The 128,828-nt window shown below is 38.4% G+C and overlaps 3 protein-coding genes across 12 annotated transcripts; 1 reads left to right on the forward strand and 2 right to left on the reverse strand.

Moving 5' to 3' along the window:
- Positions 1–2,093: 2,093 nt before the first annotated feature.
- On the reverse strand, positions 2,094–61,908 carry myh14 (myosin, heavy chain 14, non-muscle). Of its 8 annotated transcripts, none has more exons than XM_048152047.1 (45): positions 61,696–61,908; positions 53,351–53,519; positions 45,176–45,382; positions 42,704–42,860; positions 40,393–40,420; positions 39,917–40,034; positions 38,393–38,440; positions 38,111–38,122; positions 36,703–36,795; positions 36,540–36,603; positions 36,237–36,335; positions 35,988–36,131; positions 35,648–35,862; positions 33,029–33,181; positions 32,666–32,839; positions 32,383–32,556; positions 32,172–32,286; positions 31,234–31,305; positions 30,515–30,720; positions 28,060–28,181; positions 27,604–27,673; positions 27,239–27,399; positions 27,042–27,150; positions 24,959–25,090; positions 24,643–24,849; positions 24,423–24,560; positions 23,878–24,001; positions 23,193–23,364; positions 22,883–23,095; positions 20,104–20,248; positions 19,775–19,981; positions 17,018–17,122; positions 16,580–16,732; positions 16,239–16,487; positions 14,314–14,526; positions 13,965–14,177; positions 13,686–13,847; positions 13,337–13,465; positions 13,153–13,241; positions 12,781–12,904; positions 12,489–12,697; positions 9,656–9,764; positions 9,090–9,262; positions 6,988–6,999; positions 2,094–6,274 (listed from the first exon to the last, which is right to left on the reverse strand). In XM_048152047.1, the coding sequence occupies exons 2-45, from the start codon at positions 53,507–53,509 to the stop codon at positions 6,085–6,087; spliced, it is 6,168 nt and encodes a 2,055-aa protein (XP_048008004.1). In that variant the 5' UTR covers positions 53,510–53,519; positions 61,696–61,908; the 3' UTR covers positions 2,094–6,084. The 8 variants fall into 8 exon arrangements, with proteins under 8 accessions (XP_048008004.1, XP_048008003.1, XP_048008001.1 ...); XM_048152046.1 differs by having other exon boundaries at positions 6,988–7,002; XM_048152044.1 differs by lacking the exon at positions 6,988–6,999 and adding an exon at positions 7,285–7,311.
- Positions 61,909–67,512: 5,604 nt separating this feature from the next.
- Positions 67,513–102,222, reverse strand: kcnj14 (potassium inwardly rectifying channel subfamily J member 14). Of its 3 annotated transcripts, XM_048153820.1 has the most exons (6): positions 101,348–102,222; positions 82,871–82,945; positions 82,344–82,708; positions 79,903–82,227; positions 73,357–73,674; positions 67,513–72,149 (listed from the first exon to the last, which is right to left on the reverse strand). In XM_048153820.1, exons 4-6 carry the CDS (start codon positions 81,148–81,150, stop codon positions 71,877–71,879), a joined length of 1,839 nt encoding a protein of 612 aa, XP_048009777.1. In that variant the 5' UTR covers positions 81,151–82,227; positions 82,344–82,708; positions 82,871–82,945; positions 101,348–102,222; the 3' UTR covers positions 67,513–71,876. The 3 variants fall into 3 exon arrangements, with proteins under 3 accessions (XP_048009777.1, XP_048009778.1, XP_048009776.1); XM_048153821.1 differs by having other exon boundaries at positions 79,903–82,708; positions 82,871–82,942; XM_048153819.1 differs by having other exon boundaries at positions 79,903–82,708.
- A 19,712-nt stretch (positions 102,223–121,934) lies between these two features.
- On the forward strand, positions 121,935–125,955 carry uts2r3 (urotensin-2 receptor 3). Its single transcript, XM_048154173.1, has one exon. The coding sequence runs from the start codon at positions 122,395–122,397 to the stop codon at positions 123,544–123,546; it is 1,152 nt and encodes a 383-aa protein (XP_048010130.1). The 5' UTR covers positions 121,935–122,394; the 3' UTR covers positions 123,547–125,955.
- The last annotated feature ends 2,873 nt before the right edge of the window (positions 125,956–128,828 follow it).

Here is a 128,828-nt window from a genome sequence, read left to right on the forward strand (position 1 = left end):
AGATAACAGCTCTGATTCTTCTCCTATAATGCCTGATGAGTTTGGAGAACACCCGAGAAGAGATCAGAGACCATTCCTTCATACAGAATCTCTCCAGATCCTTCAGATTCCAGCTCCATGTTGGTTCTTCTTCTCTTCAGTTCACTCCACTCATTTTCTTTAGGGTTCAGGTTAGGGGACTGGGATGGCCATGGCAGAAGCTTCATTTTTTCCCTCAGTGACACATTTTTGTGTTGGTTTTGATGTTTTTATTTGGATCATTGTCCTGATGAAAGATACAACCACGGGCCATTACTGGATTTCTAGCAGAAGCAGTCAGGTTTTGATTTTTTTATCTGTTAGTATTTGATAGAATCCATGATACCATGTATCTGAACAAGATGTCCAGGACCTTCAGTGGAAAAATAGGCCCACAACATTAAAGATCCAGCAGTATATTTAACCGTGGACATGGGGTACTTTTTATCCATGTGTGCACCAAACCCATCTGGTGGGTTTGCTGCCAAGAAGCTCTTGTTTTAGTTTCAAATGACCATAGAAGTCAGTCCCATTTGAAGTTCCAGTCTTGACTGACAACTGAATATGCTGGAGATTGTTTCTAGATGAGAGCAGAGGATTTTTCTTGAAACCCTCCTGAACAACTTGTGGTGATGTAGGTGCTTTTGATATTTTTTTTTTTTTAGGATTTCTGAGATTCAAGACTCAACTAATCTCTGCAATTCTCCAGCTGTGATCCTTGCAGAGTCTTTGGCCACTCAAACTTTCCTCCTCACTGTGCATTAGGATGATTTAGACACATGTCCTCTTCCAGGCAGATTTGTAACATCTTTCGTTGATTGGAACTTCTCAATTATTGCCCTGATAGTGGAAATGGGGATTTTCAATGCTTTAGGTATTTTCTTACAACCACTTTATATGTGAAGCTCGACAATCATTTGCTGCACATCAGAACTATATTCTTTGGTTTTACTCATTGTGATGAATGATTAAGGGAATTTGGCCTTTGTGTTTCCTCGTGTTTATACTCCTGTGGAACAGGAAGTCATGGCTGGACAATTTCATGTTCGTGATCACCCCCGGTGAGCTAAAAAAATTAAATATGAATGGGAATATACTTCAGAGATATTTTACTCATAAAAAATTCCAGGGGTGCTAATAATTGTGGGCAACGTGTTTTGGAGAAAAACATTTATTTCTTAATGTTATTTCCCCCCCCACTTTCAATTCTTTTCCTTCAATGAAAGGTTAGATTTTTGCTAATTTTATGAATTAAAGATCAAAAGGATAAACAATGCAGATTTATTTTTAGAGTCATCTTTGATCATATTTATGAAGGGGGCTAATGACTACACCCACCCCACCCTTAGTGAATTATAGTGCATATACACTTTATGAGCACATGCGTTCCCTGGGATCAAACCCACGATCGCATGATCATGATTGCATATTGATATTGTAATGCTCTGCCAACTGAGCAACGCGAAACCCAAAATAAGACGCAGATAAAAGGGAACAATGCATTAAAATGAAAGTGTCCTGTTGTCGATAGAGGCACAACTTTAGTAAACGCTCCTATGGGTCGTATTTCAGGGAAATGACAAACGACCTATATGTTCGTATTGGTTGGAGGACATGTTGGTATATAGATACCTCATTAGCGCCTGTTTAAATGGGCCACTATACGTAAGCAGTCAAAGCCGGTCCGTGAACATTCGAGCAACTGTAGTTAGACGCATGTATGAATATCTATATCTGCAATAGACTTCAGAAAATGATTTTGCTAAACTAATACAATACAACAAGACAAAGCATCAGCTAAGTACATTTTTCAAATTCAGCTATGATTTATCCATTTATAGTATAGTTTTGGTTAATAAACTGGTAGTTAAGTGGCACTTAGTCCTCCACATTTACTATGCTGATGGTGAATCGTTGATAGTGTGTTAGTGTGAAATAAACCACACTGATTTCAAAACCAATGGTATATTAAAATTCACCCCAGTCTCATATTATCATTATAGCAAAATAAAGCAAAAGATCAAATAAACGACATGGTTAAAAATTCCACAGATGCAAAAAAGCACACAGTCCTGTTCAGAAACACCTCAGATACACACATGTATCTCCTGTGAAGTTTTAATTCCTTTTCATACATATTCTCTGCTATTGTCCACTTATCTCACACTGGCTCAAAGCTGCATTATAAAGCACAAGTTGAGTATAACAAGGCTCATTTATTCAACTACAATATAGGACTTTGAGAAATACGACTGGTTTTTGAATTCAAACGCTATCCCATAATTGAATTTTTGAGTTTGCAGCTCTGCAAAATATGATAAATGTACAAATCGATCAAAATGATTTTCTACATTTGTCAGTGACAAAACACATTTTAGCAGCAATGTTGAGTTGCTTGAAAGGCAAACAGTCAGAGAAATCATAGGCAGATATAATTTAGGAACGTGTTTTAACATGGACAAATAAGTAGAATAAAAACAATCAATACAAGGCTTGAGTATTTTGGCTTGTGTGTGCGATTCTATAGTTTTGTCTTTAACAGCATGGTTTCCTCCCTTTCATTAAACATTTTACAACTGCATACAATTCCAACTTGATTCTAGAGACCGGCAATTAAAAATACACTAAAATTGAAAATTTAAACATCATTGGGGCAAATAAAACAAATAAAGTATCAAAATGTTATCTACATAACCTATTACAGACATTTTACATACAGTGTAATCTGATACGAAAACCCTGCTTTCCGATTTATGGGACAGATACTGTATGAAATAGTAATAACTGTGGTAATAACAGTGTAATAAACACATCAGTGCATCAGGGAATCAAAGAACTTTGTAATTTCACAGGCTGAAAAGATCTTAAACATGTTCCAATACTTATTGGTGACAAACAATTATTATTCACAGTATAATACTGCTAAATTGAATCACTTGGAAAAACTAGCGAGTGTAAGCCAGTGCATCAATTTGCTCATCACCATACAATATCCAAGAATGAAAATATTAGAGACATTCGTACAGTTTAGGGAAACTTTCATTTGACATGCCGAAGGATTCGTCAATTCAATTAAAACATTTCAGAACCAATAAACAACTGTTTTCTAAAATGTATCACATCACCGCCTGTATGAAAAAAGCACCTTTGAGAAGGATGTCTGAGTCAGATTGTTGTTCAGGGAGACCTAATATTGCAATTTATTTATCAAATTCCAGACCCCGTTCTTAGTGATTTTCAATGGAATCCATTTTGTATATTCTGCAGATACTACAGGCACTGCTGACATGCATACAGCTATAATAATGTCCCTTTTGTCATCCATATGCCCCAGATTGTGTTCAACATAAACACTTTGATCCATAAATATTTACCGCATTCAAAAATGATCAAACAAACAATCAAACAAAAATAAAAAGAGAAAAAAAAGTTACATTGATATAACGAGATAATTAAGGAGCAACTAGCAGCCTTCAACCCCTGGGAAAAACAGGCAAGATATCAGAGGTTCATCTCTTCCAGGTTCATACCATAACTCTCAGAAATCCTGATCACAGGCTTCTCACTCTTGACCATTGTCAAAACAGTCTCAAACGCATGTGTTATTTGTTTCTGATGTGTTATATTCTTTGAGGCCCATTGCAGCTTATATGGTGAAAATGTATTTTTATTCTGTCCAGTGTTACTGACTGATACCCTGCAAAGTGTAAACCCATCCTTACCCTCAAAAAATCTTTCATTTTGCCTTGTTTCTACTTAAATTGCAAACTATACAACAACCATGTCATGTCTATGTGCAGAAAAAAATACAAAACAAAATAAATAGACCGCATACTGGAATTCTCTTAATTGATAAAAATTACAACGAGTCAGTAGTCTGAAACTGGAGCAGATGTGTTAAGACATAAATTAAGAAATCCTAACTACCTATCTATGTCACTACTGACAAAAGCATCCCTTTAGAGCGACCTAACTATCTACGCACAGTATCTAAGAGGGTACAATCTGTAGCACAGTTACCCTGAACTTAATAGGGAGTTGAACTGATTACTAAAGTTTGAATGAGATCAGAGCAGGTATATTTCAAATATCTAATAACTGTTACTGCTAAATATACATGGAGGTGAAATCTGTCAGCTTTGGCTGCTTTTTTGTTTGTTTTCTGCTAGAAGTCCAGTATTTTTTGACCTTTCATGTATTTATTTATTTATTTATTTTTTTTAAATGATTATTATTTTTTGAATCCCCGTTCTTTTCTTATGGTCAGGTTATGGCTAAGATGTAAAAGCTATCATGGACTGCTCACGTATGTAACAGCATTTTTATCTTTCTCACTTTTCTGTCTGTTTGATACAATCATAGCTTTGTGCGCATAAATTGTCATCTATGGAAGCCCCTTGTTACCTCAGAGTAAAAAATAAAAAACTAACTGTGAGATAAAGTTTAAAATAAGAAGTATTCACACTGTGAGATACAAAGTCGCAATTACGAGATACAAGACGGATTGCGCGATATAAAATCACATTGTGAGTTATAAAGTCACAATTAGTAGAAACAAACTCACAATTGCGAGATATAAAGTCACAATATTAAGAAAGAAAATTGCAAGATGTAAAGTCACACTGAGATATAAAGTCACAGTTACAAGATACAAAGTCACATTTTGACATGTAAGGTGTTAGTTGTAGTCACAATTGTGAGAAACAAACTTGCAACTGTGAGATGTAAAGTCACAATATTAGCTAGTTCTGACATGAAACTCTAGATGGCATAGGCTGAGAGGTCACATCATTATCTACTTAGCACAGCTGATGCGGTTCAACATTCAAACAAATACTGGTAGTGTTGCTGTTAGCAGTCTGCAGCGCACTTTCAGAAACCCTCCTCCTTCCCCAGCTCCACCTGTATAGGTCTGCTATGGGGTTAATTCATGTATGTTACATGTGCAGCAGCAGCAGCATGTCTTAGATCCTCACAGCAATGTCTGTGAATGTATTGGCAGTCTCTGTACTTGCTCTGCAGCAGCAGAAGCGAAGCAGATCTATTCCGCCAAGACAAAATACATTAATATTGCCATATCCATTGCCATGCTAATCTCTATTAACATACCAATCTCTCCAAGAGTTGTCATGACAGAATTGGGAAAGAAAGATGCAATTGTGAGATATAAAGTCACAATATTACGTCGCAATTACGATAAAGTCACATTTTGAGATAAAAGGTCACATTGTGATTTATAGTCGCAATTGCAAGAAACAAACTTACAACTGCGAAATGTAAAGTCACAGTATTGAGCAAAAAAGTCACAATTATGAGAATCAAAGTCACATATAAAGTAGCAATTGTCTTTTTTTTTTTCTTTTACTCTGGGGTGGAAATGGGCTTCCATATTATCATCATCTTTGCCAAATCATGTTTAACAAAAAGCAAAGTTGTCTATTTATCTGAAGTAGAGCTATCACTTCTAAAATTTTAAAACACAGATATTCTAAAATACCAAAGAGATATCCCTGTACCGGTTCAGTTCTCAATTTCTTAAAACATGACATAATTTCAGGGGTGAGCGAGAGAAAGTTTATCAGGGGTTTGAGGGTTTGATGGCTTGTGCAACTACAGATGATGCATTTTAGCCTGATCGGGGATCATCTGTGCAATACCCAATGGCCTTTGATTGCCATTAACATGCAAATTTCTCCTAAACACATGGCTTTTGATTGATTGAGAAAGAGCTTGAGGTGGCCATAATAATTTTGCCACAACAAGCCTGATATACTGCACCGATATACAGTACTTGTATCTCCCAAGAAATGTTGGGAAATGTAGTTTATTTTTCTCCTCAACTTTAAAACTGCAGTCCTTACTGCTTGGTTTAAATAGTACTATAAGAGTACTGCATCCGATTTTCTCCATCTTGCATGCTAATTCATCAGTTCATTTAAAATCAATAAATCACATTTACTAGTTTCAAGTTTATGTGTGACTGCATGGATGGTCTGTTATGTGTACGACTGCAAAAGCTATGCGAGTTAAACCAGTAAAACTGTTCATCTTTCACATTCCCCCTTCTTATTCAGCGTCTGTAAGGCTGTAGGGGGGAGGGGGGCCCAGGGCGTTGTCTGAGGGTGTGGGGGTACCCGGCGGGCCACTGGACGGGGTGGGTGAAGCACCTGGATCCTCAGAATCAGAGTTCTCCTGAGAAAGGTCATCCACCAGAGCCCTGCGGCCAGCACGCATGGAGATAGGGAGCGGAGCGCGCCTGAGACAGACACAGAAACAGAGAATATGATGACATGCAATTCATACAAAAATGTGAAATAAATATACAGTGTCCCCAAAACATATTTAGGCATATTTAGACACTTACTGTGTCACACGAACTACATTTTGCTTGCGCATGCTGTAGTCTTTGAAAAAAAATTTGATTTTCTCAGCTTTTTGTGTAAAAATTAGTTTTTTTAATGAAACTTCAAGTATTACCCAAATTCAAATGTTGATAAAAAAAAGAATGCATGACGCTAGAATAAAATTGTTTTTTTCGTTTAAAAGTAGAGGCTCTGTTCTTTCTTTTGATATAGAAAATATTCTGGCAGCGATGACATTTTTGTGAAAATTATCAAAAATGCTGGCAGTGGCTGGCAACTTGTGGCAAAAAAGCAAAAAAAAAAACCTAAACAAAACAAAACAAAACAAAAAAACACTGAAGGGGAAAGAGTTCATTTTTAAAAAAAAAATGTTATCGGAATTTTTTTTAAACAGTGTAATAACTTTTTTGTCAGATGTTCTGCTTTAATTGTTTTGTTCTATAAGCAAAGCAAAGCAAAACACAAAACAAAACAAAACAACAAAGCAAAGCAAAACACAAAACAAAACACAAAACACAAAATAAAGCAAAAAAACACAAAACAAAAAGCCTTGTTTTGATATTTTGTTGCCTAATACAAAGACGTGAATTGTGAAGTGTCCAAATACCTTTTGGGGTCACTGCTTATGAACCGGAAGAAAGAAAGAGGGGAAAAAAAGAGGAAACTGAAAGAATGTCCATGATTGGTGGAAGAGAGAATCTGTGATTCATCACCATCTATAAACAGGAAGTGACCCACAATCCAATGTAGACTACACCATCTTGATACGCTTCAGAATAAATCAGCTCCACAGGACTGTCTCTAATCTCAACAGGGCACACACCACCAGAATCAAGAGGAGACAGGAAATGCCCAGAGAGGAACACAGAACACACAGTCTGACGCTTTATACATGAAAACCTACTGTTCTGACTTCTGCCGTTCTGTGATGCTGAGTTGGTGTAGGAGACAAACGCACAAATACGGATGGATACAATAAGACACATTAGATGAGACAATGAGTAAATGAAACATGCATACACAGTACAACAAAAATGGATTGATGACATGCAAATATATTTATCAGGGTTTGTACAGATACTGTAAAATGAAATTCCAGGACTTTCAAGGACTTTTAAAGCACTACTTTTTTGGTTTTCAAAGACTACAATCAGAGATCTCACTTATCAAACAAGATCTTTATTATCTTTCAAATTCTAAAAAAGGTAAATAGATAAATAAAAATAAACTAATAAAAAATGGTACAAATAAAGTGCAGCACATGCAATGACTGTGGTAACTTTAACCATTGAAAGGATACTATGACAAAGATATGACTTTCCTAATTCACTTTCCCATGAATATATGATTGACCTGAAGAATGAAAGCTGTATCATATGGATCTTTATATGAGCAATATCATGCTCATAGCCATGCAAAATGGCTGTTTATGTATATCAGACAGGCTGCAGCATTAATTTGGAGTAAAAAGATTGTTTTATCAATAAAATTAAACACTATATAATTTAATGTATGTCGTCTTTCAATAATACAAGCACTTATCAAGTACCTTTTCATAAAGATAGCTGTTTTCATGGGTTTTCCATGACTTAAATTTCAAAAAGTTTGAACGAACCCTGATTTATGTATGAACAACTAAAAGACTTTCACTGTCCTAACCAGACACAATGTGACAAGTTTTCAGCAACAAGCAGTTTTTCTGTTCACACAGAACACTAAACTGTGTCATGTGACATATGAGAAGATATCTACACTGTAAAAAGTGGATGTATGTATGTTGTCATAGGTGTTAGTTCAACCAAAAATGAAAGTTTTGTCTTCATTTACTCACTCTTATGCATTTCAAACCAACAAGCAAGTTTACCGTTCACTGATGAATGTTTATATGTGAATAAAAGCTTAAATTAAATCTGTTCATCATATAAATTGGTGATGTCTCTTCTGAAGACTTGGATTAAACCGCTCAATTTATATGAATTAGTTTTACAATCTCTTTGTGAACATTTTGAAGCATTATAGATGTGAGTGAATAGGGACAGAAATCGCTCAGATTTCATTAAAAATATCTTAATTTGTGTTCTGAAAATGAAAGAAGTCTTATGGGTTTGGAACAATATAAGGGTGAGTAATTGATGACAGAATTTACATTTTTGGGTGAACTATCCCTTTATTTCTACCCAATCGGAGCCTTTTATTTTTTTTACCTTTTATTTTTTATAACCTAATACAGTCAAATTGATTCAGTCATATTAATACAGGAGTGCCCAATCCTTTTCCTGGAAATCTACCTTGCTGCAAAGTTCAGCTCCAACCCTGATCAAACACAACTGAAGCAGCTAATTAAGATCTTTAGGAGCACTTGATAATTAGACAGGTGTGTTTGATCAGGGTTGAATCTGAACTCTGCATCTAGATAGATCTCCAGGAACAGGACTGGGCTCCCCTGTATTAAAATAATATTTTTCACTTGAATAAGACCCATTAATTTTGATGTTACCGCATGCAGAATACCAAATAAATGTGGAGCAGAATGAACTAACACAAGTGACTGGTGACACAAGTGACATGTCTTGACGCTTGACATGGCCAGTGCTGGTTAGGACAAAAACTTGCTTGTTGCTTTTTTTTTTTTTCATTTTGTTCTCTTTGAATTTTACACACAAAATGTCAAACCTCACAACACACCATCAAAACCATCATAATCTTTACCTGAGTTGGGAGCGGAGAGTGTTGAGTTCGCGGTTCATGCTCTGCATGCCGTCACTCATTTCCTCCAGCTCTCGCTGTAGTTTCCTGCGCTGAGCGTTGGAGCGAGAGTTCTCTTCCTCCACCTCCTCTAACTGCCTCTTCAGCTGACGGAGACGCCCCATAGATTTATCCAACTACAAACAGAAAGAAAGAGAGATTTCATAATTGTAGAATTGCAGTTGTACTGAACTACCCACAACCCTGAAGAAAATCCTGCAAATCCTGTCATGAGTTTGTGTAGGTTAAGTTAGGGTACGTTTCAGTTGCCATTGACTTCAATTGTATAAAAAAAAAAAAAAAAAACGAAATTCAATGGGACCTGAAATTGTTTGGTTACCAACAGTCTTAAAAATATCTTATTTTGTGTTACACAGAAGAAAGTAAGTCATACAGGTTTGGAATGACATGAGGGTGAGTAAATAATGACAGAATTTTCATTTTTGGGTGAACTATCACTTTAAATCAGCCAATTAACTTGCAGACCAGATCACCAGTTCACCAGGCTGAGACGCACTGCCCTGAAGTACCTGCTCTCGATACTGATCTGCATGTCTCCTTTCATCCTCCACCTGCATCAAAACTTCCTTCAGTTTCTTCTCTGTTTTCCTCACCAGTTTATTGGCTATGGCTCGCTCTCTAGGAATGGAGAAAAGGGAGAGAGGACACATGAAACAGTCACATTGATGGTTTGCTCTTCACAGTGAATGTAGAACGTTAAAAGAATAATGTAAAAAATCTTTTATTTTCTTGCTTTTTCAAAAAAATGCAGTGAAATTTAAAGGGTTAGTTCACCCAAAAATGAAAATTATGTCATTAATGACTCACCCTCATGTCGTTCCAAACCCGTAAGACCTCCGTTCATCTTCAGAACACAGTTTAAGATATTTTAGATTTAGTCCGAGAGCTTTCTGTCCCTCCATTGAAAATGTATGTACGGTATACTGTCCATGTCCAGAAAGGTAATAAAAACATCATCAAAGTAGTCCATGTGACATCAGTGGGTTAGTTAGAAGTTTTTGAAGCATCGAAAATACATTTTGGTCCAAAAATAACAAAAACTACGACTTTATTCAGCATTGTCTTCTCTTCCAGTTCTGTTGTATATCCGCTTTCACTCCACAATGACGCCGCTGCTTCTTCTTCTTTCGTGTTTTACGGCAGTTGGCATCCAGCTTATTGGTGCATTACCGCCCCCTTCTGCTCCGGACAGTGACGCGATTAGGACATCCGCGACATGCACACCTACGCACCATTTAAAAAAATATAGCAATACCAAAATACAAACAATGTAGAATAGCTTGAATACAGCGTGCGTCTCCCTCAGACTGTAAACGAAGCTCAGGCGCACTAGATAACACGTCATCAGCGTCACTGTCCGGAGCAGAAGGGGGCGGTAATGCACCAATAAGCTGGATGCCAACTGCCGTAGAAGAAGAAGAAGCAGCGTTACTGTGGAATGAAAGCGGATATACAACAGACCCGGAAGAGAAGACAATGCTGAATAAAGTCGTAGTTTTTGTTATTTTTGGACCAAAATGTATTTTAGATGCTTCAAAAACTTCTAACTAACCCACTGATGTCACATGGACTACTTTGATGATGTTTTTATTACCTTTCTGGACATGGACAGTCTACCGTACATACATTTTCAATGGAGGGACAGAAAGCTCTCGGACTAAATCTAAAATATCTTAAACTGTGTTCTGAAGATGAACGGAGATCTTACGGGTTTGGAACGACATGAGGGTGAGTCATTAATAACATCATTTTCATTTTTGGGTGAACTAACCCTTTAATGGTAAATATGGCTGTCAAGCTTGATTTTCAGTGAATAATTTCAGTTTGTTTGTCACACAAATTTAACAAATGGCTTCCGAACACTGGAATATCACACACAAGTCGTACAGACTACATTTTATGATGCTTTTATGATACTTTTTGTCCTTTTTAGAGCTTGGTAGTCCCTGGTCCCCATAAACTTTAATTGTATGTAAAAGAGCATTTCTGACATTCTGCTAAACTTCTGTGTTTGTGTTTTTTCAAGGAATAAGGGGTTTAAAAGTCAGCTGGATAACGACACTAATTTTGCTAATTGACACTGTTATTGAACTAAATTGAACCAACACTGAACTGACTTGAGATGAATAATGACTCTATTGCCTTCTATAGAGCTTCTTATAGCTGAACTTGTTTCATTATTGATGAACTTTGCAACATTGACAGTTATTGAACTGAATTAAAACAACATAGAGCTGAATAATGACATTATTATTGTAACGATCACCGTCTGTTCCTGTCACTCCCCGGACTACACTTCCCACAATTCTCCCTGTCAGTCACATGTTCACTCCACACCAATCACCTATCGCCACATACAGCCATGCACACACTCCTCACTAATCACCACACCCAGCTGCAGCTTGTTACCTGGACTATAAAAGGACTCTCACTCACACCATCTAATCGCGAAGTCTTGTTTACCCTGTGTGACATTTCCGAGCGTTTCCCTGTGTTTATTGCCTGCCTGTTTATTGTTACCGATCCTGCCTGTTTCCTGTTTATTGACCCGTTGCTGCCTGTCCTGACCCTTGCTTTGTACACCGACCCATGAGTGATATCTACCTGCCTCGATCCACTGCCTGTACCTTGACCACGACTCTGCCTGTCCATTGCTGTTCCTGTTTGCTCCTGATTTACCCTGCCTGTGCGACCACGCTTACACTGTAAATAAACGCTGCACTTGGATCCCCTGCCTGAGTCTCCCATTCGTAACAATTATCTTCTGTAGCGCTGTTTTTTCAGCTGAAATTGAATTTGTTTCATAATTAATGAATTTTAATTAAAGGATTAGTCCACTTTTAAATAATTTTATGGTTAAAACTTATATAATTTTCAAATTTTTTCAGAAAATGAGTAATGGTTTCACTAGATAAAACCCTTATTTCTCATCTGGGATCAATTTGAACAATTTAAAGCTGCTAGAACAATTTGAAGCTGCAGTGAAACTAATTTTGACCTTCAGCTGTTTGGTGCCCATTGAAGTCTACCATATGGAAAAAAATCCTGGAATATTTTCATCAAAAACTTTAATTTCTTTTCGACTGAAGAAAGAAAGACATGGACATCTTGGATGACATGGGGTGAGTAAATTATCAGGAAAAGTTTATTTAAAAGTGGACTAATCCTTTAACACTTTTCCTGTTTATTAATGTGAAACTGCTTTGAAACAATCTGTATTGTAAGAAGTGCGATATAAATAAATGTGACTCAACTTGAATAAGAAAATCATTCAGGTTTGGAAAGACATCCGTTCATTTGACCTCCAACTTTTTTCTTTAGCACCCCCCATTGTTTTCTTACTGTCTCTCCTGCTCCAGTTGTTCCTCCATCGATTCTATCTTGGCCTCCAGGGCGGCGACGCTGAGGCGATGTTTCCCCTTCACGGCTCCCTCCATCTCGCTGAGACGAGTCTTCAGCTCTTTATTCTGCCTCTCGAGAGCCTCTCGTGCGCTCTCGCTCTTCTGTGCAAGTGTCCTCTCTCCAGATAACTGGACTGTAAGAGTCTCAACCTAAAAAATACAGAGAGAGATATAGAGTGCTCTGTCTCTATGTGTTTGTTGATAGTATAGTGTGTGTGTGCTTCTTTGTGCACCTGTAAGGTGTTCTTCCTCTGTCTCTCTGCTAGAAGTTCAGCATTACTTTGTTCCTCCTCTAACTCTTCCTCAAGCTGAGTGATTCTTGCCTCAAGACGCCGCTTCTCATCAAACAGTGCAGATCTGCAGGGTAAACAAAGTCAGGCTTATTTTTTTAATACACAGGCCTATTCGTCAGTGCACAAGTGAATTATATTAGCCAAGTTAATAGAGGAAATTTTCCTTTCTTGTTGACTTTAAATGTATTGTGAGTGCCGTTTTGTGTTGTTTCTAAAGCATACACATAAAGATGCATCTCATCATCCCTAAACATAAGGATATCTCTGGATCAATGGACCTCAACACAAAAACAAGCACAAACAGATACTGACTTTCCAGTTGCAGTGTTGACAATTTCATCCGCCATTTCGTCTCTCTCCTGTTGGGCCTGTCTCCGCTGCCTCTCAGAAACGGCCAGCTCCTGAGAGAGTATCAAAATAACAGCGAATGAGAGAGAAAAAAGAATGAAAGAGACATTTAAAATAGCTTCTGGGTTACATAGGCAGGGTAACACACCTCTGTCAGCTGTAATAGTTCTGCCTCCAAAGTCTGCAGCCGTTTCTCGCTGTCCTTTGACTGGGCGACAATCTCGTCTCGAGCCAACTTGGTCTCGTCAAGCTCACGAATGAGCTCCTTCATCTGAGTCTGAAAAACACACAAGAACACACTAAATATCCACATTTTATATGGCCCCTGTGGTTTATTTGAATTAAGTCTGGCCTTCGTAATGAAATAATTGAGCCCTGATCTACAATAAACATTCAAAACATCACTCCTGATAATCAACTAGTTTATATCACAACTCTCAGCAACACCTTTTTATAAATGTGTTGTGGATTATTCCAAAATGAATAGACCGACAAACCTGGAGACGTTTCATCTGTCTAAGTGCTTCCTCTCTGCCCCGATTGGCTGCTTCCACCTGAGCCTCCGCCTCCTGCAGCTCTGTCTCCAGTTGTTTCTTGACCGTCAAAGCCTGAGCTCTCTGAGTCTTCTCCTCTTCAAGCATTGTTTCAAGCTCACGCACCTGAACAAGAACAAAAGACGAAATGTAAGAAAATGAAATATAGGAGAAAAAAGGAGGTAAAGATCAATTCTTTTCAATCCTGAACATCTTCAGGTATTATCTCATTCCTTCACTTACCTGTTTGTTGAGTGCTCTTCTCTTTTCTTCTCCTTTCTCCTCCTTAGTGCTGATCTCTCTCTCAAACTGAGCTCTAAGGGCCTGAAGGGTGACCTCCAGTCGAAGGCGAGCGTTCTCCGCCTCTGTCAGCTCATCCTCCAGCTCTTGGGTCTGTTCTTTCAGAGATTGTGCCTCTGTTTCCAAAGCCCTCCGAGAACGCTCCAGCTCATGAACCTGAGGAGCAGAGACAACGAGAGGCAATAGTTCAAATTGCAATAAAGTCAAAGAACGGAATATGTTTTTGTTATTACTATGCTATTACATGTTAATAAACTCTGTATAAGCACATTTGGTAAAAAGCAAGCTGTACATTTTTGCCCACGTCATCTTGGGCGTTGACGAGCTGCTCCATCTCCACGCGGAGCTGCTTATTGGTTCTCTCCAGCTCATCTCTCTGCTCTGTTGCTTCCTGCAATGCTCTGGAGAGAGACAGGAAGCGTGTCTCTTTCTCTCGACTCTCTGCTTCTGCACGGTCCCGTTCCTCCAGCAGCCGAGCACTCACTGCCTTCTCCTCTGCCAAACACTGAAGGTTAAAGGTCAAAGGGTGATGAATATTTGGAGCTGCACTGCTCATTTTTAATCAAAAGCTTTTTACATTTTTTAAATGACCAAATATGAATTTATTCATCCATCTTTCCATCAATACATCTAGCTCTCTATCCTTACATCCATCCATCCACCCACCAGTCAAACTGTCCATCTATCCATCTTGCCATCATTCCACCTGTCAGTCCACCCATCCATCCCTCATCCATCCATTAAACCACTAGTCCATCCATCCATCCATCCATCCATCCATCCATCCATGTCAATTCAACCCTCCATTGATCCAGCACAGCAGTCCATCCATCCATCCATCCATCCATCCATCCATCCATCCATCCATCAATCCACCCACCAGCCAATTCATCCCTCCATTATTCCTCCATTGATCCACTAGTAAATCCATGCATCCATCCATCAGCCAGTCAATCCATCATCCCCCATCCACCAGTCCATCCATCAATCCATCCAATCCATCCATCCAATCCATCCATCCATCCATCCATCCATCCATCAATTCAACCCTCCATTGATCCAGCACAGCAGTCCATCCATCCATCCATCCATCCATCCATCCATCAATCCACCCACCAGCCAATTCATCCCTCCATTATTCCTCCATTGATCCACTAGTAAATCCATGCATCCATCCATCAGCCAGTCAATCCATCATCCCCCATCCACCAGTCCATCCATCAATCCATCCAATCCATCCATCCAATCCATCCATCCATCCATCCATCCATCAATTCAACCCTCCATTGATCCAGCACAGCAGTCAATCCATCCATCCATCCATCCATCCATCCATCCATCCATCCATCCATCCACCAGTCATTCTATCCATCCATTCCTCCATCCACCAGTAAATTGACTAGGTGATCAATGGAGAGAGGGATAGCTCTATCCATCTCTCCATTGATCACCCAGTCAATTCATCCATCCATCCATCAACCCACCCACCAGTCAATTCATCCCTCCATTATTCCTCCATTGATGCACTAGTAAATCCATGCATCCATCCATCAACCAGACAATCCATCATCCCCCATCCACCAGTCCATCCATCAATACAACCATCCATCCATCCATCCACCAGTCAATTCATCCCTCCATCCATCCACCAATCCATCCATCATCCATCAATCCATCAGTCAATTCATCCCTCCACTGATCCAGCAGCCATCCATCTATCAATTAATCCACCAGTAAATTCATCCCTCTATCCATCTCTCCATCAATCAACTAGTCTGTCCATCCATCCATCCATCCATCCATCCATCCATCCATCCATCCATCCATCCATCCATCCACCAGTCAAACAATCCCTCCTTCCATCAGTCCATCCATCAATCCATCCACCAGTCAATTCATCCCTCCAACCATCCATCCATCCATCCATCCACCAGTCAATTCATCCATCATCCATCCATCCATCCATCCATCCATCCATCCATCCATCCATCCATCCAGTCAAACAATCCCTCCTTCCATCAGTCCATCCATCAATCCATCCACCAGTCAATTCATCCCTCCAACCATCCATCCATCCATCCATCCACCAGTCAATTCATCCATCATCCATCCATCCATCCATCCATCCATCCATCCATCCATCCATCCATCCACCAGTCAATTCATCCTCCATCCCTCCATCCACCCCTCCATCCATCCATCCGTTTCCTACTTTACCTGATCAAATTTCTTCTGTCTCTTCTCCAGAGCAGTGCAGTTTTGTCTCTCTCTCTGCAGAGCGATGGTCATGTCCTCTATCTCTTCTCTCAGCCGTTCTTTCTGTCTTTCTATGCGTTCTTTCTCTTCTTCTTTGGCTCTCTCTCTCTGTGTAGCGTTCTCCAGCTCTCTCTGCATCTTCCTCCTGGCCTCCTCCCCGGCCTCCACTGCTGAATTCACTTCCTCTGTCTGCCTCTTCAGATCAGACAGCTGCATGGGCACAAAAAAATAAAATGATAAAATGGAGTAAAGATGGTTTGAACAACTAAAGCATTTTCCAGGATGTGCAAATGGGTGTAAACCTGTTGTGTATGGTTTTGAATCTGGCGTGTAAGTTCTCTGGTCTTTTCCTCCTCCTCCTCTAGTCTCTCCATCAATCCAGCTTTCTCTTCCTCTAGAGCACGTACACGTGAGCCCAGCGCCAACTTCTGCCTTGTCTCGTCCTGCAGTAGCTCCTAGAAAATAACACACACACAAACATTAAGCATGATTAAGAGGCAATCACATTCACAGTCTTAGAGAGACATCACAGTCTCTAAGATCTGCTTTGAAATAGAACAACAATTAGAGTGAGAGGAGAACCTCTGGAGGATTTCATTTCCTATTCATCCATCTAACCATGATACAATATGTCAAATGCGTTTCTTCAAAAGCAGTTTGGTTAAGTCCCATGAGCCTATTAATATGTAATGGAAGAGAGCAAATTAAAACACGCATATTTGCGCGCACACATAAGTTACCTGCACATCATGTAGTTGGCTCTCCAGACTGCTGACCTCCTTACTTAGACGGTGAGATTTGGAGTCAGATGAAGAGAGGGAGTTGGACAGAGACTCAAGCTCTGACTGAAAGGGAGAGATTTCAATGTTAGAATCTTTTCATAATTGGTTTGATACATAGGTTTGATTCAGAGTTTAATTTAAAAACTAAAAAAGTGCAACAAACATTTACTAGCTGAGTAAATTGATCACGGTACTGTTTGTAACAAGGTGGTTTGTAAACCAGCCACGTACCAGCTTGGACCATCTAACGTCCAGTTTGGACCAAATAGAAACCAGCTACCATGTACTAAAATAGCTACCAACTTAAGCTGGAATTTCAGAAGGGGAAGGATTGCTGTCAGCAAAGGTGCGGTCACAAATTTTGCAAGCGAAAAAGGTCCTTTGTCCATTTTCAATAGCAGAGCTCAAAAAAAGTTACTTTCAAACCAATTGCTTTCTGTTGATCAATGTGGCCAATTGACCAACACAATCTGCATGGGTAAACCTTTTGGCCTCATGCAAAATTCCCAATTGGCTGGATTCCAAATGACTGGATTCCGCCTGCAAAAATTTGCCTAACAACAGTAAATGTGGCAGCACTTTAAAGGATTAGTTCACTTTGAAATGAAAATTAGCCCAAGCTTTACTCACCCTCAAGCCATCCTAGATGTATATGACTTTCTTCTTTCTGATGAAAATAATCGCAGAAATATTAATAAATATCCTGACGCAGCCGAGATTTATTATGGCAGTGATAGGGTTCAATGAGTATGAGCTGAAGAAAGTGCTTCCATCCACATCCATCCATCATAAAGATGTGCTCCACACAGCTCTGGGGGGGTTAATAAAGGCCTTTTGAAGTGAAGCAATGCGTTTGTGTAAAAAAACATCCATATTTAACAAGTTATGAAGTAAAATATCTATCTTCCACACGAGCCGCCTTCCGTATTCAACGTACACAGAAAGTGTAAAACTCTTGCAGTTCACAAAGCTTACACTACGTCCTACACCTTCCCTATTCAACTTACGGAAAAGGTTTAACTGACGTGACGCCAGTTTACACTTTCTTCGTAAGGAAGGAAGGAGGTCTGGCGGAAGCTACATATTTTACTTCATAACTTGTTTAAATATTTTTTTCTTGTTTAAATATTTTTTTCTTGTTTAAATATGTTTTTCTTGTTTAAATTCTTTTTACAAAAATGCATCGATTTGCTTCAAAAGGCCTTTATTAAAGGTCCCGTTCTTCGTGATCCCATGTTTCAAACTTTAGTTAGTGTGTAATGTTGTTGTTAGAGTATAAATAAAATCTGTAAAATTTTAAAGCTCAAAGTTCAATGCCAAGCGAGATATTTTATTTAACAGAAGTCGCCTACATCGAACGGCCAGTTTGGACTACTTCCCTCTACTTCCTTCTTTAATGATGTCACTAAAACAGTTTTTTGACTAACCTCCGCCCACAGGAATACACAATAGTTGCGATTGTAGAGTGTGTTTGTCGCCATGTCGTCGAAACGCTGTTATTTTCATCCCGCAGTCCAATCACCGGGTCTGATTCCGGCTCAAATTGATAGGGTAAAATTAAAGACATGTTTACAATAACACTGAGCGCATGCATCTCCACGTTATGGTAAGAGGCGTGATTTTCCGGGCACGGTGCGCTCAGAGCTGTCAAATCACAACACAGGAACCGCTGGCACAATCAGAACTCGTTACGTATTTCTGAAGGAGGGACTTCATAGAACAAGGAAGTCATCAGCCCGTTTTTATGACAGTGGAAACAGCGGTATACAGATAAGTAAATTATGTGAAAAATACTGTGTTTTTTTACACGCGAAACATGAACACATGTTATATTGCACACTATAAACACAATCAAAGCTTCAAAAAACCACGAAAAAACAGGACCTTTAACCCCCCAGAGCCTTGTGGAGCACATATTTATGATGGATGGATGGATGTGGATGGAAGCACTTTCTTCAGCTCATACTCGTTTGGTAATGCTTACTGCCATTATAAAGCTCGAATGCATCAGGATATTTATTCATATTTCTGTGATTATGTTCATCAGAAAGAAGAAAGTCATATACACCTAGGATGGCTTGAGAATGAGTAAAGCTTGGGCTAATTTTCATTTCAAAGTGAACTAATCCTTTAACAGTGAACTGTACCAGAGTTTATATCAACCATTCCTAGGAAATCCTTATCAGGTATACTTGAGTTCCTTGGTGCACACCAAAGTTCAGAAAACCATTTTTGCGTAAACCAAACCAATTGAAATCTGGTGTCAAGCGGGGTCAGGTTCACACTGAGAAAGTAGTGTAGAAATGTATACTTCTGTGTTGAACCTATACCATAGCTACGTTGTAGGCTGCGTGTAGCATTCGTAGGCTATGGCGTAGTCTGCACCTCTCCAAAAATGTAACAACGCGTCAATTCTACGCAGACTGCAAGCACTGTGATTGGTCTGCTAGAATCCCTCCCTCTGGTCAAAAAAATTCCGCTTGCAACATAACTATACCACTATAAAATACACTTCGATATTTAACAAAAAGCTGCAACAAAAGTCGCTGTCTATTTGCCACCATCAAGTATAAATGAAAACCAAAATGAAGCCTACAGTGTAGAGGATACAGTGTGGGTCCAACGCAGAAGTACAAATCAGCCCTTAGTCAAAAATTAAAAATGTTTACTATTTACTATTGTTTACTATTTCCTCTCACTTTTTTCCCATTTTACCTGGAGTTTACTAAGTCGTTCCTCTCGCTCTTCTCTTTCTCTCTCAGCCTGTAAGAGACGTGCGTTGACTTCCTGTAACTGTCCCTCCGCTCTCTTTCTGCCCCTCTCGCTCTCCATCTTCCCTCCCTGTAATGTCTTCAGCTCAGCACTCAGGTTCATGCGCTCCTCCTCCAGAACAGCCTTCGCCTTCTCCAGAGACTGACGGGACTGTGGACACACACACGTATCAAAAGTTGGACACGTACCAATACAAACCTGGTTTCCCAGTGAAACAAACAAACAAACAAACTTAGAAACAAGCTATATTTGACTTAAATGCTAAGACTGACCCTTTTGGCATTGTCAAGCTGCTCCTGTAGGGAATCTATAGCAGCAGTGTGTTTGATGCGGAGCTCTGATAGCTGGGCTTCATGACGACGGGTCTCCTCCTCTAAGCATCTCTGAAGCTCTCCTAATTCAGCTTCACGACGAGACCTAGACAAACACACACACAAATGCCTGTGGTTAACTCTAGTCTACACTTCTGTAAAAAAAGTATGATTAATTGTTTTGAACGTGCACTTTTAGTGTACTTCAAATCTTAAAAGTATATATTTTTTTTTAATTTTACTTGCAGATAATATAGTATGAATAAATAAAAGGCCACTTAAGTGTTTTTTGTTTTGTTTTGTTTGTTTTAATAATAATTTGTAATGCTTTAAAGAAGTACACTTATTTTGATGTGTTGACTAACATACTAAAGCACATGCTGAGTATTTGATTATAATTTTAACTGTAGTGCTCTATTTAATATTACATTAAATGTATTTTAAATGTTCTAAATTGCAACTTCATTACAAATGCGTAATTACAAATATATTTTAAAAAAATACATGACATACAAGCTTCAATAGAAATTACATTAAAATGTATTGTAGTTTACCATAAATCCTTGTGAGTACGTTCAGCTTTAAAGACAATAAAAATAATTATAAAAATTACATATAAAGATGTATTTAAGCCATACTTAAGTGGGTCAAAAAAAGCACACTAAAAGTCAGCTAATTGTAATTAATATAAATAAATAAACAATAATACATCTTCTTTTAATTGTAATTAACATTCAGTTAAGTGCCCAAAAAACATTACATTCAGTTCACACTTAAGTACAGTGGGTACGGAAAGTATTCAGACCCCCTTAATTTTTTCACTCTTTGTTATATTGCAGCCATTTGCTAAAATCATTTAAGTTCATTTTTTTCCTCATTAATGTACACACAGCACCCCATATTGACAGAAAAACACAGAATTGTTGACATTTTTGCAGATTTATTAAAAAAGAAAAACTGAAATATCACATGGTCCTAAGTATTCAGACCCTTTGCTGTGACACTCATATATTTAACTCAGGTGCTGTCCATTTCTTCTGATCATCCTTGAGATGGTTCTACACCTTCATTTGAGTCCAGCTGTGTTTGATTATACTGTGGAAAGCCACACACCTGTCTATATAAGACCTTACAGCTCACAGTGCATGTCAGAGCAAATGAGAATCATGAGGTCAAAGGAACTGCCTGAAGAGCTCCGAGACAGAATTGTGGCAAGACACAGATCTGGCCAAGGTTACAAAAAAATTCTGCTGCACTTAAGGTTCCTAAGAGCACAGTGGCCTCCATAATCCTTAAATGGAAGACGTTCCTAGAGCTGATCGTCTGGCCAAACTGAGCTATCGGGGGAGAAGAGCCTTGGTGAGAGAGGTAAAGAAGAACCCAAAGGTCACTGTGGCTGAGCTCCAGAGATGCAGTCGGGAGATGGGAGAAAGTTGTAGAAAGTCAACCATCACTGCAGCCCTCCACCAGTCGGGGCTTTATGGCAGAGCAGCCCGAACGGAAGCCTCTCCTCAGTGCAAGACGCATGAAAGCCCGCATGGAGTTTGCTAAAAAAACACCTGAAGGACTCCAAGATGGTGAGAAATAAGATTCTCTGGTCTGATGAGACCAAGATAGAACTTTTTGGCCTTAATTCTAAGCGGTATGTGTGGAGAAAACCGGGCACTGCTCATCACCTGTCTAATACAGTCCCAACAGTAAAGCATGGTGGTGGCAGCATCATGCTGTGAGGGTGTTTTTCAGCTGCAGGGACAGGACGACTGGTTGCAATCGAGGGAAAGATGAATGCGGCCGAGTACAGGGATATCCTGGACGAAAACCTTCTCCAGAGTGCTCAGGACCTCAGACTTGGCCGAAGGTTTACCTTCCAACAAGACAATGACCCTAAGCACACAGCTAAAATAACGAAGGAGTGGCTTCACAACAACTCTGTGACTGTTCTTGAATGGCCCAACCAGAGCCCTGACTTAAACCCAATTGAGCATCTCTGGAAAGACCTAAAAATGGCTGTCCACCAACGTTTACCATCCAACCTGACAGAACTGGAGAGGATCTGCAAGGAGGAATGGCAGAGGATCCCCAAATCCAGGTGTGAAAAACTTGTTGCATCTTTCCCAAAAAGACTCATGGCTGTATTAGATCAAAAGGGTGCTTCTACTAAATACTGAGCAAAGGGTCTGAATACTTAGGACCATGTGATATTTCAGTTTTTCTTTTTTAATAAATCTGCAAAAAATGTCAACAATTCTGTGTTTTTCTGTCAATATGGGGTGCTGTGTGTACATTAATGAGGAAAAAAATGAACTTAAATGATTTAAGCAAATGGCTGCAATATAACAAGGAGTGAAAAATTTAAGGGGGTCTGAATACTTTCCGTACCCACTGTATATACTTTTAATGTATACAATATTATTTCCTTATATTATACTCTTTTTAAAAGTAACCTAAAGTATCCTAAAGTGTATTTAAGTGTTGGGTTTCCGTGTTTTATGGGGACTAGACATAATGATTTTTATAATTTACACTGTATATTCTATCCCCTATCTATAAACCTACCCATCAAAAAATAAATAAATAAATAAATAAAAAAAAACATGACTTATATTCTTGTTTCCTCATGGGGACAAAAAAAAAATCCCCACAAAGTCAAGGATTTTGCCATACTGCCATCTTTGTGGGGACATTTTGTCTCCATAATGTAGGGTATACCTGAACCACACACACACACACACACACACACCTGAGCTCTTGCTGAGCAGCTGTAGTGTCCAGTGTATCTTCTAGTTCAGTTCTCAAAGCCTCTAACTCCTCCCCTAGATCTCTCCTCTGTTTTTCGGCTCTCTCCCTCATCCCTCGTTCATTATCCACCTCCTCTTTGAGCTCTGAGACCTGAGACATAGCCTCTCTGAGGGCTCTCTGAGCTTCTGTACGACGTGCCCCCTCTTCTTCCAGCCTGAGAGAGAGAGAGAGTGCAGAAAATGTCATTACTGAAGAAGTATTAGTGGCTGCACCAGATTCACTATAAGTTAGATTTGTGTTTGTGCATGTACCGTGTCTGTAGTGTGGTGATCTCTTTCTCTCTTTGGCTCAGGCTGCCTCTCAACTCTGTGACGAGTAAGCTCATGTCAGACAGCTGCTCTTGAGCCTCCACTGCTTCTCCTTCCATCCGTCTCTTCCACTTCTCCTGTTCCAGACGACCCTGCTCTTCCCTCTTCAGGCGCTCTAAAGGAGAGAACGAGACAGTTTTCTGTTTTAATATACTTAAAATGTGATTTATTACAGTGAGGCAAAGCTGAATTTTTAGCATCATTACTCCAGTCTTCAGTGTCACATGATCCTTCAGAAATCATTCTAATATGCTGATTTGCTGCTCAAGAAATATTTCATATTATTATCAATGTTGAAAACTATTGTGCTGCTAAATATTTTTGTGGAAACCATGATTCTTTGATGAATACAAAAAAGTTTTATTTGCATTTATTTGAAATGTAATTTATTTGTAACAATGTAAAAGTCTTTACTGTCACTTTTGATCAATTTAATGCATCATTGCTAAATAAAAGTATTAATCGTACTGACCCAAAACGGTAATGTAAAAAAAGAATGTCACGATTGTGGTTCTGCAAAATTTAATGAATGTATTCTTGAAATCTGACAAAAAGCCCAAATTCAACAGATCCAATGAATCATCAACAATGATATTTTTCAATGTATAATTAATGCAAGGACTGTTACCTTCTAAATCAGCGATGACAGCTTCCTGTTTGTTTTTCAGCTTGTTAAGACTCTTCACCTTCTCCTCTTCCTCTGTTAGTTGATCCGCCACTTCATTCAGTCTCTCTTCCAGCTGTTTCTTCTCCTGAGAAAGAGAAAGACAGAAAGATTCATGAACAACTGTAATATTGTAGCTGCATTTATTCATATATTGTGAATCATATATTGTGATTATCTTAAGAATTTAAGAAATACCGCACTATTTATTATAAATGATTTATCCATGCACGTTTTTTTCTTTTCTTTTTAACTCATGTGCCTCGTAATTTTTATGTAGAATAACTCCCCCTCCTTCTTGCAGGAACAGCTCTTCTCTTTTCTGATGACGAGAGGGCGGGACAACCTGTCACTCACATGACATCACAGCAATAGCAAACCACAACCATCCAATCAATTCCCAATGGGCAAAATCAAGTCCCGCCCTACATTTTTTCTTGCTTGAGAAGCCGTTTCATTCGGATATACGTCACAATAGGGAAGTAAAGACTATTGTCGACTTCAATTACCTTGCTTAATCTGTCTCTTTGCTCTCCCACAGTCAAAGTCTCGGCCTCCAGACTCTTCACTTTGCTTTCCAGGGTGACTTTCTCCAGCTGGAGGCGCTGACGTGTCCCCTCTTCCTCCTCTAGCTGTTCTTCCAAATCCTTAGAGAAAGAAACAATGATGTTAACAGAAGATATTCAATAGTGGACATCAGACATTTACAAAAACATCAACCCTCCTCACCTGCACATGTTGCTGTATTCTCTTCTTCTCATTGGTCAGCTGAACGGTCCTCTCCTCTTCTTCCTCCAATCGGCTCTCGAGCTCTCCCAAAACATCTTCAAGCTCCTGTTTGCGACTGGCCAGCCGTGCTCTCATTTCCTCCGCCTCTGCGAATAACTCCGCCTCCGCCTGCAGCTGGTCCGTCAGCACTGACTTCTCCTCCATCAGCTGTCAAGAGAACATCCAGATGAATGTGGGAATCAAACAAATCTATTTTCTTCTTTTGGTTTACCAACATGCACAACAAAAAATGAGTGGAACAAAGAAATAAAGTCACCTGTTGGTTTTTTTTGTCCAGTTCAGAGAAGTCAAGCTCTAGTTTACTCAGCTTGTCTTTGGCTTTCTGAAGCTGTGCTTCCCGAGCTTGAATCTCTTCATCTTGACGGGTCACCTGCAGCAAGGGCTTCACCTGGAGGAGAGGTCAAAGGTCACAAAGCAAATTAACCCAAAAGACATGCAGCATCCCGACTTTCATGCTTCTATTGTACTGTAAAAAGTGGCAACCTGCAATTGTTACCTTAATGTGCTATTTTAAATATAAATTTTCTAATAATAATATAATTTACATAAAAATAATAGTAATATTTTAAAGTAATATTAAACATTAATATTTAAAAAAATATTTAACATTTGTGACTTAATACAAATTATCTTGATAAATTGTAACTTGATAATTATATGTTATTACATGAAGCATATTATTTAGGTTAATGCTAAAATATACTACGATTCAAAAGTCTGAGATCAGTACAATTTTTTAATGAATATTTTATTATTCAACAAGGACGCATTAAATCTATCAACCGTGGAAGTAATTTTTTTAATTAAATTGTTACAAAAAAAAAATTCAAATAAATCCTGAATAAAAAAAAAATGTAACTTGTTTTCCACAAAAATATTAAGCAACACAATTGTTTTCAACATAGATAATATCAGCATATAATGAAAGATTTCTGAAGGATCATGTGACACTGAAGACTGAGGTAATGATGTTAAAAATTTCATAATATTACTGCTTTGATCAAATAAATGCAGTCTTGGTGAGCATTAGAGACTTCTTTCTAAAACATTTTTAAAAATCGTATCCACTCCAAACTTTTGAACGTGTAATTCTGAGTATGTAGTAAGATTCTATACTCTTTGTGTTTGCATGTTAACTTTAGCTACATTTTAAATAAAATCATTACCTTAAAGGGGCTATATTTAAGAATTTTCATGTATTAATCGCTTTTTTATGGCAAATGTGTAAACAGCTTGTACAAAACTTGAAAAAGAGACCTTCCCCGACAGCCTAGGTTGTCAATGAAAGCCTGTAGACTGATTTTTATGTGAAGGAACTAAGGACGTTTTTGCCTGGAAAATCAAAAGGATTTTCCATGTGATGTTTGCACGCCCTCGAGAGCCTCTCTTCTGTTCAGTGACACATGAAATGAATGCTTATACAATGTTCAGGATAATACCAAAAGAGTTAGTCTGTACTGTAATGTCAATGTATTATTATGCAAAGAAAAAGGATATATTCAAGCTATAGTCTCACATAGTCACATCTACAGTATACTTCATAATCAAACTATCATAACAGTGTCATTTTAATTACCCCATCTGTCGTCAAGATGTCGGTGCAGAACTGTGTCAAACGTATCCACATCGCTATAATCAGATGCTTTCTTAACTGCTGTTTTCTCACCGCTGTCATTTTTGTTGTGTGTTTATTTTGTTATTGAAAGGAAAGTGGACAGCACATATTTACATATTCACCAAACATCGCTCTCAGCAGCGTGGACATGCCTGGATGTTCGTTAACAGTATATTGCTGCAAAGGTTTTTCCAACTTCTTTTTACTTTTTTTTACTTTAACTTTAAGCGAAGAACGTGAGTATCGGAGCACTGAATCACGTTCAGTCTCTTGTACGTTATGTGTGCAATAAGTTACTGGCTGCAGTTCACTTAACAGCCACTGGTGTCGCTAATAACAAGGGTTTCTGCATATATTCTACATATAAGCCCTTGAAAGTTGTTCAAAATCTGTAAAATTTTCTTTGTGCTGTTGAACACAAAGGAAGATATTTTGAAGAATGTGTTGAACTGAACAGTTTTGGGGCACCATTGACTTCCATAGTAGTTTTTTTCCTACTATGGAAGTCAATGGTGCCCCAAAGTGGCCTGGTTACAAACTTTCTCCAAAATATCTTCCTTTGTGTTCAACAGAACAAAGAAAATTGTACAGATTTTGAGCAACCCGAGGGTGAGTAAATGATGAAAGAATTTTCATTTTTGGGTGAACTATCCCTTTAAAATTCATTATTAGGGCTACTTCATTTTTTACTTTATATAACATGTTGTGTAACGTTTTCTGTTACCTTGGTGAAGAGTCTCCACCACTGCCAGTTTCTGAGCTTCAGGTATGCAGCACAGTTCCTCTGCATCACACGCAGGGCGCTGAGCTGCTGCTGCTTCTTATGGAATGCCCTGAAAGAACACGTCAGTTAAAACTTACATGCACCATATTCCACATCACCAACCGATGACTCACACATATACACACGCAGATATTTACCTCCTGGCGAGATATCCACGGGCTGCGCTTTGGAAGCGGATGATGGTGTCAGTGATCTTCAAGTCTCGTTCTTCCTCCAGATGACCCAGGACTCCAGCCCGGAAGAACACCTTACTCTGTCCTACCCGGAAAAGATTCTTGTCCAACTCCAAAGCACTGATCTATAGATCAAGTAATGATACACAATCAACAACCTGTAGAATACTAATCAGAGATCTGAATAAAACACTAAAACACTATTGACCTTCCCCACTTAGTTATTGATCCTAAAGCATCTGTGCTGTTCACATTTATTGATCCGAAACTCTAGTGTATAATATCCCCTATCAAATCAATATTATGAACTCTTGAGTGACATCACTTACCATGAGCTCACACGCCTGTTTGCCATCCATAAAGGTTCGAGGAATAGCATTTGGAGTCAAGATCTCATACCTGAACAGAAAGAGAGACAGACAGATAAATAAGACAAGACAAGAATTCTCATTTATTTATGGAACCTACACAGAAAGTGTAAAAGTATTACTGTAAGCAATTATTTTTTCCACAGACACACACACAAAACTCAATTTACTTCAATAAATGCAAACTTTCTATAGACTTCTATTGATTTTATATGTTATATGCAGCTAGTTATAAATAATAAACCTAGACTTAAACCTAACAAAAAAAATTACAATTTTTACAATTCAATGAATTTACAATTCATTAACTTTTGGGTTTTTTTTAGAAATGAGGATCAAAAGGAGGTTTTAACAGATTTAGCTCACAACAGGGTACAAATTTGTCCCCTAAAATGTGGTTAAGTAGGACACACACACCTCTGTCTGAACTCCTGGAATGGGACGCGGTTCGGGAAGCCCTGTCTGCAGATCCTGATCCCCTCCAGCACCCCATTGCACCTCAGCTGATCCAGAACCAAATGAGGACTCAACTTCCCTGCCTGTGATTATTTAAAGAACAAAAAGTTAGGGATGTCCCAATATTAAAAAAATAAATAAATACATGAATGATATTACAATAAAAAAAAAAAAACACAACCTACATTAAGAAAAGAAAGAAAGAAAAAAATAAATATATATATATACAAACCCGATTCCAAAAAAGTTGGGACACTGTACAAATTGTGAATAAAAACAGAATGCAATGATGTGGAAGTTTCAAATTTCAATATTTTATTCAGAATACAACATAGATGACATATCAAATGTTTAAACTGGGAAAATGTATAATTTTAAGGGAAAAATAAGTTGATTTTAAGTTTCATGGCATCAACACATCTAAAAAAAAGTTGGGACAAGGCCATGTTTACCACTGTGTGGCATCCCCTCTTCTTTTTATAACAGTCTGCAAACGTCTGGGGACTGAGGAGACAAGTTGCTCAAGTTTAGGAATAGGAATGTTGTCCCATTCTTGTCTAATACAGGCTTCTAGTGGCTCAACTGTCTTAGGTCTTCTTTGTCGCATCTTCCTCTTTATGATGCGGCAAACATTTTCTATGGGTGAAAGATCTGGACTGCAGGCTGGCCATTTCAGTACCTGGATCCTTCTTCTACGCAGCCATGACGTTGTAATTGTTGCAGTATGTGGTCTGGCATTGTCATGTTGGAAAATGCAAGGTCTTCCCTGAAAGAGATGACATCTGGATGGGAGCATATGTTATTCTAGAACTTGGATATACCTTTCAGCATTGATGGTGCCTTTCCAGATGTGTAAGCTGCCCATGCCAGACGCACTCATGCAACCCCATACCATCAGAGATGCAGGCTTCTGAACTGAGCTCTGATAAAAACTTGGGTTGTCCTTGTCCTCTTTAGTCCGGATGACATGGCGTCCCAGTTTTCCAAAAAGAACTTCAAATTTTGATTCGTCTGACCACAGAACAGATTTCCACTTTGCCACAGTCTATTTTAAATGAGCCTTGGCCCAGAGAAAACGCCTGCGCTTCTGGATCATGTTTAGATATGGCTTCTTTTTTGACCTATAGAGTTTTAGCCGGCAACGGCGAATGGCACGGTGGATTGTGTTCACCGACAATGTTTTCTGGAAGTATTCCTGAGCCCATGTTGTGATTTCCATTACAGTAGCATTCCTGTATGTGATGCAGTGCCGTCTAAGGGCCCGAAGATCACGGGCACCCAGTATGGTTTTCCAGCCTTGACCATTACGCACAGAGATTGTTCCAGATTAACTGAATCTTTGGATGATATTATGCACTGTAGATGATGATAACTTCAAACTCTTCGCAATTTTTCTCTGAGAAACTCCTTTCTGATATTGCTCCACAATTTTTCGCCGCAGCATAGGGGGAATTGGTGATCCTCTGCCCATCTTGACTTCTGAGAGACACTGTCACTCTGAGAGGCTCTTTTTATACCCAATCATGTTGCCAATTGACCTAATAAGTTGCAAATTTTTCCTCCAGCTGTTCCTTATACATACATTTAACTTTTCCGGCCTCTTATTGCTACCTGTCCCAACTTTTTTGGAATGTGTAGCTCTTATGAAATCCAAAATGAGCCAATATTTGGCATGACATTTCAAAATGTCTCACTTTTAACATTTGATATGCTATCTATATTCTATTGTGAATAAAATATAAGTTTATGAGATTTGTAAATTATTGCATTCTTTTTTATTCACAATTTGTACAGTGTCCCAACTTTTTTGGAATCGGGTTTGTACATCAATATGTGTGTGTGTATATTTTGAGATTTGCTAAAGATTACATTTAACACAAATCTTACTTCCTGCACAAATCTATGTAGGGTTGTATGGTTTGTGTTGTCGACATGTCAAAAACAAATCCACTTTGCATGCACTTCCAAAGGATGAGGCTTGAATTGATACAGTAAAACTGCTGCTATCTTTACTGTTCGTATTGCATATATAACCGTTGAGGAAGTCTCCAGAGCTGAAATTCAGATATGGTAGTGTTTTGTTTCCAACATGTACTGTAAGCAGTAGACCAATCACAACAGACTGGGCCATCTGGCCAATCAGAGCAGAGCAGGCTCACAGAAAGACCGAATACTTGATCTAATTGTTTCAGACACTGTGAGAAAAGAGCTGATGCTGCGATGTATATTATGAGAAAATTAAAGTGTTTTTTGAGCTTGGAAGCATGTAAACCTATTATAGAAGACCTCCGAAAGATAATTAGGAAACTTTAAAATAGCATAATAGGGGCACTTTGCAGATATACTAAGAAGAGAGAGAGATGCTAAGAAAAGAGAAGTACTATGGTAATTTTTCAGTTTCTCTTTCTATTCTTACCCTTTTCTCATGGTTGGGGATGATGCAGCGCAGGAAGTTGGGGTTGGTGTTGCGGAGGGTGGCCATCAGTTTAGTGAGGGACTCTTTGTAGAGCTGCCCCACTGTGCGAAACATGCCCTTCTTCGTCTTGAGCCCGGCGGCCCCAAAATTCACCGGTCCACTGTTCTCGCCGGACGACACCTGGTCCAGACCCACAATCCTCTCCACTGACAAGCACAAAACAGGGATGTTATTATCTAAAAAGAACATGTTTATGGCATGTTCAGAGAGCACTGTGGCTCTATATTAGTGCTATTGCTGTAAATCCATACAACCAAAAACATTTTTTTTTTTTCTTTTCGGGCAGAAGTCTTAATACAAATGTGTTCTTCTTCTGAGACATTTAAAACTTTCCAAACAGAAAGAAATTCTATGTTCATTTCTACATTACAAGCACTTTAAGAAAGATGCTTTATGAAGAAGTACTAAACTACAGGCAAGCAGATCACAACCATCTACTGTTAAACCAAACTAAACTAGAATGAGTTCTACAGCAACCCATGAAAAACAAACTACACATTCTACTAAACTACAGTAAAAAAAAAAAAAAAAAAAACAGCAACCCACAAATCACATCACAATCTGATGCAATGAAAGAGAGATGAGAGACAGAGTGAAGGGCAAATCATAGTTAGATGAATTGATGAAGAGGTTAAAAATGGAAGGGCAGAGAAACCTACTGCTGTCAGAGCCATTGGTTTGCAGCGTGGCATAAGAGTCAAAAAAGTACACACGAGGAAGAGTTTGAATATCTGAGAGAAGAGAAGAGAAGAGAAGAGAAGAGAAGAGAAGAGAAGAGAAGAGAAGAGAAGAGAAGAGAAGAGAAGAGAAGAGAAGAGAAGAGAAGAGAAGCGTTAGTCCATAGCAGATTACAGTGTTAAATATTAGTAAATCATATTAAAAAAAATTGCATTATTAAACATTTATTAGTAAATAACACAATTATATATCATCAGTTTGATTAAACTAGAAACACTGAGGTTGTAATTAAGCCGTTTGACCATTTTTATTGATTGTACCAGTTTCTAATTGTATCAAGCAATTGATAAATTTATTCTTGCTGTTGCTTTTAATACTATTTATTTGCTATTATATTTATTTCAACAAACAATTATTATTATTATTATTATTATTATTATTATTATTATTATTATCTTTTGTTTTCCTGCTTCTGAACCTGATCCTTTGGGAAATTATTATTATTATTTTGTTTATTTTCCTTTCTAAATATTACATCTTTAAACATTTATTAATAAGTAACAATTATATATCATCCCTTCAATTATACAATTATACAATTATACAATTATATATATATATATATATATATATTTTTTTTATCTGCATCTAAAAATAATGATAATTAATATGAATATTAATATCATTAATAATTATTTTTTATTAATTAATATTATTATATTTACTAATTTATTAATTAATTTCATTTTTTATTTTTTGTTTTACTGCTTCTGAACCTGAAATTTTGAGAAATTATTGTAATTACAGCATAGTGTCTATTAAGCACCTACCAGTGCAAAAAGCCTCCAGTGTAACAGTGATTTACCACACACACACACACACACACACACACACACACATAAAAACACGCTTCCCTCACCCTCCCTCCAGAGCTCAGAGATGAAGGGGTCAGATGACTGATGCAGGAGAGATGCCACATTATCGTTCAAAGGATCCATGTTCTTCACCAGCCACTCATCTGCCTTATAGTCCACCTGACAGAGTAAGAAAGTAAACAGGGTCCATTTTGGCTTCATCTTAACTTGAAAAAGGAGAAATGGAGAGCCTAAGGTGGTAAAAATAATTCTGACCTTGCCAGCATAGTGTATAATGGAGAAGTCGGCCTCTTCCTTAAGCTGCCGTGGCCGCATGAACTTTGAGTGTGTACCCTGCTCAGCTGACAGTTTGTCCACAAATGAGCGATCAGTTGCCCTCGGGAACCAACACTCCTCATCCAACAATGCCAGCACACCAGGAGGATGAGCCTATGGAGCAAACCAATCAAAAACATAGTGACACTGCATGTCAAGTCAGGTTGTATGACAGCAAACCGATTCCTGTTATGGGAATTAGGATCTACACACACATACTGACCGGTCTCTCAATGAGATCGATACAGGGCTGAAGATCCAGTCCGAAGTCAATGAAGTTCCACTCGATGCCCTCTCGCTGATACTCCTCTTGCTCCAGTACAAACATGGTGTGATTAAACAGCTGCTGCAGTTTCTCATTAGTGTAGTTGATACATAACTGCTCGAATGAGTTCAGCTGTTGAGAGAGAGACATAGAGATTAATATTCATCTGTGATGTTTGAGTTAGGGGAGGCTCAACGCACGAAAGGGCATAAAGAGTCTAAGGGTATCTGCAAGGTTGTTTGATTTTTGAAATTCTGCTAGGTGCCACTAGTGTTGCAGAAACTGCATACATCACCTGTAAAACCCTCGGATCTGGCTCACCTGGAAGATCTCAAATCCAGCAATGTCCAGGATCCCGATGAACGAGGCTCCCTGACGCTGTCTGCGGTCCAGGGCTCTGTTGATCCGGTGCACCAGCCAGCGGAACAGACGCTCATATGTGGCCTTCGCCAAAGCCTCTATCGCAAAATCAGCCTGAACACGTCCACCAAAGCGGAAAACAGAAAAATTCATGTTTCTGTCCAACAACATCAGTGAAGCAAAATTCAAGTCATTTTATTTGTCCTCACTTGATGAAATGTTGCATTAAGTGACAAAATGACAGCCAATCGGGACACAGTAACTGAGCATTAAATATTGTTTACAACCCATTCTCCTTGTGCAATGTGGCGTGTTTCAGAGTGGAAAAGGGTTTTTAAAGAGAAACAGTGTAGGGACTTTGTCCATCTGGAATTGAATGGATTGTGAAAAAGAAGTTTCACATGTGGAGCAGGTACTGTAATTACACTACCGTTCAAAAATTTGTGCTCAGTAAAAGGTTTTAATGTTTTTGAAAAAAGTCTCTCGAGGCTATTTGATTAAATATTAATTAAGAACAGTAATATTGTGAAAATATTACAATTTAAAAAAAAAACTGATATAACTTGCATATATATTAAAATAAAATATATTCCTGTAATGTCAAAGCTGAATTTTCAGCATCATTACTCCAGTCTTCAGTGTCACATGAACCTTCAGAAATCATTCTAATATGCTGATTTTCTGCTCAAAAAACATTTATTATTATTATTATCAATGTTGAAAACAGTTATGCTGCTTAATATTTTTTGTGGAAACCTTTTTTTCTGTATTCTTTGATGAATAGAAATAGAAATCTTTTGTAACATTATAAAGGTCTTTACTGTCATTTTTTAAATCTTTTTAATGCACCTTTACTGAAATAGCATTAATTTCTTTTTTAGACTTTTTTTTTTTTTTTTTTTAAGGGAAATCTTACTGATCCCAAAGTTTTGAATAGTAGTGTACATTGTGATGAGAATTGCGAAAACAATTTTATTTTTTGAATATCTGATAAATCATCATAGTAAATCTGTATGCATATTAATAAAGGTAAAGAGTACTTTTTATATCATGTTTATTTTAAAATACAATTATGTGGATTTTACTGTAGGGGGAGCTGTGACTATCAAAATGCAAGGCCACAGAAATGTCTTGACCAATTTTTTTTTTTATATAAAGCATAAAGAAATAGAGTACCTCAGAGATGACGTGTTTTTGTAAGCAAAACCCGGAAGCGAGTTAGCATTTTAGTACTTTCAGTTCCCTCGCCGTAAAGTCTATGGGTTTCTTGAATGGGTTTTTGTTAAATCGCCTGAAATAAGGTCTGTGGTTAACAAAGCCTCTAAATATTTTCATGTTTTGATCTATGACATAAAACACACCAGTTATAACGCTTGTGATTTTTTAAACTTTATTGTGTCTTAAAAATGGCGGTTGCTAACAAGTTGCTAAAAGGGACTACTTCCTTTGGCGGGGACTTTAGACATCATCATGACAAACAGGACATTTGGACAGCATTTCTCATGAAAAAGTGGATAAGTATTCATACACACGTACAGTTCATAATCAGCGAGCATGTTTTTAAATAAAGTTGTTTTCTAAATAAAGTTTGAGGAAGCTTGGTGGTGACGACGTTGATCCGCGACCATGGTGTGCTGTAGTTCGTTTATAGCCTACTGTTAGCTTTTTATATCTGACCACTTTATTTAGGCTTCAAAATGTATAAATGTTGTTTTAACTTGTAAAATGTAAGTGTCATAACCCTTTGTTAAACACAGAGCTTATTTTTTTGCGATTTTCCAAAAGTCTATGGGAAAAATGCATAGGCTTTTGATCGAGGGAACCCGTGCGCCGCTAACTTCCGGGTTGGCCTACAAAAACACGTCATCTCTGAGGTATTCTATAGAACAGTGAAGGAAATTCTTGGTCTAATTCTAGTTGAGAAATAATCGTTTTAAACTATTTGCAAATATTATTTGCATTAAAATATGCACACATGCACTTTTACATGTCGAAAACATGCCATATTGAATTAGAATATGCCATATTTAAGAGTAGTTTGCATCACAGGATGTTGTTTAACAGTTGGCATGTATGAAATGTTTTGCTATTTACATCTTATCATCTCTTTCAACGCTAAACTGACACTTCGCACTGGAATTCACGCTCTGCTTCTGTGAACAGTAAACCCCACCTACTTTGATTTGATTGGCCGTCTCAATCATTTTGACATTGATGAGCGCTGTTAGACTGCTGAGGCAGACCAGACTAAAAATGAAACTTTTAAACCTTTTGTTATCCTAACAACATACAGAGCTCTACATAATGAAATGCAGCAAAGTAGTACAAGAATTTCAAATATTCAAGGGGAAAATTTGGCCATTTCTAATTATTGGGGGCGGTTACGGCCCTGTCAAAATGTTTTGATATGCGACACTGTTCACGGATGGTTCAGACAAAAGCTGTGATTTATTGCTTGATGCTTTGACACCTAAGTTTAACCATGCATTAAAAACGCTGAAATATTTAACGTGTGAATATATAAATGAAGTCAATCTGCAATGTACATCTGTAGTATTTCAAAGCACTACATGAACACACCTGCTGCTTGGTCTGGGCCTTCTGGACATACTCGCGGCCCACTTTGATGCGGGGAGTGAGAATGGCTCGACTGAACTCCAGTACACTGATGCCCAGCAGGTGGCAGAGCTTCTGCGCTGCTGTGTCGTCCGGCATTGAGGCCTGATCTGTGTTCTTCTCTTTGTGAAACGTGATATTCCCAAACTGCAGCACTGCAGAGATCACCTTTAACATAGCTGAAAAGACAGAGAGTGAGAGATCAGAACGGAAAGTCTTCTTTTTTTCAGTGATCAAGTACATGTTTTATGAAATCTTGTGGAGGTTTCCTTCTAGATCTATTTGAGACCCTTTTCTCCCTTACATGTGGATTCTTCCGGGGTGAAGCCCATGATGGTCACTGAATCCATTGTCTGAGTGAAGTTTTCTGAATCACTCTGACCCGGAACAGGAAGTGACCCCCCGCAGAGGAAGCGGTATTGATCCGCGCTGCCCAGCAGAAGCTCCTCTACAGAAATAAACACAGTAATAGTTTTTCCATTAGAGAGAATGAAAAGAGTATATTGTGAAGCAGTGTGTTGTGTACATGTATGTGTTTGTGTGGTCTACTGACTTCTCATGGCCTCAGAAGCTCCAGAGAGGAGCTGGTAGAAGATATGGAAGGTTCGCTCGTCTTTAGCCTGCCTAATGGCTCGAGACTTCTCCAGCAGATCTGATACAATGCAGGTTAATGAAAAATACACCAATACACACTTTGTACGTTATATCATTTATTGAATGAGGTAGATAAAGTGGGCCAAATTTCTGAATGTCACTTTTCAGTATTATCTGCAAACAAAGATGCTAGAGCTTTACCATTACTTTAGCATTACTTAAAACCATTAAAGGTGATTTGTAGTGGATGTATGAAGGATACAGGTCTCAATATTAGCACCAACAATATATCCAGCAACATCAAAGTTGATCCTGATGAATTTGCCCTTAAAACAAATAAAAAATACACGTCAGACCAGATCAAAGCACGTGATCAGGATATAACTCTATGTGATGATGGTTAGATGTGCCGTTTCAGGGCTTACAAATCTGGAAGAGTTGTCGTTTTTGACCGTTTTGGCATTGCCGAAGGCCTCAAGGATGGGGTTCGCTTGCAGTAACTGTCTCTCCAGCTCACCCTAGACACAGGACAGAAAGAACAGCATGTTAGTGCAGGAATATTACCAACATTACAGCTAAAAGCCCAGCATCAGCCCAGCATCACCATATGATTGCAGCCAAACAATCATAACACTCTTTCGCAAAAGCATACGCATTCACTTCACTAAATTGAGACTTACCACAGACTTCTATTATTGTCAGATTGCTACAGACTAATCATAACCTAATCATTAACTCAGTGGTTAAAGCAAAAAGGAGCGCTGATGTATTGTAAGGGATCATGAGTGGCAAACTAGGTCTCACGTCAGTTTCTAAAATCACTGTTTATTACACACACACACACACACAAAAAGAAATGTGTGCATTTTTATTTTTTATTTTATTTTTAGATATTTTAAAAGCTATTTTCTGTCATTAAAAATTTTGTTTTAATTATATAAATAAATAAATAAAAATTTTTTATTATTTAGTAATAATATTATTAATACAATTATATTATATATATTTATAATATATATATATATATATTAATACACACATAATGTATATATTTAAGAAATATATATATATATATATATATATATAATTTATATTATATAAAAATATTAATATTATATATATAAATATATTTTTGTTAAATATATACATGCATGTGTGTGTATTTATATATGTACACATGTCAGCCTTACACATATGTACACACAAATAAATTATGTAAACACAGACTTTTATTTTGTATGCGATTAATCACAATTAACTGTTTGACAGCACTATTATTAAGTATAGAAAAATATTTTTCATAGCAGTTTTCAATTTAAAAAAAAAATGTAAATGTAACCTAAATATTTTATTTTTAAATTTAGAATCTGATAAATGAATAAATAAAAATTATGTAAATTTTTGTAAAAAAAAAAAAACAACTGAGAATTATTGTCCTAAGCAAACCCTAAAAGAAGCTGTATATTTTTTAATTAAAAATAAACCACATTAGAAAAGGTTATGTCTGGAAACAATTTCCATTACATTTTTCCTCAACTTTGAAATTTGTCCTCAAATTAAAGCAAGCTCAGAAACACACATACACACACACACACACACACACACACAGAGCTGAAATTGCAAACTCATAACTTTGCAGCTCAGCAAAAGCCTTAAGCCGGGGAAAAAAAAAAAAAAAATTCCATGTACAGGCTAAGCTCTGAGGTTTCGCTCTCCACCATATAGACTAGTATGGTCTATATAGGTCAAAAAAATACCATAGCAAAGCTTTAATATGTATACAGCGCCCCCTACAGGCCCAGAGTGGAAGCATTAGAACACAACCATACTCACATACTGCATAGTCTGTTAGAGTCCGCAAAAAAAGAGAGATATGGGGTGGTTGAACGAGTGCACAGGACATACAGGGGACAAAAAAAGAACATATTGATGAGCAAAAACATAAAAACATGGTAAAACAAACAAACAAACAAATAAATCCAAACACATTAATTATTAGACATATGATATCACACATTATGAGGTTAAAGTGGCAGGACGTGAATTAGAACTGCGGTTTGAACTCCTTCTTGTCAGCCGGATGTACCAGTCATGAAGAGAAAAGCCCCGACTCACCCTGTTCACAGCACTACTGCCACGACCCAGAGAGCGCGTACCATCCATCTTCAGCACAGAGCAGAGGACAAAGAGGAAAGAAAAGAAGAGCAGAAAGAAACAGCAGGACCCAGGAAAGAGAGGAGACAGGGAGAGGAGAGCAACCGAGAAGAGCGAAAATTGAAATATTAGAGAAAAGATGCAAATGAAAGGATTTTTTGGGGTTTGTATGTATATATCACACAGAGACACCAACATTTACAGCTTTAATTAATTGAATAATTCAAGAGTTAACAATAAGGATGGCCCATATATATATATTATATGTGTATATTATATCATATTATATATATATATATATATATATATATATATATATATATATATATATATATATATATATATATATATATATATATATATATATATATACACAGAACAGTCCAAAAGTTTGGAACCACTAAGATTTTTAATGTTTTTAAAAGAAGTTTGGTCTGCTCACCAAGGCTACATTTATTTAATTAAAAATACAGTAAAAAAACAGTAATATTGTGAAATATTATTACAATTTAAAATAACTGTTTTCTATTTGAATATATTTCACAAAGTAATTTATTCCTGTGATGGCAAAGCTGAATTTTCAGCATCATTACTCCAGTCTTCAGTGTCACATGATCCTTCAGAAATCAATATTTCACAATATTACTGTTTTTTACTGTATTTTTAATTAAATAAATGTAGCTTTGGTGAGCAGACGAAACTTCTTTTAAAAACATTAAAAATCTTAGTGGTTCCAAACTTTTGGACTGTACTGTAATGTACTGTAAAATTATATATATATATATATATATATATATATTTTTATATTATTTTTTATTATTTAGATTTTTAATATTTACCATTTACTGGTAGGTTATCGGCTACTGCATAACAAATTATCATCAGCTTATCATTATTGGACAGAATTTTAATCATATTTGTGTATCCCTAAAGCAAATAAAGCAATATAATTTTGGCAGTTTCTATCAAACAATAAATAAATACATCGCTAAAAAAAAATTTAAACATTTTTCGTTATGGTTCCCATGAAAATATTCAGCAAAATCAGGACAAAAGCATGCACATCGCTGGCAAAAATATGCTCAACAATGGGTGCTCTACCAAAAAAATATTAATAAAAAGCAGAAAAAAAGCATTTGTCTGACGAAGAGCCTGCATGCTCGAAACATAACCCGTGTGAGTCTTATATTCAATTTTCACTTATTTTTGGAGCTTTGATGTGCTGACTTTTTTGGCAAAATATTGGCAAGGCAAGTACAAACATGAAGTACTGCCCCAACCAGATACGCAGATTTTTTTTTATTATTATCATTATTGTAATTATTTCATTTTGTATTATTTATCCTTATTGTTGAGCCCCATAACAGAACTAGAGATAGCAGCAAAAATAAATGAATAAATAAATAAAATAGAAGGGTAAGCATGTGCTGACTTGTTTTAGAAAAACAGAATTTTTCAAGTCTTCCTACAGTCCCCCGTCCTCACCTGTAGGGCGCTGTCTTTGGGCCGTCCCAGAGTGCCAGACTTGTGTGAGGACGCCACATGTGCCAGATACTGAATCACTTTTTTTGTGTTCTCTGTCTTTCCTGCACCAGATTCCCCTCTGAACACACACACATACATAAACAGAACAAATAAACCACCTTCTGCTGTAAAATAGGTTCAGACTATTTTCAGAGTTATTCAAACAAATACTGGCAGCAGGTGACTTAAATGACATAGGTTGAAACAAATTTGGAACACAATTTGCCAGTAAAAGGCCTTAAGGACTAAAGAGGGTAGATCTTGTCTTTTTGTGGCCTGTAGGCCTCTGCTTTTTCTACTAAGAGAATCAAGTCAAATACCTGAGGCACAGTCTTACATCTCTCCACATTAAATGCTCAATTAAATGTTCGCAATGTAATTCAGCAAATATGTAGTCAAACTCAAGTGTACAGCAGCCACGGCCAGTGGAAACTCACGTGCACAGGATGGCCTGATCTTCTCTGTCTGTGGGCGGAAAACAAGACACATGAATAAGGTCATTAAAATGAACATTCACAGTAATTGCTCTTGATTTAAATATGAACTTGAATTATGTGAAATTTGTGAAAATTAAACATTTGTTATTTCAGAGAAAACTTATGTAATAAGCATGCTTAGAGAATAATAATTTAATTATTATGACTCAAAGTAGGGGGTGACACCTAAAGACACTGAATGTAACTCTAAATGACACAATTATAAAATTATCTCAATATTGAGAGCATCTAGATTGGTGATTCTGAACCGGTTTTGCTCCAAAACCCAGATTTTACACTGGACAGTGACAAACCAACACAGATTTTAGTGCTGTTATTGTCAACTAAAACTATTAAAAAATACTTTTGGTAAATAAAATAAAATAAAATAAAATAAAATAAAATAAAATAAAATAAAATAAAATAAAATAAAATAAAATAAAATAAAATAATACTTTATATTAAGTGGCCTTAACTATAACGTACTTACTTTTAAATTAATCATTTGATACAATGCACTTATTGTGTACATACATGTTTTTACATTGTACTTATATTTTAAAAACACCTGCATGCAATTACATCTGTAATTTATGTAATTATATTTATAATTACACTGTTGACCCATCCCTTACACCTTACCCCTACCCTTAAACCTACCCATACCACCAAAGCTTTCCTAACCTTACCCGTATCCCACCTCAATAGCAGCAAAAGTGTTTTGCAATTCAATATGAACCCAATAAGTACATTGTACTTATTTTTTGATGTAAGTACATAGCAGTTAAGGCCACTTAATATAAAGTGGGACAAATAAAATAAAATAAAATAAAATAAAATAAAATAAAATAAAATAAAATAAAATAAAATAAAATAAAATAAAATAAAATAAAATAAAATAGGTAACACTTTACAATAAGGTTCATTAGTTAACATTAGTTAACTATATTAGTTAACAAGAACTAATAATGAACTGCACTTATACAGCATTTATTCATATTTGTTAATGTTAATTTCAACATTTACTAATACATTATTAAAATCTTGTTAACAGTTAATGCACTGTGAACTAACATGAGCAAACAATGAACAACTGTAATACAGTATCAAATGTATTGCTCATGGTTAGTTCATGTTAGTTAATACATTAACTAATGTTTAACTAATGAACCTTATTGTAGTCAAGTGTTACCATAAAATAAAATAATAAAATAAAATAAAAAACTTAAATGCAATGTATTAAAAATGTTGCTTTGCAACTAATTGAAGTAAATATGTTTGTTGTACTAAAGTACTACAGTTACTAAAACTGAAACAAAAATATAAAGCTAAACAGTAATATTAAAGAAAAAACAAAAATAAAATTACAAAAGCACATAAAATATTAATAACTACTATAATAGTATATAAATAATACTAAAATAACACTGCACAGCATCAAAACTGTTCATCATAGAGCCCTCCCAAACTTTTTCTGCCTGACCCCGCTTTTGTAGAGAAAAATATTTATAAGTTTATATTTATAAATATTTATCATGGGTTCTATTTGCTTTTGCCGCGGCGCGGCGCTTACATCTGGTGTAGACACATTTTGGTAGTTTTGATGTTTGAAGTAGATTCATCGCCTGGTTTAAGTTTCCCTGGCACTGGTAGTCCTTTCACAAACTTGTCCATGCTTAGTGCAGAAGCATACATCATTGATTTATATTTCTACTTCTGCGAGGTTACTTTTGCATAACAATCTGCTGACTGTACAATATTGCCGCATCCCCCAGTTTGGGAGCCACTGCGTTAACCTATTAATTAAATACGTAATGTTTATAAATTGTCTTCCGGTTGTATTTACTGCCTAATTTGCTGCAAGTTTTCTGTCTCAATTAAAGTGTTTAATTCAGACTGAAAAGATCAGAACAGTAAATCTTTTGAAATAAACGAAATAAACGTTATGTCATTCATTAGGAATGAGTAAAGACCAGTGACATAATCGGCATGGCTTTTTTTCCCAGAAAACACACACACACACACACCGGTTGAGCCGGTTTATTAACCACAAACACACCCTGAAGAGCAGGATACAGGGTGAAAATGCCAAATCTCAGTGTCTCAGTCCTGCCTGGGGTTTCACACTGTTACTAAGTGTGTGAAAGATCTGAAACTTCCTGTAGCAACATGAAACTGGCTCCTTCTTTATAAATATTTTGACGCAGAGGTGTATGAATAAATTCACATAAACTGAAGCAGCCTACAGCAGGTTAGCTGGTTGCCATGGTACCTTGCAGCATGCTCCTGTAGGCCGCCTCCGATATGGCGTAGATATGTGGAGGCATCTCATGCCGTTTCTTCCCACGATACATCTCTATGATGGATTCTGTATAGATGGGCAGGTTCTTATAGGGGTTGATCACCACACAAAACAGGCCGGAGTATGTCTGTGGGACACAAGCACAATAATTCAGACAGTTAGTGATAATCATGTTTTGTATATGTAGAAACTGTTCTTGGCAGAGACAGAACGCCCTCAGACCGCCCACAGTCTCTTCACTGACTGCCTGATAGACCCTGCACACAAAATTAACAGCCAGCCACTTGCAAAAATCAGAAGCTTAAATCTGATTGGCTGCCTTTACCCAGCATCCTGAAGTCAGAGTGCTCAGGTTTTTATCAGTCCTAAGCACATTTTGAAACAAAGAACAATAAGCGATTTTAAAGGGAACCTATTATGCCACTTTTCACAAGATGTACTGTAATATAAGTCTCTGGTGTCCACAGAATGTGTCTGTGAAGTTTCAGCTCAAAATACCCCACGGATAATTTATTATAGCTTGTCAAATTTGCCCCTATTTGGGTGTGAGCAAAAACAGTTTTTGTGTGCCCCTTTAAATGCAAATGAGCTGCTGCTCCCGGCCCCCTTTTCAGAAGAGGGCGGAGCTTTAACAGCGAGTGCTTCAGATACTCAAAGACAACAAAACTGGAGAATCTCACGCAGACAAAATGTCAGAAACTGTCAGTAATGGTGTTCACTGTTCAGCTTACATGTTTGAACCGGACTCGGAGAACTTTTTGAATGCATCTGGACGTTTCTGAATGGTTAGTGGATAAATTGATGTAGTTGTTGTAGAGTTAGGTTTGATTCAACTCATCGACTAGCATTGCACTGTCATGTTAATCTTTTTTGCAAATCCAGCATTGAACTGACCCTCATTTGTGAAGCAGTTCAACCACGCCGTCCTCAGTGGCTCAGATGCAGGGAGTCTATGGAGACTCTTATGTTCATTAGCACATCCAAGAACAGAACTTATGTAATGTTTTTTTTGGGGGGCGCAGATATGGTATATCTCCGAGTAAACAGAAATGGCGGACTGCCACGGGCGATGTTTATGCTAATAGGGCAGATCATCTCCAGTCATAGGCAAGGCTTCCCTACTCTTACCTAAGAGTAGGGGAAATCACTTGTTTGGAGAGACTGTTTATGATTTATGGGGATTATAAAACAAGGAGTAGGTGGATTTTTAACATTATAGGCTGTTTTTTTTTTTTTTTACACACACTGTGGACACACATTTGTGTTCAAACACCTTATAAAAGTGAATTTTGCATAATAGGTCCCCTTTAAGGAAGAACTAATCACTGAATTTTCCAAAGTTTGCAAGATTAGTGCAACATTTTTTTAAAGAGCTTTAGGTTTGCTGTGCTTGTTTGTAGGACTGCACAATTTGAGCAAAAATTTTTAGAGACGTTTTATTATTATTATTATAAAAATATTAAACAAAATAACTATAAGACTATAACTATAAGGCTACTTCACTGTAAAAATAAATAACAAAACTAATGTGTGTCTTTTCCTCATTTTTTCCCCTCATTTTCAAATGTTAAACCACTGAGTGTTTAATTTGGTGGAAAACTGTATATTCCATTTTGTTTTCCGTGTTATGTTACTTTATATATAACATTAATAATAATATTTAAAAAAAAAAAAAAATGTACCATATTAATTTTAGTGAATTTTACCCTGCATCTAATTTTAGTTGATGTTAAAGTGAAAAAATTTAACTAAATATTCATATATATATAATTACATTTTACATATTAATTTAAACAAGTAACATTTAACAAAAAAACAACCAGTGGAAACTTACCTTGCTCATCTTAGCGCATTATTTTTAATGGAAATTTTCAGAATTTATGCACATATTGAGCATATTTTTTTAAGTTATATTTATGGGCCTTTTGTGCCTTTATTCATAGAGGACAGTAGAGAGTGCATAAAAACAAAGCAAACTGGTCAGTCACTTTACGTGTTGTCAGATGGTCTGTTTCTGTCTAAGCTGGTGGTTCTTTGGTCAGAATAAGCTGTGAAATGGATTAGAATTTAAATTTGATCACTGAACCAAGTCAGACGAAGTAAACATTGGTCTCAAGTAACTGTGTTGACAGATGCGTTATGAATAAGGGCCCTTGATCTTGTGTTTGTATAAGTGTGTCTGTTCATGTGTGTTTGTACTTTCTTGGCTGCGTTCTGCATGAAACCTGAGCAGAAATTCAAACCGTGAGCCTTTGATGAACAAACACACGCGTGTGTATCTGTGCATGTAACACTATCCTTCTCGCTTACTCAGAGAAAACCCATACACACATGCCCACACACACTCATGTGATGGCAGGGCACAGTCGTGGGCATGTGTCAGGACTTAATGATCACTAAAAACATGTGGGGAACAACTCAAGCTAAAAGGAAAACACTCACATATATGAGTCCTGAATAGTATCTCTCTCGTAGATTGTGTAAGACAGAGGCCTCATTGAGGCATGTGAGATCGGCCATGTCTTCAACTTTACTGAATCGGGGTGGGTTCATCCGCTGGAGCTCCTCCCTCGAAAGCGTCATTTTCTTCCCACTGTCAGTAAGCTCCACATCCACCTCGTCGCCCCGCTCCTCGCGCACACTTGCAGACTGACAAAAGGAAACACAGGCAGAAAAATAAAGGATGATGAGAGATTAAATGAATGTGCCCTTTATAAAATGTCTTTCATGGAACATGTGCTACCAACTCCACATTTGTAGCCGATGTGTCACAGTCCTTTATTAAAGTCATAATCACAGTAAAGTCAAATGTCCGATGTTGGCTCACAATTAAGCACATTTATGTGTCAGTACTGTGACGTAAAACAATAAATAAAAGCAAATTAGTGAAAAATTCAATACAGCATAAAATAGAGTACAAGAAATACTGTTGATGTATATTTACAATTATAATTTCAATGTAAATATAATACCTATATTTTACATACATTAGAGTAGGCTATTAAATACTGGATTTAAAATGTGCAATCAAAATTGTCAAAAATAAAAAGCTAAATGGATGCCAAAACATATACACTGCCCTCCAAAAGTTTGGAAACACCCCTGGCAAAGTGTGGTTTTGGACGATATCAGCATAAATCCTTATCATTTTTTGGTGCAAATACATTACAGTAACTTGACATTATCATTGAAGACCACCAATAATAATTTTCATTTTTATTACATGATAATGGCAATATATACATGTCAAAGTCAGATATGCCCCTTTGCCAGCTGTGATGCCTTGTTACTGGTTTAAACTTGGCCCAGGTTTGTAAAAGATTTTTGGGTCAGCACACCTTAATAGCTTCAACAATTGATTGCCAATTATGTTTAGAATACAATGAACCAATCAGAACCCAGTTTAGGTCAGATAGCTGCTAATGCTGGATATTTTGATGAATTGAAAATTTAAGTTTTTTCTATGTATAAACTGTTTATATAATTGTGTTGTCCCTTATTAGTGCAAAATTATCACAAATTAAAAAGGATTCATGCCAATATTGTCCAAAACCCCACTTTTCTAGAAAGTTTCCAAACTTTTGGAGGGCAGTGTATATATAAAAGAATTATATGTACAGTGGGTACGGAAAGTATTCAGACCCCCTTAAATTTTTCACTCTTTGTTATATTGCAGCCATTAGCATATTTTTTTTTATGTACACACAGCACCCCATATTGACAGAAAAAACACAGAATTGTTGACATTTTTGCAGATTTATTAAAAAAGAAAAACTGAAATATCACATGGTCCTAAGTATTCAGACCCTTTGCTGTGACACTCATATATTTAACTCAGGTGCTGTCCATTTCTTCTGATCATCCTTGAGATGGTTCTACACCTTCATTTGAGTCCAGCTGTGTTTGATTATACTGATCTGAACTTGATTAGGAAAGCCACACACCTGTCTATATAAGACCTTACAGCTCACAGTGCATGTCAGAGCAAATGAGAATCATGAGGTCAAAGGAACTGCCTGAAGAGCTCAGAGACAGAATTGTGGCAAGGCACAGATCTGGCCAAGGTTACAAAAAAATTAATGCAGCACTTAAGGTTCCTAAGAGCACAGTGGCCTCCATAATCCTTAAATGGAAGACGTTTGGGACGACCAGAACCCTTCCTAGAGCTGGCCGTCCGGACAAACTGAGCTATCGGGGGAGAAGAGCCTTGGTGAGAGAGGTAAAGAAGAACCCAAAGATCACTGTGGCTGAGCTCCAGAGATGCAGTCGGGAGATGGGAGAAAGTTGTAGAAAGTCAACCATCACTGCAGCCCTCCACCAGTCGGGGCAGAGTGGCCTGACGGAAGCCTCTCCTCAGTGCAAGACACATGAAAGCCCGCATAGAGTTTGCCAAGATGGTGAGAAATAAGATTCTCTGGTCTGATGAGACCAAGATAGAACTTTTTGGCCTTAGTTCTAAGCGGTATGTGTGGAGAAAACCAGGCACTGCTCATCACCTGTCTAATACAGTCCCAACAGTGAAGCATGGTGGTGGCAGCATCATGCTGTGGGGGTGTTTTTCAGCTGCAGGGACAGGACGACTGGTTGCAATTGAGAGAAAGATGAATGCGGCCAAGTACAGGGATATCCTGGATGAAAACCTTCTCCAGAGTGCTCAGGACCTCAGACTGGGCTGAAGGTTTACCTTCCAACAAGACAATGACCCTAAGCACACAGCTAAAATAATGAAGGAGTGGCTTCACAACAACTCTGTAACTGTTCTTGAATGGCCCAGCCAGAGCCCTGACTTAAACCCAATTGAGTATCTCTGGAGAGACCTAAAAATGGCTGTCCACCAACGTTTACCATCCAACCTGACAGAACTGGAGAGGATCTGCAAGGAGGAATGGCAGAGGATCCCCAAATCCAGGTGTGAAAAACTTGTTGCATCTTTCCCAAAAAGACTCATGGCTGTATTAGATCAAAAGGGTGCTTCTACTAAATACTGAGCAAAGGGTCTGAATACTTAGGACCATGTGATATTTCAGTTTTTCTTTTTTAATAAATCTGCAAAAATGTCAACGATTCTGTGTTTTTCTGTCAATGTGGGGTGCTGTGTGTACATTAATGAGGAAAAAAATGAACTTAAATGATTTTAGCAAATGGCTGCAATATAACAAAGAGTGAAAAATTTAAGGGGGTTTGAATACTTTCCGTACCCACTGTATATTTAGTTTTATACTTGTTTTATTTTATATGTTTTTATATATTTTTATATAAAATATGTTTATATATATATAATATATAAGGGGTGTGATGAGATATTACCATGATGGAGTGTGAGGATGAAATTAGGATAGAATATGCCACTGCTACGTTTACATTACGCCTCTACTGTCGTTTTGCTTTTTATAGAAATAGAAATCATTTAATTCAGTTGGACATCGGTCGCTTCAATTCCATCCAGCTCATCCAACATGAGCTGCAGAGTCATACATGGTGCAGCAGGAATCGGAGTTCACTGATCATGTGACGAGATGACTGACAAGACCATGGCGGAGGATTCATTGCACATCTTGTAGAATGTGCACTCAGCACCGCTGCTTCCTATTGACAGAGTTTGTGTGATCGCGAAATCGAAAGCGGAAGTAAAACGCGAGTGAGTGCACATTCAAACACGATTTCAATACCCCACATTTTGAGAGCGGCTCCCTGATGCATGCAAATATCTCCCAGTATAAAAGCTATCTTAGGCTGGGCTGTGTAGTTGCAACCATCTCTTTGTGGAAAGGAGTTCATTTAGGAGGTCAAAAGTTGCAGAAGCTCATATTTATGTACAGTTCTAAGGTCTGAAGAGACTCATACAGGAGAGAAACCAGTTGAGTTTGTGGCAAAACCTTTGGCAGTGCTTGAATATTGTTGTCTTTTACTGCATATGATAATTCATACTCAGAAAGTTGAACTGAAATTACATTCATTACAAGATGATTAGTTAAAACATTTCAAATGCATTTAAAAAAAAAATCATGAAATATGATTTCAGTAATTTGACATTTCTTGATGGTTTTCATGAAGGTTTATGGTTTCAATAGATGCACCCTGCCAGAAATGTTACCAAAGCACAGTGGGACTTTAGTGGGCTTATTCAAACAACATTGCAAGATAAACACACAGTTTCTGTGTTTCAGAGATTGATAATGATACTTAATATTCTTCTACAGACCACTGACTCCCTCGCACAAGCACAGTCACTTTGTAGGAAACAGAGAATACATTCATGTTTGATGGAGACAGACAGTCTGAGGGGGAGTGTGTCAGGGGTTCAGAAACAGAAATAGATATACTGAGACATAGAGAGGGAGAGTTTAGAGTGCCGCCTTCATGACCTCCAACAGGAAGTGCCGAAATCTCCCTCTCTGTTCTCTCTGGCAGTCAGTCACATTCTCAACATGGGACACTTCATGACGAGGCCTCATTTTGCACTGCGGTGACGTTTAACATTGAGCAACCACTGGCTCATCAAGTGTATTGAGCTATTCATAGAGTGTCATATCAAAGCACTAAAGCCCTGACTCAAACACGTGTTCGGTGGGTGGGCTGACAGGACTTTCTGAAGTAGCTTTAGATCTGAAACTTTAACTAGAAGGAGAACAACATAAACAAGGTCAAAAGTTAAGCAGCAGATTACAGCCTCCTGTCATGGCTTGTACTACAGCTCCTCAAGAACTTGTAACCAACTAAAAGCTCTGGTTCATTTAGTCACCTGTTATGTAATCCTAATTATTTACCTTAATTCTGTGGAACTGAAATTTAAACTATTAAAGGTCCCGTTTTTCGTGGTTTTTTGAAGCTTTGATTGTGTTTATAGTGTGCAATAAAACATGTGTTCATGTTTCGCGTGTAAAAAAACACAGTATTTTTCATATAATTTACTTATCTGTATACCACTGTTTCCACTGTCATAAAAACGGGCTGATGACTTCCTTGTTCTATGAAGTCCCTCCTTCAGAAATACGTAACGAGTTCTGATTGTGCCAGCGGTTCCTGTGTTGTGATTCGACAGCAGCTTAGCGAACCTTGCCCGGAAAGGTCACGCCTCTTACCATAACGTGGAGATGCACGCGCTCAGTGTTATTGTAAACATGTCTTTAATTTTACCCTATCAATTTGAGCCGGAATCAGACCCGGTGATTGGACTGCGGGATGAAAATAACAGCGTTTCGACGACATGGCGACAAACACACTCTACAAACGCAACTCTTGTGTATTCCTGTGGGCGGAGGTTAGTCAAAAAACTGTTTTAGTGACGTCATTAAAGAAGGAAGTAGAGGGATGTAGTCCAAACTGGCCGTTCGATGTAGGCGACTTCTGTTAAATAAAATATCTCGCTTGGCATTGAACTTTGAGCTTTAAAATTTTACAGATTTTATTTATACTCTAACAACAACATTACACACTAACTAAAGTTTGAAACATGGGATCACAAAGAACAGGACCTTTAAAACCGGTTCTATGCTCACAAGAGACACAAGGTGGCAAGTTTGTATTTCTATAAGTGGGAATGATATTTGAAAGCTACAGTAGAAGGGAAGATTTTCAGTCAATAACGACATAAATTCGGGTTTGTTTCACACACAAATCAACCATATGACTTATGAATATAGCTTATGAGTCATATGGACCTTGTATACTGTCACTGTATGAAAAAGAACAGCAAAATATTCTAAAATATTTCCTTTATATTTGAAATATCTCCTTTTGTGTTCCACATGGAAAAGAAAGTCATACAGGTTTGGATGATGACAGATTTTATTATTATTATTATTATGGATATCAAGTTGGAAATCACTTTAAGCATTAAAGTGAAAATATTTGTTGCATTTGTTGTGGTTAACACAAAACGCATTTTTGCTGTTAAAAATGCGAGACACAGGTCAGTGGAATGAAAAGATTTGCAAAGTCTAGAGGCGCATTTTGTAAAAGCTGAACTTTTTGTAACTCTTTTCCCACCATTGAAGGAATTTCCCATCATTTATGATATAATGCTTCCCCACCATTGACGGAATTTTTCGGCAATCCATGTTTTCACTGACATACGGTAGGGGGCGCTATTACACATCTTCTGAAAAAGTACAGAATCAAGACCGTAAAGCCGAGTTCAGACTGCACGATTTTAGCCCCGATTTTGGCTTGCCGACAGGTTTTGAGAAATTGCCAACAAATGCCCGAAATCACAGGCAAATCGGTGCTCGTTCACGCGAGTGACAATCATGCAGTGTGAATGAGCAAAGACACGATCACGCTAAATATCTGGGCCTGTCGGCGATTCAAAATCCTGCTGTGTGAAAAGTGACTGAAAACTACATCGGCGATGACCGACAGCCAATTAAAGAGAGCAAGATACAGAGCAGCGGGGAGTTCATGGAGGAGTTATAGACCACTCTTGTTGCAGAACACACAATCGTCTCCCCAACAATTTCCTCCTCTATATTCTTCTTTTCTTTTTCTTGTTTTCGCTGCAAATCAGTGCACAGGCCATTCGTATTGCAAGCTTCTTGCGGGCTACCATTTTTAATAATAATCCCAGTCTCACATGAGAACTCCGGTCTTGATAACGCGTTGTTTCCTTGTCACATCTCGCGTGTGTTTGGTTGTGAAACGTAGTTTGCGGGCCAGACAGAGTTGTCGGCGATTCTTCCTATTATAAAGTCATGCAGTGTGAAACCTTCTGTTGCCAATCCATCGTACAGTTTGAACACAGCAGCGACTGAATGCTGGCCAAGATAGTCATGCAGTGTGAAAAGTGACCCGACTACTTTGAAAATTGTGCAGTCTGAACTCGGCTTTAATCTTCAGGTTTGTTGAGGAATGCAATATACTCTATCTATGTTTTGATCTTCATTCTGAATCCAATCCGGACGTAGTCTTTGACAAAAATGGGATTTTCTTAGCTTTTAGTCTAAAATGTTGCTTTTTTATGAAACTTACCCACATTCACGTGTTGATACATTTTTTTTGCATGAAGCTATGAAAATTATCAAAATGATCAAAAACAAGGGCGATGGCTGGCAAAAAAACGCTGTCAGGAAAGCGTTAACTTGAGCGGCACGTTTTTTGAATGGCGTGTCGTGGGAGATGCTGCAAATGACGTGAGATGGGAGAAGCAAGCACAACGGTTAAAGACGTCCATCTAGTGCGTGTTTACATTGAAAAACAATGGAAAAGTAGTTCAGTTTATTGGAAAAACACCATCTGTGTGAATGGCCCCTTAGTAGTGGACCAATAAATCATCAAGGCTGATATATCGGCTTATATTTGGAATTTTTTCTGTACGCCCAGTAAGTGTCGGAAGCGGGACTTGTATATTGACAGCACTGGGACTTTTATTTTGACAGTGCTGAGTTTACTGTCTTTGTTTGACAATTATGTCTAAGTTATTAGATCTAAAATGTTAAATAAAGAAATTAAACAGTATTTGAAAAAAGTATTATAGCATTTGCTATAACTATAATACTTTTTCATATACCATTTACTATATTTAACATTTCTGTCTATACTTTATTTTTTTTATTATTATTTATTTCATATTCACTGTGTATGTAAAATTTGGTTTCTAACTAAAGTATACATTTTCACCAAGTTCAAATTATTCAAATTATTTTTTCCATATTGACTCATTTTCAAATTATTTATTTCTAATTTAGTATTCATACAATATTTTGTCAAATAAATGTAAATTTTATTGCAGCATGTATTATTTACTATCTTAAAGGATTAGTTCACTTTCAAATTAAAATTTCATGATAATTTACTCACCCCCATGTCATCCAAGATGTTCATGTCTTTCTTTCTTCAGTCGAAAAGAAATTATGGTTTTTGATGAAAACATTCCTGTATTTTTCTCCATATAGTGGACTTCAATGGAGCCCAAACAGTTGAAGGTCAAAATTACAGTTTCATTGCAGCTTCAAAGCGTTCTACACGATCCCAGTATAAGGGTCTTATCTAGAGAAACCATCACTCATTTTCTAAAAAAAAAAAAAAAAAAAATATATACTTTTAACCTTAAACGTTCATCTTGAACTAGCTCTCTTCTTCTTCTTCCTTCCTCCACAAGACAAAGTTTGAACTAATTGTTATATACTTATATTGTATATGACAATTTAGTTCAAACTTTGACCTGTGGAGGGCAGTAATACACTTAGCAGTGTCTACACTGCTGGAATTCTAAGAGAAGAAGAAGAGAGCTAGTTCAAGATGAGCATTTATTGTTAAAAGTATATAATTTTTTTTTTTTTTTTTTAGAAAATGACGGATTGTTTCGCTAGATAAGACCCTTATTCCTTATCTAGGATCATGCAGATCCCTTTGAAGCTGCAAGGGAAATTGTAATGTTGACCTTCAACTGTTTGGAGTCCATTGAAGTCCACTATATGGAGAAAAATCCTGGAATGTTTTCATCAAAAACCATAATTTCTTTTCAACTGAAGAAAGAAAGACATAAACATCTTGGATGACATGGGGGTGAGTAAATTATCAGGAAATTTAATTTGAAAGTGAACTAATCCTATATAATAATATCTATCAGCATCAGCCTTAAAAAAACTATATTTGTTGACCAAACTCTTAGTATCTTACCTCAAACCCATGTTTCTCTGAAGGCACCCATACAAGTCTCTTAGCCGCCCAATCAGCTTGGCTAGAGGCAGAGAACTTTGAGGTTGGTGACCCAGGCCCCGCCCCTGTGGCCAGGAGGCGGGTGACATCATTAGCACTGCCCCCCGCTGACCTGGACATGGTTGTAGCACTGCATAGGAGAAAGAAGGAGAGAGACGTTACATTTTATGGAGGAAACACAGCAGAGACCGATCATTACCCTTAATAAAATTATAATCATCATCATTATGATGCCACTGAAGCAATCAGCCAGTCCATCAATCACAAGATAGGGCAACAGAGGATGGGGAGAGACAAACCAGCAGACAGAGAGTGTTGAGAGAGAAATAGGGAGAGGATTACAGTATTGTGACATTTAATAATGCAGTCATACTGAAGGACAGCCTGATCAAGAGCCTCAGCAACGGTATGCACATGAGAAAATGTGTGTGTGACTGTGCATAACATGTGCAAATATGATTAAGAAAATATACAACCACATGTACATCTGTGTAATTTGGGTCTTGTTGCTGAATTTCTGCATCTCAGCTCCACCAAAGAATTTATTAAAGAAGAAGAAGAAGAAGAAAACAATGTTTTTCATCCTTGTTCAGTGAACCATAAACAATTGTAGCACATTCACCTGTGGAACGGTTTATAGGCAGGAGACAATTAATGTCACAAAATGTCAAAGAGACCTTTCTACTGAAAAACACCAGGAGAAAGATGCCGAGGGTCCATGTTCACCTGCACGAACATGCCATAGTCCTGGTGCAGGGAGGCATGAGGACTGCAGATGTGGACAGAGCAATAAACTGCAATGTCCGTAATGTAAGATACCAAAAACAGTGCTACGGGGAGACAGGAAGGACAGCTGATTATCCTTGAAGAGCCAAACCACGTGTAACCATATGTCCCCCCAGATGTGTTTGCGAACTTGCAAGTGCCTTGGTGGAAGAGTGGGGTAACATTTCACAGCAAGACCTGGCAAATCTGCTGCAGTCCATAAGGATGAGATGCACTGTAGTACTTAAAGCAGCTGGTGGACACACCAGATACTTTGAAATCAACCCCTGCTGAATACAAAAGAGGATATTTGAAGAATATGGGTAACCAAACAGTTGTCGGGCCCCATTGATTTCCATAGTATTTTTTTTTTTCTCATACTATGGAAGTCAAAGGCTACAATCAACTGTTTGTTTACTGGCATTCTTCAAAAAAATCATCTTTTGTGCTCAGCAGAAGAAAGAAATTCATACAGGTTTGAAATAACTTGAGGGTGAGTAAATGATGACAGAATTTTCTAACCCTTTAAGAAATTTGCTGCAAAAAAAAAACAGTTGAAAGTGAAAAGATGTTTCTTTTTTGCTGAGTATAGTTTTCTGAACACCTTTTGACCCAACTTTTTGTTGGATCAAAAGTAAAGCCATTTGTTGCACCACAGTTATTTTGTCAGGCTGTTTGAGATGCTCAAACCGAAAGAAGCTGGAAAGAGCTATCCACAAGCATTCATCCATTTTTGTTTTTAATGGCAATTGTTTGGCTGGTGCAGGAAAGTGCATGTGATCTGCCATCTTTGCTTATGTGTGCAAAATTCTGCAGCCAGGTTTTTCACATGAGCTGTGAATGCAACTAATTACTCTGGAGCTGCTGGAAAAAGACATTGCTTATGACTGTGATGTGAAAACATACACTACCGTTCAAAAGTTCGCAGTTGACAACATTTTTAATGTTTTTGAAAGAAGCCTCTTATGCTCACCAAGGCCTCGTTTATATGATCAAAATACAGTAAAAAAACAGTAATTGTACAATAATTATACTTTTAAATAATTTTTAAAAAGCAATTTATTCCTGTGATGGCAAAGCTGAATTTTCATCAGATTACATCGGATTACTCCAGTCTTCAGTGTCAGAAATCATTCTAATATGCTGAATTGTTGCTCAAGAAACATATTTCTTAGTGTTATTTTCAATGTTGTGCTGCTTAAACGTGCCCTAGAATTAAAAATTAAATTTATCTTGGCATAGTTAAATAACAAGAGTTCAGTACATGGAAATGACATACAGTGAGTCTCAAACACCATTGTTTCCTCCTTCTTATATAAATCTCATTTGTTTAAAAGACCTCCGACAAACAGGCAAATCTCAACATAACACTGTTACGTAACAGTCGGGATCATTAATATGTACGCCCCCAATATTTGCATATGCCAGCTCATGTTCAAGCATTACACAAGGGCAGTACGTCTGGATGTGCACAGCTGAATCATCAGACTAGGTAAGCAAGCAAGGACAACAGTGAAAAATGGCGGATGGAGATAATAAATGACATGATCCATGATAACATGATATTTTTAGTGATATTTGTAAATTGTCTTTCTAAATGTTTCGTTAGCATGTTGCTAATGTACTGTTAAATGTGGTTAAAGTTACCATTGTTTCTTACTGTATTCACGGAGACAAGAGCCGTCATTTTTTTCATTATTAAACACTTGCAGTCTGTATAATTCATAAACACAACTTCATTCTTTGTAAATCTCTCCAACAGTGTGTAATGTTAGCTTTAGCCACGGAGCACTATCAAACTCATTCAGAATCAAATGTAAACATCCAAACAAATACTATACTTACGCGATTAGACATGTTGCATGACGAACATTTTGTAAAGATCCATTTTGAGGGTTATATTAGCTGATTGAACTTTGTTTATTCTGTTTAAGGCAAGCGCGAGCTCCGTGGGTGGGGAGCGTGAGCATTTAAAGGGGCCGCAGCCTAAATCAGCTCATATTTAATGATGCCTCAAAATAGGCAGTTAAAAAAATTTATTAAAAAAAAATCTATGGGGTACTTTGAGCTGAAATCTCACACACACATTCAGGGGACACCTTAGACTTATATTACATCTTTTAAAAAGACGTTCTACGGCACCTTTAATATTTTTGTGGAAACATTTTTTTTCCAAGATTGTTTGATGAATAAAAAGTTCAAAAGATCAGCATTTTTTTCTCATTCGAGAAGCCATTTCACACAGATATATGTCACTATAAGGAATAAAAGACTATCTCAACTTCCATTTCATGACAACTTAAATTTCTTCCAGCATGGGCTAAAAGAATCATATCCAGCAAAACCTTGACTATTTGGTTAAAGGTGCAGTAAGCGATTTCTGAGAAACGCTATTGAAAGTGGATTGGACTGAGCAGCACAACACACCTGTAGCCAATCAGCAGTAAGGGCGTGTCTACATGATGGTGGAGGAGAGAGAGTGAGCAAGAGGGAGATTTGAAGAAAGACTGTAGAAAGAGACATTATAAAAGAGTGAAGGTCAGAGGGATATCGCTGGAAAAAGAAGGGTTGCGTTGTTTCTGCTCCATACTTGAGTAACATTGGTTTTGCTGTTTCACAGAACCAAGACATGCTGTTGTTGTAATGTTAGCCATAGTAACAGGACAGTTTTGAGTGTCACTGTTTGAAGCTGGTGTGCTGCTGGAAACTAACAACCAACTCTTGCTTGTATACTTGTGTACTGTATGTTTATTTTTTGTTCTTCCTTGTTTTCTTTATTTTGCAAGCATTATTTTGCTTCACTTCAGTTATGATAAAGAGACATCTACTTTTGAATAGCGTATTCGTGCATTTTGGGGGTGGAGTAATGAAGGGAGGGGTGTGTTTGTTTGGGGTGATTTTAACCCTTAAATGCATGACTGTTTCGCCAATCATTCTTACATATTCGGGTCTTTATCGACCCAGATCTATATCTAACACGGAAGGATCTCTACCTGTCGCGATAGTATAAAACTCCTCTGATATTAGAGTAACAATTACAGAAGAATAAAATAAAGCATATTTTGTTACCTTTTGGAGCTTGAAAGGGCTCAGTTTGAGCAGATGTTTTATGCCATCATCACTGTCCTCGTCAGAGCTCATTTCCCAGTAAATTCAGCAAATAAAAGGCTAGTTTTATGTTTGAGGTCACAAATATGAGCCCATTCGCGATCTCAAACGTATTCTCAAAACTATATAATTTTCAACATCTTCAAAATCAATATTTAGGTCGCTAACAGCTTCACCAGATGACAGATACAGTCATATTTGATTGCGTTCAGTACTTGCTCTGCTGTAAATCGCTGAGCCATTTCATGTTTTTCTTATTATTTCGTTTTCTGTCTGAATGAGTCGTCACTTCAGCATTGTGTATCAGACATTGGCACCTTGTGGAATAAAGGTGAATTGCACTTATTCCATCATCTAAGATTCAATTATTGTTGTGCAGAAAAAATATAAGCACACTCATACACACCTCGGGTCGTTAGCGACCCTATACAATTTTTTAAAAAAATGAACACAAAAATAGGCATTCTTTTATAATTTTATGATTTTTTTCTTGTTATATTCTTTATAATGAATTGATTGAGGAATACCAAGAAGGTTGATGTCTAACTTTAAAAAATGAATGAGGAGGAGGCTAGTGAATGACGTCCCGGGTCACTAAAGACCCGAGGTATGCATTTAAGAGTTAAAAATCAACAGTTTTCAACAATGTTTCTCAGAAATCGCTTAAAGCAGAGCAGTGTTTTTATACCACCACAGTGTTTAGACTTATGAGGGGAAATCAACCTATGAACGGCTTACTTATAATTATCTTTGCATGTTAAACTGGGTTAGGAGAAAGTATTTTAGCATAGAAAAAAAAAAAAACACACTACATCTTTAAGTTTTTTCTTCCTATCTGTGTGTTTGATGCAGGAGTGTTCCTCTGTGTGTGTATGTGCTACATGTGTGTCTGAGGTGGATAGAGGGACAATGTGCATGTTCTGAATTTGATGGATCAGTGAAGTGACAACCAGGCCAGAAAGCAAAGAGTGGAAATGAGGTCTTCACATATAACCTTACAGGGGAAAACAGGCCATTCAGGCCGTATATTCCAATCCATGATACATACTGCCAAACAAGCCCTTCTGCTTTATTGCATTCTAGTGCATAATGGCGGGGGACTGCATCTTAGCTGAACACTAAACCTGCCCAGCTTAAAGATATTGTTCATCCATTTACTTAGCCTCATGTTTCAAACCCTCATGACATTGTTCCATGGAACACAAAAGGAGATGTTACACAGAATTCCTTTGCTGCTCTTTATTGAATGTGAATGGGGACGGTGGCTATCAAGCTCCAAAAAAATGACCAAAAAAAAAAATAAAAATAAATAATTCACAATCACAGTGGTCTGTATGATTTGTGCACTATTACAATCTAAATCCATATGATACTTCTGTGTAAGAAACAGACCAAAATAAATAGCTCTCAAATGTCATTCACATTTGCTAACATTAAAATATGGTGTGTAAAGTCTAGGGCTGTCACTTTCAATTATTTTGGTAATTACTACTCAGCAGATTATTTTGATGACTAATCAGGCAATCAGATATTTTTTATAGTAAGAAATAAAAATAAACCTGATTGAACAATAAAGAGTTACACTTTATTGTAAGGTGCATTTATTCAATTAATATAAGTAATATTATTTAAAGTTTATAGTTTGGTTTATGGTGAATGCTTCTGGTGATGCTTTAGTTTACTTTAGTTTTTTTTTTTTTTACAATGTACTTACTGTGTTAATAACATATGCATAATTACATGCAACTAACCCTAAACCAACCCCTATTCCCTATAGTAAGTACATGAAGTTAAATAATATTACTCAGCACTTAAATGTAAGTGTATAATTACACTTTAACAAGGACACCTTAAAATAAAAAATGTAACCAGTTTCGTTTAATGCTATTACCATAGAAAGTACAAGTAACGAGTAATAAAGTGTTACCCAATAGCCTTTAAAATGACTTAAAATACATAAATAATCACAATAAGGCAATAATAATTGAATCAATGAAAAAGTAATCTTAAAATACATAATGTAATATATGTGCGCACATCAGCCTGTTTTATACTGCAATAAAGACAGATATGCATTAAAATATGCATACATGTCTTGCAAATTAGTCAAGTCATAAGTTTTATTATATAATAATAATAGTAATGTGTGTACTATATGTAAAGTTTGCAATACAACGCAAAAGTCATGCGTACACATTTTTATGGCCCTCCTAAGATGTCATCTTCACATCCCCATTCACTTTTATTGTATGGAAATTGGAAAAGAGCAGCATGGACATTCTGTAAAACTTGTCCTTTTGTGTTCCCACAGAAGAAAAAACGACATACAGGTTTGGAACAGCATGAGAACGAGTGAATAAGAGAATTGTTATTTCTGGGTGTGCTATTCCCATATCAGTCAAGCCAAGAAAGGCCCATCATCATGTGTTCTCCAGCAAATGGAGCACAAAAATACACCTTTACCACCTTCCTCTTTATGTGAGTGCACTAGAGAGAAAAAAAATCCTCATAAACCATTCTGATATTCAGTATTGCTCAGATAAACAGGTTCCCTGTTTAAAATAGCATTGTTATACACAGTTTAAATCCATATTCAAATCAATTAGCCTGCATAATAAAGCACTCTGTTGTGACATCCCGGCACTGAAGAAGACTGTGAGCCTGTGGGCAATACAGGTCCTGCCTGACCAGATGCAGAAGTGGCCTCACCCGTCTGTGTTTCAAGACCTTTCATTACGAAAGCAAGAACTTGTTAAACCAATTAAAGTCATCCAAGTTTTCTGACTGAGGTTGCGCAACACATAGGGAATGTGTATGAACTAGCCAAACTATTATTTTTTGTCATCTGCTCTTTGTCCCAGACCTCAAAATTCCCCACAGGGCTTCAGAGCTCTTTTCCAAAGAACACAAAGTGATGCTGGCTGGTTTAGTCTATGCATGTCAATCACTTGGGTGTGTTTTTCTGAAAGTGTGTTGGCAGCGTCTGCCACATGACAGTTGCACCAATTTGACAATTTGGTCACTTTGAAGATATTTCCAAACGATCATGCAGAAGATGCAGGGCCATAACCAGCACACGCCTCTCAATATTCAGATTAACGGTCGAGCAATGTGGATTTGTCAATAGTTGCCTGCCTGTGAGTGTGTGTTCTCTACATGGGAAAGTCTGGGTTACACAACTTACCCATCAACACCGTCCCTCTCACAGTGACTATGAGATCACTTATATGCCTTACTCACAAGAGGTGAACCTGTCAGAGTGTGTGCGCTTGTGCATGACAAATATGACAGGAATGAGGGTGTATCTTTTTCATTCTGTCTGTCTCATTCACTTCCTCTCTCAATTTTTCTATTTTAAAAGTATTTTATTGGAATAATTGTTTGTTTTACATGAAATATTGCCAACACATCAATATAAAATAATTGCAAAATATAAGAAAAAACATTTAAAGATGAATGAAATCAAGATGAATGAAGTCAGTATGAATTTCAGAGAAGTGACCGGTGCCTGCAGATCATATATAAATTTGGCTGTGACAGATGCATGACTCTCTCTCTCTCTTTCCCTCATACACAAAGTAGTTTAAAGCTGATCTTTCATTTCTGACTTGTGAGGTAAGAATATGAAAAGATGAGACTAAACAAAAGGAATGGACATGATTATGTGTGTCTGATTCTCTGACGCGGCAATAAAGCACCAAACACGCGTTCTATTTTCTATTATATTATTACGATACCGCTAATAACGTCGGGTTCCCATGGCAACATAATTCCGCGAGTATTATATGCGCGTTCCAGTCTGAACTCGCCTATACTGCCTTAAAATGCTGTCTAAGTAGCAAGTGCCCTAGGTTTTGAGACACTGCGCCGGTAGCCGGGCTGGGTCGTGTCTGTGCTGTATATATGTCTTGCAAAGCTGATCTATTCTCATAATAGAAGACCTACAATAGCCTACAAAGAGGAGAAACCACACCTCGGGCATTAGGCTATATGTGACAAATAAATAGAGCACCTCTGATGGGTTAATGTGGCACAGAAAGGCATGGACCGCTCATACTTTCTTAAGATGGCTCAGGGAAACACCCTTTAACGGTGATTACTGTATCTGCATATGAAGATGAGACATTAATGTCTCTGAATTATTAAATATATGTATTTACTTGCCTCCCAAAGAGCGTGCTATAGGAAAACGCTTAATACATAATGTATAAAACGTTTTGATACAGCAAATGCGTGTTAATGTGACTGTTTTCTATCATGCATTTTAATGCCGGGGTCTTGCCTGATCTCTATACACACTCTTGGGGGGTACTGTCCTTCTCCGGTGTCATTTTCGGCTTTATTTCGAGGCCCTATAACCCACTGAAACATGATCACGCGCACGGCACAGAATAAGGAGATACGGACATAATACAAGACAACGCGTGTCTTACCTTAAATGTGTTAATCCACTCTCGGGATATGACTAGCTGTGAAGAGAAAAGAAACGTGCTCTCGTGTTTTTCTTTTCAGTGTGAGAGTGCTAATAGTGCAAATGCGGCTTTTCACATTACAGCGCTCCCGTGAAGCCGCAAACTCATTCACACTGAGAATAAAATAGACAGTAAAGCGAAGTGATGGCAAACGGAGGACTTCGCCAAAACGCCGACGCTTCCTCACTGTTGGCCAATAGCGTTCAGGATATGCACGCGTAGTCCCGCCCTCCAGAAAATAGAAGCTAATTAAAGCCCTCACTATCCCTTTAAACCCGCCTTGTGAATAGGACACCGCGGCCACGCCTTTGTACTGGCAGATTCTCGCTCGACAGCCAATTATGTGCGCGACAGTATGATTGACAGCACTAACGAACCAATGGATTGAGTGGATTGGGTGAAGCTTGCCCGGATTGACGTGGCTGGTGGCCAATAGCGCAAAAGCAGCAGGTGCCGCTGCAGACTGTCGCGCGGAGGGGTAGAGATTTTGCGCGCTCTTTGTTGACAGCAGCGCAGTGTGTCTGTCTGAGGCGAGAATGATCCCTGAAGCGAGCTGGACGCCCCAGATTCCGCATTAATGCCGAGGAATCTGAAGATCAGGGTCTGGATGGCCGCTTCTAACAATTACACAAGTCAAAAACGGAACAAAATACTTAAATTGGGCACAAATGCACCATTTTCGTCTGTACAGCTAACAAATACAGTTACCATTTAGCATTTAATTATTAGCCTACTATTTGTATTATTAGTAGTATTTTATACAATTTTTACATACAATTAGTAGGCCTATTATTAGTAGGCTAGGCCTAAAACATTTACAGAGATACAAAATATTTCGATTTCAAATAGATTACATGGATGCAAACTCCTCACCTTTCAGTGAGAACTCACCTTTTTGAGATCAAAATAGGTCACCAATGAGATTTGCATGACATTACATTAAGTTGGGTACATTAAGTACTGCTTGTTTCATTAAATACTGTACAGTGTTTCCTGTACTCTTGTAATATTTTATGTATTTGAGGTCTGAGATGTGGCAAACAGTATTACCATCTAATCAGCCAATATTGTCTTAAATATCCTGTATTGCACTTTGTCTTTTATAACATGAGATTTTAACCAAATGTTGATTTTGGTAAAATGTTGTAACAAAATGTTATTTTTTTACGTGAAAAATTACAGTTTTGGACATATAGGGTAATAAAAAATAAATGAAAAAAATCCCTTTAAAGTAACTACAAATGAGCATGTAAAGCAAATAACTTAAAAAAAATAATAAAATCCGCGCGCAGCATGCCCCTGCCTCGCGCAATGTTCTCACCTTTTTTCCCCCTTACCTGTTTGCATGCATGAGATTAGCATATATATTTATAAATGCATATAAAATGCATCAGTTTCCACAAAAATATTTCTTGTAGCCTAATAATTGTAAAAATTGTATTTCACAATATTACTGTTTTTACTGTATATGTTTTGATCAAATAAATGCAGTCTTGGTAAGCATAAGGGACTTCTTTTGGGGGGAAAAACATAGAAAACATGTATGCATTTCATTATTATAAATATTATAAATTCATAAATATGCCCTGATAGCATCTATTTGATGTGTGTTTACATCTGGAAAGCCTTTATTTTTTTTTATTTTTTTTTAGTGTTCTGCAATACATCTATAGAACGTTTCCTGTCAGATGTCAAATAGACGTTTAGAAGATGTCTTCAAGATGTTTATGATTTAAAATGTATGTAAAACTGACATCTTAAAGATGTTTGTACACAGCAGATGCTTTCCAGATGAAGTGATCTTTAACAGACATCTTGCAGATGCACATGTGATTTCTGGGACGTCATTCAAGCATAATAATGATGATAATCATTTATTAATTCTAATAATTATTATCAGTGATAAATATAAGTTGCATCCCAAATGACGCACTATACACTACACTGTAAAAAAAATCCCGTTGTTTCTACGGAAAAATACCGGCAGCTGTGGTTACCAGAACAATACTGTAAAAATGACATCAAACCGTAAACCTACTTACGGAGTTACATGTGAATTTTACATTTTAAATATGTATATTTAACATTGGATTTCAGTACACTGTAAAAAAAATCCCAGTAAAATTTACGGTAAAATAACATATTTCATTAACTGATATAATGTTAATTTACCAACCTAATGAAGTACTAATATCTGTTTTGTATCTTTATAATACACTGACAATCACCAAACCCAGTGGTGATAAGAGTCACATGATGAATCAAAGTTCATCACAAGCAGCTTTTCCACAAGCTGAGGAGGACAATACTAATATATAGAAGGAGCACACAGTGTCATTCACACACACACTAAACACCATCATGGTAACATGCATGAAATTTTAAAAATGCAATAAACATTAATTTAACAACATTAGATGTAACATAAAACCCTAATGTACATAACTGATTAGAAAAAAATGAGAAAAACTAAGAAGAAACAGAGTTATTTCAACAAAAATATATCAAATGTGAAGTGTCACGCAGGGAATTGTGGGAATGTCAATTTACGTTTTTTCACTGTAAATTTTACAATAAATTGTTGTTTTTCACTTTCAAAAACTGTGAATTTAACGGTATTTTACTGTAAAATTACATTAAATGTACCGTTAGATCTAACAGTTTTTCACCGCAGCATTTTTACAGTCTTTTACTGTTAAAATCATGGTCATTTTTTACAGTGTATGCACTTATACACTATCCATGTAGTGTGTGAATTGTATAAGGTCATTAAACATCGGAGTCTGATCCCCCCTTCCCCTCCACTATGTAATTAAAGCTGCGACAGTTGAGTGCCTGAAGTGTCCAACATTCCACACTTCATTTTTTCCGTTAATTTAGTGCATCATCCGGGTATTTAAAGTGTAATTTTTCTTTTTGGAATTTTCGGTGTGAATGCAATACTCGCACTATTTATACTTAAAAACGTAGTGCATAAGTACGCGAATTGGGACGAACCTATAGTAACAATATAAATGTTGTTCTTGTTATTATTAATAGGTATATTGTCATTACCTAACAATTATTACAATTCAGATGTTCATAAAAATACCTTTTTAAGACCTGCATTTAAAATAGAATTTTAGAATACAAATAGAAATGTAGGAGACGAGTCAAGAAATCATGTTTGTTTATTACACATGTCCATGAAGCACATTCAGTAATGTGAATGGTATCAAAGGAACAGCACAGAGGCCTGGACACTGACTGACCAACAACTTAACCGCATTTAGAAAATGAAATAAAAATAGAACATGAGCCACTGGATGCCATGGTGAACTGAGGCATTACTGAATTAAGTAATGAAATCATCTGATAATTAGACAGGGTAATAGTTTTTTTAGAGTAGGAGTATTTAGAAAACAATGAGGTCAAAGTGCAAGTGATGGTCCAGTTATGGCAGAGATATTAAACTGGAGTAACCTGACAGACAAGCACTCAGTCACACACAACACACAGGCCTATTAATAGAATTTTGTGATCATGAAGACTAATGATAAACAGGCAAGCTTACATAAACAGGAAAAAGATAAATAGATTATAAGTGGGTCAATTAAAGCAACAATTGTTTATTGAAATAGAGCCCAGGGCTACATATCTAAGATTATCCTAATATAGTAACAACTGTATGTATCCCTAAGTTTAACCTGCAATACCTGAACAGGGTTCAATCCAGTGCATGTATATTTCAGTCCTCACCTAAAACTACACCAGTGCTATCCGCAGAACTGGAGAGACAGAGACCATTTTATCTTCTGCCTACTATGAATATGAATTGTCTGACTAAATTTAGTCATATATCTTCTATTTCTAATACTAATGCTATGCAATCATATATGTAAGCATAATTGCACAACATTTTTGAAAGAGAATAAATACTTTTATTCAACAAAGGTGCATTCAATTGATCAAAAGTAATATATATATTTATAAATGCATATAAAAATGCATAAGTTTCCACAAAAATATTTAGCAGCACAACTTTTTCCAACTGTGATGCTGTAACAATAAGAAATGTTTCTTGTAATAATTGTAAATATTGTATTATTTCACAATATTAATGTTTTTACTGTTTTGATCAAATAAATGCAGTCTTGGTAAACATAAGGGACTTCTTTGAAAAAAGGAAAAAAAAAAAGCATGTATGCATTTCTTTCTTCTATGGAACACAAAAGAAGATATTTTGAAAGTCAATGGGGTCCAAACGACTTTATATGGACGAAAAAGAGACAAAATATCTTCTTTTCAAAGGAGAAAGAAATAAACACAGGTTTGGAACAGCGAGTAAATGATGACAAATGATGTCATTTTTGGGTGAACTATCCTTTTAACTGATCTCATACATCTGCATCCACAGAACTCAGCAAAAAGATCCACAGATTTTAATTGGAACTGAAATATCACAAACTTCTACACAACTCCGACCCTTTGCATGTTAGTTGAATAAATATTTAGCATAATTTGATCATGCATGCAGCTACCAATAACAGTAGCCAAGTTTCCATCCACTTCTTGCTCTGTTATATTATCGTAAAAATGCAAAGTTTGCAAAATTTTCATCCATTTGGCCTTTCACCAATAAGACGAAAAAAAAAAACGTATTGTCGCTTATGCAAAAAGACATTGATTCAATATCTAATTGTAGTTATAAAGGTCAGTTCCAGTCATTTTTCAAATGTTGAATCAACATCAATTTGTTGTGAATTCACACTTTTTAAAGTAACATATAAATAACTAAAACTGAGTGTGTTACGGTTTTACATTTTGGAAAAAAAAAATTTGTTTTCAGTTTTTGTTTTCATACTTTGAACCATTTTCAATCCCTGAGAGAAAAGCTGCCCCAAAAATGACTCATACAACTGTAATAGGCAACGAAGAATGCCTATCATTAAACAAATGAGATATATAAATCTCATTTGTTTAAAAGACCTCTGACGAACAGGCGAATCTCAACATAACACCGACTGTTACGTAACAGTCGGGGTGTATGCCCCAATATTTGCATATGCCAGCCCATGATTGAGGCATTACACAAGGGCAGGACGTCTGTATGTGCACTGCAGAATAATCAGACAAGGTAAGCAAGCAAGGAAAACAGCGAAAAATGGCAGATGGAGCAATAATAACATGATCCATGATAACATGATATTTTTAGTTATATTTGTGAATTGTCTTTCTAAATGTTTTGTTAGCATGTTGCTAATGTACTGTTAAATGTGGTTAAAGTTACCATCGTTTCTTACTGTATTCACGGAGACAAGAGCCGTCGTTATTTTCATTTTTAAACACTTGCAGTCAGTATAATTCATAAACACAACTTCATTCTTTATAAATCTCTCCAACAGTGTGTAATGTTAGCCGTTAGCCACGGAGCACTATCAAACTCATTCAATATCAATAAACACCCAAATAAATACAATACTCACATAATCCGACGCATGCATTCAGTATGCATGACGAACACTTTGTAAAGATCCATTTTGAGGGTTATATTAGCTGTGTAAACTTTGTTTATGCTGTGATAGAGTCGAGAGCTCGGGAGGGGGCGGAGAACGCGATTTAAAGGGGCCGCAACCTAAAATCGTCTCGTTTCTAATTATGCCCCAAAATAGGCAGTTAAAAAAATTAATTTAAAAAAATCTATGGGGTATTTTGAGCTGAAACTTCACAGACACATTCAGGGGACACCTTAGACTTATATTACATCTTTTTAAAAAAAGTTCTAGGGCACCTTTAAATTACACAAATATACTTTATGTATTTAAACTCACTTTATTAACCAACATCTTTGCTGCTGACCTTCAATGATCCAATTCAACCATGCTAAAATGACTTCACTTTTTTTTTTATTGCTGAAATAAGTGTGAACTTTCTTGTACTGCGTCCTCTTCTTCAGTGATTCAGAATGGCAGCACAGCTAAAAGGTTTATTTGAGCTGCGCCCTCTACTGTACATGCATGAATTTGCATTTCCTTCAGCCTAAGGCTTATTCATTCCACTTTTTGTGTCAAAAGGCCTTTACATTTTGTATTTTTTTTTTAGATTGTGTTTTGTTGTTGTTGTTGCTAATTTTTTGTTCATTTTTTGTTAGAAACAAACAAGCAAGCCCAGCCCAGATGAGAAAAAGCAACGCAAAAGTAATCTAACGCATTACTTTCTGTAAAAAAGTAACTAAGAAATGCAAGTAGTTACTTTTTTTTTATGGAACAACACAATATTGTAATGCATTACTTTAAAAAGTAACTTTCCTCAACACTGCTCACAAAATTATACCAATAACAGCATTTCCATCAGCTATATCGGTAACTATTTTAATGCGCTAAACCTTTTTATGCAAAAAATCCTTGGATGAAAACTTGGCAAGTGTCTCAGTACCATTTAACACATTTTACTATATTCAAATATAGAATTACATATCCCAAAAATCAGCATACAAAATGTGGAAAATAGATTCCACCTGGGTCTGTAACTTAACATCAGCATAATACATCCTAATTGTCTCCATTACTCCCTAAAACCTCAAAACAAGCAGGCTCACTTTCAAAGGCACACCACTGGCAAACTAATTACAACAAAAAGAAAAAAAAAAACCTGTCCAGCAACATGCTTTAGGTCAGGATGCTTGTGTGGTTGTTTAGGAATGAATGGAAAACAGAAGAAAAAAAAACAGATGCCTCAGTCATGACAACAATACTACAGAGAGTAAATAAGTCATTTACCATAGCTACTACTACACGCTGTTATGAAACACTGAAGGAACACAAAACATGAATGTCTACAATCCAAACAGTGGCTGATGATAGATCCATGTGCTGCCCAATGAGTCAAACCACAGTTTCCCCATGCTGTACAATCCAACAGTATTTTCTTTTACTTTCAAGCCACACCCTTCAAAAAATAAATATATTCTTCATACAATATGTTATTCCATTTCCATACATACAACTAGCTAATTCATTTTTGGTCTGTGCAATTGTGACAAATGTGGTATGTTACAAATTACGAAAGTGCTTCACATAATCTTTGTGTACCATGATACAAAACAGTGCTAAAACAAATAGAAAATTAAAAATACAGTACATAAGAGAAACAACTTGAAAATGCTGCAGATTTTCAGTAGTTTCTTGTTTTGCAGTGGCTCTAGCAGGCATTCTGACATTCAATACAAAACACAAAAGTTCCCACAACAAGTAATTTGATTTTTTGAGAGAGGATTTTTTTTGACAAAAATTCCTATTTGTGCATGATATTGCATAAGAGGTTATGGCCCGGTTTCACAGACAGGACTTAGACTAGGCCATGATTAGGCCTTAGTTCAATTAGGACATTTAAGTAGCTTTTATAAACCTACCCTAGAAAAAACAATTACTCGTGTACATCTTGAGACAAAACAATGGCACTGACATATTTTAAGATACGTCAGTACAAGTTGCTTTCAGTTAAAACATGCATTTTAGTCTAGGACTAGCTTAAGCCTTGTCTGTAAAACCAGGGGCTGGTGTTATAGATATCTCCTTCCCATTTTTAAATTCTACAATTGCTCATACAGGTTGCAGCCACTGGGGGCCACTGTTGTGTCTCTATCAGGTACATGCTAGAGCCACTGCAGCTCGTGTTGGTTCCAAAAGATCGCCAGGTTCAATCAGCACACTGGGTTGGTGTTGCAGCTCTCCTCTTGTCGAAATGACCTTCTCTATCAATCCCTCTATATTCCCCCTCACTCTTTAATTTCGATCTGTTTTCGGTCATTAAGTCTTTGACCTCATTTCAATCTGATTGACCTGAATACATTCCCCTGCACTCTGACTCAAACTTTAACAACTCAAACTTTAGCTTCCTCCTGCCTGAGTCCATCTGAAAGTTCCCTCTCTACAAAGCTCCTACTTTTTGGGGGAATTCACTAGAATGAATAATGAAACATCCAAGAAGTGGCTCAAGTAACGGAAGTCCAGTCTGCAAAGTCATCTCTTGGCCTTTATGAAAGTTCTTGCTGTTTAGGTGACAGCGTCACTGCATCTGCTAATAGAAACAGCCCTAAAGTGCCGTAGAATGAGCTAAAAACCTGCAAACAAGTAAGCATTTTTTAACTTCTGGTTTCATTGTCCTTAAAGGTGCAGTAAACGATTTCTGAGAAATGCTGTTGAAAGTGGATCAGACCAACCACCAAAACACACTGTTCATGAATTTGGGGGCGGAGCTATCAAGATACTTACTACTTACTGCAGAGCCATAACCTCCAGCTCCCCCTCTCTGGAGCTCCAGCTCCCCTTCTCTTGACCTACTGTGGGCATGATGGGTGGAGCTGCATCATCCAACCACACCCTTACCCCACCCATAACCCTATCTCTCCACCCATTAAACAGGTTAAGCTCCACCCTTGAGCTCCAGAGAGGTGGAGCTGGAGGTCATTATGCTCTGCAACGAGCACTACTTGGATCCTTTTGGGAAGGGGTGTGTTTGTTTTGGAGATTTCAAATTTAGGGTATGTTTACATGAAAAACAATATGCTTAAACTGAGAAGTTTTTCCTTTGAGTTTTCCGCATATAGAGAACACCGTTGTCAAAATGATCCCCATTCACACAAATCCGTGAAAATGACTAAAAACGCTGTATTCTGCTGGCAGGCCATTAGATGGCAATGAAACACTATAGACATGCAAAATCATGCATTACGTCATCGTTTTCACAGATTTGCGTTTTTGTTGTTTACACAGAGACCGTTTTCAAAACCTTGCACTTTGAAGCCCGTTTTCAGTTTGTGTTTTCAGGAACTTAAAACACCATGTAAATGAACAGCCAAAACACATTAAAAAGTTTTCTGTTTTTGTTGAAAACGGTGTCTTGTAAACAGCCCCTTAAACAGCGTTTCTCAGAAATTGCTTACTGCACCTTTAAGTCAATAGGTTTTTTGAATAAGTTTATGGTTGAATGCCTGTAATAAGGTCTGTGGTGAACACAAGCTCAAGATACTTTCACGTTTTCTTCTATGACATAAAATAACTGTAATACCCCACTTTGATTTTTTTAACTTTAACATCAGTTGAAAAACGTGGTTGATAACAAGTGGCTAAATGGGACTACAGAGGTTGTTTGGGACATCGTCATTACAGCAAACAAGCAAACTCATCTACTCACTAGTCTGCTTTTACAGCCTCGTTGTGTTTATACTCGTGCTCTTTCAGACTTTCCAACTTGTAGATTTTAAATAAAGACTGAAAGAGTTTTTGGAAGCTTAATGACATTGAAATCATGCACCCACAGTGTAGTTCATGCATATCCTACATTTAGCTTTTTACTAATGGCATTTGTTATTTAGGCTTTATAATTCATAAAAGTTCATTTGTGAAGATGATTATGATGAGCAAAACGTGTAAGAATCGTGTTTGGTCACAGAGCTTATATTCTGCAATTATCCAAAAGTCAATGGAAAAATCGTATTGGGTTTTTGTCGAAGGAGTGATGCTAACTTCTGGGTTGGCCTACAAAAATATGTCGTCACTGCGGCACTCTTTTATCTCGACCAACCTGAAATACCTGAAATATACAGATTTTAGCTTATGATACCATTAATGTCAGATTGTATTACTGATTTGAACATTTTAATAGAAATGTGAGTCTGGTTAGACAAGAGTTATACTTGTATGACTGAAAACAGCTGTGTTTCCAAGATGTCTGCCAAGTGACTTGCCTTGAAAAGGACTTTGATAGTCTCAAGCTGAAATGCTGCACTGGTGCAACTGTTTAGTGAATTTGCCCCACTGTCTCACTATCTTGCTCTTTGGTTCTCTTCTCACAGGCGTGAGAGGCCCCTTTCCCTTTTCTATTCTCCATCTTTTGTGCATTCTGTCTTTTCTCACCCCATCTTAAGCATGACCTTTTGTCATTAATCAGTCCTACATTGTTCCTTTATGGTCCTCTTTGCCTTAGTCCCCTGTCCAAGTCTGTTTTTCCAGGCCTTTGTCCATTTGCTGGTTCTCTCTCTCTCTCCCTACCCCCAGTTCCAACTCCTCCCTCCATCCTGACCCTTTTCCTTTCTTTCTCTACCTCCTTTTCTTTCTTTGACCGCTGCTTTTCCCGGTGCCCTTTTATCCCAGCCACATGGCTCAGTGTATGTGTGGGTGCTCGCTGCAGGAGTCTTGTCGAGGTGGTGGCGTGGGCTGAACGAAAGAGGGTGAGGGAGAGGGGGAAGAACAGGGGGATGGAGAGAATTGGTCAGAACAGGGAGGGACAGAGGAGGAGAGCTGCAGAGCCACCTCGTTCTCGTAACAGAAGGAGGAACGGGAGCCCAGGATGTACTTTTTCTCTGCTAGCTCTTTAGCGCTGCAAGTGGGCGTGTCCGTGACCTCATAAGTCCTGTTGAAGTACGAGTAGTCCACCTAGAGGTGGGGAGAGCGCATGACAATTACAAAGCATAACTAGATTTGCATTTCACATGAAAAATCAGAAAAGAATATTGTTAGTTTTGGATAAAAAAAAAATTGTTTTGGTTCTACATAAAATAAATTAAAGGGATAGTTCACCCAAAAATGAAAATTTGATGTTTATCTGCTTACCCCCAGGGCATCCAAGATGTAGGTGACTTTGTTTCTTCAGTAGAACACAAATGATGATTTTTAACTCCAACCGTTGCCGTCTGTCAGTCAAATAATGCATGTCAATGGGAACTTCGTCTATGAGAGTAAAAAAAAAAAACATGCATAGACAAATCCAAATTAAACCCTGCGGCTCGTGATGACACATTGATGTCCTAAGACACGAAACGATCGGTTTGTGCGAGAAACTGAACAGTATTTATATAATTTTTTACCTCTAAAACACCACTATGTCCAACTGCGTTCAGCATTCCCTTAGTGAGGTCTGATTGCGCTCTGACAACGGAAGTGATGTCTCGCACTCAGTGAAGCAAAGTGCAATAGATCACTTCCATCATCAGAACGCGTTTTCTGACCTCACACACCGGATGCGCAGGGCAGTTGGACATAGTGGTGTTTTAGAGGTAAAAAATGATATACTGTTCGGTTTCTCGCACAAACCAATTGTTTTGTGTCTTAGGACATCAATGTGTCGTCACAAGCCGCAGGGTTTAATTTGGATTTGTCTGTGCATGTTTTTTTGACTTTTATAGATGGTGTTCCCATTGACACGCATTATACGCCTGACAGACGGCTACGGTTGGAGTTAAAAATCATCATTTGTGTTCTACTGAAGAAACAAAGTCACACTACATCTTGAATGCCCTGGGGGTAAGCAGATAAACATCAAACTTTCATTTTTGGGTGAACTATCCCTTTAAGCATTAGAGATACTTTTTTGTGGAAGAGAATCAACACATTCACCATCTTCGCAGCATAAATGTGGCTATAAGGTTCTGGTATAGATAGCTCCTATTTATTTAGAATGTCTGATTGAGAAATGAGAATGTATTTTTTTATTCCAATGCCATTTTCATCAATACAATGCTGCTCTAAAAACACCGTAATGAGTCCCGTACTTCTACATGTACAACCACAGCATTCCCTCTCAATTTATTCCTTTCAACTCCATCACTTCCCACCCTCCATTTCTTTATTCTCTGTCTCTCACCTGGTAGCAGTTCTTCCTTTCAAAGAGCACAGGTTCAAAGCGGTGACCCCAGAGGATCTCAGAGGCCAGGTATGAAGAGCGGCACTGGGTTGTCATGGCAGTGGCCTCCACCATGCCTTCCAGAATCACCACCACTTCCAGCTCTTTGTCTCCCTCTAGTGTACGTTTGTCCACCTCAAAGAAAGGGCTCTCCTCATCAATTTCGTGCACAATGGTCACAGGTGACACCAAAAAGATGCGATCTGTTCCCGTGTCAAAGCCGACATTTAGGTCTGCATTGTCCAATGGCAGGAACTCACCCTCAGGGGTCACCCGTGGCTGCAGCAAAGGTCAAATGTAATGTTAATTTTCACACAGTTTGGTGTTTCAGTCATTTTTATTGTTTGACAGAAATGTCCTTTAGTTTATTTAGTCAATATTTAGTCATTTAATATTTATTAATAGTAATCCATTTTATTCTGACTGAAATGGCACATTTTTTTCAATAAAGACATTTTAGCTGACAATAAAATGCAAAAAAAAACCAAAACCAAATTTTCCACCATTTTAAAACCTTATAAATATGTATTTAAACATATTTGAAGATTCATCAACATAAAAAATGATCATTTGAGCCCTTGAAAATAAATAGCCTATATTTTTATTGTCTGATCTCCATGTTCATACATCTCACCATCTAATCTTAAAACATCAGAGCCTGTTAGAAACATTATTGCATGTAGACATAGACACAATAAAAGACAAACATAAACTCCAAACAAATAGTGTACATATATACACAATGACACACATTCAGATCTACAGTACATTTAAGACATCAAGATTTCATTCACTGTTAAACAAAACATACTGACACAAATACATTTAATCAGGCCGTTAAATTAAGTTGCGCACACACACACACACACACACACTCACAGGGCAGATAAGTGAGACAATGGTTTGGTCTGTTAAAGTTAATCCCCTCTGCAAATCTTATAAACCTCCAGTATGAGGCTGAAGAAAACAAGCCCTCATTAACCACACCAACTGTCCAGATGTCAATCTTTCTCGTTCTTTTCCTCTTTCATTCGCTCTCTCTCTTCTCGTCATATATTCTGCCTTTATGCATAGTATTTTTTTTTTCATGTACACTACCCTTTAAAAGTTTGGACTCTGTAAGATTTTATAATGTTTTTGAAAGAAGTCTCTTATGTTCAACAAGGCTGCATTTATTTGGTTAAAATATGGTATAAGCAGTAATATTGTGTAATATACTGATTTGGTGCATAAGAAACTTTTAATATCATTATCAATGTTGAAAATAGTTATGCTGCTTAATATTTCTGTGTAAACTGTAATACATTTATTTATTTTTTTCAGAATATAAAATTCAAAAGAACAGCATTTATGTGAAATAGAAATCTTTTGTAATATTATAAACACCTTTATTGTCACTTTTGGTGAATTTAAAGGGTTAGTTCACCCAAAAATGAAAATTCTGTCATTTATTACACACCCTCATGCCGTTCCACACCCGTAAGACCTTCATTAATCTTCGGAACACAAATTAAGATATTTTAGTTCAAATCCGATGGCTCAGTGAGGCCTTCATAGGGAGTAATGTCACTTCCTCTGTCAAGATCCATTAATGTACTAAAAACATATTTAAATCAGTTCATGTGAGTACAGTTGTTCTATGTAAATTTTATATACCGACAAGAATATTTTTGGTGCGGCAAAAAAACAAAATAACGACCTAATTAGTGATGACCGATTTCAAAACACTGCTTCAGGAAGCATCGGAGCATTATGAATCAGTGTATCGAATCATGAATCGGATCATGGTTCAAACCCGCCAAACGGCTGAAATCACGTGACTTTGGCGCTCCGAACAGCAGATTCGATACACTGATTCATCTGTGCTCCGATGCTTCCTGAAGCATTGTTTTGAAATCAGCCATCACTAAATAAGTCATTATTTTGTTTTTTTTTGGCGCACCAAAAATATTCTTGTCGCTTTATAATATTAATATTAAACCACTGTACTCACATGAACTGATTTAAATATGTTTTTAGTACCTTTATGGATCTTGACAGAGGAAGTGACATTACTCCCTATAAAGGCCTCACGGAGCCATCGGATTTGAACTAAAATATCTTAATTTGTGTTCCGAAGATTAATGAAGGTCTTACGGGTGTAGAACGGCATGAGGGTGAGTAATAAATGACAGAATTTTCATTTTTGGGTGAATTAACCCTCTAATGCATCCTTAATAACAGTAATCATTTCTTTTAAAATAAATAAATTAAATTAAATAAATTACGACCAGAACTTTTGAATGGTGTACCTTCACAGTTGGACTTGGTCTTGGTTACACCACAGGACTTTGATTTGATGGACAAAATGTTTAAATCTAAATAGAGAATACGAATCTGACGTCACGCCGCATTGAGTTCTGGGTAACTTCTTTGTTTATTCGCCATCTTGACAGGATCGCGTAGCCTTTCCGTTATTGAGTTTAGTGCAGTAATTTGTTTTCTGTCATGATTGTGAAAAATGTCACCATTGTATGTCATTAATGCTGCATCGATAATTGTGATAGTAACTCAGATCATCGTTCTGAGAGAAAACAAGACAGTGAAAAACGTTTTTTCGCCTTTTCTACGTGTAAAAACACCAAGGGAAGGAGATGACGAGAAGACGCCGGATGGCAAATCTATTTGGATATTCATACGATGGCTGAAGCAGTGGTGAGCGTCCAGCGTGCGACACGGTAACGTAAACAGATCAACATTGTAAACGAAATTCTACAAAACTTCAGTGAAAAAAAATAAATAAATAAAATGATCATGTGACGCGATAAAATAGCTTCTATTCCCTGCAAACGATACCATTAAAAATGTTAACGTTCCACTTAATGGCAGAAACAAAACAAAAGGTAAGCAAGAATCCGTATTAATTTCAGTACGAGTAATAGAGGGCGATCCTGTCAAAATGGCGGCGCCGCCCCGGCATGCAACGAGGCGTGACCGCCCCTTTTCAGCGCTGCGCTCGTTGTCTTTTGACTTCCGGCTTGTATTTCCACAGCGATCTTATGTATTTATGAATGAACTGCTCATTTTAAAATCTTCCCGTTGACATGTGTTAAGACACCCGCTTTAAACATTACAATGCTCATGATAACTTTTGTTAACTCTACAACACGTAAATCCACTTCACCAGCTAATTATTCTTCAACAGCGATGCCATAGAAATATACAGGGCTACCGCGAAAACGGAAGTTCAAAGACAATATTCTAAAGATGGCGGCGCGCATGTTTCTCTGGAAAATAAGGTCTATAAGCAGTGAAGCAATTGTGTTTCTAATAAATAATAAAAGATTATGGAAAATTACTTAAGGTTTACTTTCCAAGAATTTAATTCTTTAAATGGGGCTTTTTTTCTTACATTACACATTTTGCCACCCAAAAATATCACTTTACTCTAACTTTATTACTTTAATTCAGAAATCAACATGCTCATCACAGAAAAGGTACAAGTCACTGTAATGTAGACATGTGCTGATATACAGCAATACGATATTATTTTGATTTTAATTGTGCATTTTAACAATATTTTTCCATCAAACTGTTACATTTCCAACACATCCTTATGCTGCATCAAAGAGACATGCACACTCTGATGTAAACAAGCCCGACACGGATGAGAAGCGCACGGCGGAACGAGTGAAGGAGCCGCGCTGAATGAAAATGAACATTCACTCTCTGACAGAAGATGTTGCTTATGGAACAGCAGAAATGCAGAAGTAGCTGCACTACTTTTTGTTTCTGAACAGTATTTAAATGTTTCAAACAGCCATTCAGATTTTTGTATTCACTATGGTGTTTATCACAGCACCAAATACTTAATACTTGAAGACTTAATAGTCTATCTACTTTTTCAAATTTAAAACATTTTTACATTTAAATCTGGACTAAAACGTGCCCTAGATCAGGGGTTCTCAACTCTGGCCCTCGATGTTCACTTTCCTGCAGAGTTTAGCTCCAACCTCATTCAAACTCACCTGCCTGTAACTTTTTAGTAATCCTGAAGCCGTGATTAGGGTTGGAGCAAAACTCTGCAGGAAAGTGGACCTCGAGGGCCAGAGTTGAGAACCCCTGCCTGGATATTGATGAAATGTTCTGATTCTTTATTATTGTTCAGTTACACTTTACAATAAGGTTCTATTAGTAGAACCTTCCGGGTTTTTGGCTTCCGGATTGGCCCACGCTGGTTAAACTTTTTTTTTCCGGTTACAGCGATGGCTGAGCCTAACAAGAACCAGTTCGGGAATCAAAGTCTTTGTACGAGTTAAATATCATGAAAATGTTTGAACTGTCTTGATGATTTATTGGTGAGACTACAAAGCTCTAATTAAGAGCTAAATTTAAGAACTAATTCGAAATGACGGCACTTAACTAGGTTATATAATTCTCTGTGTCTGTTTGTGCGGCTGTGCATTATCACAAGAAGGGAAAATCATCGGCTGGCAGCTCCCTCCTCACACAGACCTGATCCACTGATTCATAATGAGAAGCAGGACCACTCACAGCCTTGACGCATATGTTTTTGGCTATATCATAAAAGCCAACACTTCTGTCATCTCTCAAATGATATTTCATCTCATTCACTCACATATGCTCCTGTTGTCATCATCCTTAAATCTGTAAATATGCACAATATTAACACACCCATTAGTAGTAGTATTGTTGCTGTTGTACATTTCATAGTTGCTACGCTTACTGTAGATTTATGCAGAGACTGTGATTAATGTATGTTGTATACAGTGTAAAATATCTTACATTCATCATTTTAATCTGTAAGGATTAGTTATATTATATGATTAAATGCAGAATATAATGTTGTGAGATTAATAGGTACGGAAGAGGATTAGGGCCAAGCAATAATAAAAAAATAAAACCATCTCGAGATTAAAGTTGTTAAATTTAGAGAAAAAACTCGTTAAATTTCAAGAAAAAAGTCGAAATAAAATGTTGAGAATAAAGTCATTAAATTACGAGAAAAAAGTAGTTAAATTACGAGAACAAATTCGTTAAATTATGAGAAAAAAGTTGTTAAATTTAGAGAAAAAAAGTCGAGATAAAATGTTGAGAATAAAGTCATTAAATTACAATAAAAACGTTGTTAAATTATGAGAACAAATTCGTAATTTAACGAGAGTTTTTCTCTCGTAATTTAACAAGTTTATTCTCAACATTTTATCTCGACCTTTTTCTTGAAATTTAACAAGTTTTTTCTCGTAATTTAACAACTTTAATCTTGAGATGGTTTTATTTTTTTATTATTGCTTGGCCCTAATCCTCTTCCGTAAATAGGCCTACATGCTATCACTATATATTTTGCTATCTATTTCATGTATTAAACCCACAACAATATTATGTAACTAATCTCGACAGAATAGAATGTTTGTATTTTTATTGAAATATAAATCTGCAAATAAAAATATAAAAATGTTCTATTAGTTAAGATTAGTTAATTCATTAGTTAACATCAACAATTCTAAAGCATTTATTAATATTAATGTTAATTTCAACATTTACTAATACATTCTAAGACCTTCTAAGACATTACTAAGACCTTCGTTCATCTTCAGAACACAAATTAAGATATTTCTGATGACATCCGAGAGTTTTTTATCCCCCATAGAAAGCAACGTAATTACCACATTCAAGGTCCAGAAAAGAAGTAAAGACATCGTTAAAATAGTCCACATGATTACAGTGGTTCAACCTTAATGTTATGAAGCGACGAGAATACTTTTTGTGTGCAAAAACAAAACAAAAATAATGACTTTATTCAACAATTTCTTCTCTCCCGTATCATTCTCCTACACAGTTTACGTTGCAGCGCTTCCAGGTTCTATGTCAGAACGCCTGCTGCAGTGCATAACGTTAAGGTTGAACTACTGTAGTCACGTTAATTTTTTAAAAAAATTTTTTACTACATTTCTGGACCTTGAATGTGGTAATTATGTTGCTTTCTATGGAGGATAAAATAACATCCCGGATTTCATCAAAAATATTTTAATTTGTGTTCCGAAGATTAACTAAGCTAGACTTCTGGGTTTGGAATGACACGAGGGTCAGTAATTAATGACAGAAATTAAATTTTTGGGTGAACTAACCCAAAAATTAACAAAGAACATTAACTACTGTAATAAATGGGACTTTATGCACTTTAATCTGTCTGAAACATGTTTATTTTATACATTTTTGTGTGTACTGTTTTATTGTATTTAAATGTCCATAGTTCTTTTTGTTATAAGAAAAAAAGTTATTAAACCTATTAGGAGAACAACACTTTTTTGTAACTTAATTCAATACCGTGATAATACAATATACCATAATAAAAGCTTTAACAATTATCATTTGAATGAAAATTTGATACCATCACCTGCCTACTGTAATGTAATGTATGAATTTAACAAATTAATAGACAGGACAAAAAATTGTTATCGATCAAAAAACAACATTTCAGCAAGACACACACAACATCTCACTGACCTTCAGTAGCTGTGCTCGTACATGGGCCTCCACCAGGTGGCTCTTGCGCAAGTTTCCCACTCGCCACATCATGCAGAGTTTCCCGTCCCTCATGGCCACCACGGCCACATCCGAGAACGCCAGTGTCTCATTGCGCTTCTTGGGCTTGGCGATCTTAGCCATTACCGCCCCAATGATGAAAGCGTCGATGATGCAGCCTACAATGCACTGCAACACGACAGCAAGCACCGCCAGGGGGCAGGCCTCGGTAACGCTCCGGAAGCCGTAGCCTATAGATGTCTGCGTCTCTAGAGAGAAGAGGAACGCTGCCATGAAGCTGTTCACCTGCTGAAAGCAGCGTTCCTCCGTCTCCACCGGGCCAGAAACCTCGGCAGCTTGCAGAGGAGCAAGAGAGGAGGAAACAGACGAAGGAGAAGAGGAAGATGATGCCAGTGGAGCAGCCAGATCCCCGTGAGCGACGGCGATGAGCCAGAACGTGAAACCAAAGAGAAGCCAGGAGAGCAAGAAGGAGAGGGTGAACACCACGAGCATCCAGCGCCAGCGGATGTCCACGCAGGTGGTGAAGAGGTCGGTGAGGTAGCGCTGGCCCCTTTCGCTCATGTTGACGAAGGTGACGTTGCAGCGCCCGTCCTTGCCTACAAAGCGCCGCCGGGGCCGGCGGGACTGGCCACGGCGATCGCGGGGCGGCGAGGGCGAGAGGGAAGGCGAGGATGCTCTCTTGTTCCTCTCCCACCTCCCTTCTGCCCCAGACTCCCCCTTGAGTGCCGGGCCATGCCCTCCTCCTCCTCCCCCCCTCCTCCCTCCCCCTTCTTCGTCATCATCATCATCATCATCCTCCACATCATCATCCTCATCCCTCTCTCCACTCCTTCCTCCATTGCTGCGATGAAGGTTGAGCACTTTGCCATTGCAGTTGGGAGAAGGAAGCACGCCCGAATGGGAGGAAGTGACATCGTCACTTTGCGCCAGCCTCATGACTTCCTCCTCATCCAGTGGTGTGTCCACAACTGCACTGAAGCGCCGCTTCACCCGAGCAGCTCCCATTACTGACGACAGCAGACTGACTAAAAAATGTCTGGGAAAAAAGAAGCGTTCAAGAGTTTGCCAGATAAATCCAGAGTCAAAGTGGATTAAAAAATTGGGATGCTTTCGTGAGAATGTTTGCAGTGATATAGATATATCCAATATATGAGTCGTTGATTGTATTCCACAGTGAGGCTTATGGCCTGAAACAGTCCTTATTGTCATTCAGATCCCGGCAGCCAATCGTTGCCCAGAGACGGAACACAATCGCATTAGAGATCATCTCTGACATCCCTCTTTTCAAGATTTATGTAGTCTTTACTTGAGCAATCTGTCCACCATAGGTAGCTGTCAGATATCAGTAAACCAGTATTCCTGGATTTTACTGAACACAAATTTCCAAAGTTGTTAGATGCAGTGAATAAAGAAAAAATCAGTTTCAATGCAGTTTTTCAGCTTTAGAAACAGTTTTGACAAGGTCAGTTGGTGAGCAGAGACCAGACTGGGAAAACGCTGCTGCTTTAGGCCTATGCGTAACGTATAGCAACTATGAGAAAGTGAGCAACTAAAAGGCACAAACAAACAAGGCGAAGCTCAAGCGGAGCAGAAAGAAGAAGGAAAGTGAGGAACTTATATAATATAAACAAGTCTCAAAGCTTTAGAACATATAGGGGAAGTTGAAAAGAACAAATATTTGACATGCATTAAAATAGTCTAGAACATATATGTGTAATAAATAAGGAAATAAATGAATATAACAGCATGCATATACAGACCAATTTTTCCCTCTAGGACCTCTTCACATTTCCTTATTTAAATGGACGGATGTTTAAAGACACAAGAGAGACATGCAATTAATATGAAAACTGGTCAACATTTCCTAAAAGGTCCACAGTTGTGACCTCTTTGTCTTTGATATTGAGCAAATATAACTCTGGAACACAAAGCAAGTCCATTTCCCAATCATATTATTAGACATTGAAACAGTCACAAGTGGCAATCTGTCACAGTCATGTATCCATCTTCAGTCTGGTTTCATCCAGTCTCAAGACAAGAGCCCAGTTCTCCAAAAGAAAGGGTCATTTTGCTCTAAAACTTGAAGTTCTATAACTGAATTACTGGACTATATTTGATAAAGAAAGTCCACACATTACAATGGGAAGAGGTTTAGAGTGAGATTATGACCTGATGAACTTTGGCCTCTCCAAAAGCTTAAAAATGCTAGGCGATGCTTTGAGATCTTCCACAGAGTCCGAGTCCAGTTTGGTCGTCAAAAAAACACATGCAATTGTTGAAATATCCCTAAAAGTGAACAATAGGCCAGACAAGTGTAAGCTGAAGCACAAATCATTACCTTCATAGATTTCAAAATAAGGTGATTGGGGAACTAAACGTTCAGACCTGATAAGTGGTGTTACCTTTTCATGTACCTCCTTTGAGAAACCTGCAGTTCGATGCTTAATGAACGTAATAGAAAAAAGAATCTTTAAAAAAGGTTTCTAGTCACGAAAAGCCCACTTGCACAGAAACATATCAAAGGATGAAATGAGAAAAAAAAACACTCAAAAGAGAATCAACAAATTGGAGTGTGGAAAAATAACTTTTCTAAAGTGAGAGGTTAGGTTCATCTTCAAATATCTGCTGCCCTCACACTGACATTTGTGGTAGAATATATCCACAGCAAATACAACTCAAGAATAGTTTGGCAGGCCCCTGTCACGTTCCTTATTATTTGAGACTGCAGTTTTTGCGTTGAGGACATCACAAGGACATTTGTTAACTCCTAGAGAGAAAACATGATATGAAAGTTAATATGAAATTTAAAGGCAAGATAATGACATGAAAACATGCTCAATATATGCTGATTATTCATCTCCAAGAAAATGTCACAATTCCACTAACAGATTTATTTTATACATTCAGATATAAACAAATGGTGAATTACCAATGCTGGCAGTTAACAAAGTGCATAGATCATCCTCAGCCTTCTTTCTTTGCCCATCAAGTCAGCAGAAATCTGCTGCCAAAGATAAAATATAAAGTAAAAGATTAGTGTCTTCCTGAAAAATTACCCTGTCCCTCAAATTAGAATAAATAAATAAAACAAAGCCTGAGTAATTCCACATTTCACTAACAAAAATTAAAATTCTCAAATGATTTGTTTACTTTTAATATCAAACAATAGAAATTTAATTCCCTTTTTTTATTGTTTTAGTTCCCAATAAAGACTTTTAATGTAAACGTCAGCCTCGCATATGTTTGAAGGGGTTATATAAATGTCTGTAAAATAAATGTAAACTGCTGCCATATGTAGTACTTAAACAATTACATATATTTTAAAGGTTTTTCAGCTCTTTTTAAGCTAGTTTGTAACATTTATTTTGCTCACAGTGCAGTCACATTGCTTTCCGTGCCATGTGTGTTGTTCATTAAAGGATCTGGACAGTGTTTGTGCATGCCACACATTATTTCATCACCAGCCTTTGACTTCTTTATCCTCCATATGCTATACTGTAACCCAGGGCAGTGTGTGTGTGTGTGTGTGTGTGTGTGTGAATATTCTATTCTGTTTCAAATCTCATTAGAGCACTAAACCTATTGATTAACACATAAACCAACACTGCTGAGATTACACAATTGGCGGTGTCACGTTCACCAGCTGTAGTGACCATGAGTTCCTGCAGAGGGCACTCCTTCCGACTTTGTTTGTTGTTCTTCCATTATGAACTACATTCCCCACAATCCTGTGCCTGGACTTATTATGGTTTAATTTCTCTGTTGTCATATTAGTCACCATGGTCACCTTCATTAGTTTCAGCTGTTGTTCATTATCTACTCATTGCATTGTGTATTTAAACGCTTGCTTTTCAGTTAGGTTTTATGGGTTGTTGTTGGTGTTCATGTGGTTTGCAAGGGGTGTTCTTGTTTTCTCTGTGTGATTTGGATTATGTTACCGTGTTACGCTTGTCTGGATTATTTGCCTGCTCAAGGTTTGGAATGGATCTGTGACTTTGCCTTTTGTTAAAGGTGCCCTTTAAAATTTAATAAAATTTAATTTATCTTTGCATAGTCAAATAACAAGAGTTCAGTACATGGAAATGACATACAGTGAGTCTCAAACTCCATTGTTTCCTCCTTCTTATATAAATCTCATTTGTTTAAAAGACCTCCGAAGAACAGGCGAATCTCAACATAACACCGACTGTTACGTAACAGTCGGGGTGTACGCCCCCAATATTTGCATATGCCAGCCCATGTTCCCAACATTATGAAAGGCATTAGACAAGGGCAGCCAGTAACGTCTGGATCTGTGCACAGGTGAATCAACAGACTAGGTAAGCAAGCAAGAACAATAGCGAAAAATGGCAGATGAAGCAATAATAACTGACGTGATCCATGATATCATGATATTTTTAGTGATATTTGTAAATTGTCTTTCTAAATGTTCTAAATGTCTGAAATCTGAAGCGTGCTGCAAACTGCTATAGTGAATGTAACCATTTAAATATGTGAGCAACAAGCTCATTGGCTGCAGATGTGACATGGACCAATCAGTTTGTGCAGAGTAGTTAAAGCTGTAATTACCGGGAGGTTGATTGACAAGCGATCTAACCAATCATAACGCCGAATCCACCATTTTGTCCGACAAAGCAGTCAGGAGTTAGAAGATTAACCTCGGTGGACTTGAACTTGAAAAATGTTGTGTACTGACATCTTTCTGTGTTTGAAACAAAATTTTTTCTCATGTTCATTCATGTTTTGATGAATTTTGATGAATGTTTAGCTGAGGCGCTACAGCGATCTGTCACGACACATTAAAGAGCCACAAAATGTTTTTTATTGTTTGAATTTCTTAAATTACACAGTTTGAAAGCTGGGACTTTGTTTAATATCATAAGTAATCTGCTCTGTCTTGTCTGTCGACGTGTTGTCAGTGTCCTCTTTGCTCCGCGATGTATTTTTCCCTCTGAGTGGCGTGACAGCGCCATGGCTTGTCGGACAAAGCAACAGTAACTAAGGGGGCGGGTCTTTGCGAAGGGTCAATTGCAGTTATTTGCGGAATTATCATCTTTATGTGGGTTGTGCATCGGCACGGCTCCTCAGCGTGGATGAATCTAATGTTTGCTGTCAATCACCACATCAATGTGGATACTGTGCTTCGGAATCACAGGTTGTAGTCTTGGAAGTATGACCAAAATAAGAATTTTTACTGGAGAATGTCATAAAAGTAACAAATCTGCCACTTTTGTTCTGACCAACTGAGAAAAAAAGCATTACAATAAATCACGCTCCCAATGGTGAATAAATCTAACGATCGCTTAGCACATATCACATCAAACTGTGCAAATTATTGTTATTGTTATACTTTGTTCTCAGCATTGCATGACTGTGTATTTAGTGTGTATTAGCGTTACCTGTAGATTTCAATTTCTGTAGCCACTCCGCAGTCCGAAGTCTTTTGCTTTTGACTAAGGGTGAATCTCCAGTTGTCACTGATTGTCATTTGGATCTTTCTGGATTACAATCCGCCATCAAAATGATAAGTTTAATTATTGCAGCTGCTGTGAGAAAAGGCTATAAATGATCCGCCACCTGAAGCATCCTCACATGATATAGCCTACTAGATGGGACTCCTCCTTTATGTAAACAGATGTGACGTAATGACGCAAAGACAAAAGGCTGCATTCTCGAATTTCCTGTGGAAACCCACCAGTACCATTTGAATTAGAAAACATTATTAAAGGCTTACTGTTGTAAATCAGGCTATGGCAAGGAGATGTGTTTTGAACACTGGCTGGTTATGTATCATTTTTAACAAAATAAAGTTACGGACAGTAGCTTTAATCACACAGTCCGGTATTACCGTAATGATGGCCAGTTGACATGTAATTGCAAAGTTACTTATAGTTAGTAGAATGTCTAAAGTAGACTATCGAAATAAAGTATTACCTATGATTCTTGTAATAAGTTATTTCCCTAAATAAAGCCTGATATGAATGATGAAAAGTTGTTCCTTTTAGAAAAAGGTCAATTGCAAAATATATTATTAATGTGTACTGTGCTCAAATAATGGCAAGTTTCATGGTGACAATGATGTACGTGCAACCATTCTTAAAATATTTTTGTTAGTAACCTTAAGCTGGGGACACACTTAACGACTAGCTGAAACATTCTAAGCCTGAACTCAACACACCTTAAGACTGTTTCCATCGACTCAAGCAGATTTTAGTCTTTGACAGTCAGAGAGGAGCACAAACCTAAAGACTGAGTCTGTCCACTACACAACATATTTAACGATTGGTGAGTCACAATGAGACAGTCTGCCAAACTCAACTGTGCAAGAAACAAACATGGATGTCAACAAACAAAATAAAAAATTGATAAAGTCCTGTGTTTCTCTTCCACGTTTTCTTTTTGCGTTATCGCCTGACACATTTCATTATGCATTTCCTGATTATTTTCATTAATTACATCATATCTAGTGCTATTTTTTAAACCTATAATCAAGCAATAATGTAGACTGCTATTCTCAAATCAGGAATTAAAAGCAAATTGATTCGTTCTGAGCAAAAACGCTGGGCTATTTGTTTGTTCCGGTTCCAGAGTTACCAGTTATCGGTTAGAACGAAATAAAATACTGCTTTATTTATTCCAAAAAATAATTTATTCAGAATATTATTTGTATATTTTCATTTTCATTTTATCAGTCTACAGCAAATGTGCAATGCTCCCAAAACTAATTAATGGGTCTGACAACACTGGAAACTCCAAAAGCATGACTTCATGAGGCCAGAAAAGTTAAATGTACATATAAGGAACAGCTGGAGGACCAATTTGCAACTTATTAGGTCAATTGGCAACATGATTGGGTATAAAAAGAGCCTCTCAGAGTGACAGTGTCTCTCAGAAGTCAAGATGGGCAGAGGATCACCAATTCCCCCAATGCTGCGGTGAAAAATAGTGGAGCAAATCAGAAAGGAGTTTCTCAGAGAAAAATTGCAAAGAGTTTGAAGTTATCATCATCTACAGTGCATAATATCATCCGAAGATTCAGAGAATCTGGAACAATCTCTGTGCGTAAGGGTCAAGGCCGGAAAACCATACTGGATGCCCGTGATCTTCGGGCCCTTAGACAGCACTGCATCACATACAGGAATGCTACTGTAATGGAAATCACAACATGGGCTCAGGAATACTTCCAGAAAACATTGTCGGTGAACACAATCCACCGTGCCATTCGCCACTGCCGGCTAAAACTCTATAGGTCAAAAAAGAAGCCATATCTAAACATGATCCAGAAGCGCAGGCATTTTCTCTGGGCCAAGGCTCATTTAAAATGGACTGTGGCAAAGTGGAAAACTGTTCTGTGGTCAGACGAATCAAAATTTGAAGTTCTTTTTGGAAAACTGGGAAGCCATGTCATCCGGACTAAAGAGGACAAGGACAACCCAAGTTGTTATCAGCGCTCAGTTCAGAAGCCTGCATCTCTGATGGTATGGGGTTGCATGAGTGCATGTGGCATGGGCAGCTTACACATCTGGAAAGGCACCATCAATGCTGAAAGGTATATCCAAGTTCTAGAACAACATATGCTCCCATCCAGACGTCGTCTCTTTCAGGGAAGAACTTGCATTTTCCAACATGACAATGCCAGACCACATACTGCATCAATTACAACATCATGGCTGCATAGAAGAAGGATCCGGGTACTGAAATGGCCAGCCTGCAGTCCAGATCTTTCACCCATAGAAAACATTTGTCGCATCATAAAGAGGAAGATGCGACAAAGAAGACCTAAGACAGTTGAGCAACTAGAAGCCTGTATTAGACAAGAATGGGACAACATTCCTGTTCCTACACTTGAACAACTTGTCTCCTCAGTCCCCAGATGTTTGCAGACTGTTATAAAAAGAAGAGGGGATGCCACACAGTGGTAAACATGGCCTTGTCCCAACTTTTTTGAGATGTGTTGATGCCATGAAATTTAAAATCAACTTATTTTTCCCTTAAAATGATACATTTTCTCAGTTTAAACATTTGATATGTCATCTATGTTGTATTCTGAATAAAATATTGAAATTTGAAACGTCCACATCATTGCATTCTGTTTTTATTCACAATTTGTACAGTGTCCCAACTTTTTTGGAATCGGGTTTGTATTTAAATTAACATATATTCAGAAACAAGTGCCGTTATTTAGCCTACATAAGCTACCATTTTATGTTTTTTGTTGAACTTTTATTAGACTCCTGGTCGAAATAAAGGGATAGCTAATTAATGTAATTTTTTTAAATGGAAAAAAAAAAAAAATCTCTGCTTATTTTTAAGTTTTACAGAATGCAGTTTCACTTTTTTACCATCTGCAGAACAAAATGAATAGCTCAAAACAATTAACTTGCAATGTTAACTTATGAAATAATACAAAAGAAACGTCACAAAGAAGATGTGTTAGACAAAATTACAAGAATGATGTTTGACAGGGAACGTATCTCCTCAGCACAGTCATGGGCACCAGTCGCAAATATTAAACGTGTTTAATAAAATCTTTGTGAGGACGACTGGCAACAGCTGGTTCTTAAATTCTGAGACTAATCCTTAGACACCTCACATGATTTTGAGCACAACTGTAACAAACTCAGTCTGTTTGTGCATGGTCAGTCATAACAACCAAATTACATTTATCTCACTAGAGCACTGAATAGACTAAAAGTCTTTTTTTTTAAATACAGTTCTTAACCATTTCAATGAACTTCATGTGTATTGACACTCTGACTCTCTCACTTTCTCTCTCCTTATCACTGTCTTTCATATGTTGGAGGTGTCTGGTGAAATCTCCCATGCTGCTAATGAAAACTGAGTGCTATTCAAACACCCCTGATCTTCTCCAGCATGTGCAGCATTCAGAAGGACCAAGATACGGGACCAAGGTCAGCGTGATATGCGGACGCTCTAGAATAATTGCTGGCAGGGAGCCAGAGCAGCAGTGCCAGGCTTATGTCGGAGTGCACTGATCACAGACTGCAATTAACAGGAAACTATCGAAATCTATGCAAATCAGCTCAAAGGTTACACAACAATCAATGTTTGACTGCATAACAGTGCATGTTCCTTCTGACCCCAGAATATTTTAATAAGTTGGGTGTGAAAATGAGCACGGTGAAAGCACATTCACTATTATTCATAAAAATAAAAATGTTCCAGGACTCTACATTTAAATATTATTATTTTCAACAAAACATCAGTTTATTCTCTCTGACCTCATGGCATGCAGACTGCATTCATCACTCTATCCATCCTGTATTCCCTCTCTCTTTGTCTTTCTATCCCTCTCCCTGATTACATGTCCATGTTCAAGTGTTATGAAGGGAGATTAAGGTCCTTGTGAAAATCAATTCAATAACATTCTGTACAGTGAATAACCTTTCGATCACCTTTTCAGAAATCTGATGGGGATAATCTTATCGAGAAATGTACGCTATTATTACATCTCATGGCTGATGTCATGCAGATTTCATACTGGTACAGTATGTGAAAGTAATTTTACTTCAGCCAGTACTGACAACACAGATTCATACTGTAAAAAATGGTAACCTAAAAATTATGACATATAAATTAATTAGTTTTCAGTCAAAAAATATTATTTAATATTGCTGAATCAACCTAAATGCATTCATTTATTCCAACAAACTTAATTTTTATGTGTTAAATCAAGTAAAATAAGTAAACAATTGCAAGTTACCACTGTGTTATAACATGTATGTTCCGTGTTCCCCCCTTCATTGTGTTTTTGGTTCTGTCCTGTGACCTAGTTTTCCTCAGTCTGTTTAATTAGTAATTTAATTCACCTGTGTCTTGTTAATCAACTTATTAGTCCCCTTTGTTTGTTCATGCTTATAAGCCTTCAGTTCTCCCTTAGTGTTTGTCATTTCTCGTTAATGGTAGCGTCAGTGTATATATGTATTTCTCCTGAGTTAAGCCTGTTTCCTGAGTATTTGTTATTAAAGCCTGTCTCCTTGAAGTCTTCCTTGTTGTGCAAGTTTATATACATCATGTTACATGACAGAAGAACTGACCCAACTGAAAAGCAGCATGGCCTCACTTGTTGTTCTGATGCAGGAGCAGCAAAGTCTCGAGGCCTACACCAGTGGATTTCTCTATCTGGCGAGCCTAACAGACTTCCCCAGACTTCGCCCCCTCTGCGCTTTCTTTTTGGCCAGGTTGAATGAGCACACAAATGCTCGCCTACCCGGTGTGGGTCATCGAGGATCTTTCACAGAGTTCGCTGAGTGGGTGCTGGTGTGCAACGATTCCCTATACACCATCTGCACCGCCGAGGAAAGAACTCACCAGCCCCACCCTGACTCCAGCGCCAACAGAGACCAGCCATCCACCACCAACAAGCGGCCTGATGTTGTTAGAGCCCACCGCAGACAAGGGAGACTGGCATGCCGCGATCGATGAGCCTGATCCATCAGAAAGGACAGGAGAGGACATCGCCCCAGAGCCTGAGCCCCTTACAGAGTCTGACCAGATGCGCTAGCCCACAACACCACGGATCGCAGAGGGAGTTTTAGTGGAACTTGAGGGTTGGGTGGACATCCCCACCGAGTTGACCTCTGGAGGTTACTTTGAGGAGTTGAAAGACTTGTTTGAGGATTTAATGGACTTTTTTGGAGAGATTATACCCAGTACCACTGTATCTCCAGCGTCCCCTGAATCTCCAGCACCCCCGTAGGTCCAGTATCTCCTGTTTGTCCAGCGCTCGCTGTGTCTCCAGAATTCCCGCCCAGCCTCCCTCTCCCACCTCCTCAATCAGCCAGTTCCTCAGCCCCGCCTCCACTGCTGTCCTTCAGCCCCTCTGCATCTCCTATGTGCTGTAAGGATCTGCCAAGTGTCTTCAGGCCATCAGCTCCACCTTGCCTGGAAGATCCCATCTCCGCCTCCAGCCTCCGGGCCTATCGCTCCACCTCAGCCTGTCGACATTGCGGCTCCACCCTGGCTCCTCCGTTCCTCTGCTTCACCGGAAACCATCAGCCATATAGCTTCTCTGGGCTCCCTTGTCCCTCGGCTCCACCTTGGTCAGCCATTGATCAGCCTACACCTTTTTGGGAGGGGGCATACTGCAACATATATGTTCTGTGTTCCCCCTTCATTGTGATTTTGATTCTGTCCTGTGACCTAGTTTTCCTCAGTCTGTTCAATTAGTCATTTAATTCACCTGTGTCTTGTTAATCAACTTATTAGTCCCCTTTGTTTGTTCATGCTTATAAGCCTTCAGTTCCCCCTTAGTGTTTGTCGGTTCTCGTTAATGATGGTGTCAGTGCATATGTGTATTTCTCCTGAGTTAAGCCTGTTTCCTGAGTATTTGTTACTAAAGCCTGTCTCCTTGAAGTCTTCTTCATCGTGTGAGTTGTATATACTGTACGCTAGTTAAATACTACAGACACTTTACAGATGAGCAACATTCATTAGTAAAATGACAAGTAGTATGTTTGTCTTTTAGTATTGTAGTAGACTTCTAGTATTGACCATTTTATGTGATCAAGAAGCACATGGCAGACCTGTACTAATATTCCAAGTGATGCTCAAGTGATGCTTATTCTTGTGAGCAGCCGAATGAACAGAAGACTCGTACTGAGTGTCATGACCATGTTAAAGTGGCACAATTTAATTTACACAGAACCAAAGCCTGAAACATTAAGGGAATGCAAATTTATTGAATAAAACATTACTCACAAATATCTAATTGTTTAAAATTTATAATGCTCATGTAACAAGCTCTGTGACTGGCTGCATATAGTATTGGTATATGGTGGAAATACATGTTAAGCCACCTGCAGCAGAACACATGCAGTAATACAACAGCCCACATACTGCACAACCAATCCATAGTGTCATCGATTCCTCTATGCCACAAAATGGGGCCACAAAAAGTCCATGCATTCACATGGCCGGGCTGTGTCTCTCTCCATTTCCCTCTCCGGCTCACTCTCAATTTCTCTGTGCAGCTCTCTCGCTCACTTTAATTCTCTAATTTGCTGTCTTCTTCTATATCTCTCAGTCTAGGTATGCCAAAGGCATGCGATGAGATTATAGTAATCCAGTCAGCCTACTGAAGCCTGGCTAGAAACTAACTCATGTTAATCTGAGTGCTGTAATGAGAAAGAATTAACTACAGATAACATCACAACTCACTGATTCTCTCCACAATAGGTTTCAGTATAATAACCTAATCATTAGAACTATAATGTATGCAAAGTAGAGGCTACTTTTCTCTTAAATCGATAAATGAGGAATGATATTTTTAAAATCTTAAAGAAATATTCTAGGGTCAGTACAAGTTAAGATCAGTTGACAGCATTTGTGCCATGATGTTAATTACCACACAAAAAAATGTTTGCTGGTAATGAGGTTATGGTGAGGTAGATTCACAAGTATTAAAATACTCACTGTTTCAATAGTATAGCCACACAATGTACATAATACAATTTTAGTGTGAAAAAAAAGCTTACCAACATTTTCTATGTGAAGTTATATCAAATTTTACAACTTTTCTGACATGACTACACATCCATTTCTGCATTTTTTTTTTAAAAGAAGGGAGAGTCAAAATAATGTTTTTGTGGTAATGAACATTAAAATCAAGTCTAAAATGCTGATGCTTAATTTGCATTGAACATGGAATATTCCTCTATAGTCAGCATTAAACATAAGTTGCGATAGTCTTTTCTACCCTAGTGTGACGTATATATGAGTGAAACTGTTTCTTAACCAAGGCAAAATGTAACGCAGGATTTGATTTTGTCCATTGGGAATTGATTGGATGGTTGTGGTTTGCTACTGCAGCAATCTCATGTCAGTGACAGGTTGCATTTTTTTATGCTTTCTTTCTTCAGACTGTGACATACCATATGCCTCATCCTGCCAAACTCTCTCCTGCACATACAGTTCTCAGCGTGAATGAGTACACCCCCTTTGAAAAGTAATATTTTAAACAATATCTCAATGAACACAAAAACAATTTCCAAAATGTTGACAAAACTAAGTTTTATATAATATCTGTTTAACTTATAACATGAAAGTAAGGTTAATAATATAACTTAGAGAACAAAATTTTCAGTTTTACTCAAATTAGGGCGATGCAAAAATGAGTACACCTCACAACAAAAACTACTTCATCTAGTACTTTGTATGGCCTCCATGATTTTTAATGACAGCACCAAGTCTTCTAGGCATGAAATGAGCAAGTTGGCAACATTTTGCAACATCTATCTTTTTCCATTCTTCAAGAATGACCTCTTTTAGAGACTGGATGCTGGATGGAGAGTGATGCTCAACTTGTCTATTCAGAATTCCCCATAGGTGTTCGATTGGGTTCAGATCAGGAGCCACTGAATCACTTTCACCCTGTTCTTCTTCAGAAATCCAACAGTGGCCTTAGATGTCATGTTGGAAAAGTGCATGACGACCAAGGGCATGGAGTGATGGCAGCATCTTCTCTTTCAGTATCATGTGAACTCATGATGCCATCAATGAAATGCAGCTCCCCGATACCAGCAGCACTCATGCAGCCCCACATAAGGACACTGACACCACCATGTTTCACTGTAGGCACCATGCAGTTTTCTTTGTATTCCTCACCTTTGCGACGGCATACAGTTTTGAAGCCATCAGTTCCAAAAACATTTATCTTGGTCTCATCACTTCAGAGTATAGAGTCCCAGTAGTCTTCATCTTTGGCAGCATGGGCCCTGGCAAACTCTAGGCAGGCTTTTTTGTGCCTGGGCTTTAGGAGAGGCTTCTTTCGTGGACGGCACCCATGCATGCCATTCCTCTGCAGTGTACACCATATTGTGCCACGGGAAATAGTCAACCCAGTTTGGCTTTCTACTTCTTTAGATAACTGCAGTGAACTTGCATGCCGATTTTCTTCAACCCTTCTCATCAGAAGACGCTCCTGTCGAGGTGTTAACTTCTGTGGACGACCTGGACGTTTTTAAAATTTTTGTACCACTTTTGCTACAGTATTCTGACTAAGTAAAGCTTTGCTGGTCTTCTTGTAGCCTTCACCTTTCTGGTGTAAAGAAATTATTGTCTTTCTCAGGTCTTGTGATATTTCTCTTTCATGTGGTGCCATTGCTGACAGCATGAAATTGGAAGGGGTTTTAACATCCTTTTATAGTCAACTGTCTGCTGGACACCAGTGTAATGAATAATTAGATTCACCCGTGGTTGAATTCTTGTTAAATTAGACATTTGTAGTCTAACATTTAGCTTTGCTCCAGAGACTTTCAGTGGGGTGTACTTATTTTTGCATCACCCTAATTTGAGTAAAACTGATACTTTTGTTCTCTAAGTTATGTTATTAACATTACTTTCATGATATAAGTTAAACAGATGTTATTTAAACTTAGTCTTGTCAACAAATTGTTTTTGTTTTCATTGAGATATTGTTTAAAATGTTAGTTTTCAAAGGGGTTATACTCATTTACACTGAGCACTGTAATATCACGGCCCTCCTCATTCACTTCTCTGTCTCCCTGGCTTCCTCACTGTGGTCTGTTGCTGCTGAGATAGCAACACTTCAACCCCAGGAGCATATAAAGTGTTGTGATACCTTAGATATACGTGGGAGTGCTGAATTTGTTTAAAAACTGCCTGTTGCTGCAGTAGCATTGATGAGCCTGCAATGACACAACATTGCCTGAGTACTTGTTTGCAACCCTAACCAATTTTTATAGGACACTACAGCCTCTTCAACCCTTTAAGGGTTATAAATTCAGTGAGGAACTGCTTCTGAACTACTGGTATGATGTCAGAGCTACTTGTAACTCATGACAACTACAGTCTTATCATAGAACTAACAGTGTCTATGAGTATGTTTATCACACAGTCATTTATGATAAGAGCAAGCTTGTGCATGTTTAGTTGGTGAGGGAATTACATTGTCAGCTTATGGTTATGTTGTTTTTCCAACTACAAATGCCCTGTGCCAAATGCCACGCAAATGGCACGAGTACCATTCTGAATCATTCAATGACACGTGGAACACCCTGCGGTCTCACAGCCTTATTTGCACATGTCTGTGAAGATCCATATCATAAAGTCTATATCAGTTAGGACAGGTGGCTGCCAACAATGCTTAAAGTCTCATCCTGCACCAAAACAGATATTGGAGCGTTCGGTAAAGTCCTGTTCACACCAAGGATAACTATAATAAAAAGCTAATACAATATATATGTCTTCACATGCATGCACGTGTAACGTTTTGTTTATCATAACCACGCGCTGCAGTTATGTGGTCTGCCACTTTAAATGCTAAAGTTTGGTTGTTTCTGATTGGCTGTCAATGTTTTTATCATTCATCAGCTGGAAAAAAAAAATGTTCTGAAAGTAATTCCAACTAAATTGCTCCTCTGAGATGTTATCGTTATAACTGCGGTGTGGACTTCCATACTCTCAAAGAATTAAAAAGGTTATTATATTATATTATTAGGGGTGTAACGATACGCTCAGGTCACGATACGATACGTATCTCGATACGGAGTTCACGATACGATACGTATCACGATATTTTGAACAAAATGAAACTGAAATTCAAACAAGATTTATTAAAAAAACATGAACAAATTTCAATAATTTTCCTTGTTGTACATACAAGATCACATTTCAATAAAATAAATAAATATAAAATTTTAATAAAAACCTTCTGTATTCAAATTAACAGCTGAATAGGGCTGTCTGTCACTGAAAAAAAAATGTTAAATTTAACATGAACTTAGAATTATGAATAGGGGCCGTTCACATATCGCGTCTAAAAACGCGTGGAAGGCGCGGCCGCACCGCTTCTCCTTCTTTCCAAAGCGCTTGCGCTCCCGTGGCGTCGGTCGTTGCTATGCAACCATGAACTGAGCTCTCCAAGAGGATCAGGATGTTTCTGCTAAGGATAAATGATTTCTAGCCCTTGCATTAGTTTTACTACGAGATATATTGATGGAGATAAGATATAAAAACCACCATGTACAGCTATGATCAGCTGTTCGGCTGAGCTTTTGATGTTTTGTTACGGAAAGGCCATAGCTGATCGGTTGATTCTTGTCACACGACCTGCGGTGCGCTTGCGGCATTCTGAGAAGTTGAGAATTGCATGCGCGTCGCGACCGCGTTGATCCCATTATGAGCGCGCTTGCCGCGCGGCTACATTTGAAAATAATAACTGACTTGCACGCGGAAAAGACGCAATATGTGAACGGCCCCACAGAACTTCTTAAAGCAAAGCATCGCAAGCGTCTTTTGCTTTTCTGTGAGCACAGCTGTTGCTGTGCACTGCGGTGAAAGAAAGCCACGACTTTTCTCATGCGACCATGCAAGAGACTGACATGAGAAACGTTTAAACCTGCTTGCAAGATTCAATGTGTGCCCGAAACACTTACTGAACTAGAGAGCTGATTGAGACACACCATCTACGATAAATCGTTACACCCCTAATACTTATAGTAATTTAAAAATGTGGTAGCATTGGATCTGGACAGGAAGGATAACTCTGGGAGTTGGAAGGGGTGTGTCGCGATTCTGCCTTCTCACATCGCGATACAGGTTCGTGGACCTGCGTATCGCGATTTCGGTTTCATATCGCATATCGTTACAGCCCTATATATTATTATATCATATTATATATAACTATATTATATATAGTTGTTGTGAACTTGACTAAACTTGTAACTTTCAATAATCATTCTAATTATATGAGAATAGAGAAGTCCACACCACAAATATATGATAACAATAAGAAAAAAAATAATAATTGGAATCAGTTTACAATATTTTCCAGATGATGAACAATAAAAAAAATTGACAGTCCATCAGAATTCAATCAACTTTAAAGAGTTCAAGCATCTAAAAGCGGCAGACAACACAACTGCAATGCAAGCTTATAATAAACAGAACATAATGTTGGACGCTAATATAGTTATTGTATAGTTATCGTTCTTTTAATATGAGTTGGCAAACTTTTGCCCTTGGAGAGAGGCTGCAGATCTTCAGACCAATAGCATGATTGCAATTTACTTTTTTTACAAAAGTTCAATAAACAATATTGAGTAAATTATGTGTTAGGCGCAGTATTGCGAGTTACTTTGTCTATTTCCGAAAATAGTTCCAAACGAAACAACAGCAGGATCAATCAACAGTTCTGCATCTCCAAGCAGTGGTGCTTCATTCCTGAATGAATCATAAAACAGCTGAATTAATAATGATTTAGGGCTGCACAACGATTAATCGCGAGTAATCGTTTGCAAAATAAAAGTCTGTGTTTACGTAATAAATGTGTGTGTTCTGTGTATAATAATTATGTATATATAAATACACACACATACATGTATACATTTAAGAAATATATGGATGTATAAATAAATATATATATTTAAATATATTTTATATTATATATAAATATAAATATTTTATATATAAATATAACATTTTTCTTAAATATACATATGTATGTGTGTGTATTTATAAATACATAATTATTATACACAGAACACACACATTAATTACGTAAACACAGACTTTTATTTTGCAAACGATTAATCGCGACTAATCGTTGTGCAGCCCTATAATGATTCAATGACTCTGTCATAAAGGCAGTCACTTGTCGCCACCCGCTGTCAAAAAAAAGGTCACCCGAAAAAACTTTAAAGGTCCCGTTCTTCGTGATCCCATGTTTCAAACTTTAGTTAGTGTGTAATGTTGTTGTTACAGTATAAATAAAATCTGTAAAATTTTAAAGCTCAAAGTTCAATGCAAAGCGAGATATTTTATTTAACAGAAGTCGCCTATATCGAACGGCCAGTTTGGACTACATCCCTCTACTTCCTTCTTTAATGACGTCACTAAAACAGTTTTTTGACTAACCTCCGCCCACAGGAATACACAAAAAAGGGGGCGTGGTCTTGTTGCGCTCCCACGGAGAAGAGCAAGAGTTGCGTTTGTAGAGTGTGTTTGTCGCCATGCCGTCGAAACGCTGTTATTTTCATCCCGCTGTCCAATCACCTTTGTTTGGCCTTCCCAGGGACGCTGTACTTAGAGATCAATGGTTACAATTTATGTTTAACTCAGTTCCCGAAAATTATAATCCACATGTAAAACTATGTGCAGCACATGTTTACAATAACACTGAGCGCATGCATCTCCACGTTATGGTAAGAGGCGTGACCTTTCTGGGCAAGGTTCGCTAAGCTGCTGTCGAATCACAACACAGGAACCGCTGGCACAATCAGAACTCGTTACGTATTTCTGAAGGAGGAACTTCATAGAACAAGGAAGTCATCAGCCCGTTTTTATGACAGTGGAAACAGCGGTATACAGATAAGTAAATTATGTGAAAAATACTGGGTTTTTTTACACGCAAAACATGAACACATGTTATATTGCACACTATAAACACAATCAAAGCTTCAAAAAACCACGAAAAACGGGACCTTTAACTGAAAAATCCCCCGCCACAGACTGTCTAGTCTACTCTAGACCACGCAAACATGGACAAGCGGAGTGAAATTCCAGGACTGGAACAAACTGTTGTAGCCTATAATAGCCTATAGATTTGATTGCTGTTCATTTCATGCACATATCCATTCATCGTGATTTTTCCAAGTAAGACATGTTCTTGGATCAACATATTTTGTAAACTCTAATCTTGTCCCTCAAATCTGATTGGTTAATTGGAATCTTGTTCCAGTATCAACAAAGATGTCGATCCAGGAACATGTTGTACTTGGTGAAATCACGTTCACCGTATGCACTCATATGCTTTCTGAGTCTCCTCGAGCATGTTTTAATGGAAATATCTCTTTTTAATGTTCATCATCTCAACCATCTCTGACTCAATTTTCTCTGTACCTCCTACAGCTCTGCCTCTCGCATTATTGAAGATTAATCTTTGGACTGAAATAATGCATAAATCTTTTCATCTCATTGTTATTTCTCCTTTTTTTATCAGCGTTTCTTCTGCCCCTCCTCTGCACACAAGAAATAACAAAAAGTAGTTTGTAGTCTCTCATGTGAAGCGATGCATCAAAAGTTAAATGGGAGAAAGCATATCAGTCTCTCACGCTATCGCTTTCAGATTCTCTCTCCAGCCCATCATCTAGAGGAGGAGGATGGGAGATGAAAAGTTAATCCTTTAGTCTGAGAGCATTTAGCTTTAAGTGTTCATATACTTAAACACAGATTCTCCTAATTAAAGTTATTGTGATGTTGCAACACCAAATAAACCTTTTCACCGAGTCAAAAAAAGAAAGCTCTGATTATTAGAACTAATGACCTTGAGGTTAATCTCACTCAACTACAAACTAATAATACTGTAAACAGTGTCAGATGAGGGACAGAGAAATTAAATGTAAATCCTCTTTGCAGTGGGACTAAAGGAGGACAGCTATACTATTGATCTTTAAAAAAAAAATTGCAACTGCCTCTCGGTGTGGTTTACTTTAGTAAGTTAATGCAGCCTTGTTTATAAAAGGACCTATTTTGGGTTGTTTGTTATTTGGGTCAATAACGTGACAGGTCATTTTTTTCTGTCCAAAGACCTTAATAATAATAAAAAACAAGGATTTGACATCCAAAGTATGTAAGGTAGTACAACTAGATCTCTTTTATTGAATCCAAAAGGTTTTTATTATTTTTGCTACGGTATTTTAAAGACTTTGAAGTGTCAAAAGGTCATTCGGTTTAACCGTCCAAAGGCCAATTCAGCCATTTCATTTGCGATTAAAATATCTAAAAATGTAATAAATGTATATATTTTTTATTCTGGCATGATTTTATAACATCATATATTAACACAGTGCAAAAAGGTATTAAAATTATGTGTAGAAGTCGTTGCTTTGTTATGAGAAAGAATGTCCAGAAAAATGAATTTCATTGATGTAATTCGGAGTAACCAATATAAAGGGACCATTTTGGATCAAGTCATGCGGTCAATATCATGTGACAGGATGTGACATCATTCAGACACCTGCAAAGGACCACATGGTCATGAAGCAAAGTAACTAACTCTCTTTTAGCTATTTGAAAAACTAACGTTTTAACTCGCTCATACACATGTCCCGAAACATTCGGTACAACCACTATAAAACAAGGAAAATGTTGTTATATTTTAAAAATTTGCACTAAATATGAAATGTTTGATTGTCCTTTTGCTAGCTAGCTAGCTAGATATCAGCCTGTTAGCATTGTTTGAAAATATTATCATTCGGTATAACCAAAAGTGTCATTCGGTAAAACCAAAATTTTGGTTAAACCGGACTTTTTTGGTGACAAATCTTGTCCATATTGTAAAAAATGACAAAAGCAGTGTTAAATGGTTATAAAACCCACATAATCTCATTGTTAACACTTAATAAAACTTCAAAATTAATTATATCTCCATTATGTTTTTTTACGATTTAAAAAACCTTATTCATCAATGATCCATATATAGAATTAACTAATTGCCCCATGGGATTAATAAAGCAAACCAAACTAAAACATCACTGAAATACATTTAAATGTCCTTTCAGACAATAAGACTATCAGATTAATTTTGATATCTAACAAAGAATACTGTAGCACATACATACAAATCTGTACTTTAATCTACGTTCTTCAAGTAATTATATACAGAATATATTCAAGAATGTCGGCTACAGAAATACTATTACATCTATAAGCTTTGGGGGACACGTTTTATAACTTTTAATAATGAAATGAACAAACATTACAATATAAGTCTAATGCATAATACATTACAAAGAAATAGTGAGAAATGCCATGAAAGTTTAATTTACAGATTGTCAAAGCCTATTCATACTTGAGTTGGCTTACATGCTGATCTCAAATAGGCTACATATCGTTTTTTAATGGTGTATTAATTTGTTTTAGTGTGCAGCTAAATATCAAATATTTCTACAGTATTTTTAATGACTTAATGATCAATGAAAGTTATTATAAAGTAATCAAGGCTTGTTTTGCTGGTATCGGCCGCTTCATGAGGCCTGATGGAAATGCCCTTCACCTTGACCTGGTCACAGGTCAGCCTGGCAACAGACGAGTTTTAACGATTTGAATTACTCATATATGTTTGAGTGCTAACAAAGACCACAAAAGCGTACTAATAAAGCAATTAACCTACATTTTGAGTAAATTCGCTGTGAAATGTTTTGTGGTTACATTTCGTGTTTATGACTTATTCACCAATTAGCACTACAAACATAGGGTTTAATTTTACGTCGTAATGAACTAGCCTACCTCATGCACAACTATACTATTATTTGCTCATATGGCAAATGTATGTTTTCTTAAATAATAATATAAGAAAAAGCACTGGAACTAAGCCACTGGAAGTCAAATTTGAAGTTTGAAGAGAGAAAAAAAAACGACTCACCGGCTCATGCACAAATGTCATCACTTAATAGTCCATATGAGCGTGATGTCTGTTCCATTTCAATTTTATTTCTATAACGCTGTTCAATTAATATTAAAGCACAAGTCAAATAAAGCGGCTGCACTGCTGTTTGAGTATGCGTCACATTAAAACGCTTTGCGGCGCGTGAAAGTGTTGCGTGGGCGCTCTCCGCGTGCTCTGCTCCGCGCGCTCACCAGCAGGGAGGAAAACTTCAGTAAGCTGCATCCTTTCCTCTCCCCCTCTTCATCCTCTCAGTCTGACTGTCCCTCTTTTCTTAGTCGTTGTTTCATGACATTGACATTCAAACTTACTGTAACAGAAATCTGAATATTTTGGTTTAGTAGCTAATGTTTATTTGTTACGTCATATTATCAACAAATGGTTGGTTCATAGCAACATCACAGGAAGTTTTAATGCTTATAAACTGGCAAGGTCCATTCTAAAGTGGGTATGATACAGAACTGAAATATAAAACAAGCAGACAAACGATAAATAGGCTACATTTAGAATGAATGAGATGCCTATTGCTCTTTATCTTACATGAGGCCAAAAAAAAAAAAAAAAAAAAAATGAGATTGATCAATGGAAAATGCTCTCCAGGCACGGAAACAGAAACGGAAAGAGAGGCTGACACAGGCTGACAGAATAGAAGTGATTGGCTATACAAAATACATTAATAATTTATTTATGACTGATCAAATATTTGGTTATACTAATGTCAACATGTTTTGTACATAGGCTAGTTACTTATTGTTTTATGTTTTACAGCCATATAGTATGTGGAGGGTTTTGATTAGTTGATCAAAATATATTTACATAATTAATCAACTGAAATAAAAGTCAACGTCATTTAATTTCACGTTACAGATGAGGTTGTATATACGAACCACTAGAGGGCAGAATGCTTCTATTGATTTAATCAGGCAGAACAAGATCTTTCTATTTTGACGGAATAGACAGTGAGAATAAATTTTGACTGACCACTTGCTGAACCAGTAAAAATTTTGACAGCTAACACGGTTCACTGTGAAAAAGTGGTCTGTTATATAAGTGTGAAAAAAGAAACTCACCTGGACATGGTTATACTGTGACTGGCTTAAACAGCAGAATGAATGTGCCTCTAAATGTAAAAGAATGTGTGGTTTTACAATAAAATGGATCTGTTTTAAGTTTTATAAGATTAAAGTGGCTTTAATAGCAATGTTAATTTGCAGTTTTAAAGTCCCATTTATAAAAATAACCACATACTATTGTTATTTGTACAGCCTAATAAACTTTAGGACATTTGGACTTGTTTTTGAGAAATGCAGATTCCCTTCTGTACCACACACTCTGTCTGAAGCTTATTTCCACATCACTGTAGTTTGTTTTGCCTGATTAGATGCTTTCTGCTTTCAATAAAAAGAAGAATATTACATTAATTAAATAATAATATATTTACATACAAAAATAGAATTATATAAATTAAAAAACAATAAATTGCAGTGCTAAATTACTCCTGAATAGACAGCTAACTGTCCTTCTGCTCACATTGTGCATGAACTCTGTGCCTTTTCTGTCTGTGTTCAAGTACAATGATGTAAGACAAGGACACACACAAACTGCTTTTGGCTATTATGTCTTTAGTATTAGAAAGTCAGATTCATTAAAATTAAAAAATAATACTGGTATTAAACATTTAAAAAAAAATCCCAATTAAGTTATGTGTGTCAACATACATCCACATGTCAGTTCTTGGAAAGCAGGACTGGTTAATTTTCATGGAAACTGGGATTATATAATCTAACTTTCATAAATGCAGACGTAATCCTGTGCTACCTTTCAGCACATGTTCAGTGTGGTCGTGGAATAAGATAAACATCCAGATGAACAAAAGCCAATCTCCACTGGAATCTGATCCAATCTCTGTACCTTGGGTTGCCAGATCTATAAAACGCTGAACTGAAAGTCAGATTCACTCAGTTTGTTTTTTGTTCTTGCAGTGGAAGAAGCTTCAAAAAGACATAATTTTGGGGGAAACTTGATAAATTAAAGTTAACTAGAAGCTCACAATAACATTAAACAATTTATTTATATCACCATCAAAAGTAATGGTAGTATTAAGTATTACAAGTAATAGTATTATAAAATAATAGATTACACGTCAGAGATGATGTGTTTTTGTAGGCCAACCCAGAAGTTAGCGGCACACGGGTTCCCTCGATCGAATTTTCCCATAGACTTTTGGAAAATCGCAAAAAATAAGCTCTGTGTTTAACAAAGGGTTATGACACTTACACGTTTTTTTTTATCAAGATAATCTTTATAAGTTAACACAACATTTATACATTTTGAAGCCTAAATAAAGTGGTCAGATATAAAAAGCTAACAGTAGGCTATAAACGGACTACAGCACACCATGGTCACGGATCAACGTCACCGCCACCAAGCTTCCTCAAAATTTATTCAAAAAACAACTTTATTTAAAAATATGCTCTCTGATTATGATCTGCGCTATGTATGTATGCGCTTATCCACTTTTTCATGAGAAATGCGGTCCAAATGTCCTGTTTGTTATGATGACGTCTAAAGTCCCCACCAAAGGAAGTAGTCCCTTTTAGCAACCGCCGTTTTTAAGACACAATAAAGGTTTAAAAAATCACACGCGGGTTATAACTGGTGTGTTTTATGTCATAGATCAAAACGTGAAAATATTTAGAGGCTTTGTTAACCACAGACCTTATTTCAGGCGATTTAGCAAAAACCCATTCAAAAAACCCATAGACTTTATGGCGATGGAACCGGAAGTCCACTTGGTGGAGGAATCAAGTAGTGTTAAAAACAGTATAGGTCAAATTAGTCAAGTCAGTGATCTCATAAAACAAATACACACCTTATTATAGTAAAATTGTAAGTGAGTCATTGAATCATTCAGTCAGTCGTGTTCAAAACACTAATTCATTGAGGAACCAAATAAGATGAGTGAGTCAGTGAATCATTCAATCAACAATCTAATTTTACTAGAAGTAGTAGGTCATTCAGGGACTCTTTGGGCCAGATTTACTAAACGGGGCAAATTAGCGTGAGAGCGCAGTTCCACAAATATGCCGATGGGAGTGGCAAGTTTTGCGCATGATCTACTACTGACGCGCAAATTAAAGAACACAGATGCAGTCAAATCATTTACATAATGACCAACGCAATCTACCAACAGCAGTGCAAATTAGTGTTGGGTCGCAAATAAGCAGAGCTGATGCTCATCAGGTGCGGATCAACACAGGCTCAATTTGTTACATGTAATATACGGATAACATCTTCCTCTGCCATTTGAAAAAAAAAATTGAGTGGAAAATATTTTCTCCCTTCTACCACACTCTTTCTGTTCTTTGCAGTGTCTTTTTCTAGCAGCAACAATTGCAGCCATGTTGCAAAATGGGGTAAGACATGCTTTTTTGACTAGCGCAAACATTAGTAAATTGTGTTGCGTGATTCATTTAAAAACTCTCCTCCCATAAATTTTGCATCTGAAAGGGAAACTCCTATAAATGCATATGCAATAAGGTCAGCAGCAAAAACAACTCAGTCCACACCTTTTCAGCGCTAATTTTGCACTGCGTGTCTTTAGTAAATCCCGAGAGTAGGTTTTTAACGCCAAAAGAGGGTTTGCGCTGGTGCAAGCTGTTAGTAAATCTGGCCCTATGTCTACTGTTTTATGAATACTGTGAATTTGGACAAACTACTCTTTTCACATACTCTTTTTACCCTATATATAGGAGGGAAGTATGCATATTCAGATGCAGCCATTGAATTATTCATTTAACCGATTCGTTCAAAAGCGCTGAATCATTTAGGAACAAAATAAGTAACTCTCTTTATGAGTGAGTCATTGAATCATTCACTCAATCTATTCCTTCAAACACACTGATTCATTCAGGCACAACACTTTTTGTGTTGCTTATGAATCACAGCCTTGCTGACATTTGACTATATATGCATATGTGATACATTACTGAATTTGGTCCCAAATCAACTTATTGGTCCAAATAATGTATTGATAAAAACAAATCTGCACCGTTTGTTTCTCTATATGTATGAACATGCATAGATACAGCAAAAGAAAGTCTAAAGATTTTCAATGGATCTAATTTATGTGCAAGTCGATCATTTAACAAACTGTGTTGGAGGGATGTCAGTCCTTTATCTTTATTACAGAGGACTACTGAAAGTGACGTGAATATAAACATCAGCACCAGAGATGGAGGATCAATATTTCATCTTGAACTCTACTAATCAGTCTGCAGGGAAACAAACCATTTGTTACGTGCAAAAATGTCCGCCCATTTAATTAAATCTGCTGTAAGGAGAAGTCAAACATAAGGGCAATCTGTCAATTGGCTGACGAAGACTTTGGAGAATTAATTAACATAATGTAAGCAAAGCACAAGGGCGGTTTAAAGCCATTTAAAGGGTCTGTGATTATTTATGTCAAGGTACCTTAATCAGATTGTTTTTGTTAGAAACCCATGTGCAGTGGCACAGCACTGAAATACACACACACACACGCAGGTTGAGCTGGGGGTCCCGGCGGGGCTGGGCAGTTGTGCCTGGCAATTATGATCCCTTTGATGTGAAGGGAGACAACCTGGGAAGGGCAGGACCTTACCCTTAAGCTTTAGGCATCAAGACTCCACACACCACGAAATCTAATGTGTTAATCTACAGGCCTCAAGTCGGAGAGCAGCATGAAATGAAGATGAGAGGCTGAAAGGGGCAGTGATTAGCTGAAAATCTTAAAGCATGTTTATTAAAATGATACCAGTTGCTTGATCAGTGGAAAGACCAGCATGAATTTCCACAAGTATTTTTATGCTAATTACATTGCATTGCATGTATTCATTGAGCGCATGCTGTTAATCAAAGCGACTTACAAATGAGGATCATCACAAGCAATTTGCCATATGAGTTACTCACAATGCCAAGAACAAAATGCAAAGTACACAATGCCAAGTTTAGTATAAGATTAGACACAAGCCAGTAGGTGAAAAGCAAAATATATATATACACTAGTGGATCAGCATACATTTTGAAGCTATGAAATATACTTTATGAACTGAGTAAATGTAAGTAAAAATTTAAGTAGATCTCAATAATTACATTTAGTACCATGACAAATTAAATTGCATAAACCCAACAAGTTATGGGAACTTATTAACTATAAGCCAATTTAAAAAAAAAACAATATTATGAGTAATGTGAAGTTATTTCATTTAAATCCACTAAGACGAGCAGCTAACTATTAGCTAGTTATGGCCAACATACATGTGCTAACATAATTAACTAAGACTATCATTACTTACAGACAATAATTTTTTAATATAAGCAACATGCAGTTTACTGTACTAATGTAATGTAATGTACAAAATGGTAACATAACAAACTCCTATAAATTCAAACATGACAAAATGTTAAACACTAACAGATCTCATCCTATATCCATTTTATTAATTTTGTGCAAAAACACATAAAATTTACTTGTAATTTCAACATTAACTCTTCTTATGCAGCCTGTATCAAAGCATGCTAAGAAAATCAGATTAAATCCCTCTCTTTGTGTGCAATTCTTAATTGTGTCCAATTTACTCAATTTTTTAAGTTGTTAAAGATAAAGAATATTGATATGGAATAAGTAATAATAGTAGTTCTTGAAACTGATCATTCTCAAATATTTTGACTGAAATTAAACCAAAATATGTAATTGTGAATAGGGTTAGGCTTGAGAAGGCTAAACCTCAAGTCTGGACTCGGATCTCAAGCATAGTTGCACCATAGGGGCTTATTAACTATTGGCTGAAGTACCCGGATTTTGCCGTGTTCGCACCGCAGGAACTAGGAACGATTTTAGGAACTCCTTTTGGGGGAACTAAATTAGCTCCTACTTCAGAGCAGGGTCTAATCCAGCACTATGGGAACTACCAGTGACGTAAGTGTACATTGATTGGTCAAACGCATATCAAACACTGGCACACAGCATTTTTAAAATGCCGTGTAAAGTTAACAAATTTACTTCACAAAAATGGAAAACAGCAAGAACAGCATTTACCTGTTGTCTGCAGGGTTGTGTTCTTTTCTCCGCCTTGATGATCTGTAATACTGAAAGTTGTCATAGGAGATTTCGTCACATAGCCCCAATTTTTGCTCTTTCAGTCGTGTATATGAGTTTACATTCCATCTTCATTATCACGAAAGCCAAGACACACAACAAACACAGATCACGGCATCCTCCATTTACCGTTTTTTAGCGTAAATGCCGCACTTAAAGATGCCCGTCGGCTGCTTCACAGTTCCTATTCCCGGTGCGAATGCAACCAGGAACATGGCCCAGGGGAGAAATTAGTTCTCTGGGATCTATCCTAGTGGCTAGTTCCTATAACTGAGTTTGGTGCAAAAGCCCCTCATGTTGTAGCGCTGCCCACTAGGCTACTGTCTCACCACTGTTAATACTCTCATGCAAATGTGTAGCCTATATAATTCACACTTCTATTTTTTAAATTTTATTATGGGAAGAAAATAACATAATACTTAGGCCTATTAAAAAATATTTTAAAATGCAAAATGGGGTACTAGTATTGCATTAAAGCGCAGTCCATGAAAAGGTAAAGACAATTTTGACATTTACTGTACTGTTTGAATTCATTCTAAACAGCAAATGCTTACACAAATGCTTACATTTACTACATATGGTTATGTGAATGTATTTAAAAATAGTATTTTTTTTAATCTCCACATGGCGCAGTTGACTGCTACTCACGAAAACAAGCTGTGATACGTCCACTCCATAACATAGCTCCACTTACAAATAAACACATGACTCACAATCGTGGTGGTACCCGCAGCACATTCTGGTTGTGTCTGTATAACAAAATATATTTTTAAGAGCAGCAGTCACATTAGTTTTGGTATCTGCTATTGTATTTGAACTCTACAGAGATTTAAGTTTAAGGTCAGAAGTAAAAACAATTTGCAGTTTGCAAATGTTAAAAATGCTATCATTCTCTCCATCTTACTTTTCATATTTTGCTAGACAAAGATGAAGCCTTTGTTGTATTTTCATCTTTGTCACATCAGGGTCTGTTTGTTCCATTTTGTATTTGTTAATCACACTCCATCCTTTAGTGAGACATCAGACAAACGTTCTGTCTCTCTTTTGCATTTTGTCTCTGTCCCGCCTGTCTCTCTTTCTATTAATCTCTCTCTCCTTTGCCTATTTTGGCAGGCCTGTGCCAGGTATTTGTTGAAATTCCACACACCCCGCAGGGAGAGGTATGTTGCCCTTCTTCTCGTCTTGGCCCTGGTGCCTGTCTCTGTCCATCTTGTGTTCTCAAATATACAGCACATGCCTGGGACACGCTAAGCCCAGATCACCACTCTAAATCCTGCAGACTTCACACAAGAGTTGTAACCCATTTTAGACAAACACAGCAGTGGCTTGAGAAAGGATTACCAGTCTAATGCCTCTACAGGCATAAAGAAAATGAAATTAAAATTCTGTCATTATTTTCTCTCACTTGTGTTGTTCTAAACCTGAATTCTGATATTTATAAAAATGATATAGAACCTCAGCTGTTCTTTTTGAGACAAAATTCATAGTGACCTTGGATGCAAAAAGATATTTTGAAGAATATTTATATGTTTTTGTTCATAAAATGAAAGTCAGAGAGGTCCAAAACAATACTGGGTCCCAATGACTTGTTTAAAAGAAAAGAAAAAAAAAAAGAGAAAAGAAACCTTTTCATATATATATATATATATATATATATATATATATATATATATATATATATATATTTCAAAATATCTTCTTAATATCAGATGAAAGAGTATTATATGGGTTTGGAATGGCATGAGAGTGACTAAATGATGACATAATATTAATTTTGGGTAAACTATCCAAACAAAGAAATCTTGAAAATGTCATAAACATGATATTCATGATAATCTTCACCTCAGCTGCACCTTCCAAATGTTGTTCTCCATTTCTGCATATTCAAACTGGTTTTTAGAAGACTTGGAATATAGCACATACTGTTATGGTATTTATAGTTTTTTCAGACATCGTCACTATGAACTGTCATACATGTTTGTGTAACATAATATACATAATATATATACATGTCATGTATACAGCTCTGGAAAAAATTAAGAGACCACTCCAAGTTCAGAAATCAATGTTAAGTGGTCTCTTAATTTTTTCCAGAGCTGTATATATACCAAAACTTATTCAGACACCTTGAACATTTCATTCATCAATCCAGTGTATTCACTATAGTTTAAAAAAAAATAGTAATAAAATATGACAAGATCTCAGAGTTAAACTGCATCAGAAAAAAAAAAAATCTTAATTATGTCAGATAACACTTAAGCAAAACATGGTCAGGTCAAAGTGTCTCAATAATTTTTGGTTCCAAATTTTTATCAGTTTTACTGGTAGTCCACTGTATGAATTTTTGGGTATAATATGTCACAGTTTCCTTTATTTTGCTATCCTCACTTGAATTATAGTGTCCTGCACCTACTAGTAAAAATATATCAAAAATATCAAAAACGTCAGAAAAACAAAATTCAAACCAACTTACAAATGAGAAAGGAAATTTGCCATAAGAGTAACAGCCCATTAAAGGTGCCCTAGATTATGTTTTTAAAAGATGTAATATAAGTCTAAGGTGGCCCCTGAATGTGTCTGTGAAGTTTCAGCTCAAAATACCCCATAGATTTTTTTACTACCTATTTTGAGCCATAATTATATATGCACCAATTCAGTGCACGGCCCCTTTAAATCTCGCGCTCCCCCGCCCCCGAGCTCTCGACTGCCTGTTGTCCTTGCTTGCTTACCTAGTCTGATGATTCAGCTGTGCACAGCCAGACGTTTTGCCCTTGTGTAATGCCTTGAACATGGGCTGGCATATGCAAATATTGGGGGCGTACATATTAATGATCCCGACTGTTACGTAACAGTCAGCGTTATGTTGAGATTCGCCTGTTCTTCGGAGGTCTTTTAAACAAATGAGATTTACACAAGAAGGAGGAAACAATGGAGTTTGAGACTCACTGTATGTCATTTCCATGTACTGAACTCTTGTTATTCAACTATGCCGAGGTAAATTCAATTTTTATTCGATGACACCTTTAAAAGAACAATAAACAACTGAAGTGTGGTTGCATTAATATAAACAATTTATACAACTTTACAATGCAGTATTAAAGATACTATTGATTTTTGATTGATCTTACTAATAATGTTATCCATTTTGGACTGAGCTTTTCTGAGAAAAAAAAGTGATCTGACAGTTTGGAAATCATGGAAAGTCTAGCAGTCTAACAAAAATTCACTTTAATGAGTATTTGCAAATATTTCAACATCTCAAATGCCTTCAGTTTAACTCATTTTACTTACTGCGGTCACAAAATGAAGTGTATAGAAAAACACTGAACAGGTTTAATTCGTTAAGCAGGCTCTATAGACTGCGGTGATGATCCAGTTGGCTGCTGGGCCCTTGCGGTCAACTACACACATACTCTCCTTACCCCATTGATTAGATGTGTTTGAGTGTTGACCGTATCGGGTGTTCAGAGGTGGTGTTAAGTTGAAGTGTGTCAGCGGTGTGTGTGTTGGCGGGAGTGCAGTAGATGTGCAGATATGTGTTTGTTGGCCTTGTGTAGATGTGCGTTGGCACGCGTGCAATGCTGAATTTGGTGTCAGTAGCTCATGAGGAGACGGGGTTATAACTTTTGCTCTCTGTCTGTCTCTTTCTCTCACTCTATTACTCTTTCTTTCTCACTGGACGGTAATTTACGCTGGTTGTTCCTTTACACTGGACCGCCTTCATCTTATGAATCATCTTCATTTTACAGGAAAGAACATGTGTCACTGACCCACTCGTGTGTCTCAAAGATCTAGAAACCAATAGAGTTCAGGATTGCTTTATAACTGAAATAATAGGTTGAATATGTGTCTTGGTCGTATAAAAGCATTTTTTAAAAAAATGTTTTTAACTTTTAGACACTATTCCCAGTTAAAATCTAATTCGATTTTGGTGCGTATGGACTTACACATTCTGACCTGACTGTTAAAAGCTCTCATTTTTTGCGGTTTACACCAAAATGATATCAAAACAAAGGAAAACCAGTGACCATTATCAAAACAGTATGCAGCTCAAGTATCACTTTCCCCATTTTTTTGTTTCCCTTCTTGGTTTAACAAAAGTTTAAAGGGTTAGTTTACCCAAAATTTAATATTCAGTCATTATTTTTCACCCTCATGTCGATCAAAACATGTACAACTTGTGGAATACAAAAGAAGATATTTTTGAAGAATTGTTTTTCCATATAGTGAAAGTCAGTGGGGTCCAAAACAGCATTGGACACCACTGACTTTCATTGTATAGACAAAAAAAACAGACATTTTTCAAATCATCTTCTGTATTCCATAGAAGAAAGTAAGTCATACATGTTTGGAATTACATGAGGGTGTGTAAATGATGATTGAATTGATTACTTTTTCCCTTTAAGTATCCATTCATAAATGTTCTGGACAGCATACTTAAGCCTCATCAGAAATGCATGCAAGATATCCACACCATGCATCATTTTAACTTTTGCATGACTAAGGAGGTGAAAATGTCTTTCCACTGAAACGTTTTCTCTCCATTAATGGTTATGTATTCCTGTATGGTCGTTAGGGAAAGATACCATATTTTTTAAGTGATTAAATGGTTTTCACTGCCTCAGCTGTGGTTTGGATTGAGACGCGTATCAAAATTTCATCCAACATTTTTCACGCATGATTCAGTTCAGCCTCAAATAATGGGTTTAATAACATGTTCATTTGTCCTGCGAGTATACCTGTACAACTGAAATCCTTTTACGTACCTTTTCATGTTTGTTGTTGTAATTCTTACACTTCTCTAATAAATTCTACTTGAAATATTCCTTGCATGCTCCCAAACCCAAATAACTTTGATGGATGGTGGGCATAAATATTGTTCTCTGACATTTACAAGTGTTTTTCCTATGGTTCTGTATTGCTTTTTTTTGGGTGGGGAAAACGTACTCGGTTACTAACGTAACCTCGGTTCCCTGAGATACGGAACGAGTACTGCGTATGGGGAAAGGTCTCCCTTTTTCCCCGCTGCTGAAGCCTTTTTCAATAACGCAGTGTAACTGCACCGTCATTGGTTCACTCATAGACAAGTTGTTGAACCAATGGCGGCGCGGCATAGCTGCGCGGCCTATGGCGACAAAGCGCGCGAATATTCCCGCCGAAATGGGCGGGGTATAGGGCTATATAAGCAGGCGTTTCGCCATAGGATTTCAGTGTCAATCGACTGAAGCGACGACCCTGAGCCGCAGCCTCGTGGCACGGCAAGTGACGCAGTACTCGTTCCGTATCTCAGGGAACCGAGGTTACGTTAGTAACCGAGTACGTTCCCTTTCGATACTTCACTCGTACTGCGTATGGGGAACGAATTCAACCACGCCGTGCCACGGCTGGGAACGATATAGCTTGCATTTGGCCAACCCAGAGGGGGGCCAAAAGGACAAGCGGAGGCAAAGCCTAACCGAACCCATGGTTACACTGAAGGAAGATACTTCCTATGGTGGCGTGAAGCGGGACTTGTTGGAGGCCGCTAATCACACCGACAGGACCCGAGCTTGTAAGGTCGGGACATCGAGGTGATAGAACCTGACAAAGGTGGACGGCGAAGACCAGCCGGCCGCCTCACAGATGTCTTGGATGGAAACTCCGTTGGACCAAGCCCACGAGGAAGCCATTCCTCTAGTGGAGTGGGCCCTGACTCCTATGGGGCAATTAGTGCCCAGTGAGGAGTAGCACAGGTTAATAGCATCCACTATCCAACGGGAAATGCGTTGTTTCGAGACCGGAGACCCTTTGGTGCGGCCGCCAAAACAAACAAAGAGCTGATCCGACTGTCTGAAAGACTGTGATCGGTCTATGTAGGTCCTCAATGCCCTGACTGGGCAGAGTAGCTGCAGCTCTGGTTCGTCCGCCGAGGGAGGAAGAGCAGAGAGCGAGATGACCTGAGCTCTAAACGGAGTTGAGAGCACTTTAGGGACGTAGCCATGCCTAGGTTTCAGAACGACCTTAGAGTCACCAGGCCCGAATTCGAGGCATGCAGGGTTCACGGAGAGGGCCTGCAAATCGCCAACACGCTTTACCGATGCTAGTGCTAGTAGCAGAGCGGTTTTTAGCGTTAGGGGCCTGAGGTCGGCTGAACCCATTGGTTCAAATGGGGCTCCTTTCAAGGCCCTGAGGACCAACGAGAGGTCCCAGGAGGGAATAGTGAGAGGGCGAGGAGGATTCAAACGCCTAGCACCTCTCAAAAAACGGATCACAAGCCCGTTTCGTCCCACTGATTGGCCAGCAATAGGAGCGTGGAACGCTGCAATGGCTGCTACGTAAACCTTAAGCGTGGAAGGGGAGCGCCCCATTTCCAAGCGTTCTTGGAGGAAAGACAGTATGGAAGATACGTCACTCTCCACAGGGTCTATGTTGCGTGTTGAACACCAATCAACAAAGACTGACCACTTCTGGTCGTAGAGGCGCCTCGTAGACGGGGCTCTAGCCTGAGAAATGGTATTTAGGACGTCCTCGGGGAGGCTAGTCGGCTCCCATCGAGGGACCAGAGGTGCAGAGCCCAGAGCTGCGGCTGTGGGTGCCAAATTGTTCTGTTTGCCTGAGAGAGGAGGTCCCGTCTCAGGGGAATCGGCCACGGGGCTCTTAGAGAGAGCCTGAATAGCTCTGAGGACCAAACCTGGTTCCTCCAGAGCGGGGCCACCAGAAGGACTCTGTGCTGGTCTTCTCTGATACGCCTGATGACCTGGGGGATCAGTGCGATCGGAGGGAAAGCATAAAGGAGCGTGCTGGGCCATGTGTGGGCCAGAGCATCTACTTCCTTCGAGAAAAATGTTGGGCAATGAGAGTTGTCTTCTGAGGCGAAGAGGTCTACCTCTGCCTTCCCGAAGAACTCCCAGATCGTGAGGACCACTTGGGGGTGGAGCATCCACTCGTCGGAGGGGATGTTGCTCCGTGACAACATGTCCGCACCCAGATTGTTCCTGCCAGGAACATGAGTCGCTCTGAGCGACTGAAGCCTCGGAAGAGCCCATTCCAGCAGACGTTTCGCCAGAGCGCATAAGCGGCTGGACGAAAGACCGCCTTGGTGGTTCAGGTATGACACCACCGTCATACTGTCTGACCGAACTAGAACATGACGTCCCGTCAAGTAAGCCTGAAAGAACTGAAGGGCTTTCATCACTGCTAGCATCTCTAGACAGTTGATGTGTAGATGGCTTTCCTCGTGGCTCCACGAGCCGAAGGCCGGTCTGCCCTCGCACACAGCGCCCCAGCCCAAGTTGGAGGCGTCTGTTGAGAGCACCGTCCTCCGTGAGACCGCCTGTAAAGGGACTCCGCGCTGGAACCATACTGGATCCATCCAAGGTTTCAGGGCTAGAAGACAGGCCCGATTGACCTTGAGACATAGGCGGCCGTGCCGCCATGCGCTGGGAGGAACCCGGAACTTCAACCAGTACTGAAGAGGCCGCATCCGAAGAAGGCCTAGCTGCAGCACCGGGGAGGCGGAAGCCATCAGCCCTAGCAGCCTCTGGAAAAACTTCAGAGGGAGATAGGCTTTGTTCGTGACAGATGCCGTGAGCTGCTGAATTGCCAGGGCGCGCTCTGGCGAGACTACTGCCGTCATACGGACCGAGTCGAAAACTGCTCCCAGAAACGAGATTCGTTGAGTGGGGCATAGCGAGCTCTTGGCTAAGTTGACCCTGAGACCCAGGCATTGTAGATGGCTGAGGAGCACGGATCTGTGGCGTTCCAGCTCGTCTCGCGAACGGGCTAAGATGAGCCAGTCGTCGAGATAATTCAGAACCCGGATTCCCATCTGTCTCAGAGGGGAAAGCGCCGCGTCCATGCACTTGGTGAAAGTGCGGGGAGCCAGAGACAGCCCGAAGGGCAGGACCGTATATTGGTATGCCACCCCTTCGTATGCGAATCTCAAGAATCGTCTGTGACGGGGGGCTATCTGGATGTGAAAATACGCATCCTTCAGGTCCAGCGAGCAGAACCAGTCCTCGGGGCAAATGTGCGCGAGGATCTGCTTCAGCGTCAGCATTTTGAACTTCCGTCTCATGAGGGAGTGATTCAAAAGCCTGAGGTCTAGGATGGGTCTGAGACCGCCATCCTTTTTGGGGACCAGAAAGTAGCGGCTGTAAAAGCCTGTCTCGCTCTCTGACGGAGGAACCATTTCCACAGCTCCTTTTTCCAGCAACGACATGACTTCGGCCCGGAGGACATGAGCGTCGTCCGGATTGACCGATGTTTGAAGCACCCCAGCGAAGCGGGGGGGCCGTCGTGCAAACTGGAGCGAGTAGCCCTGGTTTACGATCCCCATGACCCATTCTGACACACCGGGGATGGCCTGCCAGGCCTCGGCCCGAGTGGCTAGGGGTTGAATAATGTTGGGTGACAGACCGTCGTTGAGAGGGTCGTACACCGCGAGGGGTGGAAGAGGAAATTTGCTCTTTTTGTGATGAGGTAAAAATTTGTTCGCCGTGAAAACGGCGTTTGGAGTGGGCGCAACAGGTGTGGGCCCAGCTGTCACTTGGAGTTTGTTTCCCACACCCGGAAATAAACGAGGCGGAGGGGAAATTACTCGTGGGAGCTTTTGGGGTGGTCCGGTCATAACGGGACGGTCCCCCATCCTCTTCCTGTCCGACGAATCAGGACGACTTCGGAGGCACCGGGTCCAGCACAATCCTGGGCCGGGGTCCCTGGCGCCTCGGGAAGGGAGGGCGCTTCGCAGGGCGCGAGCGCTGGCGATGCTCCTGGGGCGGCGCTGCCTGTTTTGCAGGTGGGGCTGGTTTGTTCTGCTGAGCCGGCGCAGTCCTGGGGCGGCTAGACGCAGAAGCGGAGCTGGAGCGCTTAGGCAAGAAATGCCTCATAGCCTGAGACGATTTCTGCGCGGCAGTAAAGCGCTCAGTGAAGCCATCCACTGCAGGCCCGAAGAGACCAGAAGGCGAGACCGGGGCGTCTAAGAAGGCCGTCTTGTCTAGGTCTTTGATCTCCGTTAGGTTGAGCCACAGGTGGCGCTCCAACACGACCAGGCTGGCCATGGAACGACCGATGGCCTGGGCCGTAGCCTTCGTAGCTCGCAGGGCAAGATCCGTGGCGCTGCGGAGATCTTTGAAGGCTGGCGCGTCGATTCCAGACTCATCCAGAGAGCGGAGGAGTTTGGCCTGGAATACTTGAAATATGGCCATGGTGTGGAGCGCAGAGGCAGCTTGGCCCGCCGAGGTGTAAGCCCGTCCAGCCAGAGTAGAGGTGGTCCGACAGGGCTTGGAAGGAAGGGCCCTCTTCGTCTTCCAACCCACAGCCGCGGGAGGACAGAGGTGAGCAGCCACCGCTTCATCTAGGGGTGGCAAGTGCTCGTATCCCTTCTCCTCGGCGCCGTCGACGGCGGTGAGGGCGGAGCGGTGCGTAGTGTGGAGGCGGGCAGAGTAAGGAGCGCGCCACGACTTCGTCAGCTCTTCGTGGACCTCAGGAAAGAAGGGCGCTGAACGCTGGCGAGGTGCTTGGCGGCGGCCTGGCAGAAACCATTCGTCCAGGCGGCTGCGAGACGGCTCCTCTGGAGGGGCCCACTCGAGGTCCAGCTCTTCAACGGCCCTAGACAGGATGCGGAAGAGCTCGGCATCCATGCCCTGGCCATGCTCGATGGGTTCCAAGGGAGGCGGTGGAGCGGGGTCTTCCGGCTCGCCAGCCCATCCTTCCGCTTCGGAAGCCGCAAGAGACATGGAGTCGTCTTGTTCGTCGTCTGTTCCCCCGAATGAGACGAGGTCACTCGCTTCTGCGGAGGGACGCTGCTCAGGGCGAGAGAACAGAACGGGAGAGAGTTCCCTGGGAGGAGAGGGCGAGGCACGCGGGGGCTGGGCCGGCGTGAGCTCGCTCAACTCCTGGCGCTGAGTCGCTCTACCCCGCTGTCTTTTCCTCGCCGGCTCGCGGGAGGAAGGAGACGGGAGGGCGCGAGCGGCGAGATCGCCCTCAGTGAAGAAGGCGACCCGCGAGCGCAGGGAAGCGAGACTCATACACTCGCAGTGCGGGCATGAGTCTCCAGCGAGCGCGCCGTCTGCGTGGGGCTTGCCCAGGCAAGCGACACACTCGCTGTGTCCATCGTCGTCGTGCAGGGGGGCCCTGCAAGTACCACATGAGTGGCGGGGCATCGTGAGACGCCGCTGCCGTGAAAACGGCAATTGGGTGGCTCTTTTAGAGCGGCGAGGGCCGCGGAAGCTCTTAGAGCGGTGAAAACCGCTGAAAATCGCTCTTTTAGAGCGGCGTTTAAGCCGCGGATGAAGCTCTCAGGCGGCGCGCCGGATGGCGGCAGGGGACGCACAGGAAGCGGCCGGAAGCGGGAAGCGGGAGGCGGCGGCTCGGCGACGGCGCTAGAAGCTGCAGTCCGCGAGGGCGCCGGCGCTTTCTTCCACCGGCGAGTCCAGGCGAGTCCGCTGCGGGAGCCTCTTCAGACGGCGGCGAGAGCAGAAGGCGGCGAGCTTCTTCGGCTTCAGGCGGAGATCAGCGAAGAGAAGTAGATGTCGTCGCTGAAGGAGAAAACACTGAAATCCTATGGCGAAACGCCTGCTTATATAGCCCTATACCCCGCCCATTTCGGCGGGAATATTCGCGCGCTTTGTCGCCATAGGCCGCGCAGCTATGCCGCGCCGCCATTGGTTCAACAACTTGTCTATGAGTGAACCAATGACGGTGCAGTTACACTGCGTTATTGAAAAAGGCTTCAGCAGCGGGGAAAAAGGGAGACCTTTCCCCATACGCAGTACGAGTGAAGTATCGAAAGGGAACTGTCAGTATCTAAGCAGTGTGAATGTTAGCCCTGAATTGCAGTCTATTATTCTGAGACATTGTTTGTTTGAATATATAGCTTACTTACAGTTTCAGCTGTCTTGTGAACCTGCCGTTGTTCTTACATACATCGAGTTTTTTTTATTAAGGATGCGAATTAGCTAATAGGCTATTGGGGAAGACCGGGAAGTGTTGACACATTTTTCGTTAACATCTGTAATGATGTGTTTTGTTTTGTTTTTTTCAAACTTTGATAGGCCTATAATATAGCATATCACTATAGCTATTTCTCTGTTATGGCTATAGGAATCTACAACGAATAGTGAATTAAATTAATGTCAAGTTAAAAGAGTAGGCTACTGTTGTTACGATCTTTCCCACTAGGCTAATAATTTTATGCTAATTGACGTTTTACGTGTAACTAGACTGATTTGTGGTAAGCAAATTAACGTGTTCAAAATAATTATCACACCTACTCCCATTTAATTCTAATTCAAAACAGCAAACAAATAGGCTACAAAATAAATTGGCCTAAAGAACAACATAAAAATGGAAACAAATATGCATATAGAAATAGCAAAACATAACACAGCGTGCGTTGGTGTCAAGTGGCCAACACTGTCCCGTTTTAAATCTATAGTCTGGAAACTGTTTCAACCCTCGCCATCTGGTCAGCCATGATATTTCTATTTTTTTTAAACAGGTGAAGAGCTTGTGTGGATGTTAGCCTGTATATAAAATTAAACAACATCAAGATTCAGATGATATCTCTATCTGTTAATTCTGTCATCATTCATTCGACATGAAATTACACTTTCTTACCTCAAAATATATATTTTTCTCTCCATGTAAATCCTTTATGTTTTACACGCACACTTGCTGTCACCTCATGAAGAATGAGTGATCTCACCCAAGCTAATTTAGTTAAACTGATGGTGTTACAACTCTCTCCGTGGTGCAACATTCCCCGATTTCCCCTAATTCAATGCAGACTACACGTGTTCGACATTTTTACATTATGAAAACAATAAATTACAACAAGAACTAAAATTATTAGGACTCATGCGGCACTGCTAAAATTAGTCAAACATTTGCGTAGCCTATCTATTAACAATTATTTAATAGTTTTATTTAATAAATCTTACGATTTAAATGAACTAAACGCATATTTGTACTATTGAATTAATAAATAAATTAACTCTAGCAAATCTCTGTGCCAATCTATTAAAAAAGGTGATATTTAAAGCACCCTGGTAAAGGGGTAGTGGACGCAGCGGGGTAGCCTGCCTGTGCCAGCGCTTGACTTCAACAGTAGCTCGTAACCCGTCTCTCTCAGGGTCACCATGTGCCATCTATAACTCTTTCCCGAATGTGTTCGCGCGCCCCCGGCAGGGCTTTGATCTTCACACCCGTCATGATGATGAGAGACGTGCCTTACCGCTTTATGACGACGTAGAATATATAGGCAAATATAGTGAAGTGTTTCTCATTGTCTTATTTTTTCAGTACTTAGTCAGGAATTTCATGGGTTTGTGAGGAAAACTTTAGAGCCGGTTAAAATAACGCTGCTGAGATCATTGATCCAGCGCGTGCCGCACCAAATAGCTGGGCTACTTAAAGGGTTAGTTCACCCAAAAATGAAATTTCTGTCATTAATTACACACCGCAAGACCTTCTTTCATCTTCGGAACACAAATTAAGATATTTTTGATGAAATCCGAGAGGTTTTTTTTTTTTTTTTTATCCCTCATAGAAAGCAACGAAATTACCACATTCAAGGTCCAGAGAAGTAGTAAAGACATTGTTAAAATAGTCAACGTGACTACAGTGGTTCAACCTTAGGCTAATGTTATGAAGTGATGTGAAGGCCTACTTTTTGTGCTCAAAAACAAAACAAAAATAACAACTTTATTAAAAAATGTATTTTCTACCGTTTACGTCCGAACGGCAGCCGACATTGTTCACGTGAGCACCATGACTCATGTGGAAATTGTTGAATAAATTCGTTATTTTTGTTTTATTTTTGCGCACAAGAAGTATTCACGTCGCTTCATGACATTAAAGGGTTAGTTCACCCAAAAATGAAATTTCCTGTCATTTATTACTTACCCTCATGCCGTTCCACACCTGTAAGAACTTCGTTAATCTTCAGAACACAAATTAAGATATTTCTGATGAAATCCAAAGAGGTTTTCTTTTTATCTCCCATAGAAAGCAATGAAATTACCACATTCAAGGTCCAGAGAAGTAGTAAAAACATTGTTAAAATAGTCAACGTGACTACAGTGGTTCAACCTTAAAGGGTTAGTTCACCAAAAAATGAAAATTCTGTAATTTTCCACACCTGTAAGACCTTCATTAATCTTTAATTTTGGAACACAAATTAAGATATTTTTGTTGAAATCCGATGGCTCCGTGAGGCCTCCATAGGGAGCAATGACATTTCCTCTCTCAAGATCCATTAATGTACTAAAAACATATTTAAATCAGTTCATGTGAGTACAGTGGTTCAATATTAATATTACAAAGTGACGAGAATATTTTTGTGCACCAAAAAAACAAAATAATGACTTACATAGTGATGGCCGATTTCAAAACAATGCTTCAGGAAGCTTCGGAGTGTTATGATTCTTCTGTGTTGAATCATGATTCACTGCCAAACTGCTGAAATCACGTGACTTTGGCGCTCCGAACCGCTGATTCGACACGCTGATTCATTATTGCTCCGTAGCAGTGTTTTGAAATCAGCCATCACTATATAAGTCATTATTTTGTTTTGTTTTTTGCCGCACCAGAAATATTCTCGTCACTTTATAATATTAATACTGAACCACTGTACTCACATGAACTGATTTAAATATGTTTTTAATTCATTAATGGATCTTGAGAGAGGAAATGTCATTGCTCCCTTTGAAGGCCTCACTGAGCCATCAGATTTCAACTAAAATATCTTAATTTGTGTTCCAAAGATTAACGAAGGTCTTACGGGTGTGGAACGGTATGAGGGTAAGTAATAAATGACAGAATTTTCATTTTTGGGTGAACTAACCCTGTAAGGTTGAACCACTGTAGTCACGTTAAATATTTTAACAATGTTTTTACTACTTCTCTGGACCTTGAATGTGGTAATTTCGTTGCTTTCTATGAGGGATAAAAAAAAAACCCTCTCGGGTTTCATCAAAAATATCTTAATTTGTGTTCTGAAGATGAATGAGGGTCTTATGGGTTTGGAACGACATGAGGGTGAGTATTTGCCCTTTAATCAATATTAATTCGGTTGTTAAGTCTGACGTCACATGTCAGCGCTTCCGGGTCCAAACGCTCTATCTTATACCACAAGAAAATAACAAATGGTGCTAATATACACACACGATTTGGTGTAATACTACAGAAAATTATAACCTTTATCTCCATACCAAAATTCCAGATTGCCAGACAATGATTCATCTTTTATAAATCGTTAAAATATTAATATCTGTGACGCTGTGAACACGGAGACTGTTGTGTAGACTGTAAGTATTTAAAATGTTAAGCTTTTTAAAATGATTGATGTTTAATATGAATAAATAGCGCTCATAAATGGCCGTCGATGGCATTCTCAAGTGAAACGACTCGAGGCTTGGACCCGGAAACGGCGTTCCTTACGTCACGACTTAACAAGCGGATAATAACAATAATATTTGTGAGCTAATAATAATAGGTTAGTTGAACAAATCTTGTCAAGTTTGTTGTGTTGATATTAATTGAAAAAAATTAAGCCCTGTAGCAGTATGCAAATGATACAAATTTCTGTCAATAGCCTACTGGCGCTGTGCAGCTAACGATTCATTAATATTACTTGAAATTATATCAGTGATATGTATGTTATTAACACACTCTGACAAACTTATTTATTTTATAAAAGGTTTATAAAATCACTGTTTCTTTTCTTTGTCTCTTTGTTTCTCCCTTCTACCTCACCCATTAAAGCAGTCCACTCACAGCTCTCCCCTTCTAATTTGGATTCCCTGATAACCTGGGCACAGTAATTACCCTAATACACTCTGAAGTTACCACTGGCCTCCTTCTCTCAGAAGGTTACTCATCTTGGGACTCTTGCCATCCAGGACAAATGGACGTCTCTGGCTCTACTTCCCTTTCCTCTTCCACATCACCTTCATACACCTTTCCCATTCTTACTAACCTCTCCCTTCCCTCATCCTCTCCCTCTCTCTCCCCATCCCCAGGGGTAGCTTCCACTGCTCTCTTTTGCTTTTTCCTATCCCTCCTTTCTCTACTGGGCATTCTGGGCAACTTGTACACCCTAGGGCTTCTGATTCGCCGCCGCAGGATGTCAAGAAGGCGGCGTACCGCTCCTTCCTGTTGTTATAGCCCTTCCTGCCTTGGCACCTCCTCCCCTTCTTTCTCTCCCTCCTCCTCTCCCACCTCGTCCTCCTCCTCTTCCTCCCTTCACCTGCAGGTTCTGAGTCTGGCTTTGGCAGACCTGGTGTACCTCTCCACTGCTCCCTTCATTGTGTACGACAGCCTGGCATCTGACTGGGCCTTCGGCGAACTAGGCTGTCGACTCCTACTCAGTCTGGACTTGCTCACCATGCACGCAAGCATCTTCACCCTCACTGCTATGAGTCTGGATAGGTATCGAGCTGTGGCTGATCCACTGGTAGCCTCGTCCACACCTTCCTCTGGTCTCCTGAGAGTCGCTTTGGCCTGGGGTTTTGCCGTGGCTCTCAGTTTGCCCATGATGATCACTTTGCACCTTGAAGATGGAGAGAACCAGGAAGGCAAGTTGTGCGTTCCCGCCTGGGATGAGCAGAGTTCGAAAGCCTACCTCAGTGTACTCTTCTGCACCAGCATCCTAGGCCCAGGGCTGGCCATCGGAGCATTGTATGCAGCTTTGGGAAGACTCTACTGGGTATCTCAGACTCAACCAGCTTGGGTCGGAGGAGGCAATGCCTACCCGCCCCGTGCACCTCGCCCCAAAGTCCTGCTCCTCATCCTGGGGATTGTGCTGACATTCTGGGCTTGTTTCCTTCCATTCTGGATCTGGCAGCTTCTACCATTGTACCGGCCTGAGGTTCTGCGTGTGGTGCCGGTGGGCACGCAGGTGACCATTAATCGTATCCTCACAGGGTTGACTTATGGAAACTCGTGCGTGAATCCCTTCTTCTACACACTGCTGACAGGCAAGCGCAGGCGGACCAGCAGGAAGGTGATAAGTGCGGCCGCCCCACTCTGCCAGAAGGGCAGCTCTGAACAACAATAACAGCTGCCTACTATTAGTGCAACCCATGACCAATAAGACTGTGCATATATTTTTATTACACAGATTACTAATTTCGGTGCTAAAGGGCTTATAGCTTTATACGCTGTGCAAATATCTCTAATCCAAGCCACTGATGGTGTGTGCTCCCTGGACCCCTGTACATATATAATTATAATTAATATGATCAGCATTATGGTCCCTGCAAACCAAAATGAAATACTAAGTGATGAAAGTGTTTCTGAAATCTTTAGGATTTGTCACCTTTGACTAAGCAATCAATTCTGGTCAAACCGCTGTTAAATACTAGTGGACAAAAATGTGTGAAACATCTGTTTATAGGGCAACTTGAAAGGGACAAAACAAGCTTTGTCAGGATTCATGAATCGCCCCAGGATACACTAAAAGCAGGTGTGAAACATTTAACTACCAAATTGGTTTAAGTGCAAAGGAGAAATTGCATGGATTTGGCTCAAAGCTAAAGGACTTGTCAGAGTTTGCTCTTTTGAGGAGGATAAATCACTTCTGTCGTGAAGCCAGGACACACATTCTCTCATTCTCCAATAGGACATTATGTTCTCTATGAGGTACTTCATTATACTCAACTAAAACATTTTTTTTTTTTAGCCAACAGATTTATTACAATCCTGACTTTGTGTATTTATTGGCACCTTATTTGAATCATTTGGCTTTTTTATTATACCTGATTATGTTTTTAAATTGAATTATGCATTTTTAAACAAAAATCTGAACCACTTTTAAAAATAAATTGTTTCCAGTAGCATATCTACACAAATTTGTTCAATCTTTGCCCCTATTTATGCATGTTAATAGACAATGTCAGCCAGGGAAATATTTATCTCTAAAATTTTGAGATCAAATGTTCTAAAAATCATACTGTGTTTGAAAAATTGCACCAAACCTGGACCCTTCAAAAAATATTTTTGAAAAGATGTTTTTTTTTTTTAATTGTTCCATCTTACCTGTATTATATTTGTTTTGATTTACTGTTTAAAATGCATTGCTTTGCACAAGAAAGCTTGGCTGAAAGAATTATAAGTGAAATCATACAATTGTCAATAAAGAAATATTCTATAAGAACAACAACAGAATGGTTCATGAGTCTTCTGGGAAGCTTTAGAAGACTTCCTGACACTGCCTAAATGATACTGCAGAAACGTGACACTGTAAAGGAGTACTGTCCTTATTACAATAGCAGATGAGTGAATTTTTCAGTGAAGAAAATGAAGAGAGGGAATGAAAGGGCACAGAGATGGAGAAATTAATAAGAAATGAAGAGAAAAACACAGAAAAGAACAAGAAAGAAGGAGAGATTGAGACTGTACAAATAAAAAAATGAAATATGGTTTTCATTCAGGAAGCATTTATTTATGTGTCTGCATTGGCCTGGACTATGCTTTTGCTAGCATTCACTTTTTTGTGGGTCTTGCATGGGGTGTGTGTGTATTGCACTGCAGTGCTTGGATGTGACCGTATTTTCATTGGATAATAACAGCCTTATTGAGTCTGTATCAGCTTTTTGCACTTTCTGAAACTGACCCACAAATGTTAGTGTGTGTGTTTCGACCTTCATTTTTGATTAGTAAATTTTGTAATGCAGTTTCTGACTTATTGACATCATCATAAACAAGTACAGATTACCCAAAATGGAGCCTTGTATTTGCAAAGTGTACAAATCAAGCGCATTGTTGAATGGCAGCACTGCATTGGTTTGTGGTTGCCTGCTGCTCTGTGACGCACGTGAACAAATATTGTTTGACAGAGAACAGTAAAGATTGTAGATGTCTATGTGTGTGTCACATGGGTGTATTTAGCCCCTTGGGCATGCATTAGGGTCCTGGCTGATGTTTTTTGAGATTAAACAATACAAAGAATATAAAATCAACAATACACAAATAACAACTAAATAATGTGACAAATCCTGAGTTAGATAAGCTGGGGGTTGTGATTTCATTGCGCTATATCATAAAACACTGATGTTCTTCTCATTTGCTTTAAATACAAGATCCATCCAGTCTCTATAATGTAGTTTGGAAAAACGCCATCGAACATGGGACTCCATGAGGACCTGATGTCTGCACCTCCCTCTCTCTTTTCATTTTCCTTGGGCATGTGTTTCCATTTACCTGAGAAACATTACAGCATGTTGAAGGAGTAATACTGTATGTGTATGTCCCTAACTCACGGTGCGAGACTGGTGAAAGTCATAAATGATGTCCTGTTGCATGAGAATACATAGCTTCAGTTTGTCCCACTGATCCACACTGCACAATCCTGTGAAAAAAATTTTTGTAGTGCATTTAATGTCCGTTATTTTATATTAAATGATAGTTCACCATTTACTCACCTCTGTGTCGTTGCAACCATGTATTAAAGGAATAGTTCACCCAACAATTACAATTCTGTCATCATGCACTTACCCTCAAGATGTTCCGAACTTGTATGAATTTCTTTCTTCTGCTGAACACAAAAGAAGATATTTTGAAGAATATGGGTAACCAAACAGTTGATGGGCCTCATTGACTTCCATAGTATTTTTTCCATGGAAGTCAGTGAGGCCCATCAACTGTTCAGTTACCCATATTCTTCAAAATATCTTCTTTTGTGTTCAGCAGAAGAAAGAAATTCATACAGGTTTGGAACAATGTGAAGGTAAGTAAATGATGACAGAATGTAATTTTTGAGTGAACTATCCCGTTAATTACTTTATATTTTGAGGAAGTATGTCTGAGCCTCTGTGTTCAAAATAAGTAAAATGGGTGGATTTATACTGTCAAATTTCAAAAAAGTGTGATAAAAGTAGCCCATACTAATGCACTATAATTAAAATCAACTGAAGCCATAAGGTGCGTCCCAATTTGCGTACTTGTGCACTATTCTATGACATTTTTAAGTACAAATAGTGAAGTAGTGCGTTCACACTGAAAATTCCAAAAAGAAAAAGTGCACTTTAAATACCCGGATGGTGCACTAAATTAACGGAAAAAAGTGTGGAATGTTGGACACTTCGTGCACTCAACTGTCACAGCTTTAATTACGTAGCAGAGGGGAAGGGAGGATCGGACTCCGTTGTTAAATGACAAAATAACCTCATACAATTCACGCACTACATGGATGAGTGCATAGTGCACAAGTACATAGTGTATAAGTGCATAGTGTATAGTGCGTCATTTGGGACGCAACTATAGTCTTTATGTGGAAATGAGATTTGTCAATGTTCTCTGATAGTCTTCCTCAGTACTGTAGCTCTGAATAACTAAATCGGTGGATAATGGCTTAAATTTGTTAATGTTCTTCACACAAAGTTATCGTATGAGTTGGAATATAGCGCATTAATCATATGAACAACTTCTGTGATACTTTATAATGCTTTTTTTGGAGCGTGGCAGTATATATCAATCTTTCTTTGCAAGGGAAATTTTATTGCCAAACATAACATCTTGCATTTGACAAAAGAATATTGGGTCAAAATGACTCAGTAAAGGTGAATAAATTATGAAAAATGTTAATTATTATAAATGTATGCTCCTTATGCTCTATCATATAGGCAGAACTGTTGGTTCAGATTAATTTAATAGTATTTAGCATGAAGGAGTTGGTTACACTTCATGTCATTGTTACAGTGTAATTAAATATTAGGGTAGGATAACGGGTTTGGTTGAGGGTTAGTTGCATGTAATTATACATAATTTACTGTTATTACAAGCAACATATGTAATAAGGACACTGTAAAATAAAGTGTTACTAAGTCTTTTGGGGAACAATCCAAACCTCAGTTTAATGACAATATTCAAGTTCAGCTGGAGGACTTTGGGGTCTTGAATTCAGACCCTCTGTCCGTTGTTCTCTCTCAAGAGGGTCTGAATGATTGAGCATGTGATAAACTTCAAACATATGCTAGTATCCAACGAACCCAAACAGTGGAAAATATTGCCATGAGGGAGGGCAGCAAATCCATAAGCTGTCAGTTTATATTGGTAGTCACCAAGAGTTGGTATAGTTGAGGTTTCCAACAATAACCACTGCGACTCTGTCGGAGAGAAAGCTCTCATTTTGAAGGAGGCAGCAGAAAGCTGCTGAAGACAGACCTCAGAGGTACGTATGGGGTGAAATAGTTCCTTTTTTTTCTCTGCATCGTTTTGTGTTACCTGTGTGCTTCATAAATCCAACACATGTTCCTGTTCCTGGAATCCTGAGTGTCTTTCCATCCTCACACTCCCCTCCTCGTCCCTTGCCTGTGCTGCAGTGTTTGTGGCAGGGGCAGGTGCCCCTCCCTTGGGCAGTCAGCTCAGGAAAGTCTCCTGCTGGGCAGACGAGACTAGGCCGAAGTTTAGGCCAAGCTCCTGCTGAGAGAGAATAAGAGGCTCCCTTTCTCTAAGACACACATACACAGACCCAAATTCAAAACTCCCATCTGTTTTTTCTCTCTCTCTTTTTCTTTGTACGCCTATCGCTCTTCCTTGCCCGTTTTTCTCTTTTTACGAGCAGTGAAAGAATATACAATTGCCCCAACGTGTAGAAAACATATGAAGGCCATTACATTAGATTGCAAACAAAATATCGAACTAAGTTGGGGAAAGATATCACAAAATAGTGATACAACTGTGTTCAAAACAGCGTAAAGAAGCCTGTAAACTTTACAAATCTTTCGAATGAATGCTTTGTAGCCCGATTCAAACCGACCAAGTCATGTGATTTCAGGAAACGAGGCTTTGTTCTGGCCAAGTGAACCCATGAACCAGTATAAAATGTAAAGTTTTATCATTTAATAAAAGTTGTAGAATGTCATATTTGTGCTCTGAAGATGATCAAAGGTCTTACAGGTTTGGGATGACATGAGGCTGAGTAATTAATGACCATTTTCATTTTGGGTGAACTAACCCTAACCCTAAGGTTTAACCACTGCAGTCATTTAGACTATTTTAAAGGTCCTCTAAGTCAGTGGTTCTCAAACCTGTCCTGGGGACCCCCCACCACTGCACATTTTGCATGTCACCCTCATCTAACACACCTGATTCAAGTCATCAGCTAATTAGTAGAGACTGCAAGAGTTGAATTGGGTGTATTAGATGAGGGAGACATGCAAAATGTGCAGTGGTGGGGGGTCCCCAGGACAGGTTTGAGAACCACTGCTCTAAGTGATGTCATGCATTTTTAGGCCAAAACATTTTTTGTCACATACAGCAAACATCTCCTCACTATCCGCTAGCTGCCTGTCCCCTGAACACACGGTAAAAAACGCGGTCTCTGTAGTCGCCACAAGC

This window comes from Megalobrama amblycephala, linkage group LG13 (genome assembly GCF_018812025.1).
Source record: "Megalobrama amblycephala isolate DHTTF-2021 linkage group LG13, ASM1881202v1, whole genome shotgun sequence".
NCBI lineage: Eukaryota > Metazoa > Chordata > Actinopteri > Cypriniformes > Xenocyprididae > Megalobrama > Megalobrama amblycephala.

Coding starts and splice junctions, on each gene's coding strand:
- myh14 (XM_048152044.1), bottom strand. CDS start 53,509: ATGTCCAGGTCAGCGGGGGGCAGTGCTAATGATGTCACCCGCCTCCTG. Junction 36,336..36,539: donor TGGTGCTAATATTGAGACCT/GTATCCTTCATA, acceptor GCATTGTATCAG/ATCTGCTGGAGAAGTCTCGA. Junction 14,178..14,313: donor AAGATGACGTGGGCAAAAAT/GTACAGCTTGCT, acceptor TCTGCTCCTCAG/GTTCATGAGCTGGAGCGTTC.
- uts2r3 (XM_048154173.1), top strand. CDS start 122,395: ATGGACGTCTCTGGCTCTACTTCCCTTTCCTCTTCCACATCACCTTCA.
- kcnj14 (XM_048153821.1), bottom strand. CDS start 81,150: ATGACAATAAGGACTGTTTCAGGCCATAAGCCTCACTGTGGAATACAA. Junction 73,675..79,902: donor TACGAGCACAGCTACTGAAG/GTCAGTGAGATG, acceptor CCTTTGCTGCAG/CCACGGGTGACCCCTGAGGG. Junction 72,150..73,356: donor AAAGGAAGAACTGCTACCAG/GTGAGAGACAGA, acceptor CCCCACCTCTAG/GTGGACTACTCGTACTTCAA.